Source organism: Anabrus simplex, chromosome 9 (genome assembly GCF_040414725.1).
Source record: "Anabrus simplex isolate iqAnaSimp1 chromosome 9, ASM4041472v1, whole genome shotgun sequence".
Classification (NCBI taxonomy): domain Eukaryota; kingdom Metazoa; phylum Arthropoda; class Insecta; order Orthoptera; family Tettigoniidae; genus Anabrus; species Anabrus simplex.
Window position 1 is genome coordinate 151,337,802 of NC_090273.1, and position 144,179 is coordinate 151,481,980.

Sequence of the window (144,179 nt, forward strand, 5' to 3'; positions counted from 1 at the left end):
TAATTGTTCCTCGCACACCTAACAATATAGCAGTAACTTCCTACTTATGATTGATTTGATAGCAGCATCCTAGGTAATGAAAGTAAGGTTTATAATGCTTCTTCTAGTTAGTGCAATGCAGAACCTATGAAAATGAAAATCCACATTCAGTCCAGTCATTCGACCAGGTCAGGAAAGGAATGAAAGAAGCTCCCATCTAGCGGCAAAAATAGGAATTGTGCGGGCTGCCGAAGCCCGTCACACTCCTCTGGAGCAAGATGTAAACTCGTATTCTCGTGCTGAGGTGAGGCAGCTCTTTTCGGGCACACCCCCAATGGAGGTGAGCTGCATGCACCTCTCCGCTTCTGTGGTGAAGTTGTTAGTGTGATTAGCTGCCACCCCCGGAAGCGCGGGTTCAGTTCCCGGCTCTGCCATGAAATATGAAAACTGGTACGAGGGCTGGAACGGGATCCACTCAGCCTCCGGAGGTCGACTGAAAAAAGTGGGAGGGGTTCGATTCCCAACTCAGCCATTGTGGAAATGGTTTTCCGTGTTTTCCCACTTCTCCTCCAGGCAAATGCCAGGATGGTACCTAACTAAAGACACGGCCGCTTCCTTCCCTGTTCCCTCTCTAAACCTTCCAATCTTCCCGTCCCCCTACAAGGCCCTCTTCAGCATAGCAGGTGAAGCCGCCTGGACTCGGTACTGGCCCTCCTTTCCAGCTGTACCTCCCGAACCAAAGTCTCATGCACATGAGGCGGTAGGGGTGGGATCCCTCGCTGAGTCCGAAGGAAAAACCAACCCTGGAGAGTAAACAGATTAACAAGGAGAAGGAGGAGAAGAGGAAAGAGAATGTTATTGGCTTAACGTCCCACTAATTACTTTTAAGGTTTTCGGAGACGCTGAGGTGCTGGGATTTAGTCCCGCAGGAGTTCTTTTACGTGCCAGTAAATCTACCGACACGAGGTTGGCGAATTTGAGCACCTTCGAATACCACCGAACTGAGCCAGGTTCGAGCCTGTCAAGTTGGGGTCAGAAGGCCAGCGCCTTAACCTCTGAGCCACTCAGCCCAGAAAGAGAAGAAGAAGAAGACCAGTCCTCTTGCCATTCTTCAATTTCTGGCAGTACCGGGAGTCGAATCCGGGCCCCCGAGGACGGCAGCTGTTAGTGCTAACCGCTACGTAACAGAGATCGACTCCTCTGGGACAATTATTAATGACTGACAGATGCAATAAAATTATATCGGAGAATGTTGCTGGAATAAAGTAGGACAGGGAAATCTGGAGTACATCAGAGAACGTCTTCCGCCTCCGCTTTGTGAAGTACAAATCTCATATAGGATGAGCGGGGTTTGAACCACGGAACCGAGCAGTGAGCGTCCGGCACGATGCCGCCTGAGCCACGAAGGCTCCTGTTAACCTACAAGAAACATTACTTGTGAGCCATTACAGAGACTCCTCGGTTAAGCTTTCTCAATTTAGCAAATAGTTACATTTATTGTGCCTCACATCACACGACAACTGCGGCTTCCACTGCGAAGTGGAGGAGTCAAGATGGGACACACATTGTGTGGAATATGTCTCCCCTGCATTCCTTCTCCCCAACCCCACCCCCTCCAGGGACGCAGGCAATCTCGATATCAAATGAAGTCGATCGAGAAGCCGAGTTTATGCAATCATAACTTCTGCTTGGGTGGCGGGTCTAACCCTTTCAATCCGATTCCTCAAGACTCTTTCCATTGGTCCGTGAAGTCGAGCGTGGGGAGGAGAATTCTACATCTCTGGGATGAGAAAATGTAACATTCCTGAAATAAGCACTGTGCACAATTCACGATCTCTGAGCTGCAAACACACTCCACTGCATTGCCTTCAGCCAGATTGACTTCGAGCTTTAAAATGAACTTCCGTGTCTCGACAATGGCTGGCACATTAACTCACAACTACTTGATCGTTTAATAATACGCACCTACACACTTCTTCATTCATTTATTCGTGTACTTATCGTATGGTGTTTAGTGTCGGGAGTGTCAGAGGATATGTTCATCTCGCGCAGTGCAAGTCTTTCAATTTCGTGGGGGGCTCAGTCGGAGAACACACCCACGTTATTTCCTACCTGTCGTAAGAAGCCACTAAAAGGGGAGACCGTGGGATGTAGTTTTTGGAACCATGAGATTAGTACCATCACGTGAGGAACATCATGGGTTTATTTTACCTGTGCTTAGTACAACTACATGAGGAACACCAGAAATCTGGGCATTGTCTGTGATTAGTACCACTATGTGAGGAACACCACGGGTTTGGGCATTGTCTGTGATTAGTACCACTATGTGAGGAACACCACGGGTCTGGGCATTGACTGTGATTAGTACCACTATGTGAGGAACACCACGGGTCTGGGCATTGACTGTGATTAGTACCACTATGTGAGGAACACCACGGGTCTGGGCATTGTCTGTGATTAGTACCACTATGTGAGGAACACCACGGGTCTGGGCATTGACTGTGATTAGTACCACTATGTGAGGAACACCACGGGTCTGGGCATTGACTGTGATTAGTACCACTATGTGAGGAACACCACGGGTCTGGGCATTGACTGTGATTAGTACCACTATGTGAGGAACACCACGGGTCTGGAAGAAGCCTGTGATTAGTACCACTATGTGAGGAACACCACGGGTCTGGGCATTGACTGTGATTAGTACCACTATGTGAGGAACACCACGGGTCTGGGCATTGTCAGTGATTAGTACCACTATGTGAGGAACACCACTGGTCTGGGAGGAGCCTGTGATTAGTACCACTATGTGAGGAACACCACGGGTCTGGGCATTGACTGTGATTAGTACCACTATGTGAGGAACACCACGGGTTTGGGCATTGTCTGTGATTAGTACCACTATGTGAGGAACACCACGGGTTTGGGCATTGTCTGTGATTAGTACCACTATGTGAGGAACACCACTGGTCTGGGAGGAGCCTGTGATTAGTACCACTATGTGAGGAACACCACTGGTCTGGGAGGAGCCTGTGATTAGTACCACTATGTGAGGAACACCACGGGTCTGGGCATTGACTGTGATTAGTACCACTATGTGAGGAACACCACGGGTTTGGGCATTGTCTGTGATTAGTACCACTATGTGAGGAACACCACGGGTCTGGAAGAAGCCTGTGATTAGTACCACTATGTGAGGAACACCACGGGTCTGGGCATTGACTGTGATTAGTACCACTATGTGAGGAACATCATCGGTCTGCGTTACCTATGAGCAGTACCACTGTGTGAGGAACACCATGGGTCTGCGTTACCTATGAGCAGTACCACTGTGTGAGGAACACCATGGGTCTGCGTTACCTATGAGCAGTACCACTGCGTGAGGAACACCACGGGTCTGCGTTACCTATGAGCAGTACCACTGTGTGAGGAACACCACGGGTCTGGGAGAAGCCTGTGATTAGTACCACTATGTGAGGAACACCACGGGTCTGGGCATTGACTGTGATTAGTACCACTATGTGAGGAACATCATCGGTCTGCGTTACCTATGAGCAGTACCACTGTACGAGGAACACCATGGGTCTGCGTTACCTATGAGCAGTACCACTGTGTGAGGAACACCATGGGTCTGCGTTACCTATGAGCAGTACCACTGTGTGAGGAACACCATGGGTCTGCGTTACCTATGAGCAGTACCACTGTGTGAGGAACACCACGGGTCTGGGAGGAGCCTGTGATTAGACCACTATGTGAGGAACATCATCGGTCTGCGTTACCTATGAGCAGTACCACTGTGTGAGGAACACCATGGGTCTGCGTTACCTATGAGCAGTACCACTGTGTGAGGAACACCACGGGTCTGGGAGGAGCCTGTGATTAGACCACTATGTGAGGAACATCATCGGTCTGCGTTACCTATGAGCAGTACCACTGTACGAGGAACACCATGGGTCTGCGTTACCTATGAGCAGTACCACTGTGTGAGGAACACCATGGGTCTGCGTTACCTATGAGCAGTACCACTGTGTGAGGAACACCATGGGTCTGCGTTACCTATGAGCAGTACCACTGTACGAGGAACACCATGGGTCTGCGTTACCTATGAGCAGTACCACTGTGTGAGGAACACCATGGGTCTGCGTTACCTATGAGCAGTACCACTATGTGAGGAACACCACGGGTCTGGGAGAAGCCTGTGATTAGTACCACTATGTGAGGAACACCACGGGTCTGGGCATTGACTGTGATTAGTACCACTATGTGAGGAACATCATCGGTCTGCGTTACCTATGAGCAGTACCACTGTACGAGGAACACCATGGGTCTGCGTTACCTATGAGCAGTACCACTGTGTGAGGAACACCATGGGTCTGCGTTACCTATGAGCAGTACCACTGTGTGAGGAACACCATGGGTCTGCGTTACCTATGAGCAGTACCACTGTGTGAGGAACACCACGGGTCTGGGAGGAGCCTGTGATTAGACCACTATGTGAGGAACATCATCGGTCTGCGTTACCTATGAGCAGTACCACTGTGTGAGGAACACCATGGGTCTGCGTTACCTATGAGCAGTACCACTGTGTGAGGAACACCACGGGTCTGGGAGGAGCCTGTGATTAGACCACTATGTGAGGAACATCATCGGTCTGCGTTACCTATGAGCAGTACCACTGTACGAGGAACACCATGGGTCTGCGTTACCTATGAGCAGTACCACTGTGTGAGGAACACCATGGGTCTGCGTTACCTATGAGCAGTACCACTGTGTGAGGAACACCATGGGTCTGCGTTACCTATGAGCAGTACCACTGTACGAGGAACACCATGGGTCTGCGTTACCTATGAGCAGTACCACTGTGTGAGGAACATCATCGGTCTGCGTTACCTATGAGCAGTACCACTGTACGAGGAACACCATGGGTCTGCGTTACCTATGAGCAGTACCACTGTGTGAGGAACATCATCGGTCTGCGTTACCTATGAGCAGTACCACTGTACGAGGAACACCATGGGTCTGCGTTACCTATGAGCAGTACCACTGTGTGAGGAACACCACGGGTCTGGGAGGAGCCTGTGATTAGTACCACTATGTGAGGAACATCATCGGTCTGCGTTACCTATGAGCAGTACCACTGTGTGAGGAAAACCATCGGTCTGCGTTACCTATGAGCAGTACCACTGTGTGAGGAACACCACGGGTCTGGGAGGAGCCTGTGATTAGTACCACTATGTGAGGAACACCACGGGTCTGGGCATTGACTGTGATTAGTACCACTATGTGAGGAACATCATCGGTCTGCGTTACCTATGAGCAGTACCACTGTGTGAGGAACACCACGGGTCTGGGAGGAGCCTGTGATTTGTACCACTATGTGAGGAACATCATCGGTCTGCGTTACCTATGAGCAGTACCACTGTGTGAGGAACACCATCGGTCTGCGTTACCTATGAGCAGTACCACTGTGTGAGGAACACCATCGGTCTGCGTTACCTATGAGCAGTACCACTGTGTGAGGAACACCATCGGTCTGCGTTACCTATGAGCAGTACCACTGTGTGAGGAACACCATCGGTCTGCGTTACCTATGAGCAGTACCACTGTGTGAGGAACACCATCGGTCTGCGTTACCTATGAGCAGTACCACTGTGTGAGGAACACCACGGGTTCACTTTACCAGTGATAAGTAACATTATGAAGGGCCGGAGAACTGGTTTTGGACCCCTTCATACAATAAGCATCATCGCTATATATTTTAGCTTTGGAAGCAGTCCCTTGTTCCTTTTATACCATTGTTTTAAGTTATTTTATAGAAAGGTGGGGCATTACGGTTCGGATCCATTGATTGTTTTAAATTCATAATCATTCATCGTCGTATTTTTTGTAATTCTAGTCAGTGGACGGTTTTAGAATTTGATAATCATATCACTGCCTTCGTCACGTACCATTAGGGGCCGATGTTCTAGATGTTAGGACCTCTTAAACAACAAACATCATTATTACTATCGTCATACTTGTATTTGATACCCATGGGCGAACTGAAAGTCTGGCTATGTGATGATGTGATAACGAAGTAGGGCTAGGGTGATACTCGGTGTTGGCACGTAGCCTACTCGCGTAGAATAACACCATCAGTGGCGTCGTATACACTCATTCCATATGAACACCGAGGAGGTATTTTGAATTCAATACAGGCTTATTTATTTATTTATTTATCTATGCCTTTCTGTACATGGCGGGGCTCAGGCTATGAAGCCTGCTATTATGCCAAACCATATAATTGTACACCTGTGTAAACAGAACATTATAACTACTTAAAATTAAAAATAAGTTTAATATAATTTAAAATTAACGTGAAATGTAATTTAACTGAAAATTTAAAGTATCATAATTTGTTTATAACATTTTAAAATGAATTTATAGTATTTACTATTATTAAAACTATACCTCGAAAATTGTCAATGTTACTAATCTTATATTTACATTTTATTCATTTGACTTAATCTAACATTTGAGGGTACTTCTTGGAGTAAATTATTCTGATTGTAGATAAAAGTTCCAACACATTCTTTTGAATACCTTTAGGTTGCTTATGTCTCTAATTTCAGCCGGGAGGGAATTCCAGGAACGTATGGTCCCCGGTACAAATGAGTTGTTATACATCCTACTGTGGTGAATGGGGATGGACAACAGGGATCGTGTTGATGACCTTGCGGCTGTTCTACCTGAGGGAGAGAGGTAACTGAAGTCTATTCTCAGGTAGTCTGGTTTACCTGTTCGCAGTATTTTGTGCAGAAGAGAAACAGCATGGTGCTTGCGTCTATCGCATAATCTTAACCAGGACAGCTGATGGAGGAATGGGCTGATGTGGGAATGGAGCGGAACATTTAGTATGAATCGAATGCAGGCATTATGCGCCCGTTGAAGTTTGGAACCAAGTGAATAAGTTATGTTATTATAGACTATGTCACCGTAATCAAATATTGGTAGTATTAGTCCTTGAACGAGCAGTTTCCTGGTTTTGACAGGAAGAAAGTCCCTCAGTTTGTGTAGTGAGTGTAATGAGCCGAATACACGTTGACAAATTTTTGTTACGTGCTCTGACCAACTTAAATAGTTATCAAAAATTATTCCAAGGTTCTTAACGGAGTCTTTCAGTGTTTTTCATTGATCTTGATAACCGGTATATTGATACTTTCTAACTTGGCATGCGCTTTTTTAGATCCTATTATGATGGCTTGCGATTTTAATGGGTTTACCTTCAGGCAGTGGCTACTAGTCCATTCGTTAATGTTAAATAGGTCTTCGTTTAGTTTCATGGTTGCTTCTTGTATGTCGTTCGGCTTGGTATGAATATAAAATTGGATATCGTCAGCATATAAGTGATATTTACAGTTCGTCAGTTGTTCTGATAGGCCATTCATGTATAAGGAGAACAGAAGCGGTGATCACACCCCATCTCAGTATTTAGCTATCTAGACATATTGTCTCCCAGTGACACACATTGTTTACGTCCACTGAGATAGGCTTACCACCCGCAATTTCTTTCTTTCTTAGTCTGCTTACCCTCTAGGGTTGTTTTTACCTTCGGACTCAGCGAGGGATCCCACCTCTACCGCCTCAAGAGCAGTGTCCTGGAGCGTGAGCCTTTGGGTCTGGGGATACAAATTGGGAGGAGGACTAGTAGCTCGCACAGGCGGCTTCATCTGCTATGCTGTACAGGGTCCTTGTGTGGGGAATGAAAAGATTGGAAGGGATAGATACGGAAGAGTGAGGTAAGCAGCATGGCATTTGCCTGGAGGAGAAGTGGGAAGCGACGAAAGACCATTTTAAGAATGGCTGAGACGGAAATCGAACTCCCCCTCCTACTCAATTAACCTTCCGAGGCTGAATATACCCCGTTCAAGCCAACGTATCACTTTTCAAATTTCATGGCAGAGCCGGGAATCGAAATCGGGCTACCGGGGTGTCAGCTAATCACACTAACCACCACCTCCCGTACCCTGCTGGTCACTATTCTTATGGTGAACATTCGTTTTGTTCCAAGACCGAGACTCGAACGGGCTAACCACGATGTCAGACCTCAGAGATTTGACTCCTTAATGATTCCAATTTTGTGTAAATTTCTGTGTGATGGTTTGTGTTTACAACGTCAAATAATTGTATCGCTCTATTACTGTGATTCATAGTTTTTAAACTATTGGAAATATTTTAGTTATTTATGGATTTATATGTGAGTGCAGCGGTCAAGATTGAGGAAAACCTGTCAGATGAAATAGATATGAACCGCGCCGTTCTTATCACCTCTACTCTGCAATATTTTCTCAGAGGCTTTCCTCGCAGAAGATCTGGAATAAACATCTACCATGGGCCTCACTATCAATGGGGAGTGTCTGAACAACCTCGACTGCACGGAGGACCCAGTGTTGTTAGCAGCCACCTTCTGGTGTTATCAGGTAAATTAAACGGGCTTGCAGCGCAACGAATTGAAGATAAACAGTAAGAAAACCCTCTTCATGGTTATCAGTGATCTGTAGAACGGCAACGCGCAGCTCACTATGCGCAATAACACCATCGTTAAGGTTCACCAATATCAGTACCAGCCAAGAAATTCGGGTTCGCATCGAATGTGCGAGAAGATGAGGAAATTGCTGATCAACCACTACGTAAAGCAGAATACAGGTCTTTGTTTGGTCCGTGCCTACGTTACTGTAGGGAATGGAAGGATGGGCAAGAGACTGGAGGCATCCGGAGTACGGGAGTAAAGGGCAGATGATTCGCATTTTGTGGACGGACAAAATCCGGAATTCCGAGGTTTTGGATCGACTGAGAAAGAAGACTGAGGTCGTGTTGACCATCAAAAAGCGGGAGATGGAATACTTCGACCGTATATAATGCGGAATGATAAACACAGAGTCCTCTAGCTTGCCATACAAGGAAGAATAGAAGGACGTATGAGACTCGGTAGACGATGAATTGTGTGGCTGAGGAATCTCGGGGACTGCCACGGGTTGAGCACGATATTCCTGCTCCGCGTCGCTGCATCCGAATGAAAGATCGCCAACCTTCGCTAGAAGATGGTACATTAAGAGGAAGAAGTGTTTTCTACTCTATGTTATACTGTATAGAGCAGTAAATGAGTTGTAGGATTGTGAGCGACTGGACCGCAGTGAGATGGACAACAAACAGACATTAGTTTCACAAAGAGGAAATATGCTCTCAGTTTTAATTAATGGATTGATGGGATGATTGTAACTCATGGGGCACATTGTAATTGCCTAGGAATGATCTTCAATGGGGCGATCACTTTAACGAGGTTGTTAAGAGAAGTTACAGATCTCTTCATATGGTTATGAGAGTAGTCAGGGGTTGTCGTAAGGATGAAGAGGAGAGGGTGTATAAGGTTCTGGTAATACAAACTCAGAGTATGGCTCCAGTTTATGGGCCTTTCACCAAGAATACTGGAAAAGATTTCAAACCAAAGCAGCACGAATTGTTCTGGGTTATTTCCGACAAAGGAGTAGTGTTACTAAAGTGCTGCAAACTTTGCGCTGGGAAGACTTAGGAGTAAGGAGACGAGATGATCGACTATACGGTATGTTTCGAGCTGTCAGTGGAAAGACTTCATGGAATTATTATTATTATTTATTGGTGGTAGATGGAGAAAGGGCTAGACGAATAACCTTGAGCGGAGATTTTAAAAGTAGGAAGGATCTCATTATGAATATAAAGGCGGAATTCAAGAGGATAAATTGGTGTAAATATTCACTTATAGGACAAGGAGTAAGCGATTGGAATATATTATCAAGGCAAATGTCTGATAAATTCCCAAGTTCGTTGAAAATGTTTAAGAAAAATTGAGGTAAACAACTGTTAAGGAATCTTCCAGCTGAGCGACAGCGCAGATCATTGATTATTGATTAATTACAGTGTGAAACTACGTGAAATTAATGTTTTAAGTTACATTTTCATGTCGAGTGTTACGCCTGTCAGCGTTGAGTATTCAGTGTTCCGTCAATAAACTGAGCCTCAAACCAATGCTCTATGACGTCATAACAGAGTGCCCTAAAACTAACTGAGCCCACAGCACTACAGTCATGAAGAGCTTTGGCGTACCATGCGACCGCTGCTCAGCCCGAATGCCTGCAGATTACGAGTTGTCGTGTGGTCAGAACGTCGAATCCTCTCGATCGTTATTCTTGGCTTTCTCACCGTCAGATGGCTCCTCAATTCTAATCACGTAGGCTGAGTGGACCTCGACACTAGCCCTTAGATCCAGGTAGAAATCCCTGACCTGGCCGGGAATCTAACTCGGGGCCTCCGGGTAAGAAGCAGGCACGTTATCCCTACTCCACAGAGTGCCCTGCCACCCGATATTCCGGAGGCTGGCGATAACGTCCGAGGTGTGGGCCCGTTGCATTTGTGATAATTGTTGTTTATACTTGAGCAAATTAAGCTTACACTAATGTTAAGATTCCTTCTTCTTCTTCTTTTTCTTGACGATATGGCCTGCTAGGGACCACGCGTCATCCTTCCTTGTTGTTCCCTCTTCTCTTCTTTCCACAATTCCTTCATCACTGCACTATGCTTTATTCCTCTCTCCTCAGACCATTCTGGACCGGGTTCATTCTTCCTTCCATTCTTGAAACTTTCCTTTTAAAATCTCTTTTTTCTCTAGCTTTCCCTCTTTTCTTATTTTATTTCTTTCCAAATTTTTCTTCACCTGTTTTGTCCAGATCGTTGTTAACTTTTTCTCTCGAAGGTACTTGAATATTTGTTTTGTTAATCTGTTATCAGTCATCTATAGATATATCCAATTAAATAGCAATCTTCTATTCCTTACTATTTCGGTTTTATTTTCTATGTTCTGGCATATTTATTTTCTCTTATTTTCCAATAATCTGTTGCTTTCATTGGTCCTAAGTGCGGCTCCATGGCTAAATGTTTAGCGTGCTGGCCTTTGGTCGCAGGGGTCCTGGGTCCGATTCCCGGCAGGGTCGGGAATTTTAACCTTAATTGGTTAAATTCGCTGGCACGGGACTGGGTGTATCTGTCGTCTTCATCATCACTTCATCCTCATCACGACGCGCAGGTCGCCTACGGGACTCAAATCAAAAAGACCTGCATACGGCGAGCCGAACTTGTCTTCCGAGACTCCCGGCACTAAAAGCCATACGCCATTTCATTTCATTTCATTGGTCCTAAGATTTTTCTCATGATTCTTCTTTCTAGTACTTCAAGTTTATCTAAACTGTAGCTCAAAACTAGACATTCAATTGCGTAAAGACACTGTATTTAGTAACCTATTTTCAGAATTTTAGATAGGCCTCAACATTTCTTGTTTTAAAAGTTCTTAATGATGCCATGCACTCTTTCCATCTTGTGTAGGCCAACCCTTCTTCTACAGTACCGGTCAAAAGTTTAGGACCACATTGAAAAATCATGAAGTTCCATGTAGAACCTACAATTTTGCTACTAGACCGCTGTATTTTTTTCCTGAGCTCTTGCATCTAATATGATATACATAGCCTGATTTCAGTGATTTACACCAAGTTTTGTATAAGTTATACAATTTTAAATGTTATAAGGTCGCATCAGAAAGTCAACATTTGTGGAAATATTATGTACTGTATCCTCTAATTGGTTTCAAGTATCACCACCAAGATTCTTGTAGAGACTTAGCAATAGTTGGGGGTAATTTTAGTATAAATATGAACATTCCGAAAAAATGCGGCACCCATTTTTGTGCGTTTACTTTTTTTCAAACCAGTGCCAAAATAGTCAATTTTTCCTTGTTCTTGTCATAGGTCTCAGTGTGAGCTATCGGCATCAGAGATGTGTTCTTGGATGCCATCCGCAGAGTGCAAATGAAACTATCAGGGCAGATAAGTTTGACGTCGATAGCTCACACGGAGACCTTGGGCCATGCATGAAAAAGGCAAAGAAAAATCAACAATTTTGGCCCTGGTTCAAAAAATTAAAACACGCAAAAAACCGGTGGTGCATATTTTTGGAATTTTTATATTTATACTAAAACGGCCCCCACCTCTTTTTAAGTCTACAGAAAAATCTTGTTGGTGATACTTGCAACCAATTAGAGTATTCAGTACACTATATTACCAAAGTTTTTGAACTTTTTGTGCGACCTTCCAAGAGTTAAAAATTGATAACTTCTACAGTGTTTGGACCAACTCAATGAAATCAGGCGACATATATCCTATTAGATGTGAGAGCTTAGAAAGAAAATTACAGAGGTCTAGTGGCACAATTTTAGGTTCTAGATGACATTTCGTGATTTCTTTATCTGGTCCTAAACATTTGACCGGTACTGTACAGCAGAGTTTTCTAATTTTTCTAATAAATATTAACATTTAATATACCATGCCTTAATTGGTTCTTGTTTTGTTCCTCTTGGTTCCTATTAAGGAAAAGCACGTGAATTAATGTTGTATACATAAAATTCAGCAGTTATTTTAAATTCCTCTCTCGACAACAAAATTAACGTGGTTTTCCTCAATAAAGAACTAGAAAATCAAAATTAGGACCATTAAATTAATTCAAGTTGGAAAGTTTTAAGATGAACGCACGTTGTATTTATTAGAGGCACACACAGTTAATTTAGTGTTAACGAAATGCTTTCAACATCAACTAAATTAATTTCTTTACACATATTATTATACCAACTCGCAGATTCCCGCGGGCTCCGCCTACAATATCTCCACGTTCAAAGTCTCGAGGTTATGTTGTGGTAACAGAATGCAATATTATATCACGTAGAGAAATGGAAAAGTATGGTACATACGACTGAAGCTGTTACATTCTGTGACAGATACGAAGTCCGTATAGGCTGGAATAAATAAAGTTAAGAAAATACGTCTGAAGTCAGTCTATGAATACTCATTTCAGGCGATAAATTTCTATGTTGTATGCCAGAGCACATTCCACCACCTTTAGAAATCATTTCATACTCATCATAGATGTCCCATACTATTCGTGTGCCCAGTCTATCCGTTAAGAGTTCTGGCATCAAAAATTACGTCAAAGCATGAAACCTTGTAACCGTATATCACATATTATGACCAATTTTAATTTATTACATGTTTGACAATATAACTACCTCTATGACACGTCAGAATGCCTCATGAGATTTGGTACAAATTTTGGTAGTGATTAGTGAAGGCATGTAGACTTGTATAACGAACAAACAAACACACTTTTGAAGTGATAGATATACATTTTATTTAAAATAGATTCAATAATTTTGTAAATAATAAAGAAATATTCTCGTCGTTAACAATTCAACATCCTTTGATTTTTTTAAACTTTATAATTATCCATTTTTTCTTACAATAATTCCGCCTATCAATCCCTCTTATATCCGCAGCAATAGAAATGAATACTAAAAGGACTCTTAGTATGACAAACAAAGTATTGCTTAAGAATATGCCTACACATTTAGAAATCACATAAACCTACCCCATTATATATAATAAATTATTCAAAATGGCGGTGTATCATGACCACCATTTTGCCATTTTCCTGATAGTTTCCAAACAAATGAAAATTTTTCTATTATTCCTTTTTGTATTATGATCATAAATGGCATAGCTACAAATACTAGAATCAGTGAATTCCATCAAGTATAAATATTTTTTCATGAAGGTATTTTCAAGATGTAACTTTTTATTTAAAATTTCTATTTGAAAATATATTTTTAAACTTAACCAATGAAGATAGCTTAGTAATTCTAGTACATCTTCTTATTCTCCATGAAATATACATGCGTGACAAATTCAATCTTGATATATATATTGAAAACTTTCAGAGTTATCAGGGAAACGGTTCTGAAAAACAAAAGTTCCGGGAAGCGAGCAGCAAACGTACCGATAAAGGACTTCCTTGGGTGACAGAGATTTACGTTTTTGGTCATAACTCCGAAAAGTTATGGAGATATTAATAAAAATTTTGTGCTGTTATAAAGGAAAAAGCTCCATTTTAAATGAAAAAAAGTCGCATTTTTGGTCGTTCAAAGGTGTCGGTCTCCCCTTAACATTATGGGGAAGTGAAAACTGAATATAATGAAGTAATATATTCTAGACTTCCATCGCATCTTTAATACTGTAACGGGTATCAGGTAAATAAATACATGACTGGTAGCGTTTAACCCTAAGATATACATGCACGCCAGGACCACAACGAAAGCTAACAAAGTACAAACAATCACTTCATTCTTAAGGTACTTTATTCCCTCCACAATCACCTGTCGGTGAATCATCAAGCATTGGCAGGTGTCTAAGTTAAGGTAACTTTGAGTAATCCTAAAATCAAATCACTAATTATTCAGTCGAATGGTTGCAGGCGAAGGCTTACACTAGCCCGGAACACATTCTGGACTCAGCGGGTTGCGCACGGTTAAGGAGCAATATCTTTACACAAAGAAATCGGTGAGGCTAAACAATAAAACATGAGGGAGACTGTAGGCTGACCTAATTTCAACCAAACTTGCTGACCTATGACTTAATACTATCTGGAGAGAAACGTCGTAGGAGTAAGATACACCTAACACACCTACAGGTGGAGTGGGAAGGGAATGGAATGTGAAGATAATCGACAACTACCAATATTACTGTTGAATCCATGGTGTTTGGGGTCCCTGAGATGATTAGTGACACTCTGGATGCCATTTATGTCCACGTTCAGCCACAATCGACATGGGAATGGGAGGTAGGTAGGTAAGGGTTATTCTGTCCGAAGGCAGGTCCGAACCTCCGCAGAGGTGTTCCTGAGCCGGAGTTTACGTGCGGTAGGGTGGCCAATTCCGTTCCGCTCCTCCATTCCCTTACCCCCAACCAACAGCGCGTGACAACCCATCTAACTCCTGACCACGCCCAATGTTGTTTAACTTCGGAAATCTCACGGGATCCGGTGTTTCAACACGGCTACGGCCGTTGGCTGGGAATGAGAAGGGGTGAAAAATGAGGGAAATTATGGAATATAGTCGTGTGACGAGAAGTCGCATGCATGCTGGGTAAGGAGTGCGGAGGGTAAGCACGGCTATTGCACATGCGCCAATCTCAAATCTCAAGCCCTGACAAAGATCGGTTCCGTCCGCTGTGCCTCTTGTGTTGCTATGAAGTTTCAAATTGGCACTGCAATAGTGCTTTAGTTACACATTTACTGTAAGTATTGCGTAATGAACAGTTTAATAATGAACACCCATCTCTTTCAAAGAGCTCGCACTGTTCATCACAGCTTAGTGTAGTATGGATTACTCGTGCCGTACCTACAAGCTGCCGCGATTTCTCATGAGACGCAGATAGTAGCTACGTGTGTATGTTCCAACAGAGTTCTCAAGCATACTTGGTACACATACGACTTACTATCTCGAGAAAAATACTGTGGGGGTGAGACACGCCTATCACGCGCATGGTTGGAGGTCGGGAGGGACTGAAATGAAAAAATAAACGACCAATATTAGTGTCGAAGCTATACCATTCTGGGTCACTGAAATGAATTTTGACACTCTGTATGGCGTTTAAGTCCACGTTCAGCCTCCATCGGCGTAGGGGTCACAAGGGGTGAAAAATAAAATGTCCAAAATGACCGAGATTAGTGTTGAATGCCCAGTTTTTTTGTCCGCTAGGAGTACAAGATGAAAATAAATAAGTCCAAAACAAAAGTAACGGAGTGCAGTCGAACGAAGGCAGGTGATGTAGGAAATATTAGATTAGGAAACGAAGTCTTACAGGAAGTAGATGAATATTGTTACTTGGGTAGTAAAATAACTAACGATGGCAGAAGTAAGGAGGACATAAAATGCAGACTAGCACAAGCAAGGAAGAGCTTTCTTAAGAAAAGAAATTTGCTCACTTCAGACATTGATATAGGAATTAGAAAGATGTTTTTGAAGACTTTCGTGTGGAGCGTGGCATTGTATGGAAGTGAAACATGGACGGTAACTAGCTCAGAAAGAAAGAGAATAGAAGCTTTTGAAATGTAGTGTTACAGAAGAATGCTGAAGGTGAGATGGATAGATCGAATCACGAATGAAGAGATACTGAATCGAATTGGTGAGAGGAGATCGATTTGGCTAAATTTGACGAGAAGAAGAGATAGAATGATAGGACAGATCTTAAGACACCCAGGACTTGTTCAGTTGGTTTTTGAAGGAAGTGTAGGTGGTAAGAACGGTAGGGGTAGACCAAGGTATGAATATGACAAACAGATTAGAGCAGATGTAGGATGCAATAGTTACGTAGAAATGAAAAGGTTAGCACAGGATAGGGTGGCGTGGAGGGCTGCATCAAACCAGTCTATATACTGATGACTCAACACACACAGGCTAAAAATGCGGTGGAGCTTCACTTATTCTCCAGTTGTAGTTCTGGAAATATTAATTCCAATGCTATATTCGCTGCATTTCCAAGCTAAGTGGTATCACGGAATCTCGTCCCGGTCTGCACACCTGACCTACTATAATACTGGTCACTTAAGGCAATACGCAAAAAGGGAAATATCACCGCCCAGTTCTCTTTTATTAATGGCTCATCACTGCTGCCATCTTGACTAGTTCCATATTAAAATCACCGGACATAACCATCTATAAACTAACCTTAATATAAGAATCAGTTTTGAAGGTTCCCTTACCCAAGTAAATGACGAGTAAATGATCAATCAATATATTCATAATTAAGTCGCTTTTCAAACTTAATGAGGAATTAAGGAAATTCACACACACTCTCTCTCTCTCACCCGCATTCAAATTATGTTATATATTTCTGCCTTTATTTTGATATACACATCTCTATAAACGTATTCTTCCGTGTTTGTCCGGTGTAAATAATTCAGCTTCTTTCTTCAAATTTGCTGTTAGTTGTAGGGCTTAAGTGAAACCACGCTGTAATAATACACACAAGCAAATATATTACATGAGATGTTCTTGCAGACTTTTGTTGCTTCTTAGACATCAAAATCGAATTCTATACGCAAGTATTGTATGAATTAAGACAGTAATTAAGAAATTCCTGCCTTCGTCCTTTCCTACCAGTTCTGTTATTAAATGCATTATTCGAACAATTCTACTTACCAGGTGTTGCCCACACGGATTTACAAACCCAGAGATTATACTCGCGTATGTAACACTATTTCTTGATGGATGCAGTACTTTTGCCTTCATCTCTTGGCACGGGCCAGAGTACAGTGCAGCTTCCACTGAAGTTCCAGTCTCATCCATGGCTGTGACAATATGGATGATGCTGGAGTACGACCAGTTCGTCTGAGTGTTATGAAGGGTGTCAGCACTGTCTGGCCCAGTGAGCAAAACAATGGCAAACTACCTCATTCCTCGTCTTGCCTAGTATGCATCATTTTGGTGCTGCAATTGGTTTTTGTGGTTTTCCTATATCCACACAACCTTTGAGGATCCAAACTGCCTTTGGATTGGGAACCTTACAGACAGATGTTACACTAGTGATTTTAAGAATACCGCAGTGGCAATACGTAATCCTCGCAAGTCACGAAATGAACCATGAACGTGATGGATTAACAGCAACTGTAAGACGTCGTTTGGGTAAGTACAGTCTCTATCCTGTGTGGTTAGCGACACTGAATCGAACCCAACAGTCAGAAAATAACTAAAAATCTCTACGTTTTGTATTATCAGGGGAAAAGAGTGAGGTTGTACCCTTATCTGCCAGGGAGTATTAAAGCAAATAGTAATGTTATTGGAGAACGACGAAGGCATGAGATATTGCTGGCTGTTCCTAATGGTCCATGGCGAGTATTAATTGCTTCATGTTGAATGGCCTCGTCTTGCACACAGACCAATATTAATTTCTAGGTAATAATGTTGTTCCCTTCCGGGCGACCTGCCTAATCCTTGCCTGTGTGCGGCTGTTTCGTTATCTCCTGTCCTGGCTGAGGCTCAGACACAAAACCCTATTTTCACGCCATCACTTTCATTAGCTAACACGAGGTGACTCGGCTCTTTGAGGGTCTCACCTCACCCGAACCATCCCTCACCTCCCTACAAGCCTGCAGCGGACCACACGGCAGTCTCAGAGAAATCGCTCCACCAGCCTCTATTGTATGTGTGCGCGAGAGTACGTGCACCAATTTCTGAAGACTAATCAACAAGAAAACATGTAATTTTACATTAATATAATATTGTTTTGCTTGACTGTATTAAAATGGTTATATTACAGAAACAATATGTGGAGGGTCAGAGGAAATAAACAGGTAAGTTAAAATCCTTCCGAACTTAAAAGAAATTGATTGCAAAACATAACTATAAAAATAAATAGAAGTTAAAATATCGTATGTTTCGAATAACTAAAGATCCAGAAGTAGTAAACAGAATTCAGCTTGGTCCGACTCGGTAATCACAGCCAACTCAATTACGACAAATAATGAACTTACCTGTTTTTTTCCACTCACCCTTCATGTAAAATCAATATCAAAAAAACAAGATCAATACGTACTCTGAAGTTATTAAAAAGTAGTCGACTATCAGAATTTTACAAAGGAACCGATGATTCCCAAATATAATTAATAAAGCCCGGATTTTTATGCAGTAGCAAGTTAGATTGCAAATTAATTTGGTTAGAAGGAAGTGTCGGCCAAGCGCTCTTCCACAATGTGGCAAGAGTAACATAAGTTATAAGGGTTCCGATGGACCGTACCCCTAATGTTTATGTAAACCCCATAGCATAGTCGTCGTGAAGGTAGACTATACTTGCTACTTGCTTCAGTAAGTTTGCATTCTAACCTATTAACGCATAAAAATCCGGGCTCTAGTAATTATACTACTGCGAATTTTTAAAACAATGTTTAATCGAAATGCCCAGTTGCTTCTTTAAGAGTACAGTATCATATTCGGCCAGTTTTATTTATTTATTTATTTATTTATTTATTTATTTATTTATTTATTTATTTATTTATTTATTTATTTATTTATTTATTTATTTATTTATTTATTTATTTATTTATTTATTTATTTATTTGGGGAATCAAAAAGCTTCAAAGTAATTTACAGGTTCGGCAATGAAGAATATATTTACAGTGGAGTAGCACAATGGAAACCTAAAAAGAAATAAGTGAAAGAACATTGAGGAAAAGAACAATGATACAAGTAGTGGAAGAAAATTAAAAACTAACAAAATAACTGTAGAGACAAAGCAAAGCAAAGTCACCTCCGTACAGGCCATGAAGGCCCTTGGAGCGGTGGAAGGTAAAGGCTTCCACTATCAGTAACCTCGGCACTCGATGGGGTACAGTATTTAGCTCTACGCTCGGCCGCCTTTGCCCCCAGGAATTAACCTGGTACTCATTTTTGGTGTAGGCCGAGTGAACCTCAGGGCCATGTGCACCTCCGGAAGTGGAAATCTCGTTTCTTAAATTTTACGATTTCCTGGCGGGGACTCGAAACCACGTACTTCCGGGCGAACTGAGCACGCCTTTACCGCCTCGGCCAGGCAGCCCCTGCCCGCAGGCAGGTCCAAAGCTCCACAGAGGTGTGTCTGAGCCGGAGTTTACGTGCAGTAGGGTGGCCACTTACTTTCCGCTCCTCCATTCCCTTACCCCCCACCAACAGCGCGTGGCAAACCCATCCAAATTTTGACCACGCCCAATGTTGTTTAACTTCGGAGATCTCACGGGATCCGGTGTTTCAACACGGCTACGGCCGTTGGCAGCCCCTGTAGAGACACAACAATTAACAATAAAACATAAAGGCAAATAGAAGAACAAGGAAAATTGAAGATTGAAACGAAGAGAAGAACTTATAGCTAACCACAATAAGTTAAATACAGACATGACACTTAATTAACGGTATAGTACACTAAAAGATAAGTAAATATAACATTATGTACAATAGAAGGGACAGCAATGAGAAGAGATAAAACAATATGAAGAAAATGATCTGGGTTTAGTTGCTGTATTTGCCAAAAAATAAATTGTCCCTAGTCTTTTATGGCATTCTTGTTAAGAACGGCCAGCGTTTCAAAATGTTGACACGGCAACCATAGCTATGCAGAAGGTGACACGAATAAGGTTTTCCGGTTCAATGTCAGAAGAACGATTTTATATGGTGGAGTAGACGAGAGTTTTGCATTAATATACGACTCACGTAAAATTGTCCTCTCGGTTTGAATCTCGCTTTAAATTCACTTTTTCATTCTTCTTTACGCCTCTGCTGGTGTCACATGACTCTGATACAGACGATGTGGTGACGAACAGTTGTGGGTCTTGCAGCGCATTAATTCACTCACGTGTAAGCGCCGGTGATGGAATTAAAATAGGGCTACAGTCATCCCGCGAACCCGCACACTGGTCCACAGTTTTGTATCTTCTATACCGAACCTTGCCCGTCACACTCGATGTTACGTGCAAATATCGTGATAAGAACGTGAGACTGAAAGGTCTCTTGGCTGCAAGTTTTGACTGTCACAGATATTGTAGAATAAAGTATGAGGTAGATATTTTATTATTGGTATTTTATTTATTTGTTTCTTTCTTTCTTTCTTCCATTATCCGTTTACCCTCCAGGGTTGGATTTGCTTCGGACTAAGTGAGGGATCCAACCTCTACGGCTTCAAGGCCAGTGTATTTGGTCAGATGGATAAAACTGAGGAGGAGGACCAGTACTTCGTCCAGGCGGCCTCACCTGCTATGCTGAACAGGGGCGTTGTGGGGAATGGGAAGATTAGAAGGGATAGACAAGGAAGAGGGAAAATCGACCATGGCCTTAAGTTAGGTACCCGCCCTGGAGGAGAAGTGAGAAATCACAGAAAAGCACTTCCAGGATGCCTGAGGTGGGAATCGAATCCTCTCTACTCAGTTGACCTCCCGAAGCTCAGTGCACCCTGTTACAGCTTTTGTGGACACCGTTTTATTTGTTTATTGTAAACAAATTTGCATGTCTTCAAGGCAACATCAAAGTATAGTCACGTAATATCGGTTATTCCCATAAGACCAATGTATAGCGGCGGTTTCTTTCATATTAGGCTCTGTGCCAGCTCCCTCGCCCAGTATCGGTTATTCGCATAAGAACAACGTATGGCACATGCTGATTTATGTTCCTTATTATTATTATTCTTATTCATCTGCCGCTTTTCCCACACATGTGGGGTCGCATGTGCGAACTCTGTCGCAATGTTTTACGGCCGCATGCACTTCCTGACGCAAACTCTACACGGAGGGATGTAATCACTATTGCGTGTTTGTGCTGTGTTCGGTAGTGTGGTGTGTTGTCTGAATGTGAAGACGAAAGTGTTGGGACAAACACAAACACCCAGTCCCCCAGCCAGAAGATTGAACCAAATGTGATTAAAACCCTGACTCGTCCGGGAATCGAACCCGGTACCCTCTGAACCGAAGGCCTCAACGCTGACCATTCAGCCAAAAAGTGGGACAGCGTGTGTTCCTCCAATGTAGTATTTTATCAGGGAGTTTTAATAATTATCAAACTACAGAATGTAACAATAAGAAAGGCCGAACTTTCAGTATACCTTCCTCACATGTATAAGAAGAAAACAAGTTACATGGGCAGGGGGACGATAATGTTTTATTTCCACGTTAGAACTCATTGTCTACAACTCTACATTAACGATGGAAAGCACACAGGAGCAGAACGTACCCCCATGAAACTCTTACATGGAATGTTCCGATTGCGCCGGGCTGATTGGCTCAGACGGTAGAGCGCTGGCCTTCTGACCCCAATTTGGCAGGTTCGATCCTGGCTCAGTCCGGTGGTATTTGAAGGTACTCAATTACGTCAGCGTTGTGTCTGTAGATTTACTGGCACGTAAAATAACTCATCCAGGACAAAATTCCGGTACCTCGGCGTCTCCGAAAACGGTCGAAGGACGTAAATTTAATTATTGTTCCAAATGACCTCCGTTAGCACTCATACATGCACTAAAAACAGCCGTCACAAGGATTTGGCATTCAGTTCCAAATCTCTCCGCACTGTTCGTATATACCAGGGCTGGCCACAACGAGGCTCGCGAGCCGAATGCGGCTCTTGAGTCAGTCTTGTGCGGCTCTTGACACCAACCTTAGAGTAAAATTCAATGATATAATTAATGGAATCTAACGACATCTCGCGGCTGGCGGCAGTCAGTAGCAGTGATGTGCGGCTTAACGTTATTAGCGCTGTAGGTCAGTGGTAAGACATGGGAGGTGAAGATAGTTCCGGCGCCTTCCATTTGATAGTGCTTTGAGCGGGAGAGTGTGTCAGTGAGGTGAAGCCAGTCGCGTTCACGTATAGGCAGTAGCGAGTGTCGATACTGTACTGACGTGAACGCGACTGGCTTTACCTCACGACACTGACTCTCTGACACACTCTCCCGCTCAAAGCAATATCTTCCTTGTAAATATATTTCTGAATTGGCCCAGACTGCATTTAGCTTTCATAGCAAATTGAAGCTTTTTGGGAAAGACCTTCAGACTAGAACATTTTCTCACTTCAAATGTTTGAAGAAAATTACTGAAAGCCTTCCTGGCGTTCAGGTGGAAACTGAAGATTACATGAGTAAAATGTCTGGTTTGCTGAAGAAATCAACGCAGATTTAATGATTTGAGATCACTTAAACCTTCATTTTCATTCCTGGAAAATCCTTTTTCTGTTGATGTTGTGGGTTATGGCAGTCCTGTTTCATCACCAATAACAAAGGATACAGCAACTGTAGAGTTGGAGCTACAAGAACTGCAAGAGGACGAAGGACTAAAAGAACTCAAACGAAGTGGCATTTATACCATAGAATTTTGGAAGAATGTTCCAGAAGAAAAATACCCACTAACCAAAGTGTGTGCTAAAACACTTATCTCAATCTTTGGGGCTACTTATGTATGTGAATCACTGTACTCAACGATTAAATTTATTAAATCTACATATCGATCTGAACGAACTGATGAACATTTAAGTGAACTTGTGCGAACTGCGCTTACCAATTATCAGCCAAATTTCAAAAACTAACAGCAAAAATGAACACTCAAAAAAGCACTTCTCAAAAATAAAATCTCATTCATTGATGTGCACCTGAAAAATAATGTTCTGTATAGTGTAGCAAATAAATGTCCCTTCATTTGTCATAAAATGAAAAAAACATGTCTGCATTTTATAAACCATTTTCTGAACATGCTCCCAATTTTTTGTCTCCTAAATTTGCGGCTCCCAGAAGTAAGGTTAGTGGCCACCCCTGGTATAGAGTGAGGGCATGCGATTCTGTTGATGCCGATTCGTCTGTCGGATGAGGACCTTAAGCCTAAGTGATAATCCGCAGGAGTAGGTTACGTGCCGACATCGGGCTTCAGCCTGTACCTGCCGTCATTAACACCCAAACACACCCTGTGAGTGGGGGCGGTGGAATACATCCACGGTATCCCCTGCCTGAGTGAGAGGTGAGGAAAAGGGAACCTAGCGACTCTCACCTTAGGAAAGTTGGTGGTAAACGTGAGGCCCTTGCCGAGCCTGCCGCTGTTACCACTTACTTGTGCCGGGCTCCTCACTTTCATTTATACCATCCAACCTGCCACGGTCAACTCTTGTTTCTTTTCCCCAGCCCAACGGTATTAGGTGTCAAAGCCTAGGGAGTCCTTAATTTCGATGTCCTTCACGTCCCTTGTATTTCTTTGGCCAATATCTTCATTCTTCGAAACCCCTGGATTTTCCTTCTGATTACTTTTAATAGAGGATGCCTGACAGGTTGTACTTCCTCTTAAAACAATAAGTTAAGTATGAGGATATGCAGCAGGCGAGCCTAATACTGAAGGTCATTGGCTAAATAAATAAATAAATAAATAAATAAATAAATAAATAAATAAATAAATAAATAAATAGCTGATCGGAGTAACTATCATACAACTCTTAAAACTGAATCCTTTGTAACATCCCTCACAGAAGTTACCCACAGACCAAAAGACAAGACCAGGAAATGGTCTGAGGAACGTCAGATTGAATTTAGCCGGAACATGAAGGACTACTGGGTCATCAGGAAAGCTCGAGGTACCAACAAGAAAACAGCTGCCAAACCAACAGCTAAGAACACCAATTGTGGCAAACAACGACGATGACATCAAGAAACAGCTAGAACACAAGGACCGTGGTCCATAGATGGCCCCAACGAAATAAATAAATAAATAAATAAATAAATAAATAAATAAATAAATAAATAAATAAATAAATAAATAACGAAAGAAAGGGGGGCGGAAATGCAAGACTGCCTAGGTCTCGACCACTAGTACCGTTGGGGTCGGAAAAGAACAAGAGCTCAGCGAGTGATCGGCTGCGCAGTTTTCATTCGGGAGGCAACGAGTTCGAACCCCACTGTCAGCAGTCCTGAAGATCGTTTTCCATAGTTTCCCATTCCCTTAATTAATTCTACAGTCGCTTCCTTCCCACTCCTAGCCCTTTCCTGTCCCATCGTCGCCATAAAACCTATCTGTGTCACTGCGATATGAAGCAAATTGTAAAAATAAAGTTAACCAAATGAGCCTGGTATAATTAAATGTAAAAAATGCCAGGCTCAGCTAGGGGAGTTGTGGTCATCAACCCACACTCCCAATTTGACAGCCCTGCCATCTTTGACGACAGCGAGTGGATACCATAGATGTCATCATAGCCCTCCCACCCAGAGGGGAGATACATATCTCTGTATTAAAGACTGTTATGTCTTGATTGTTCAGTCTGCAAGGCTCTGTGAATGATGTAACCGGTATCGCAACCTGGAATTGAGGTCTCGTATAATACCTCACCAAAATTGTCAGAACCGAGTTTAAGAGTTGTAGCTTTAGATTCCTTCTGCTTCTCCTGCTCTCCGTGGCTGATCCCAAAATTCTCGTAAGTGATCTATTCTGCTCATTTCGCGGACACGGCCACCCAAGGCACAGCCTTATCCATTAGTTTCATTCCTACCTTATTCTTAATCTCCTCACACCCAGTAACCTCCTCTAATTGTTCCCACCTGCTTATACCACCAATCAAGCTGCTAATTTCATGTCTGCTATCTCTAGTTTATGAATAAAATATATTGACTCTACCCAGCTTTCACTCCTCTACAGTAAAACAGAATACCCCTTATCGTAAAAAATTGTGAGCTGCCTGCATTAGCGCTGCCACAGCTTGACTTGATTTCACTTGATGTAGAAAAATACTCACCGCAGCTTCAAGGTTTGTGCTTCTTACCTACCATTCAGACCTTTTAAGTTTCTTAGCTGACAAAGTAGGGGTCGCCATACTATGAAAAACGTAAAAATTAAGCAATTTTTTCAATTGTGACGAAAGTTAAAGGGCTAAAGTGCCCGGAAATATTTCAAATTGTGAGGCTTGGATAGCTCTTCTTCTACTTCTTCTTCTTCTTCTTAATGTGCCGTCTTCTAGCGAAGGTTGGCGGGCAACATGGCGATCTTGAATTTGGATGCAGTGACATTGTGTCCAACCCATACCAGTCTGCGAGGTTCTTCATCCACAGAGTTCGTCGTCTACCAGGACTCCTACGTCCTTCTATTCTTCCTTGTATAACAAGGTGAAGATCCGACTCGTTGACCGAACGGTCAGGGTACTGGCCTTCGGTTCAGAGGGTCCCGGGTTCGATTCCCGGCCGGGTCGGGGATTTTAACCTTAATTGGTTAATTCCAATGGCACGGGGGCTGGGTGTATGTGTTGTCTTCATCATCATTTCATCCTCATCACGACGCGCAGGTCGCCTACAGGAGTCAAATAAAAAGACCTGCACCTGGCAAGCCGAACCCGTCCTAGGATATCCCGGCACTAAAAGCCATACTCATTCAAGGTGAAGGATTCTGTACTTATCATTCCGTATTATATGGCCGAAGTATTCCAGCTTCCGCCTTTTAATGGTCAGCATGACTTCAGTCTTCTTTCCAAGTCGATCCTACACCTCAGAATTTCGGATTCTGTCGGTCCACGAAATGTGAGTCATCCATCTGTACACCCATATTTCGAATGCTTCCATTCTTTTACAGAGGGCTTGAGTAAGTGTCCAGCCTTTTATTCCATAAAGTAACTTGGGAAAGATGTAGGCACGGACCAGACGGAGCCTTAGGTTTAGTTGTAGGTTGTGGTTGTTGAGCAGTTTCTTCATCTGCATGAAGATGCTTCTCGTATGTTCAATGCGGACCCGTATTTCTTTGCTGCAGTCCCGTTTCTGGTTGAGGTAACATCCTAGATACTTGTATTGGTGAACCCTTGCGATGGGTTTATGGTTGAGAGTGAGCTGCACGTGGACGTCTTGCCGTTTATTGATGACCACGAACTGGGTTTCTTTAATGTTTATCTTCAGTCTGTTGTTGCAAGCAACATTCACTTTGTCTAATAATAGTTGAATGTCTTCTGCGTTGTCAGCTAGCAATACCGTGTCGTCAGCATAACGGAGGTTGTTTAGACGTTCCCCGTTGATAATGATGCCTATGGTAGACGGTTCTTCCAGAGCTTCTGCAAGGATAGCCCCTGAGTAAATGTTGAAGAGTAGAGGCGATAATAAGCAGCCTTGTCGAACGCCACGGCAGATGTCTACTTCTTTTGACAGGTTTTTTCTCAATCTTGACTGCTGCTTTCTGACCCCAGTACAAGTTAGCAATAATCCGAATATCTCCGTCGTCAAGTCCGATGTTCTGCAGAATTTCCATCAACTTCTCGTGCTGGACTTTGTCAAGTGACTTTTCGTAGTCTATGAAACATGCACAGACATCCTTGTTCATCTCCAAGCAACGATGGACAAGTACTTGAATACAGAGAAGTGCATCTCTAGTCCCAAGACCATTCCTGAATCCGAACTGTGTTTCAGTTATCACTTCTTCACACTTAACACGGATTCTGCAATGAATGATCTTTAAGAATATCTTTAGGATATGGTTCACCAGACTTATGGTTCTGTGCTCTTCGCTTCGTCTGGCATTTGCCTTTTTGGGAAGAGTGGTAAAAGTGGACCTAAGCCAGTCTTGTGGAATTATTCCAGCTGAGTAGATTTTGTTGAATAGCACTGTCAGAATACTGATACCATTGTCGTACAGGAGTGTGAAGAGTACTGCATGTACTTCATCAGATCCAGGGGCCTTTCCATTAGTCGTTTGGCAGATGACATGCCTCACTTCGTCCTTCAAAATGACAGGACCTGTGTTCGCCTCGTTTACACCATGTTCGTTAAGTCTATCATCGTTGAACAGTTCTTCTATTTATAACTTCCAGACCCTGACTTTCTCTGTGATATCAGTCACAATGCGGTTGTTCTCATCCACCAGAACATGATGCCCTCTATTACGATATAACCCAAGGCACTCCTTTATTTTTAGTGTAAATTAAAAGTGTCGTTCTTTTGCTGCATGATTTATATCTCTTGACATCTTTCTGTCATCCACTTTTCTTTTGCAGCCACAGTCTTCCTCTTAATTTCTTTGTGCACTTGGTTGTATTTATTTATCTCTCGGTTTTTCCATTTTCCACGCTCATCCACGAGTTCCAGTATCTGATCGGTCATCCGCAGTTGTTTTGTGATCTTTTTATCACTTGTTAAATGTCCTTTCCCTGTGCCTGTTAGAATCTGTTTCTTTTCTGTCCACAAGACTTCTATACCTGTATCAAAGTTCATTTTATCGAAACCTTTAGATAGGTCATGCTGAATCCTCTTACGAATCTCTTCATTCTTGATCTTGCTGATGTCTATCCTCGCAGGTCTCATGGTCTTACGAACTGTCTTGAAGCGCATTTGGATCCATGCCACCACAGGGTTATGGTCTGATCCGATGTCTTTTCCAGGGTAGGTTTTAACCGATTTGAAACTGTTGCGGAAGCGTTGGTTCACCAGAATGAAATCAATCTGGTTTCAGACGATGTGTTCTGCGGTATCTTGAGGTGACTTCCAGGTGTAGAGACGCCTGGCTGGTAGTTTGAACCAAGTATTAAGCAGGAAAAGATGTTCTTCTTGGCTGAACTGCACTAGCCGACTGCCTTTCTCGTTTCTAAAGCCCAGACCACTGGTCCGACCGTGTTATTCACTCTGCCTTTTCCGATCTTCGCATTGAAGTCTCCGAGAATGATGTTCATCTCATGGGTTTTTTTTGTGATGTCCAACACACTTTTGACCTGACTGTAGAATTCCTCCATCTCAACATCGTCTTTGTCAGCTGTGGGTGCGTACACTTGTATGATGTTGACATTGACTGGACTGGCCTGCAGCCGCAGTAGGGCTATTCTGTCTGAGTACGGTACAAAATTTCGCACAGCACGGTTTACAGCTTGCGACACGATAACAGCCACCCCTTGACGGTGATTGGTGTTGTCATTTCCAGCATAGTATACAGTGTGAGTACACTGTCCTGAACCTGGCCAACGCGTCTCGCTGATTCCCAGGATGTCTAAGTGCATCCTCTTCATTTCGTGGATGGTATTACCAATCTTTCCTATTTCAAACATACTTCTTGCATTCCATGTCGCAATCTTGATAGCTGACCCGGAGATTCTCAGCGCCCTCTGACCATCTAAGGTCTGCCGGGGACTGAGGGTCGTGTTTCTGGTATTTTCAGCCATGTTGATTGTACTAGGAATAATTCATAATGGGGTGGTTTTACGTTGCCTTCCGCATCCGTACCGCTGCTCCAGCTCCGCATGTGACTATCTGATCTTCAGCCCTTTTGGCGCGTGTGAAGTCCTCTTCGGCCTCAAGTCAGTTCTGTTGAAGCTGCAGCCCTCCAACAAGATGGGTTCCAGTGGCATTTCCTCCACTGAGGGGCCATCACCCTCCCTAGGGGCAGTTCCTCCGCCCGAAGCCGTTGACGCCCCCAGGTTAATTGACCGCCACCTGACATTCGCTGCTGCATGGTCTACTCCGTCACCATGGCAGGAAAACAAAAAAAAAACATTTCGAAAAACACTTCCGTCCAAAGTGCACTTCTGGAAAAGCTGTCTAAAGTCACATGTTTCCTTACCCTTTTCCTTTTGATTCCGAACCTAGCCAAATTAACTTATCAAATAATTATTTCTGTAATGTGTTCCTTGGTTCAATACCCCCAGGTGATTTTCGATTTTTTGAAAAATGTCTACACCGAGCGTAGTTATAAGGGCTTAGGTGAAACAATCCATTGACTCACATTAGCGCTCGTAGTGGTAGAAAAAGGCAAACTGTTAATCTAACTGACCGTTTAACGATGACTCAAAAAAGAAGGATTGTAATACTTAGGAATGAATAAAGTATATATTCTCATACTAAATTTCATTTTTTACACCTAAAATTCATAGCTCATATCTCTAGGATGTTTTCAATATTGAGTTGCTTGCCCAAAGGGATAGAACTGTGGATTTGTGTGTGTGTGATATCTGAAGCCATTTCTTACCAGTTTCTACTGAGTTTTTTCCATTCTGGGCTAGAATGGTAAGAAGTGAGGATTTCATTAAGATCTTTCTTAAATCGTTTACCTTCTAAGGTTGGGTTTCTTCTCAGACTCAGCGACGGATTCCACCTCTGCCATCTCTGGAGCGTGAAACATCTACTCAGAAATACAGCTGGGCAGGAGGACCAGTACCTCACCCAGGTGCCCACATCTGCTATGCTGAACAGGGGACTTAATTGTGGGGATGGGAAGACTAGTGCTTTAAGTTGGTTGGATGTAAGAGACGGCTACTTCGCCTTAATTTTGCCGGAAAAAATAAATCATCAATCAATCAACCAATCAATCAGATACAACTTCTAGATTGATTTTCTTTCAGTCCAGCTCATTCTTTTCATTTTGTTCATGTCCAATATTTTAATGCTTCGAGATCCAACCAAACGTTTACAAGGACACCTGCTTATTTCATGAACAAGATTCCTGTCCTTACACTTTCAGTTTCAGGCATACGATTCTTTACAGGGAACTAGAACATATTTAGAGGGACATTTGCTGTATTTTTTTTTTTAATATCGCTCTTTGTTTCGAAGTTATTGCAGTTCTTGTTTAAATAAATGGAAGGAAAGTAACTATATTTTAATACTTGAGGAGATCTGGACAGTGCAATATGGGGACTAAAGTAATAAATTTTGTTGTGGAGAAACACAGATAATTGTAATAGAGAAACAGAATATATTTTTATCTTAAAATATCCCCTGTTTTATAGCTCGCAACAGAACCACAGAAAATGGTATAAGAACAAACATTCTTTGACCATAGATGGACCGGAGACCTCTCACCTACCGAGATCATTTATATGTTACGTTGTAGAGGGATATCTACAGTACAGCCTAACACAATAACGATACATGTAGCTTCACGGGCCTGCTGTCCAGCCAAGGTTAAGGAATGTTTGTTCCTTTACCACATTCTGTGGTTCTGTTGCGAGCTATTAAACGGGAGACATTTTAAATTGAAACATATTCAGTTGTCCTATTACAATTATAAATATTGTTCAGGTATTTTCGTTTCTCCATACGAAAGATTATTGATGTAATCCCCATATTGCACTGTCCAGATCTCCTCAAGTATTAAAAATAGTTATATTCTTTCCAATTATCTTAAACAAGAACCGCAATAAAATAGAAACAAAGAGTTATATTTTAATGAAAAAGTCAGCAAATGTTCCTCTAAATATGTTCTAGTTCTCTGTAAACAATCGCATGCATGAGACTAAAGTTTAAGGACAGGAATCATACTGCTGAAATATTCAGGTGTCCTTAAACTTTTGGTAGGACCTGTACGTGCTATGTACAAGCGATTTTGCAACAAACAAAAAAAGCCTTTTCTCTGTTAATATATTCACTGCTCAGAATTATTTTCGTCGCCAAATACGTAAAATATAAACCGCATATAATACTGAAAGATATATTTAAACTCTCACAAAATTACGAACTGGTTTATACTTTTCTAATAATTTCAGCTCTTATTCATTTCCTTGTGTTTGTCGGGACGTTCTGTTTGTAGCAAACCTTCCCTCTGCATTGCTGAGACCCTCCTCTTTAGCGCGGCAATTTATTATGACCCGCATAAGCAGCTTAAGGTGTTTGGCGACATGTCTACACTAAGTGGTGCATATATCTCCGTATATTTATACATAGGTTATGTAATCTTGTACACGCGAACCCACAATCTTACTTCTTACAAGCGCCTTCGGTATTTGTATTACAAGACGGTTAACCTCAGTGTTGACTCGCAAACAAAGGAGGAACCCCGAGGAAAATGCAACATTTCTCCTTCTGGCCTAATAATTCCTCCTGTATCTCAAATATTGGAATTCAGACACTCTTTACTTTGTTGACAATGCTGATAAACTAACGAAGACCATGAAGTATTACGCTTATATACAGGTATGTTCCAGATTGGAGGTAAATTCTAAGAAGATCAAGTTCATGGCGATAAGTCTCACAGAAAGGGCAATTGCGCTGATGGAAGGAATTGTGAAAATTCAGCAGAGAGTTTGTTTAATAATCCACATGTATATAAAAAACGCTAAGGTGTATGTTTAACACAACTCAAGCTCTAAACCGTAGGGAGTTAAAAGGCGCGGATTTTACCAAAATCTCCCAAATCATCTCGATAGCACAGGACAAATCTTGCATTCCTTGGAAAGTTTTCTTTGTGTGTTATGAATGAAAAACCGGCGGAAAACGTGTGCTGGGATATGACAATCCAACTTGCCGTCAACCAGGATTAAATGCATAGATTCATTGTCGCTAGGCGACGTAATAAGATAGCACTGCCTTCGTGATGTACAGGCCGTACTGTAGCTCCGATGACGTCACACAAAGAGGCGAACTGTTTCCTCCGTCCGAACCGTGTAATGCAAGGACATGATGCGTCTATACATGGTAATTATGAAATATTCACGAAAGTTGTATTAATATTGCAGGTGAGATCACTAAAACCTGTAATCGCATCATAACTCGTAAGTCAGGTCTATGTAATTTTAGGAGAAGTAGGTTTGAAGTGCGATCTACGCGGTCAAAGCTTTCAGTGTTTTACTCGTCAATGTACCCAACAAATGATTAGCCTATTGTGCATTAACACAAATATGGAGACAACAAACGTGCAATAATAAACTTTACTTTCATACCTCTAGATGGCCATAAATAGTTACTTCCCACATTCACGGAAACTGCCGAGGAATGGTTTTTACTCGCATTCATTTTGGGGAGAAAAGGCAGCGTGTACTCAACATTACGAACCCAAGAAATGACCATATGTAGGATCCATTGGTTACTGTCCACTTTTATACCTTTTCTGTCTCAACAAAAGAATGTTCTGCTGTAAATCTGTGTAACAAGAAAGTCAAAAGCAGAACTCATCATCAGTTCTGGAAAATGACTGAAACATACACCTTTATTCTTCGTAACAGATATTTTTGGTTGGTATTTTCGTTTTTCATAAACGTAACCTGCTCCCATACGAAGAAAATGAAAATATTAATGCAAATTTACTTGTATAGTTGTATTTCGGCGTGGTACGCACAAGTTCTTAGCATTGTGACAAATGTGAACTTTCACGCACTGTATTTAAATTTGCAGCACATTATATTTTCGCAAAAACGTGTTATACGATAACAATTAAATGAATAAACTACACGAGAATTATTACGTCCCTTGAATTTACATTACTTACCACGTCTAGATACAATGCCTAACCTAAACGATGAGGTCTCATTATTTTAATAACAGCTGTTTACATAAATCCTGATGTGATAAATGCACTATAATTAAATATAAATGTTTGTCTGTCAATGGTCATAAATATCCTAAGAATGCCCCCAATCCTTATGGATTACATTCACGTGTACAATTTGTAACATTCTCTTAGCTCGCTTCAATTGATCAGCTGATTGGCTCGGCACGCTTTCTACAGTACGGCCTCTACATTACGAAGGCAGTGAAGATAGGTAATACAAATCTAGGAGACATTTTAAGTCCATGGTGTAGGAAGCCATGTTTGGTCCCGGACATGAGGAACCATATTCAGTAGGCAATATACGGAACTGCTTGTCTATGTGTATGTGAGCGATGCCCAGCCAAATCTGTGGTAAGTAGAGATCTGAATTGTTAACAGAGGCATGCTCTTATATGGATGTTTATAAGGGCAAAATACGCCTTCATTAAATATGTCATTATTTTTTATAGTTTCATTGACTTATTTTATGGGTAAAGCTCAATATTTACCAGATATTCATTTCATTCACTTAAAATGTTCACGCATGGCTGTGAACGTCATCAACAATTAGCCGGTGTTCTGCAAATGTAAACATCTACCGAGAAGACACGTAAAACCACTACATGACAGTGCTTTTGAACAACTTGGAGTCACCTGGGGTAGCAACTAATATCTTGGAGCTGAAGATTGTGGCACCGATTACCCTCCTTCTCAGTAATGTGATCTTCCTTCCCTCTGCAACGGAACACTTCTCTCAGTCAAGAATGTGATGACGAATAATACTGATGCCATCATCATGACCGGACATGCCGCGGGATTCCTGGGATACAAATCATCACTTCGGATATACCGTTTTAATTTAGACGTCTGCAGTTCCCGTCATCTTTGAGTTTCGCTACTTGCATCAACAAGACACAAGGGCAATCGCTTATAATTGTACGACTCAATCTTCGGAAACGTTGCTTCTTCCATAGCCAACTGTACGAGGGTTGTTCAAGAGTTGGAAAGGCAAACACACTGTACATCTCCAAATGGAAGGACACTTAATATAGTTTACCCGGAAGCTCTATAAGGAAAAATTAGTTTGTTTTTTATACAATATGGTCTACTTTTATGGCTTTCGAAGACGCCAAGGTGTCGAAATTTAGTCCCGCACGAGTTCTTTTAAGTGCCAGTAAATCTACCGATACGAGGTTGGCGTATATGAGCTCCTTCCAATACCGCCGGATTGAGCCAGGATCGATCCTGCCAAGTTGGGGTCAGGAACCCAGCGCCTCAATAGTCTGAGCCACTCAGCCCGGCGAGAGGGTTTGTTTACCGGAGAAGCAGTCGCAATGCAGTTCACGTTACGCTGTCTTATAATGTTTTGTACTGATTTTATCCATCTCATCTTGGTTATTTCGAAAACCCTCTCTAGTGCAACATTGGATTTTTTTCTGGAAATCCGAGAAACTCATGCACATTAATATAACATGCAAATCCTATTCCTTAGGTTACCTGGTACTCCAGTAAGAGTCTCCCCGTTCTATATTAAACGCGCATCCGTCCTTTAATTTTCAATGATGCTAGTTCCACAAGCTTCCATAAATTAATAAAAATAACACTACATTACAAGTCCATAAAAACCTAATTTAATCCTAACACCCTCCTAACCGTACACAATTGATTTAAAACTAATAACACAGGGAGAACATGTATTAGTCCTAAACATATGTAAATGATTGCTATTAATGTAGACTATAATTAATGTCTATTTACAAAGAGAAATATGCGAAGCTGAACCGCCCTCCCTCATGCTAAAAGAAAAATATGTTCAAACTTATCTGTTATATTGCTACTTCACGGCTCCTCCATGCTGGACTGTGTGCGGATTTAGCCCAACATTTCGCTAGCGTCGTCTTTTTCCATGTTATGGTCCATAGAGCCGCCGTCTGCTTGAGCGCTGGTTTGTAGGAAGGTCTCGTGTTTAATCAGCTCTTGTCGTAGATTCCCGTACTGCCAATAACTGCAATTTTACGCACACAATTAAGATGTGTATTTGCGCACTCCCATCACTCCTAGTTCAGCATATCGTGGGTTAGGACTGAAGAAATTATAGAACACATCTCCGATCCGGGATTATAGTTCGTTCCGTAGAGCTCCTAATCATAAGTAGAAAGTATTTAGCATAAATTGTAGCATGCATTTGCGCGCTGATTTTTGGATGAAAAATTTACTAAAATATTACTTCCTATCTCCGTGTAATTGTATTTCTCCAGGCTATGAATGATAAAAACTGAACAACACTATATATTCTAGCACTTACTTTGTGTGATTGCTGCAAACTCATGACGCATTCTACCGTATCATCTGTCTTCTAATGAATGAATCCCATCTCCTCGCAATGCCATTTTATCTGCTCATGACGCCTCACACGGTGAAACCCTATGATACAAACACTTCTCTTTTGTGCAAACTAAAGCATGGTTACCACGCTCATCCCGCTTAAGTCATACTAAGAAAGGCAATACTTAGCACATCTGATCAGGTCGAAGCACACAGTAAATTACTACAAAATCTTCTGTTACTTTAACTTTGCCGAAATTTGTTCACAGGAGTAATTTTCGTCATATTTTAATACCTTGCCAGGCCTGTTTCATGCCGCGTTTCTTCTTATAAGTGTGGTATTTGTGAATCCCCAGACAGTATTCGAGTCGTTGTATCCTTTTCCCTGGCTTTTTCGCTCTCTCACACATCTTGCCACGCCCAGTCAATCAATCAATCAATCAATCAATCAATCAATCAGTACTGATCTGCATTTAGGGCAGTCGCCCAGGTGGCAGATTCCCTATTTGTTGTTTTCCTAGCCTTTTCCTAAATGATTTCAAAGAAATTGGAAATTTATTGAACATCCCTCTTGGTAAGTTATTCCAATCCCTAACTCCCCTTCCTATAAATGAATATTTCCCCCAGTTTGTCCTCTTGAATTCCAACTTTATGTTCATATTGTGATCTTTCCTACTTTTATAAACGCCATTCAAACTTATTCGTCTACTAATGTCATTCCACGCCATCTCTCCGCTGACAGCCCGGAACATACCACTTAGTCGAGCAGTTCTTCTTCTTTCTCTCAATTCTTCCCAACCCAAACATTGCAACATTTTTGTAACGCTACTCTTATGTCGAAAATCGCCCAGAACAAATCGAGCTGCTTTTCTTAGGATTTTTTCCAGTTCTTGAATCAGGTAATCCTGGTGAGGGTCCCATACACTGGAACCATACTCGAGTTGGGGTCTTACCAGAGACTTATATGCCCTCTCCTTTACATCCTTACTACAACCCCTAAACACCCTCATAACCATGTGTAGAGATCTGTACCCTTTATTTACAATCCCATTTATGTGATTACCCCAATGAAGATCCAGTCTAGCTTGCCTTGTCCCCCTTCGAGCTCCTAGCTACTTTTCGCGCCTACCAGTTTTGACTCCCGGTAGAGCGTTCCTGATGCGTTAAATAACATCACTATCATCATGAAATAATATGGTTCAATATTAATAGAGAATTTTTTGAGAAATCTCCCTTCGCATGAGCAATCCGGCCGTTTATTTCTCTCGCACATTTTGTGTCACATGTGATCAGACTTCCCAGATATCTTATTTCGTTTCTCTGGAATTAATTAAAGTCGGAATAGTTATTCATGCAACTGCAACGGAAAGTGATCTTTTACGTTACAACTGAGATGTTTACAGAACTTCGAAACGAGGTATGTAAACTAATCACTTTGGTGACTGTTCTGTACAACATTTTATTTCATACTGTGGTTAATTTACTTATTTTAAACTAAACCAATTTAATTATAAATAATTTTGAATCGTCGCCATGCAAATCCTACGTGTTTGATCCACACATTGATGTTTTCTTGTTTTATTGTTCGTGTCTTGCTATGAAAGATATAAGAGGTGTGTACATGGGGTTCTGCTGTAATATAACATAGAGAATAATGTTATTTGAAGCAATCAACAGTCCACTGTCCGGCCCAATGGCTAAACGGTTAGCGTGCTGCCATTTGGTTATAGGGGGCCCGCGTTCGATTCCAGACAGGGTCAGGAATTTTAACCATAATCGGTTGATTCCGCTGGCACACGTGCTGGGTGTATGATCCGTCTTCATCATCATTTCATCCCTATCACGACGCGCAGGTCGCCTACGGGAGTCAAATCAAAGTACCTGCATCTGGCGAGCCGAACCTTTTTCTCGGACACTCCCGGCACTAAAAGCCATACACCATTTCATTTCATTTCAAGAGTCCACTAAACTACCAGAATCATAAACTTGGTCCTCTGCTCCTGGATTAATTAAGGTAATACGAACTTTATGATATACCGGTACTGTGATATTCATCTGTTGTAAATGGATTAACCTCGACATGGTGATGGCGGCGGGTTACTTGAGCTGGGAATGCAGAGATGCCATTTTTTTGTGTAGATGGGCCGTTGCCTACGTTATAATACCTTGAAATAGAGCCCGTAAGCCGCTATCACTGCCTTCACAATATGCAGGCCGTACTGTGGAAAGCGCGCCAAGCCAATCAGCTGATCGATTGAGGCGAGCTAAGTGAATGTTACAAGTTGTACTTGTAAATGTAATCCATAAGAACTGGGGGCAATCTTAGGATAATTGTGACCGTTGAGAGACTAAAATTTATATTTAAGTATATTGAATGTTTTTCTTTAAATCCCATCAGGATTTACGTAAACAGATGTTATTAAGATCATGACTCCTCATAGTTTAAGTTAGGCATGGTATCTTCACGTGGTAGATAATGTAAATTCAAGGGACGTATTACTTCTCGTGTAATTTATTAATTTAATTGTTATGGTATAACACGTTTTTGTGGAAATATAATGTGCTACAAATTTAAATAGTGTGTGAAAGTTCGCATTTGCCACAACGCTGAGAACTTGTGCGTACCACGGCGAAAATACAACCATATAAGGAAATAGACATTCACAATTTCATTTTCTTGGTATGGGGGCAGGTAACCTTTACGAAAAACGAAAATCCCAACCGAAAAAATACCCATTACGAAGAATAAAGGAGTATGTTTCACTCATTTTCCAGAGCTAATGATGAGTTCTGCTTTTGACTTTCTTGTTTCACAGACTTACAGCAGAGCTTTTTATTGTTGATACAGAACAAGTATAAAATTGGACAGTAACCAATGGGACCTACATATGGCTATTTCTTGGGTTCGTAATGTTGAGTACGCACTGCCTTTTCTCCCCAAAATTAATGCGAGTAAGAACCATTCCTCGGCAGTTTCCGTGAATGTGGGAAGTAACTAATAGATCTGGATGATCAGTGCATTAATATTTGGGAAAACAAGGGCTATTCCTAAACAAAATGAGATACAAATATTTGTATAGAAGAAAGAGTCTCAAGGATGTATTTGAAGGATACTGCCAGGCGTGTCAGCAACAATAAAAAAAAGCAAGAAAGTTACTGTATTTGTAGCCATCTAGAGGTATAGAAGTAATATTTATTATTGCACGTTTATTGTCTCCATATTTGTATTAATGCATAATAATTATTTGTTGGGTACATTGACGAGTAAAACACTGCAGCTTTGAGCGCGTAGATCTCACTTCAAACCTACTTCTCTTAAAATTACATAGACTTGACTTACGACTTATGATGCGATTATATGTTTTAGTGATCTCAGCTGTAATATTAATACATCTGTAAATATTTCATAATTACAAAAGGTACAGACGCATCACGTCCTGGTATTACACGGGTCGGACGGAGGAAACAGTTCGCCTCTTTGTGTGACGTCATCGGAGGTACAGTACGGCCTGTACATCACGAAGGCAGTGACGCTATCGAAGTGGTCACACTGAAGTTCAATGTCGGGCCGCTAGGATCGCTTTCTTGCCCCCTGTCAATCAAGGAGTATATAGACCTTGCTGTCCACCAGGTTCGCGCCTTTAAACGCATTTATCCAGTGATTTGGTTGTGAATGTGGGTATTCTTCTGATGTTAAAACATTCGCAGTTCCAATCATAGCTTATTCACGAGAAATCAATGGTAGTGGAATTTCATTTCACAAGTTACCAGTGAATGTTCAATGTTCGAAACATTATGCGGAGGAAGCATTACGCATGAGTTACGACTTCCAGCTGATGAAACTGTTCATAAGTTTTCATCCCAGTTACGTCATAAAAATCGAGCGATCTCAAAATTTTTCACTGGACTTTTTTGTAAACATGCTACCACGATCATTTGAGAGGCCTCTTCAAATTCAGAAATCTTCAACTATGAAGCCGGTAAAAAAACTAACCAGAATAGTAATTTTCCCAACAAACTTGGAGACAATGAATGTAGCAAGAGCTAAAATATTGTATTTTCCCCTGAAACGATCTCTGGTTTGAAAAGTATGGAGGTGGTTTGTCAGGACAACATTAAAGACGGGACAGCTTAACATAAACCATGTGTCTTGTAGAGCATTTTATGAAATTGTTCCATGCGCATGACGTCTGCAACACCTCACATTGGACATATTCCAGGAATGAGAACAAACGACCATTTATATCACTGAAGATGAACGCCTCAGTTGGTTAATTAATGATTTCCTATCATATATATTGAGAAAATTCAAATGCATTAATGGAAATTGAAAAGATTCACGTGGGAAACGTATCAGGCCTTGATATTGACTACCGAATCCTCCTTGGCCTGGGGAAAGTACCTCATAGCTATATATTTGCATTACGTGTTGACGAGGAACCTAACAAGCGATGACATCGAGCTTTTCTTCAGCTACATAAGACGCAAAGCGGGATACAATGACACTATGGACGCAAGGCCATGCCTTAACGCAATCGAACCAACGCTTCATACTGGGATTATTGCGGCATCAAAGCATGGCAATGTTGAGCTGAGGACGAAGAGAAGACCTGCACTGTACGAACCAGTTTACTACAAAGAAGAGAGTCCCATATGGATGAAAAAGATAGAACGCATGAAAGTCGCGAATTGTGCGAACTCTGCAGCTTCCTGAGCACATGTCTATCATTAAAAAAAAATTGCATGGTAAATTACATCAGATCTGTTCGAACAATACTTTATTGTAAAGTGTTGGCTAGTATATAAACATGATTGATTTGTTTCAAGTTCAGCAGCTAAAATGCCTGGTACTTCTGTAGCTATGGTAGCACTATACTATGCGTGTGGTAGAAGAAAAAAAGAACTGTGAAAGCTGTTTAGAACATATCTCTTCTCCAGCTACTCAATGTAGAACATTATGTCTTATTCCTTTTCAAGATCGAGGAGCCCCCAGACACCCGAAATAATTGTCTGTGGCCCTTCTGACTGAATTTGTCACCTCTGCTGTTCAGTACTTGGCCCGAAGACAGTTACTAAAACGTGTACGTTTTTTTTTTTTTTGAAAGACATGTTTATCAGTGAAATTAATTGCAGAAAGTGTAAAGACGATAAACCACATCTTTTTCTACTCCAAACATTTCTGAGACCTCTATTAGACAACAATGCGTCGAGCCACTCAAGTAGAAGAGAGAAAGTTTTGTAACTTGATAAGAAGCCCCTCAATAGGAAAGTTTTGAAACTTCAGTGACGTATCCAAGCCAATGAAGCACCGCTCTATAAATAAAGTATTGTCAATACTCGTAAAAATATTGAGCTCTGTTTATTAAGGACATAATTTACTTATTGACGTATACGGCCATGCGAATACAAGGGGGCAAGAACGCGATCCTAGCGGCTGAATGGTGAACTAGGATGCCACCCGCACGGCCGACTTGATGCGTCGCTCTAGCTATGAGCGCAGCGAGGGATCCAGTCGGCCTTGCCACCCGTTCCCATTAGTACATTTCAAGGGCTTGTATTATAGCGTATGCAGAGAACGAGATGGGTACGGAACAACGGTGCTATTATCTGGTGGAAAAACAGTTCAACAAGGTTAAGTCTGATGTTCCTTGATTCATGATCTCTCTGACTGTCCGTGTTTACATGACTGTGTAGCGGAGTTCATCCAATCAGAGACGATTTGTAATAAAACAGTGCGGTAAGTAATTCCACTATGGTAAAGTGCCAGGTGGTATTGGTGGTGTTTATTGTTTTAAGAGGAAGTACAACTGAGAAACCATCCTCTGTATAACATTAATCAGAGGGGGCAATTGGAAGGGATCCAACTCAACGAAAAATGAAGGTATCGGCCAAAGGAAGATAAGGGCCACGAAGGGCGTAAAAATGAAAGATTCCCTAGGATTCGCAAACCTAATACCGTCGGGGTCAAAAATAACAAGCGTTGACCAAGGGAGGTCGGAGAGCACAGATGAAAGAGAGGAGCCTGACACTAGTAAGTGGAAGCAATGCCAGGATTCAGCTAGGGACCCCGTGGTCGCCAACCCACGCTCCCAAGTTTAGAGCCCCTGCAGCCCCTTATAGTCGCCTCTTACGACAGGCAGGGGATACCATGACTGTTATTCTACCGCTCCCATCCACAGGGGGGCGGTAAAGTGTCACTTCACATTCTAGTTTGAGCGCGCGAAGAAGGAAATTACGTCAGAGTGTGAAGTAAAACAAATTATCAGTAAAAGTATCCATTTGTGTATTTCTGTCGTTTCATTGTGGTGCAATTCAAGATCTTGAATGTCTATTTTATGTCCAGACTGACATATGGAAACTCAGCTTAGACTTCATTACAATTAGTTGCCTGGTTAACGACCACGATCTTTAAGATATCTCTTTATTTTGTTTAAAATCATGGAGTGAGGACTGCGAAGTGCAATGACAGGGAAAATAGCTATTTTAGTACAAAAAACCTATAAATAATTACTCAACTGTTAGATTATCACAGCATAGCATGACATCCTGATGTAAGTTCAATTCGGGATCTCTAGTTGCATGGTGTAGTTGTCGTGGTGAATGGACCATAATTATCTTAAAATTTATGTTGAAAGTCGAGCGTAGCCCTTCATGTATAATGATGAATGATAGACGCGGAGCACGCTAACTGTGATGTGTGTTGGACACGACACAAGGAGTGTGGGTCTTGTATACTCTCGTGTCAAATGCTATTACACATGATTTGTTTAGTAATAACTACACGTGTCTCCTCTCCTCACCAAAAAAATATATGTGTATCAGGCTTGTCACTCTGCTGCACGATCCAATACTCTCGAAAATGTCGCGTGTTTTGTTATCGATCACAGTTTCAGGAGCCCTTCCTGCTACTATTTTACATAAGTATAGCTTCAAACAGGGGCTGCCTGGCCGAGGCGGTTAAGGCGTGCTCGATTTGCCCGGAAGGATGAGGGTTCGAATCACCGTCAGGAAGACGCAAAATTTAAGAAATGAGATTTCCACTTCCGGAGGTGCATATGGCCTCCTTAATTCAATTATTTTTAGAACATTCTATATTTCCACATTCGTGACATTATTGTATACCTGCTTTACTTACAGCAAAAGTGAGTACCAGGTTACTTCCTGGGGGCAAAGGCGGCCAGGCGTAGAGCTAACCACTCTACTCCATCAAGTGCTGAGGTTACCTTCCACCACTCCCAGGGCCTTCATGGCCTGTACGGAGATGACTTTGCTTTGCTTTGCTTTTTCATAGCTTAAAACAGGAGAATATAGGTAACCTTATATTTGTCATATATCGTTGAAGCTTTTCAGTTTGTTTTTTTAGTTCAGTAGGCCATGAAGATCATGTGCAGAGGAGATGAATGCCTTTTTTAAACACCTTTTTCGGAATATCTTTGTGTTCGTAATTTCCAAATAATATCTGTGTTTTTATTTTATATGGTGATGGAGTTCAAGTATTGTTTCTGTAATATATGATCTATTTTTGTTGTTTTTAGGCTGTATATTGGATTAACTTTATTGCCGTAAGTTCCTCCATATTGGAGTCTATATAATGGATCCGTAGATCAATCTGATAGGAGTGTTTTATCTAGTTTTTGAAATCTTGGCCTAACTGTCACGATATTGCATTTTATCGACTGATACCATAGAAACCACTATGTAGTTTTGCACTCCACTAGTTCTTTGCGGTGGCCTACCTAATGGAGCTATTGGTCGAACGGGCGAACTCTTGCCTTGTCGGGGTTGTCGTTGCTCTGCGTAGTGCAAAGTTAGCAACTACTTTGGCTGCTGGATCTACAGATATTCTTTATGGTTATCCCAGCAATCAGAGCATACTGTAGTATGAGAGATATGAGCAGAATTATAGACGGCTCTTTTCAGAACTCCACTGATCCTGATATCCTTCAACTCAACATTGACCGGGCGAGTTGGCCGTGTGCGTAGAGGCGCGCGGCTGTGAGCTTGCATCCGGGAGATAGTAGGTTCGAATCCCACTATCGGCAGCCCTGAAGATGGTTTTCCGTGGTTTCCCATTTTAACACCAGGCAAATGCTGGGGCTGTACCTTAATTAAGGCCACGGCCACTTCCTTCCAACTCCTAGGCCTTTCCTATCCCATCGTCGCCATAAGACCTATCTGTGTCGGTGCGACGTAAAGCCCCTAGCAAAAAAAAAAAAAACTCAACATTGAAAACCTACTAAAAATTTGTATTGTCGTAGCACTGTATCCTCTTGCCATACGAAAGAAATACCTGCAAAAATAATACACACTATTAACACTTTCAACGCTATGCCCGTACGGCTTACGTATGAACTGCATTTCTGATTGTGGACGGCCCCGTATACCATACGGGCGTGATTTTCGCGCGTATTCATAGGCAGCTGCACGTATCCCAAAGGGTTCCCGTCTCTTGTTTTGGAGTTGTAGTTCATCTAGTGTCCACCAGAATGCAGCAGTTATCGGGAAGTTCAAACATAAACGATAAAAAGGGTAGTTTCCCCTTGCTTCTACCGAAGCTCTCGATGTGCCAGGTACTGATCGCGCCAAACCAGTCACGCTGTCAGCTGTTACTGATATCTTGGATATTTTATCGGAAAAAGCGGGTTCAGAAATAGATGACAGTGATGAAGACTCTATTTACGAACCAGATCACATGTCAAGTGATAGTTCGGACAATATTTTTATTTTAGACATGATACTGTATAGGCTTTTGGGCTTATGCCGTGTCAAGAAAATAAGGTTAAATTCTTTAGGTTTCGCAGAGAACTCTGTGGCTTGGTTCTAAAAGGGCCAATGTCGAAAAACCTGTTTTAGAGCTATGAGCATTTGAAGTTCTGCTTATAGTTTTCCAATTATTTTTTTCAACAAATAACTTTAAATAACTTACTACTTTCTTTGTGGAATTCACCTTATTAAACGCTATTTTTTTCTATCGCATTCTTTATAAATTTCCAGGTCTCTAATCTTTATTGGTAATCTAACATTATTGGCAAGGGCTTATTGAATTAAACGTTAACTGTTCGTTTAGTACTTAACATAGACATTGGCCCTTTTAACATATTGCAAGCCAGGATAAAACGCGTTTGTATCAGTTAATATCTCAATTTCGATTTTTAAAAAATGGCATTGGCCCTTTTAGAACCAAGCCACAGAACTGTGCTCTGCGTCCTCAAAATAAATCTCGACTGTCCACGAGAAAGGCTTCTTAAACAATGGCGACGTCCTGGAAGCCATCTGGTGGCGAATGAACGTACCATTTCCACTTCTATTATAACGTCTAAATTCAAAGGTGCATTCTGTGCTTCAAATGTAATTGTGCTTATTTGTGGCGTAAGCAGCCACAGTAAATGAGTTTATTCATTTTTATTCTTTAAGCAGGCTTATTGATAGAACTTGAACGTTTTCTTCCGTACATCGTTTTATGTTTTTCATAAGACTAGTCTAATTAAAGCTCTGTGGTGTAGTGGTTACTGTGAACAGCTGCCACCCCCGGAGGCCCGTGTTCGATTCACGGTTCTGCCACGAAATTTGAAAAGTGGTACGAGGGCTGGAACAAGCTCCACTCAACCTCGGGAGGTCAACTGAGTAGCCATCCTGGAAGTGGTTTTACGTGTTTTCCCACTTCTCCTCCAGGCAAATGCCGGGATGGTACCTAACTTAAGGCTACGGCCGCTTCCTTCCCTCTTCCTGGTCTATCCCTTTCCATCTTCCCATTCCCCACCAAGGCCCCTTTGCAGCATAGAAGCTGAGGCCGCCTGGCGAGGTACTGATCATTCTCCCCAGTTGTATCCCCCAACCCAATGTCTCACGCCCCAGGACACTGCCTTTGAGGCGGTAGAGGTGGGATCCCTCGCTGAGTACGAGGGAAAAACCAACCCTGGAGGTTAAACAGATTAAGAAAGAAAGAATATATATATACTTTCTGATTGACAACTTCACTTTGGATGGCTGATCCTTTCATATGATACAAAAGTCAAGTATGTAATATGTTTCCTTGTTGTGGAATATTGTATTAAAATTCAGGAAAAGACCCAGTTCATTGCCAGGGCAGTAATAAAAGTGTTAAACAAAGAATGACATGTTTCGTTCTATGAGAACATCCTCTTACTCCATCAAATCACGGGCATGAATGTTTACGTTGTTTACATTCCGTAACAAGTCAAAAATTGTGAATTGATGATGTTATGAACAAGTGAGACAAAGTATGATTACAATAGTTCTCCACTGTCGCTTAAGTAACTTTGAGGAAGTTTTTGTACTTAAGTGAGGGTTTTCTATGTTGACCTCCGACCACGATCGAATATACGAAAATGAAAAAGTAAACTAGTGTCCTCATCCCCAGGTAATGTAGCTCTTTTCGGGAACACACTTCAACCACATAACAGACCTCTTCTCATTGTTAAGTTTCTGTCAGAACCGGGGGTCAAACCCGGCCCCGCGAGGACGGCAGCTAATAGTACTAACCGTTACGTTACGGAGGTGGACAATAAACAGGTGAAATCTACACAAATTACTAGGTTCTGCCGGATTCTGCTGCCATCGTTTTGTGGACATTCATGGTTTTTGAAAGGGACTTGGACCAAGCTACTGATATCCTGTCTAGAGGAAGTGACAGCCGTGTCACAGGATTCTATCCAATTCCGGTCAATTTATATGGGAATTTTGAAATGAAAAATTCACTTTCACATGGTTCCGATTCTATTTAAAACCAAAGGTGCGGTAGCTGCAATCCCGATATAAGCAGTGACCCAAACCGTCTTACCAATATACATACTGAAAAGAAACCGAAATCAAACCAAACCCTATGACGCAACAGCCCACAAAGACAATGGCCTACAAAGCGGCAGCTGTTCAGCCCGAATACCTGTAAGTTTTGTATCATCAGAGATCTTTTACATGCCGACATCGTACGACATGGAGTGTCAAATGGACTTTTTTCCGCCCTTCAACAATCCGACTACCTCTGCCGGGTTTGAACCCGCTATCTTGGGAACCGGAGGTCGACACTGTACCACGGATCCATAGAGGTGTCGTGCGGTTGGCGCGACGAATCCCCTCGGCCCTTATTCTTGGCTTTCTAGACCAGGACTGATTAAATATACTGTGACGGATTCCACCATTTCATTGTACAGCCAGGCGTGTGTGATGATACTGAAGTAGGACCCCGCCCGCTCGCCATTCCAGCTCCAGTCAGGATCGAGCTAAATGCACCTTCATCTCATTTCAGGTCTGACTCGCAGCGTGAGAAAGCATCAGATAGGTGAATCCAGAGCTTTCAGATTCTAGAGAACTCCAGGTATATATCTCCTCGTCAGAATAACATGAAAGGGTCATCCTCCCTATATAAGGCTGGCAGGAGGAGTTTCGGTGGTTAGGTTTGGGTTGAGTTTCTCTAGCGACTGAGCTGTGGAGTAATGTGTTAGTCAGTGACGGTGTCGATTAAATGCTGTCAGTGCTGTGTGGTAAAGTAACCGCCAATGCGGAACAGTGCAGCTGAGTGACGAGGGGCAGTGAACGAAGACCGCTGTGGGTGAACGGACTGTGTACCACGTTCAGAACTGTGAGCGGCCGCGGTAGAAGTGCAATGAGTTTAATCGTGAACTGCGACAGGATCCAAGTTGCAGAAGAGTGCATAATATATTTGTTTTATCTTGTAACTGTCAGAGCGAATAACTAGCGTAACTGAGCAGTCAGAACAAAGAGAGAGCGCGCACTAGCATGATTATGTGCCTGTATACTTGTATGAGCAATTAGTGTTAGTTAATACATCTTAGAGTAAACATTACCAGTTGTGCGTTCATCCACCTAACTCAGCCCACCATGCTGAAGCACATTACAGTATTCCAATGCACCGAGCTAGTAGCAGTTAGCTTGCATTCAGGAGATAGTGTTCTCCAAACCCACTTCTGGCAGCCCTGAAGATGGTTTTCTGTGTTTTCTCACACTCAAACCAGGCAAATTCTGAGGCTGTATTTTAATAAAAGCCACCGCAATTCCATACTTGCATCGCCATACGACCTAACTCTAGCGGTGTGAGGTAAAGCAAGTTGTCAAAAATTTAATCCCAATAGATCATTACCAATTTAAGGGATGCCCTTCTGCAATGCATGATTATATGCTTGGAACTTTTGATTTCTGTAAATAATGCTATTGTTTTTACGCCCTATTGACCATGTTATTAGTATTTAGAGAAACGCATGTGCCAGGAGCATTGCCCGACCTCAAAAGGGATCGAATCCTTTTCCTCATGAAAGAAAAAACAAAATTAACAGCAGTAGATAGGAAGTAAGTCCGACTCTTTAGTTTAGTGGTTAGTGTGATTAGCTGCCACCCCCGTAGGCTTAGATTCGATTCCAAGCTCTGCCACGAAACTTGAAAAATGGAGCGATGGCTGGAACGGGATCCACTCAGCCTCTGGAGGTCCCACCTCAGCCATCCTGGAAGTGGTTTTCCGTGGATTCCCTCTTCCCTTCCAGGTAAATGCCGGGATGATACCTACCTTAAGGCCAAGGCCACTTCCTTCCCTCTTTTTGGTCTGTCCTTTCCAATATTCCCGTCCCTCCACAAGGCCCCTGTTTAGCATAGCAGGTGAAGCCGCCTGGGCGAGGTACTGGCTATCCTCCCCAGTTGTATACCCCGACCCAGAGTCTGAAGCTCCAGGACACTGCCCTTGAGGCGGTAGAGGTGGGATCCCTCGCTGAGTCCGAGGGAGAAACTAACCATGGAGGGTAAACAGATAAAGAGGAGGAAGAAGAAGAGAGAGAGAGTAAACGCAAGGAATTGTTCGTCTTCTTGAAACTCTTATTATATACATTAATATATGATCTTATCAATAGGATAATAAAATAGGTTATATTTTATCAAACATCACAGAGTACAGAAACGAGATAATTTACAAAAGGAGAAAGGAGATTGTTTCAGATACCTGATTTTCACGCTTGATATCCATCACTAGATGTCGCTGGTGTATCCTTCCCAGAATGTAATCTTTATGTTATGAGACACTATCGTCTTATGAAAGTGCTCACTGAATTACTTTTCCATTTGGGAGCATTTGGAAACTATAAAAACAAAAGTTCCCCAATGTCCTGTCAGATGATTCTCCCTAAATCTCAACGAGGGGGAAACGTATTGATTCGCCCAACAAATGCGAAATGTTCCGGAAGAGGAATCCTCGTCTGTTTTTAAGACACGTTCCTAAGGCTAGTTTAATATTATCAAATAAATTATATAAATATATTGATGAACATTATAAGTTTTATGAAAGACTAGCTGCCGACATACCTTGTCAAACTGGATTGCTCCCACCCTCTAGATGATATGTCACAGGTTTATATGTTTGCTCTTCGTGGGCCTCCCACTCACTTAAGTTTCTAGTATTGTGGCCCTACTTCCTTCCCATTCTTATTAGACACCTCACACCCGCGGTAAGTATGCAGTGCTCATAGCCTCGATGTCGAAGACCTATTAGTTAATTCCATTACCACCACAATCAGTACTACCTCCGTTTGGTATCTGCCTCTGTGGATCAGTGGTAGTGTGTAGGCCTCCGGATCCCAAGAGAGCGGGTTTAAACTCCGCAGAGGTAGTTACATTTTTGGAGGGCGGAAAAAGTCTATTTGTCACTCCATGTCGTACAATTTGGTGTTTAGCCGACAAAATTAATTACATCTCAGGCATAGACGCCCAAGAGAGCTTCGGTTTATTCGATCTGCCATCTAGTGGGCCTAGAGTAAAACGGAACGTCGAAATTGACGAGCAGACAGCCAGATGGCGTCAGATTGAAATGTCTGCACACGGTAGCTGAGTCCATACTATTATTATTATTATTATTATTATTATTATTATTATTATTGGATCTAAAAAATTTAGGATTTTCTTGTGTACAGACTACGAAATTCATTTCATGCATCGATACACTGGAAAGGTATCGTTAACATGCAAGTCACCCCTGAGATGTCGATTTTGGAGATCTGCCCCACGCTAGTCAGACGATGCGAGTTTAGTTTTATCCTTATTGAAGGTCCTTGGGTGTTTCTCATTTTCTGTTGCCTCTCAAAAGATTCTGGTGTAAAGTAGGAATGGTGTAACTCAGAATATGATCAAAACAGGTTGAGACAACGAAGTACTTTAACACAGAACAAAGCTCCATTCATGTTTATTACGAATAGAACGCGGAAGCACGCTCTATTTGACATTACATGAAGAGGGCCATGGCATAGGCAATTCAGGAACTCTCGTTATATTACTGAAAATTATATTTCACACAATCAAATTATAGTTGAAAACTAGGTCATCCGGAAAAGCGTATGCTATGTTAAAAAGTAATTTGAAATTCGTCTAAAAATATGCCCTCTGATTTATGATGCACAATATCATACCCCGTAAAGTCATTATTACGTCACGTTCTGTCTCATGACGCACTGTGAAAGACAGCATTATGACCATCCATAGTGCAATACTGTTTACCTGATACTTCGTCCGACTCGTTGGCTGAATGGTCAGCGTACTGGCCTTCGGGTCAGAGGGTCCCGGGTTCGATTCTCGGCCGGGTCGGGGATTTCAACCTTAATTGGTTAATTCCTACGACACGGGTGCTGGGTGTGTGTGTTGTCTTCATCATCATTTCATCCTTATCACGACACGCAGGTCGCCTACTGGCGTCAAATACAAAGACCTGCACCTGGCGAGCTGAACCCGTCCTGGGATATCCCGGCACTAAAAGCCATACGACATTTCAATTACACCTGATACTTCAAATAACATTTTGAAGTATTCGAAACGGGAATGCGCTGCATTTTCACGATAACTATGTCTTCTAGCCGCAGGTAGGCTCAAACCAAATAAGTTGACGCTTCTCTGACGAATGGGAGGAAGATAATTCTATCATGGCCATTGTCATTTTGAATCGCCTCGCCCGAATCCAGGAAATGAGCAAAAAGCGCATTCACTAAAACCGTACATAGACTAAAAGTAGTGTTTAACTTAATTTCGAGCTGTCTCTGACTTTAAATATTCCTTTGTCAAAAAAAAAAAAAAAAAAAAAATTACGACCCCAACATGGCAGGTTCGATCCTGGCTCAGTCCGGTGGTATTTGAAGGTGCTCAAATACGACAGTCTCGTGTCCGTAGATTTACTGGCACGTAAAAGAAGTCCCACGGGACTAAATTCCGGCACCTCAGCGTCTCCGAAAACCGTAAAAGTAGTTAGTGGGACATTACATTATTTAAAAAAGACGACGGGTGTCATTTAATAGACCGCTACGTTAAAAATTATCTTGCTAATAAATAGAAACGTTTCCCTTTGCGAAAAGCTAACGATAATGAATATGTCTTTCAATAATGCGACTCAATTCTATTTCAACGAGAACTGCAACTCTACGTTAAAGGAACTTGACTTGCAGCCGCAGCATCTTTGACGACCGAGGCCTACGGTAACGACTAATGTGGCGTCACTGACTGTACACTTTCCGTCGGATTGACGTTAAGAGAGGATGGTTGTCCTGTCGTACATCCCATTAAAACATTAATTACCATCATCATTACATACATACATACATACATACATCTTCATTATAGACCGTAATGTTCATATAACAGACAATCTGCAATCCTTTCTTTCTTAATCTGTTTACCCTTCACGGTTGGTTTTCCCCTCGGATTCAGGGAGGGATCCCACCTCTACCGCCTCAAAGCCAGTGTCCTGGAGCTTGAGACTTTGGGCCAGGGGATATAACTGGGAAAGAGGACCAGTACATCGTCCAGGCAGCCTCACCCGCTTTCCGGGAAAGGGGCCTTGTGGTGGGATGACGAGGTTGGAAGGGACAGAAAAGGAAGAGGAAAGGAAGCGGCCATGACCTTAAGATAGGTACCTACCGGGCGAGTTGGCCGTGCGCGTAGAGGCGCGTGCCTGTGAGCTTGCATCCGGGAGATAGTAGGTTCGAATCCCACTATCGGCAGCCCTGAGTATGGTTTTCCGTGGTTTCCCATTTTCACACCAGGCAAATGCTGGGCCTGAACCTTAATTAAGGCCACGGCCGCTTCCTTCCAACTCCTAGGCCCTTCCTATCCCATCGTCGCCATAAGACCTATCTGTGTCGGCGCGACGTAAAGCCCCTAGCAAAAAAAAAAAAAGATATTTACCGTCTCGGCATTTGACTGGAGGAGATGTAGGAAACCACGGAAAACCACTTCGAGGATGGCCAAGGTGGGAATCGAACCCTCCTCTACTCAGTTGACCTCTCGAGGAGGAGTGGAGCCAGTTCCTGCCCTCGTACCACTTTTCAAATATCGGGGCAGAGCCGGGAGTCGAACCAGGTCCTCAGGGGTGGCAACTAATCCCGCTAGCTGCTACACCAGAGAGGCGGGCTCATTCTGCAAGCCACTGTATTTAAACTGAACGTGACCATAATCCTTTGTTTGCAGCTAACTCTGAGCACTCATTTATTGCCACTTGTCATTTCAGTACCAAGTTTCATTCACCTTTTTCATGCCCATCCCGGGCAAATATTTACAATGTTACACAACAATCATGGAAGGAAAATATTAACAATTGTTTTCTCTTGCCTCTTCCGTCGGAACTGAACAACTGTGTTAGCAGTTTCCACCGACTCATTTACTGCAAACTCGTTCTCACTATCGTCATAGACGCCATGCTTAGACTATGAACATTTCCGACAATATCTAAAATACCATCCACCGAGCGAGTTGGCCGTGCGGTTAGGGCACGGGTGGCCCAGATTGGTTGCGCAGTAGATTTTAGTTTTCCGTCGTCCTGCTCGTGACGTCATCACAGGAGCACCGTGACTGTGTAGCATATAACCGCACGTGTATCTCATTTCGTTGTTTATACTGTATATGTCTGTCTTATAAAGAAAGGATTTCCACGTAATAACTATACCTAATTCCTTTCCGTATATTGCTGTTGGCTTATATAGTGGCCTACTGTATTTTGCGTAGTGTGTGTGTCGTAGTTCGTTTCTGTGAGATCTCTGTTAAGTTGCTGTGTTTCGTGCAGTGAGGTGCACTTATTTTCTTTTCGTTAGTTGCGTGAACAGTGTAATAGTAGCTGGAGTGAAATTTCTGTGTTCATTGTAAAGTATCACTGCGATAGAAAACTGTGCCGTTAATGATTCACCGACCGAGCTCGATAGCTGCAGCCGCTTAAGTGCGGCCAGTATGCAGTATTCGGGAGATAGTGGGTTCGAACCCCACTGTCGGCAGCTCTGAAGATGGTTTTCCGTGATTTCCCATTTTCACACCAGGCAAATGCTGGGGCTGTACCTTAATTAAGGCCACGGACGCTTCCTTCCCATTCCTAGGCCTTTCCTGTCCCATCGTCGCCATAAGACCTATCTGTGTAGGTGCGACGTAAAGCAAATAGCAAAAGAAAAAGAAATATTCACCGCAATCTACAGCGACACCTGATTGTTCAGCAGAGGGATTTCGGTACCTCGCCGGCTACATCGCCGACCGTAAAAGAAAATATGACAGGTCAATCCGAAGTCCCACTGAAGAAATGCTTTCCATTTCTTCTGGTACAGCCCCTGTGGGATGGATAGAAATGTTACCTCAGGGAGGTCTACTCGTTCCATCGTTAGAATGGTAAACCAAATAAAGGAATTTGAGTTAAATTCAGGGACACTCGCGGACGTGCTGAACTGTGAAGCAAAGTGTGTCAAATAATTAGCAGTAAATTCCCGCTGTACCACCAGAAATATTTAAAATGAATGTTAGAACGAGAATATTTATACGTATACGACAAATGAACATTCGGACAAGAACTGAAAAATCCATAGCAGCTCATCGGCGAAAGGCACGACAGTGGATTTCATCTTCAAAATCAACCACTTCATGACATCTAATCTCACAGGTAGGACTGTGTTCTAATGAAGTGTTTTTCCTGTTCTTTCTTATTGTTTAATTTTTAAACAGTAGACTATCTATGCGGAGCCTCCGTGGCTCAGACGGCAGCGCGTCGCCTTCTCACCACTGGATACCGTGGTTCAAATCCCGATCACTCCATGTGAGATTTGTGCTGGTCAAAGCGGAGGCGGGACAGGTTTTTCTCCGGGTACTCCGGTTTTCCCTGTCATCTTTTATTCCAGCAACACTCTCCATTATCATTTCATAGCATTTATCAGTCATTAATAAATCACTTTGGGAGTGGCAACCCCGTTGTAATAATAGCCTATATATGGTTCATTCATTACATCCCTGACCCGATCAAAGACTGGAAAACAGGTTGTAGGTTTTCCAGGACTATCTATGCATTGTTTCGAATATGAACTTACTTCTGCTGCTGTTATAATATGTGTTAAGCTTTAAATCGATACCTGCGGAAGTGAGTCAGTATATCGTATGTTAACATACGGTAGTTCCATCACGGAATTTCTGCTGTAAAGATTTAATATGACAAGGATTTCATATCTCTAAATATTTATGTTTACAGATTTGAAAGCGCGTAACATTCCTCAAACTAAATAGAGGAACTTGGAAATGTTAATAAATTTCAAGCGTTGGCCAGTGTGCCGTCACGTTACACTTACGCCTTATTCGTAATGGAAATAATGAAAAGTTACTATGCGGTACTCTTTTTCAATCTTATAACAGCAGTAATCTTTATGTCTGGTCTGCAATTAGTTCTGAGAAACTGTAATGTTTGCTGATATGAGATTCCTACTGATTTGCGCGCTCTGGGCTCGGCTGCTTTGCTCCTACTGTGACGTCATTTCGTTAACCAATAGCAGCTCGGCTCGCGTTGGGCCCAACCTTTAGTAGTGTTTAAGAACCTTGGGTTAGGGTCGCGCAGCTGTGAGTTTACATTCGGGAGATAGTTGGTTCGAACTGCACTGTCGGCAGCACTCAAGATAATTATCCGTGGTTTCCTATTTTCGCAGCAGGCTAATGCTGCGGCCACTGCCGCTTCCTTCCCACTCCTAGTTGTTTCCCATCCTATCGTCACCTTAAAACCTATCCGTGTCGGTGCGACGTAAAGTAAATCCCTAAAATATCATCCCCGATCATTAAATTAGGCCTAGCTAGAGACGTGTAGGAAGAGAGAAGACAGCTGTCAACGTTGGATAGATGCCATAGAGTTATAGTAAGAAGTAAGTCATGAATGGAATAGACTGTCGTCTTCACAACGCGCTGTCCGGCATCTTGGCTGAATGGCTAGGATGCTTGCCTTTGCAAAAGGTTGCCGGGTTCGAATCATGGCCGTGTCGGGGGTTTGAATCTTCATTACATAATTGGCTCTAGGGCTGGGTGTTTTTGTCACTTTCAATATTATATTTCGTCGTAGGCTGGGCCCTATCCTCACAAATGCGCAGATCTACTCGAAAGACCTGAACCAGGACTCTCCGGAGGTCATACGCCATTTCTTTCTTTCTTTCTTGATATGTTTATACACCAGGGCTGGTTTTCCCTCGGACTCAGCGAGGGATCCCACTCTACCACCTCAAGGGCAGTGTCTCGGAGCATGAGATTTTGGGTCGGGGTGTACAACTGGGAAATAGGACCAATACCTCGTCCAGGTGGCCTCACCTGCTATGCTGAATAGGGGCCCTGTTGGGAGATGGGATGATCAGAAGGGATAGACAAGGAAGAGGGAACGAAGCGGCCGTGGCGTTAAGTTAGGTACCATTCCAGTATTTGCCTGGATGAGAAGTCGAAAACCACTTCTAGGATGACTGAGGTGGGAATCGAACCCACCTCTACTCAGTTGACCTCTCGAGTCTGAGTGGACCCCGTTCCAGCCCCGTACCATTTTTCAAATTATGGGGCAGAGCCGGGAATCGAACCCGGGCCTCCTGGAGGGGCAGCTAATCACACTAACCACTACACCACATTATTGCTACTAATGCCATTATGCACATGGCTCTGTCAGATGACACCACCTCATGTCGAACAACAGACACGCAGCATCAGACTAAACTCAGGACTAGGACAGTGTGTGACATTTGTAGTCCGAGTTAACTTGGGTGCGTTGTGAAAAAGGTTAAATCAAAACTGTGTCTAAATATCTTCACCTGCTGGCACTGATTTCACTACCCATCCGGTTGAAGTTACTTAAACCTAAACTAGGATGCACTCAAACTTGTCAGAACGTCTGAGGAGCTGGCTGGTGTGAGAATTAGTAAATCAGGTAGCAAAACTCAGTAATATAGCTGATGATAATAATATGAAGCTGATTACGTCGTATTCTGTTGTCTGCTGAACCTCTTACTGGTTAGCAGTCGTTTACCAGGCAAAATCCTTAATGGGCATTATATACACAAGTTCACTCTTTCCCTTTCTTCATCACATTTAATTATTATTGTTGATTAAATATATGTTTATTGATCAGCGACTGGAACTGTTTTTATGCTTGTTCTCTTGACGTTTAAATACTGACTATTCAGGTAGTTGGAATGTAATGCATTACTTAGTTAAGAACACTCCAACAACTTTCTAGTTAAGCATAAATACAAGCAGATGGTCTTGTTTGGTTTCCACAGCTTCCCTGTACCAACTAACTTGTACATTCTCTTCAACCGCATTTCCTGGTGAGCTTTAATGAACTCTACAAGTTTCACAGATAAATTTCAACGCTACCTCCTTATTCATAAAAATAAATTTCTGAGAAGTGTTTGTACACAGAGCTGTGTATCAGTTTTCTCAACTTCAGAAACACGCTCTTGTTTGTTGAGGATGAACTTACTTCACGTGAACGGTACCTCAGAACATAATCTCAGGTTTATCTGTGTTCTGTTATGAAATACCGTAACTTACAATTGCCTATTGTAATAAGTATAGCAATTTAAAAATCTTTTAGCCTCGCTCACAATCACTGTCATCCATGTTCTTCTGTTGCGAAATTGATTTTCATTTCCTCCGATATTTGAAAGCCCCGTTGCGCTGGTCTGTCAAACGATGTTTCGACATTCCCACGGGTCTTTTTCCACCGATCCACCCTGCATCTTTTTGACATAAATATGTCACCAGGGAGTCATCTGAAAATTTGCGTTACGGAAGTGTAACGTAGCAGCCATGCAGACTGTGATGTAAGATTTGGATGGATAGTCAGACAATGTTAACTAGCAACCGTGTAGGCAGCGATATAAAGTATGGATGGATGGTCAGACAACGTTACCTAACAACCGTGTAGGGTGTGATGTAAGGGATGAATGGATCGTCAGGCAATGTTACCTAACAACCGTGCAGGCTGTGATGTAAGGTATGGATGGATGGTCAGACAATGTTACCTGCCAACCGTGCAGGCTGTGATGTAAGGTATGGATCGATGGTCAGACAATGTTACCTAGCAACCGTGTAGAGTGTGATGTAAGGTGTAGATGGATGGTCAGACACTATTACCCAGCAACCGTGCAGGCTGTGATGTAAGGTGTGGATGGATGGTCAGACAGTATTACCTAGCAACCGTGTAGGCTGTGATGTAAGATATGGATGGATGGTCAGACAATATTACCTAGCAACCGTGTAGGTTGTGATGTAAGGTGTGGATGGATGGTCAGACAGTATTACCTAGCAACCGTGCAGGCTGTGATGTAAGGTGTGGATGAATGGTCGGACAGTGTTACCTAGTAACCGTGTAGGCTGTGATGTAAGGTGTGGATGGATGGTCGGACAATGTTACCTAGCAACCGTGCAGGCTGTGATGTAAGATGTGGATGGATGGTCGGAAAATGTTACCTAGCAACCGTTCAGGCTATGTGTTATGGGTAGTGGACATCTGAAATTAGCTGATCTTGATGGATGGCAATAATAATAATAATAATAATAATAATAATAATAATAATAATAATAGCTCCTTCTATGGATCAGTATTACAATGACGGATTCCGGGTCCCACGATTGCGGGTTCAAACCCGGCAGAGATAGTAGGATGTTTGAAGGGCGGCGGAAGTCCATTCGACACTCCATGTCGTACGATATCGCCATGTAAAAGATCTCTGGTGACACATTTGGTGTTTACCCGACAAAATTCATTAAATCTCAGCCATAGACGTCCAAGGGAAATTCGGTTTACATTGGCATCTAGGAGGCCTAGAGCAAAACGGAACGTCGAAATTGACGATCAAGCAGAGAGCGTCAGACTGAAATGCAGCGCGCGGTAGTGAGGCCATACGAGTATTATGATTATTATTATTATTATTATTATTATTATTATTATTATTATTATTATTATTATTATTAGCTTATGTAATATAGAAGCATATTCTTCATTTTGATGAAGTTCTTTCTTCTATGATTTCTAACTTCTAACTCTTCACTTCAGGTAACCCCCGATCAAGTGAACTTATTTACGCTCTCAACAGGTACACCGAATGGCACTTAATGTTTACAGATGCTCATGTAATTTGTGTTGTTTACATTATTATCAATGTCGTATTGAGGGCTGGAATGGTACACCCTGTCTAAAGTAATTTATAGATCTTCAAATTTTCCCTTGAGTATAAATTTCACATAATTTGTCAGCTGTATATTACACATAATAGTTTGTCTTCCCTTTCAGGTAAGTGGTACCTGCAATCCTGGAAGCGTATCCCACACCTTAGTTCATTAATATTTCTGTCAACAGCAGTTCAAGATGGAAAATTCTGTTGTAAGGTATGTCAAGAACTTCATTCTTCCTTTGAAACAATGAATATAAATGATTCGTTTCTTGAGTATTGTCACTTTAATTGAGCCTTTTTGAGCCGGCAAGGTATTAATGATATCCTGAGAAATGTTATTACAAATTAGGCTCACCGAGTTATACTTTAAAGGATAACCTATTGCGGTATTGTCTGTGTAATCGTTGCTAACAAAACATTCTCATTTCTCTTTAAACATTCTCAAACCGAAACCACTTCTGATTACTAATAGCTTGATAGTCCAAACCAATGTAAATTGAATCTTATAGAGAATACGGCTACATTACGACGGCACCTTACTTAAGAATATGTTTAACACCCCCTGTGGTTGGGGAACGCAGATGAAGAATACACCTTGCCGTTAGAGGCGAATAAAAGGGGCGACTTAGGGATGATGGATCCTGAACCATGTGATTACCTGTGATTAGTACCATCATGCGAGGAACACCATGGGTCGACTTTACTTGCGGTTAGTACTACTTTTTGAGGAACACCATTGGTCTGTGATTAGTGTCACTGTGGTTGAGTCAGTATGGGTTTACAGTACGCGTGTTTAGTACCACTATATGCGGAACAACACGGTTCTGGGCAGCTCCTTTGATTAGTGACGCTATATGACGAACACCATGGGTCTGCGTTACCTGTGAGTACCGGGCGAATTGTTCGTGTTGTTAGGGGCGCGCAGCTGTGAGTTTGCATCCAGGAGGCAGTGGGTTCGAACCCCACTGTCGGCAGCCCTGAAGATGGTTTTCTGTGTTTTCCCATTTTCACACCAGAAAAATGTACTTTAATTAAGGACACGGCAGCTTCCTTCCTAATCCTAGGCCTTTCCTATTCCGTCGTCGCCATAAGACCCATCTGTGTCGGTGCGACGTAAAGCTAATTGTAAAAAAACGTTACCTGTTATTAGTACCACTATGAGGGGAACAGCATGGGTCTGACCTATGAGTGGTGCCATTATGTGTGGCATACTGTGCGTCTACATTGTCTGTCTGTTAGGTCATCAGCCCAGACGCTGGTTGGATCCTCAAACGCACCACCAAAGGCTATGCAGTTGTTGGGAAACCACAAAAACCAATGGCAATACCAAAATGAGGCGTGCTAGACAAGACGAGGAGAGAGGTAGTTTTTCATTGCTTTCCTCACTGGGTCAGTGCTATTGTAGCACAACTAACCCTATGAGCAACACCTTTCCTGACACTCAGACACACTGGTTGTGCTCTGAATGTCAATACTCAGCACCACCCATACCCCAGCAGCTTCCATATTGTCACAGCCATGGATGAGACTGGGACTTCAGTGGAACCTACACTTTGCTCTGGCCTGTGTCAAAAGATGGATGCAAAGGTACTGTATCCATCAAGAAATGACAGTAGGCGTCTATATTACCTGTGATTAATACCATCTTGCGAGGAACACCATGAGTCTGCATCTATGATAAGTACCACTATAGGAGGAACACGATGGTTCTACTTTATCAATGATTTCTATCATTATCAGCGGCCCGTGACCTGGATTTGGACCGCTTTGGAATAGAAGCATCATCCCAGAAAATAAAGCATTGCGAATTGGATCCACTGATTGTTTTGGATTCATGGTCATCATTCATCACCATTATTTTTTGATTCTAGTCGATGGATACATTTTAAGTTTTAATTATCGTTTCATTTTGTTGCACCTCTTATCATTAAGGGCCAATGACCTACATCATCATCATCATCATCACCATCATCATCATCTTCAATAAAATAACACATGCAATGTCATACAAGTAGTAAGTGAATTTTAACAAAAGTGTCAGTTACAATGGTGTTCACCCCGAACCCTTCAAATGATTCTTTTGACCGTCTTAATTGTATAAGATTGGAAATTCGCATCAAAACCTTATTAATGACCACTGAACAGTACTTTTGTATGGAGACTTGATCCTGTGAATTTACAGAGACGCAAGCGGTAAGAGCAGTGGAAATTAAAGGAAATGACTGGCCCGTGACCGTCCAAGTTCTGGCCTTTAAGCGCGGTATATGACCCTTGACCAAGGTCCGTCCAGCAATCAAGAAACCAATACGACTTGAATGGGCTTCTCAGCTAACCCCAGTAACGATCCGCTAATGAAAGGAACCACAAGCTGCTACGTAAGTCGGGGACTCATTGTTCCCTTCCTGGAGACTTTGGAGCCTCATGGTTTTTTTCTCAAAGCACTGAACATTTACAACGAACAGAAATTAACCAAATTATGCGTATTAAGCCGCAAAAAGTATCTTTCCAACTTAGTATCAATCATAGATGATGACATCATGTTTCTATCCTGGAAGCCAATTGCTGAAGATGGGCGATAATAATTGGTTAGAAGCTAGTTAACGAGTCAACATGCTAGCCACCAAGAAAATGAAATATATCTATTTTTCTGTGAATTTTAAATTTCTCTCCTGTATTAGGTACAGCAAAGTCGAAACAGGTTTAGTTAAATCATTTATTTCATACTGTGACTCGACAGAGTACGGAAAATGACACTTTACCTTATTGTGGTTACTTCCTACACTCTGATTAGTTGAACTCTGCTTTACAGTCATGTAAACACGGATAGTCACAGATATCATGACTAGACCTCAGATTTTAGGAAAAAACTAAAATTAAACTTAAAATTAAGTTGTATTTACACATTTTGTGTATTTGTAAGGTTAGAAATTGTGGTTCTATAGTGTATAAAATGCCTAAGTTGACGTTAGAACCTATATTTGCCTATACTGCTATAATTCTATTCTTATCCCCAAACTGATCTAAAGATTCTTCCAATTTATTTCAAAAAACTACAGTATTTTATGACGCTTTTTTGCGAATCTTGAATATTATATTCCTGAATCACTTTACAAGAAAATCCCCCGAAGTCCTTAAGAAGCTCCCGCAGTAAACACGCCAGTAGTCTGTATGTCTCTCCATTGACCTTCTGGAAAAATTTCATTCCATTCAAAGAATTCGGTGTTTCCGTTTGGGAGCTCTATGAATTATGCCGAAAGTGTCATCTTCCTAAACAGTGGTTACTTGAGTTTACCCATTTCAAATCGGATGGTAAAATTATATTCGGTTACGTTTGCAGCAAAGAGGTGAGTGAAAAATTGTTTTATATTTCCCCCTGACGAGTTATTATCAATCTAGCAAAATAAACATGGTATTTTAATTGATGCCTATTGTAATACATAAAATTGAAGCTGCTTAATATATACTTTTAGGAACTATATTTTTTCACATTCAGGGGTTGCGTGGCGGAGTTCGCCGGATGGAGGCGGGTTCGATTAACCGTGAGGAAATCGAAAAAAATTAAGAAAGGAGATTTCCACTTCCCGAGGTGCACATGGCATTGTGGTTAACTCAGCCTACACCAAGAATGAGTACCGGGTTAATTTCTGGGGGTAAAGACGGCCGGACGTAGATCTAACCACTACACCCCACCAAGTGCCGAGGTTGCGGATAGTGGAAGTCATTACCTTCCACCTGTAAAAAGTACATCGTGAATTGTGCCGAGATAACTTTGCTTTCCTTCCTACCTTTTTTTTTTTTTTTTTTTTCATATTTGAGAGCCTATGCAGGCTGAAATTATATTTTTGGCACCTAAAAATATGAGGTCTAGTCGTCAACCGAGGAACAAGAACTCACCGCCGTCTTGTTTCCTCTGTATATAAAATGATCGAGACGGCGGTGAGTAAACTTGTTGAATTGCTTCCCCGCCTGATGGCGGCACTGTGGTTCCGTACTCATGTGCACAAAAATGGCGGCTCTGTATTTCCAGTTCAAGGAATCTGTCACCATCTCTAAGTATAGATAAAACCCTAAGAACCTTAGGTAAACTGTCATATTTATCTGTTGGAAGTGAAGTTCGCATTACGTTCATTAATCCAGGACCAGATTATCTCATAAACTGAACTTACTGACAGTCACCTAACATCTGTTATAACAGGAAATTTCTGTAAACAATTTAATGTTGCTGACGTTATATTGGTTTATACATTCAATAAAATTGTTAATGTGCACCCCCCCCCCCCCCGTCCAGGAAAAGATACTGCGGGCGCCCATGTGAGGACCATGATCAAAACTATGGTCGCTTAGTGGACTGTTCACTGCTTCAAACCACAATAATTGTGATGCTTCACTACAACATAACGTCATGTACACGCCTATTATATCTCTCATAGCAAAATACGAGCAACAAAACAAGAAAATATTAATTCATGGATCAATAATCGACCCGGTTATGTCGGAGATTAACCACTTTGAGCTCGGGGACTGGCTGCCTGTACCGTGCCCAACATCCCTGTAACCCATACATCACACACCACCACAACATATAGTTCCCATGCACGGCTGATGGCACCCACACTCACTGGAGGGTTGCCTTATACGGGCTGCATCAGGCTAGGAATAGGCGCACGAAATGATTAGTAAGAATTTTCATCTATTGTAAAAACACACTTTACAGTTTATTCCTATCCCATCCGTAGAACAAATTTAAATAAATGAATAAGTAAATAAATAAAAAATAAATAAATAAATTACATAAATAAAGAAAGAAAGAAAATAAATAAATAAATAAATAAATAAATAAATTATTTAATGCCATGACCTCAGGTTCATCAACCTTTTTCAAGACAACGGCCGCTTCCATCCCATTCCTAGCAGGTACAATTACACCTACACAACGATACTTGTAGCTCACTCGCAAAAGCAGCTACAGAACATGCCGTCAAATACTCGCTCCAATGAAAACCATGTGCTAAAAGAAAAACTCAGCTCCCATGTGGGTGATTCATATCGAGCCGAACTTAAACCATGTGCAGGTATAGCCACAGCTCCTCGCACAGCTTATTTGAATTCGCCCGCGAAGCGATGTGATTAACTTCAGCAGCTGATAAAATGGCAATGTCGTGAGATATCCACTTATACTTTTTTCAAATTTTTTATCAGTATAATCTCCACGGTTGCTAGGTAACATTGTCTGACCATTCGTACATACCTTACATCACAGTCTCCAAGGTTGCTAGTTAACATTCTCTGATCATTCATCCATACATCACATCACAGTCTGCATGGTTGCTAGATAACATTGTCTGACCATTCATCCATACCTTACATCACAGTCTCCACGGTTGCTAGGCAAGATTGTCTGACCATCCATACATGCATTACATCACAGTCTGCACGGTTGCTAGATAACATTGTCTGACCATTCATCCATACCTTACATCGCAGCCTGCACGGTTTTTGGGTAACATTGTCTGATCATCCATCCATACCTTACATCACAGTCTCCATGGTTGCTAGATAACATTGTCTGACCATTCATACATACCTTACATCACAGATTGCATGGTTGCTAGATAACATTGTCTGACCATTCATACATGCATTACATCACAGTCTGCACGGTTGCTAGGTAACATTGTCTGACCATCCATCCATACATCACATCACAGTCTGCACGGTTGCTAGGTAACATTATCTGACCATTCATGCATACATCACATCACAGCCTGTACAGTTGCTAGGTAACGTTGTCGGACCATTTATGCATACATCACATCACAGTCTGCACGGTTGCTAGGTAACATTATCTGACTATTCATGCATACATCACATCACAGCCTGTACAGTTGCTAGGTAACATTATCTGACCATTCATGCATACATCACATCACAGTCTGCACGGTTGCTAGGTAACGTTGTCGGACCATTCATGCATACATCACATCACAGTCTGCACGGTTGTTAGGTAACATTATCTGACCATTCATGCATACATCACATCACAGCCTTTACAGTTGCTAGGTAACGTTGTCGGAGCATTCATACATACATCACATCTCAGTCTGCACGGTCGTCCCCCTGTCTGTCGGGGCGGTAGAATAACTCCCGCAGTATCCCCTGCCTGTCGTAAGAGGCTACTGAAATATACCCTAGGGACTCTGAACTTGCGAGTGTGAATTGGCGACCTTGGGGCGCTTAGCTGAGGACTGGCATTGCTTCCACTTACTTGTTCTAGGCTCCTCACTTTCATGTAACCTATCCGAAGTCCCTTGGTCAACTCTATTTCTTTTCCGACCCCGACGGTATTACGTCTCTCATTTTTACGCCGTTCGTGGCCCTCGTCTTCCTTTGGCTGATATCTTCATTTTTCGAAGTGTCGGATCCCTTCCATTTTTCTCTATGAGTAGGGTTACTAGAGGGTAGTTGCCTAGTTGTACTTCCTCTTAAAATATCATCACAACCACCACTACTAAAACATAGGGTGCATTGTTGCTAGTAAACACCGTCTGGCCATTCATTCATAATTTAGATCACAACCTGCACTTTTGCCAGGGTTACACTTCTTTCACACATTTTGTGACGCTAACTTCTGTAACGCAAATTTTCAGATGATTCCTAGCCATAAAACATATTTATATCAAAACTGGGAACCTATTGCTGATTATTTGTGTTGATTTATCACTGATGTGTCGGTACAAATTTTTTTTTTTTTTGACAACGTACAACTTGGCAGGCCCAGTAAAAATTCCACTCAGATCAAATATCAGCTCTCTTAAGATCCGGAGGCCAACCGTTAATCAACAGAGCTAGTGATCTGTCCTTTAATCGCAACAGCTTCAAGGAAATGTTTTAAAACACTATCGGTGAAGTTTACGTAGCAAATCAGGTACGATTTCTGATCCCTCTGTGCTTATATACATGAATACAAATCCACGATATATATATAAATGCGAGAAGGAACGAAACGAACTATTACATTTGGAGTAAGATACGCTCATAAAAGTTATACTGCTCTGTTGAGAATCAGGTCACCGTATAACAAAGGAACAATGGAAACATACAAACAAGTCGTGTTATTAATCCCAGGGCGGACTCAATCTTCTGCCAGGATCGTTCATCTCCGAGAGCAAACACGAGTGACCCAGTGCAGGAGGTGCTGTGACCTCAATAGGAGTTCAGCAGTAAACAGACTGACACACCTGCTACAATTACTGTTCCTATGTTACAAGTCTCGCACGAGAAAAACTAAACTGTTATAAACCAAGGAGTTGAGGAGCGTCTATCAAACCCAGAATTTCAGGAGAAGAGTAAAACGTTGATCAGCAACTGGGTAGCAGCTCTTCAATGTGCAACTTTCCAAATATATTTTAATGTTGAAAACATAAAAGGATGCAATTTCCTCAATTGTGCCGAACGTTTAAGGGCTGAAGGTCCTGGAAAGGTTTCAAAGTGTGAGTTTTGGGTAGCTCAATGAAACTATTTAAAAAATATAGAAAAACACTTGTTTATTTACTCGGTTTCCTTTTTTATTCAAATCCTAGCCACATTAACTTATTTACATAATTATTTTCGCAAAGTATTCCTTGGGCCAGTACCTTCAGGCGTTTCTTGATTTTTCAAAAATATCCACACCGAATGTAGTTATAAGGGCTTAAGTGAAACTATGCATTGACTCACATTAGTGCTCATAGTAGTGCTTAAGTGAACTAATGCATTGATTCACATTAGCGCTCTTTGTGGTGGTAAAATGAAACAATGCATTGACTCACATTAGCACTCGGAGTGGTGCTGAAGTGAAACTGTGCATTGTCACTGCCTTCGTGATGTACGTAGGCAGTGACATTGACTCATATTAGCGCTCGTAGTGGTGCTTAAGTGAAACTGTGCATTGACTCATATTAGCGCTCGTAGCGGTAGAAAAATGCTGACTGCTAATCTAATCACGGCCGACTCGATGCGTCGCTCTAGCTAGCTCCTTACCGGCCTTGACAATCGGGTCCACGCACTGCAATCGGAGTAGTTACACAGCTCGACACGTGGCGCTGGCGGCCGACCTATTCGCGGTAGAAATGTATGCTTCTTTATGGAAAATATATTGACTTTGATTGCCGATTTATCGTAATTTAGAGTTATGGAGAATGTTACATAGGTTAATACTATTAAAATGATTAATATTAAAGGCTACTTTCGTTAATATTTGCCAAAATGATGTGAAATGAAACTGCGGGGAGATGACTTAGTCCAGCTGACGTTCTGATATTGACTCTGATTGCCGATGTATCTTAATTTAGAAATAAAATAGTGTATTACATTGACTAATATTGTTAAAATGATTAATCCTAAATGTTACTTTCATTGATATGTGCCAAAACAACGTCGTAAAATGAAACTGCTGAGGATGAAGTAGTCCAACTGACGTTCCTTAATTGTGAGGAATAATAGTAATTGTTTTTATTATCATGGCATTTAGATACATAGCAGAACTTACCACAATACTTTTGTCTTCTGATGTTAATATTGAGATTAAGAATCATTGTTCAATTAGAGTTTTAAAATTCTTCAGGCGCTACTCTCAGGAAGGGGGCTGGACAAAACATAAAAGTCTTACTTTTTCCATATTCGTTGTATGCATAACAAAAATATTTTGACTCAAACATGTTTAAATTTTAATTTCAATATATACAGTTACAGATTACATTTCATTCATACCTTTCACTAGAATATTAAATACCGGGCAAGTTGGCCGTGCTAAATTCAGACAATAATTTTTACTTGAAATACAGTAGGGTGGAACAAGTTGGTCGCGCGGCGTGCAGCTGTGAGCTGTGAGCTTGCATCCGGGAGATAGTGGGTTCGAAGCCCACTGTCGGCAGCCCTGGAGATGGTTTTCCGTGGTTTCCCATTTTCACATCAGGCTGTACCTTAATTAAGGCCACGGCCGGTTCCTTCCCACTGCTAGCCCTTTCTTATTCCACCGGCGTCATAAGACCTTTCTGCGTCGGTGCGACGTAAAACAATTAGCGAAAAAAGAAGAAGAATTTTAAATAAAATTCCGTGAGAGAAAAGTATTTTGAGTAAATAAATTGTAAACTTTTCTCTGCTCGATGATGATGATGCTTGTTGTCTAAAGGGGCCTAACATCTAGGTCATCGGCCACATTGCTCAGGTAACAGCACTTCATACGTTGGCCTTACCGTCGTAGCAGTAGTGATTCTTACTTGTCAATGTTTATATGTTAAAGTTCAGATTATCTTGAATAAAAATGTGTTGTGTTGTTGTCATATGGCAAATACGACACCGCCTAAAGGATTATTCTGTGAAAGAAAATTCATGGGTAAAAATACCTGATTAGCGTGATTACCTGCCACACCAGGAGGCGCAGGTACGATTCCTGGCCCTGCCGCGAAATTTCAAAAGTGGCACGAAGGCTGGAACGGGGTCCACTCAGCCTTGGGAGATCAACTGTGTAGAGGGGGTTATCGATTCCCGCCTCAGACATCCTCGAAGTGGTTTTCCGTAGTTTCCCACTTCTCCAAGCAAATGCCGGGATGGTAACTAACTTAAGGCCACGGCTGATTCCTTCCCTCTTCCTTATCTATGCCTTCCAATCTTGCCATCCTCAACACAAGGCCCCTGTTCAGCATAGAAGTTGCGGCCGCTTGGACGAGGTACTGTTCATCCTTCCCAGTTGTATCCCCCGACCCACAGTCTCACGCTCCAGGGCACTACCCTTGAGGTGGTACAGGTGGGATCCCTCAATGAGTCCGAGAGAAAAGCCAACCTTAGTGGGGTAAACAGAGAAAGAAAGAAAGAAAGAAAGAAAGAAAGAAAGAAAGAAAGAAGGAAGGAAGGAAATAAAGAACGAAGGTAAATACCCGAAATAGAAACGGAAAACTAAGATGAGAGTGCTACCTCCTTTTAGGCACTCCGTAGTTTTGCCCTGGTCTACAGAGAATTCGTGAAATGATAGTGCCCCTTTGCTCTTTTTTCCTGTTCCGAATACAAAAAGGCACACAGCAATATATATTCGAATATTTCCTAATACAGTTAAAGAAAAGCAAATCACCACATCATTAAAAAACGAATTAGCACATAAATTAAAATCCTTATTCAGGACAAAGTTACAGCGAGAAATCACTTTGTTCTTGTTTCCATAAAATTTCCGCTCGAAGTACGAAAAGGTGCACAAGAATGTCACAAATTCCAAGATGTTTAAACACAATTTTAAAAATATAATCACCACACTACACAATAAAAAATAAAATTAGCGCATAACTATCAGATCTCAATATCAAGCCAACAAGCACCGCATTGCAAACACATTGCCAACATTTACGACAGCAAAACCATATAAATAAAACTGGAAATGCGGCAATTTGCGGTATACAGCTTCCTGTCAGTGGGTAGTAGGCCAGCGCTGCAGCGGCATTACGGTGAAACTTTCCAATTACAGCTTTATGCTGGGCTTCACAAGCGGTTGTCAAGGCCAGTATAAGGAGCGCAGCGAGGGATCCAGTCGGCCGTGATCTAATCGACTGGATAGCGATTAAGAAAAGGATTGTAATTCTTAGGAATAGGCCTATATAAAGGATGTGTTCTTATAATTTATCATATTTTATTTACCTAAATTTCTTAGCTCATGTCCCTAGGATATTTTCAACATTGAGTTGCTTGCCTGGATTTTTATTCGTACAAAAAAATCTCTCTGTTTAACTAGCACAGATAACATATCAATAGTGCCTACTAATGTATAATTGCACATCCCCAAACACCCCCGCTCCCAACATAAAAGAAGAATTAGTGCATGGCATTGTATGTTTCTCGCTTTTAACATACATTACCTAACGAAAGTTTAAGCTCACCAGCGAAAATCAGTTAATACACCCCTGGTCATACGTTTATAGTACGAATTGCTCTGTGAAATACTGTCTCCGTTTTAATATACTGTATACGTTATGGGAAACAACAATTTAAATAACGAATGAAGTTTAACAGTTATAACTTTTCAAACCCTTTTCAGATCCTATTAAAAAGAACAATTTTGGATGTAAAGACCATCCTGTTCAGTAAACTACAGAAGGTACGGGGCTATTTTATTTTTTCAAATTAAAGTATTGTGTTTAGTGTTGTTCAATATTAATTCCGTAGTAACTGCTGTTCACCTCTCGCGCCGAAGTATGATTGACAACAACAAACGGGCGAATTGGCCGTGCAGTTTGGATAACACAGCTGTCAGTTTGCATTCGGGAGACAGTGGCAGCCCTGAAGATGGTTTCCCATTTTCACACCAGGTACACAGTGCGGCTGTACCTTAATTAAAGTCACGGCCGTTTCCTTCCCACACCTTTCCTATGGTATCTTCGCCATAAAACTTACAAAGTCCGTATACCCCCATTCATTATTTATTTCTACTGTCAGATTCGATTGTTAATAGCAGTTAGCACCAGGATATTGAAAGAATGGCTGATACAAGTGATTATACGATTGAGGAACATTTGGTGGCCGCTGTGTGGATTTATGAGCTTAAAATTAGTGGCAAAATGTGAGGGACGATTTCGTTGCGAAAGCAGCATCGACAAAGGAGACGTTACTGTGAGAAAAGCCTTTTTAACTGGAAGTGTTCGCGCGGAGAAATGGAACGTGGAAAAATCTATCCGATCAAATCCATACGGAAACGTGCATCGGAGTTGGGGATACCCGAATCAACGGTGGAGAAACACATGAAGCATATCTGGAAATGAGGTGTTGGCTTCCATTAAGTGTCAAAGACCTATCAAATGATGATTTGGAGAAACGTGTTGATGCTTGTAGTTGTATGTTGCAACAATTCCAAACAATGGCTCAAAAGACATAAGTCATGTTCACTGTCTAACGTGCGATTTACCGCAGCTCCCTTAGTCGCAATGTTTACTTTTGGGGAAAAGAACATCCACATTTTTTTTTTTTTTCAAGAAATCGAGCGTAGCCCATCTCATATCAAGATCTGGGCTGGAATGACAATCGTTCTGTTAATCAGAACAGTTACCTCCAGATGATTAATGACTGGCTAATCCGTCAGCTGCAAAATTCGGGAATCTTAGACGTTGTTTGTTTTCAACACGATGCGGCGTTGGTTCACTTCGCAGTCGCTGTTCGACAACGTCTGAACGCAGTCTTGGGGAATCGCTGGATCAGTCGAGGATCCGACAACGATCCAGCTCCTCTTCCATGGCCCCCCAAAGTACCCTGATCTATTATTATTCAGCGCATGGAATTTACAGAATGGACAACTATATACAATATTATACAAAAGAAAAACCTGCAAAGAATACATGGTAAGTAGGGAACAATTACACATGGATATCTAAATTGTTTATCCCCTGCACTAGTGATTCTGAAACATTAGCAAAGTCTTTCCGGTCTCCACCATAAGCACGCAGAGTGCATTCGTCCATTATATGATGCATGGTCTGGACTAAAGCACCACAATCACACGCTGGAGAGTCCCTGTAGCCCCACTGGTGAAGGGAGAATGCAGATCTTCCACCATTAGTGCGAAACCTGTTTAGTGTTGCCCACGTTCTTCTTGGCAAACTGAAACCAGCTGGGGCGTGGTTTGGATTAAAGAAGGTTGGCCACTCCGGAGCTGTACGAATCCATTGCTCTTTCCATTCCTCTTTTAAATTGAAACCAGCATCCATTAGATTCTTAGCTGTTTTCATCGGTGGCTTACGGGATTTCAGTCTTTGTCTCCAGAGATCTGCAACATCTCTGTGGATAGGTAGAGTTGGATTGGACATTATCTCATCATATTCTTGAACAAGGGCTCTTGAACGTCGCAGGCTTGGTGGAGCGATGTGGGAGAGGACTGGCAGCCAGTGCGTTGCAGTAGGCTTCAGAGTACCAGAGATGATACGCATGGTGGTGGTTAAGTTGTACATCGACTTTCTTGACGTGGCAACTGTTAAGCCATACTGAAGAGCAGTATTCAGCTGCAGAATACACGAGGCCAAGCCCAGTGCGTCGTAATGAGTCCGCTGAAGCACCCCATGAAGTTCCACACAATTTAAACAGAATATTATTACGTGATCTCAACTTAGATCCGATGTTTTCAAGATGCTTTCTATAAAATAGGGTTTGGTCAAGCGTTACCCCGAGGTAGTTTGGATTAGGATTGTGCTTTAGCTCCGAGCCATTGAAGCATACTTGGAATTTTGTATTAGCCAACTTGTTGTGGAGATGGAAGCAAGCAAATTCTGTCTTATTCATGCTGGGTTGTAGTCTCCAGTTTCGGAAGTAACAGCTGAGTGTATTCAGGTCAGACGTCAGGATGACCTCGGCATGGCTGAAATCTGGATGTTGAATGGCAATGGCTAGGTCGTCTGCATAAGAAAATTTTAATGATTTGTCTCAGGGATATCCGATATGTAGAGATTGAATAGAAGAGGTGCCAATACTGATCCCTGGGGAAGGCCATTTTTTAGTATCCTAAGACGACTAATGTCATCATACATGACGACACGGAAGAGCCTTTCGGTTAGCATATTGTTGATCAGTGTGGTTACAGTTTTGCCACGGATAACTCGTTGCAGCTTCAACATCAACCCTTGCCTCCACACAGTATCATATGCAGCCTTTAGATCTACAAAGACTACAGACGTTTTAGTACCCCTTTGTACACCTGGTCAACACAGCTTCGGTTCTGCCTGAATCCAGCTTTGCTCTACTGGGATCACTTCATTAATGGCCGAACTAATTCTATTGTACACAAGTCTCTCAAGGAGTTTATAGCAAACACTCAGCAATGCTATTGGTCGGTAGCTATCGACTTGGTCTTCCGGTTTACCGGATTTCAGAATTGCAATGATCATGCTTACCCGGAATTCATATGGCAGATGTCCAGACGATAATATATTACAGTAGAATTTAGCCAACCAGAGCCTTGTGTTTGGACCACTATATATCAGAAACTCAGGAAATATCCCATCAAAGCCAGCAGCTTTACCTGGTTTGAGGCTTTTAATAGCAGTATCTACTTCCAGGTGTGAAAACGGTTCTCCGAGTATATAGAGTTCTCCTGCAAGTTGCTTTTCTGTTGTTTGAGCAACTTCTTTACTTGGACGGCATGTTTCTTATCAGAGGGTGCTCGTGACATTTTAACAATATGTTCAGCTACTAGGTTGGGGGTGATGCAACCATTTCTCTTGTGGCAGGTTCTGTTTCCGGTAAGTTTCCTGAGAAGACTTCAGGCTTTTCTGCTGGACTGTTTGAAGTCCATAGTCTCAACCGTATTGTTCCACATCTGCTGTCGAGATTCATCTAAACTCTGCAACAGAGCACTTGCTATTTCAGGATCTCCACCCTGTAAATACTCCTCATAGAGTGGCTCACAAGTTTCGTTCCTCTTTCTGCAGCCCTCTTGGAATATATTTCTTGGCAATTGAGATAATAAGTCCAACAAAGCGTTCGTAGTTAGACTGAATAGGCGGTATGAATCGGACACATTTGTCAAGATCTTCTGAAAAGCAATCCCACTTGGCTTTATTGAAATTCCAGCGTGGTCGAGGTGTGCTTTTAACCAAAGGTATTTGTATTCCTGTAGTTATCATGACACGTCTGTGTTGACTGTGGGGAAAGTTTTCCGTTACTTTCCTTGTAGTAGACAGGACAATACCGTTTACATCTTCAGTGACAAAGCAAAGATCAGGATTGTATTCTCTCTTCCAACGGGCTGACTTAAAGGTTCCTCTATCTTTCACATCGAAAACCAAGTGTAGATTATTAGCCTCAGCCCAGGTGACTAGTTGAGAGCCACATTCATCTGTATCATCATCTGATCTAACAACACCCGATAACGTACTCTGGGGTTACGTCAAGGAACAGATGAGGAAGCAGCAGTTTGTTGGAATTGTTGCGGTGCACGAAGCTTTCCAGACAGTGTTGCTTAATACGAGCACCAGAACATGGCGGCGTATTCACCTGTGCAGAGGCCATGTAGGGACACATACGGATCTTTTAGATTTGTAAGATGTAAATAGAAATAAATAAATAATGAGTATATTCATTTTTATACCATGTCAGTTTGAGTTTAATCGAGTTGAATTTAATTTAATATAGGGGTATACTAACTTTGTGCGCACCCTGTACCTGTGTCGGTGCGACGTAAAGCAAATTGTAAACAAACGGAAGACAATAACAATTATAGGTAGTTTTGTAAAATCAAACATTCGGACCCTCCACTAAAGTCAACCGTGCTTTCGATGAACACAAGAACAGCTGATAGTCACTGTAGCCTACACTGGCGCCGTGCAGTGGTCGAGCGCTTGAATTCAAAGAGTGGTGGTACTAGTTCTACTCATCGAGTTAATGGACTGGTCATTTCAGCTGTACAGCTGTAAGCTTGAATGCAGGAGATGGTGGATTCGAATTCTTGTTGTTCCTTATTTTCGAACCAGACAAATGCTAAAGCTGGATTCCTAACCACTATTCCTGAAATTCTCAACATGGTACACCAATTAGAGCAGGCCACTAGCCCTGCGACTCTATATTCGGAAGGCGAAGGGGCTGGTCCCTCTCGTTCTCTGTGCTGAGAATTTTTTTTCCGTGGTTTTTCCATTCTCCTGCACTAAGGCGAATGCCGGGAAAGTTCCTAGTATAGTCCACGGCCGCACTCACCTCATCTTCTCCGCAAATCATATTACCAATTCAATTACACTCCATACCCTGCCCGGCTACGGAATGATAGGTTATAACCCAACCCAATCAACACGGGAGTGTAGAGTGGCCACTACGCGACGACCTGAGTCCGACATTAATTCTATTTGTAATAGACACTTTGCTAAGTCTTTCATTTCTACGCCTTTATGGTCCCTGTCTTTACAGTTGCGATACCTTCATTATTTGACGGCTCAGAATCCACTGCTTTATCTAATTAGTGTTAAGATATGATGAATATTTCGTAGTACTTCACCTTAATTCAATAATCACCACAACCAATGCTGTCTTCCCTAACCTTTCCTTTTTTCGCGTTCCTGAAAACCTACTTGTGTTTCTGCGATGTTAAACATTTGAAAAAAACATCCTTCCTTTAAATCCTAGAATTCCGTCCTGATCACCCTCCTGTGGGTGTCGTCAAAGGCGACTAAAGGGGGCCCCATGGGCTCTGAACTATGAAACGTGGGTTGCGACCATGGGGTCCTTAGCTGAGTCCTGACATTGCTTCCACTTGTGCCGAGCTCCTCACTTTCATGTATCCTATCCGACCTCCCTTGGTCAACTCTCGTTGTTTTCCGACCCCGACGGTAAATGAGGACTCGAGGCCTAGGGAGCCTTTAATTTTCAGGTCCTTCGTGGCCCTTGCCTTTCTTTGGCCGATACCTTCATTTTTTCGAAGTGTAGAATCCCTCCCAGTTTTTTTTTTCTCTGGTTAGTGTTATACAGAGGATGGTGTTCAGATGACACATTGTTGTTGGCAGAAAGCCTACAAGATTTACAGTGACAGACCAGCCGAGTGGTGGAGGCAAGTGGCCACTTAATGTAAGACACGTGTTATGGTTGTATCCCGAATACAACACCAGGAGAGATTGATGATCAATGGAGCAAGTGACAAAACAGGAGTATTTAGGAACAAATATGAACTACAATATTGACCGTACTGAGGAAATGAAGTATAGGATCGGCCAAGCCAGAAATGCATTCAATAAAATGAGGAAAGTGTTCTGTAGCAGAGATCTCAGTTCACATCTAAAAGTAAGACTTCTGAGATGTTACGTCCTCTCCACCTTGTTCTATGCAGTTCAGACCTGGATCATAAAGAAAACAGAAATGGACAGCTTACACGCATTTGGGTCATGGACATACACAAGGATACTGCGGTTGAGTTGGACAGATAAGATTACAAACGATGTGGTAATCAGAAAGGAAATTATAAATGCTGTCAAAATGAGAAAGCTCCAGTATCTCGGTCATATGATGCGAGGAGTCTACTGCAGCTGGTCATTCGAGGGAAGATACAAGGCAAAAGAAGACCAGGAAGAAGACGCATTTGTCGGATCGATAATCTGAAAAGTTGTTTGTTTCACACTGCGTTATCTAAAGGAAGGATATGATGTTAGCCGACCTTCTGAGAGGAGATGGCATTTCAAGAAGCAGAAGGAAAAGAAGATGTTTGCCTAGTTGTACTTCCTCTTAAAACATCAATGTATAGACATCATTTTAAGCATGAAAACCGATGTTCATCGTCTATATATACTAGGTCAGTAGCGTCATCTATACGTTAATATTAGAACACAAGCTTCGTGAGAACGAATACCGTTTACTAATTTTCGCACTTGGTGGTGATTTGAACATCGATCTGAAGTCAGCACCTGCTCAAGAGTATCTCATGCGTGAACCGTTCGCCCTCGAATTAACTCTAAGACTCCTAAGAGGTGTTGGGGGTGTGGTGGGATTTGTTGAAACCACAACTTTATTTATGACTGATGTTTACAGATCCTCCTCCTTTCGAGTGATTGTCCCTTGACTAGTTTGTAAGACCATAGTATTATAATTTTAGTTGTCATATTGTGCACCTGATGAACTAAATGAAAGATGTTAGTATGGGTTTAATTTACCCCTCTTGGGAGTCTATGTGATATATTTTATAGCATTATTTGTTATGTTTCTTGCATTTACCAACAATGAAGGGAAATTTCTATCATCTGATAAACGTGATTCGCTCAACAATAGCGTTTTCAACAATAACATTCTTACAAAGCATAACAGAAGAAAGTCACTCCTCTTGCAAGCTGGACTGAAAATAATGACACTTCAACTGGAAGACAGAGGTGGAAATCCAAAATGGCTTTCCAAGCAGATTATTCAGTCAACGAAATCTATCCTAGTAAGAAGAATCAAGCTGAAAAGTCCGCATCGAGATGAGCCTCCTACAGCCAACGGCCGGTGTTACGTTTGCGTGAGAGATGCTGAAACCAGAAAGGAAAAGTACAACAATTTGAGCAAGCCACAGCAATATTGTGCACAATGTAATAGACATGCATGTAACGCACACACAGAAAAACTTGCAAAATGTGTAAGTTGCCTTGAAACAGCTGATTTAGAGTAATGCCAATGTACTACGTTGAAAATTATATATTTTTCAATATTCCAAAGTAACTGAACTTATTGCATACTAAGAACATTGTTTAGTGATAATAAAATTTGTTTTAAATGAATAAGGTATTCATTAAATGTTAATTTTCTTTCCTTAACCCTTCGTCGGGCTCAACAGTACAGAAAGATACAAGCCCGCTCTTCGGCACCATCGTCTGCCTCGCTAGAATCCATTCCCCTCCTCCTTAGTAGCTGCCTAATTTCTACCCCTCTACCGCTCATTTGAGAGTAAACAGCCGTGCAGTACGTGTCTCGGGGGCCTTGTGTAACAAACTGATATATTGCACCCGACGCACTTGTATACATTTTCGCGTTAGTGTTTAGCGTTCGTTATTTTTTGTTAATTTGTTCTTTGCTTAGCTGACTGATTTTGTTGTGAAATAGCTGTTCAACTAGACGTGACTGAGACCACTGCCTTCGTAATATACAGGACGTACTGTAGCAAGCGCACTGAGCACATCAGCTGATCAACTAGGGAGAGCTAAGCGGATGTTATAAATATTGTACTTGTGAGTTCATTAGATAATTGCGACTGATGAACGACAGAACTTTATATTTTAGCATATTTGTTCTTTAATTTATCAAATAAGGATTCACTTTAACAGCTTTTATTAAGGTAATAAGACCTCATAGTTTAGGTAATATAAATTCAAGTACATAATACTTCTCGTAGAATTTATTCATTTAATTGTTATCGTATAACACGATTTTGTGGGAATATAATGTGTTGCGAATTTATTTACAGTGTGTGGAAGATCGCAGTAGCCACAGTGCTAAGAACTTGTGCGTACCTTGCCGAAAAAACAACTATACAAGTAAATATGCATTCATATTTTATTTTTTTCCTTTATAGGGCAGGTTACTTTCAAGAAAAACTAAAATCCCAACCGAAAACATAGGCTACCTGTTACGAAGAATAAAAGAGTGGGTTTCACTCATTTTCCCGAGCTGATGATGAGTTCTGCTTTTGAGTTTCTTGTTACACAGATTCACAGCAGGGCGTTTTATTGTTGATACTGCACAAGCATAAAGGTGGACAGTAACCAATCGAACCTACATATGGTTGTTCGTGGTTATTTCTTGGGTTAGTAATATTGAGTACGCGGTGACTTTTCTCCCTAAAATTAATGCGAGTAAAAACAAAACCCTGTCTAAAAATGTAGAACTAAAAGCAATTTATGAAACCTAACCTATGTTAAGACTATGGACTGGCCCTCCATATTCCCTGATCTTAATCCAGGTGAGGATTTATGGGATGCTGCCGACGCTGGTGTACGCTCCATGAAGCCCGCACCAACTACGTGGGTAGCAGTGCAAGATGCGTGGGTCCAGGTCCTTCCAGAACGATTCCAATACCTTGTAGAGTTGATGCCTCGCCGTATTGCTGTCGTTTTGAGGCGCAACTCGTTATTGTCTTCACACTCAGTGTACAGCGATGTTGTGTTCAGTCGGCACGTAAGACACTTAGTAACCCAATAGCACGTTTCGTCTTTTACTGATTACAACTAATGTAACAGAACCTATGTCTGTTCATTAATGTGTAAATGTCCGACTCGTTGGCTGAACGGTCAGTGTAATGGCCTTCGGCTCAGAGGGTCCCGGGTTCGATTCCCGGCCGGGTCGGGGATTTTAACCTTAATTGGTTAATTCCAATGGCACGGGGGCTGGGTGTATGTGTTGTCTTCATCATCATTTCATCCTCATCATGACGCGAAATTCGCCTACGGGAGTCAAATAGAAAGACATGCACCTGGCGAGCCGAACCCGTCCTGGGATATCCCGGCACTAAAAGCCATACGACATTTCATTTCAATATGGAAATATATTTCTGTTTCATTCCATCAGTATTGTATGTTTTCTTCGCGAAATTCTGCCCTCCTGTACTCTGTTACACCGAGCTCGATAGCTGCAGTCGCTTAAGTGCTGCCAGTATTCAGTATTCGGGAGATAGTAGGTTCGAACCCCACTGTCGGCAGCCCTGAAAATGATTTTCCGTGGTTTCCCATTTTCACACCAGGCAAATGCTGGGGCTGTACCTTAATTAAGGCCACGGCCGCTTCCTTCCCACTCCTAGCCCTTCCCTGTCCAATCGTCGCCATAAGACCTATCTGTGTCAGTAGTATAATTGGATGGTTCGGCGGCCTCCTCCTCCTCCGGCTCTCGGAAGAGGCCTCCTCCTCAGCCAGTGGCCTCCTCCTCCTCCTCAGCCAGTGGCCTCCCAGTGGCCACCTCCTCCTCCTCCTCAGCCAGTGGCCTCCCAGTGGCCTCCTCCACCTCAGCCAGAGGCCTCTTCCAGTGCTGCCAACTTAACCTAACTAGCGCGAGATAAACAAAGCCACGTGCTTTTTGACAGACAACAACGCACCGCTAACCTCAGTACTGCCATCTTGACGGGCCTAAACCTCAGTAGTGCCAACTTAACCTCACAAGCGCGAGGTAAACAAAGCCACGTGCTTTTTGACAGCCACGTGCTTTTTGACAGATTTGTAAACAAAGCCACGTGCTTTTTGACAGCTGTCATCGACAACAACGCATCGCAAACCTCAGCACTACCATCTTGACGGGCCTAAACCCCAGTAGTGCTAACTTAACCTAACTAGCATGAGGTAAACAAAGCCACGTGTTTTTTGACAGCCACGTGCTTTTTGACCGATTTGTAAACAAAGCCACGTGCTTTTTGACAGACAACAACGCATCGCAAACCTCAGTACTGCCATCTTGACGGGAATAAACCTTAGTGGTACCAACTTAACCTAACTAGCGAGAGGTAAACAAAGCCACGTGCTTTTTGACAGCTGTCATCCGCCATCTTTAAACCACAAAGCACTGTGCTGCCCTCTTTATCGCAGTAGCTGCAAAATTCGTCACCTGTCATCCGCAGTGCTGCCATCTTGACGGGTCTAAACCTTAGTGCTACCAACTTAACCTAACTAGCGTGAGGTAAACAAAGCCACGTGTATTTTGACAGCTGTCATCCGCCATCTTTAATCTATAGAGCACAGTGCTGCCCTCTTTAGCTACTTACCTTTGAAATGTGGTGGCGGATAATTTGAAAAATGCTTTTTGACAGCAGCCATATTTGTACACCGTGCTGCCCTCTTTAGCTAGATACCTGTGGTGGCAGACAATTTCACGTGACAGCAGCCATCTTTAATCAAGAGAGCACCGTGCTGCCCTCTATGTGGTGGCGGCAATTTGAAAAATTCTACATTCTCTTGTTTGGAAACAAACCCATGCGCTTTTTTTGACAGCTGTCATCCGCCATCTTTAATCCAGAGAGCACCGTGCTGCCCTCTTTAGCTACTTACCTTTGAAATGTGGTGGCGGCAAATTCTACGTGCTCTTGTTTGGAAACAAAGCCATGTGCTTTCTTGACAGCTGACATCCGCCATCTTTAATCTATAGAGCACAGTGCTGCCCTCTTTATCGTAGTAGATGTAAATTCGTCACAGCTGTCATCCGCAGTGCTGCCATCTTAACGGGCCTAAACCTTAGTGCTACCAACTTAACCTCACTAGCGTGAGATAAACAAATCTACGTGCTTTTTTTGACAGCTGTCATCCACCATCTTTAATCTATAGAGCACAGTGCTGCCCTCTTTAGCTACTTACCTTTGAAATGTGGTGACGGATAATTTGGAAAATGCTTTTTGATAGCAGCCATCTTTGAGCACCGTGCTGCCCTCTTTAGCTAGATACCTGTGGTGGCAGGCAATTCCACGTGACAGCAGCCATCTTTAATCATGAGAGCACCGTGCTGCCCTCTACGTAGTGGCGGCAATTTGAAAAATTCTACATGCTCTTGTTTGGAAACAAACTCACGTGCTTTTTTCTGACAGCTGTCATCCGCCATCTTGCATCACAAACCTCTGTGCTGCGCTCTTTAGCTAGATACCTTTGAAATGTGGTGGCGGCAATTTGAAAAAATCTATGTGCTCTTGTTTAGTAAACAAAGCCACGTGCTTTTTTTTGACAGCTGTCATCCACCATCTTTAATCAATAGAGCACTGTGCTGCTATCATGCGGGTAATTTCATCACCTGTCATCCACCATCTTTAATCTACAGAGCACCGTGCTGCTCTCTGTAGTAGCGGGCAATTTGAAAAGTTCTGTTAGCTGTCATCCGCCATCTTTGAGCACCGTGCTGCCATCTATGTGGTGGCGGTAAATTCCACGTGCTCTTGTTTAGTAAACAAACTCACGCGCTTTTTTGTCAGCTGTCATCCGCCATCTTACATCGCAAACCTCAGTGCTACACTCTTTAGTTGAAATATGGTGGCGGATAATTTAAAAAGAAAAATTCTACAGCAGCCATTTCTCGGCGCTAATTGCACAAGATGGTGGCTATACATGACTCCTTAAAGGTGCTTATGCAAGATGGCCGCTATACATAGACTCCCTTGGGATGCTTGCGCAAGATGGCGGTTATACATGGCTCCTTTTGAAATATGGTGGCGGATAATTTAAAAAGAAAAATTCTACATCAGCTATCTCTCGACGCTAATTGCACAAGATGGTGGCTATACATGACTCCTTAAAGGTGCTTATGCAAGATAACCGCTATACATAGACTCCCTTGGGATGCTTGCGCAAGATGGCGGTTATACATGGCTCCTTATGAGACGCCCTAGAGATGCTTGCGCAAGATGGCGGTTGCTCTTATGAGGTGGCTTAAGGGTCCTTGCACAAGATGACTAGAGACGCCCTAAGGATGCTTGCGCAAGATGGCGGACGCAAGATGGCGGCTATACACAACTCCTTATGAGACACTTTAAGGGTGCTTGCGCAAGATGGCTGCTGCTCTTAGCTTAGAGGCTAACGTGTCGTGCTAGTTCGATTCATTAAATTTGGAGGCTTAAATGCAAAATGTTAAAATTCTCGAAAACGATGCATCGTAGAGCAAAACGGACAAAATTTTTCTGACCAATGATTTAACAGCTGCTGTTATGCATGCGGTGGAGGGCAATTTGAAATTCTATGTGCTTAATCAACAGAGCGCCCTGCTGCCCTCTTTAGCTGAAATGTGGTGGTGGATAATTTGAAAAATTCTTTTGACAGCTATCATCCTTAAACAATGGCGACTATACATAGGCTGTTAAGGCCTTATCATGCTCCTCCTCCTCCTCCTCCCCCTCCTCCTCCTCCTTCTCTACCTCCTCCTCCGCCTCTTATGTCAAGGCATAGCTTTATATCGAACAAGTTTAAACCTGCATCGCGAAGGCAAGCGCGTGCAGCGATAACATTATTGTGCATGTTTAGACTTTCGAAACATAAGAAGAGTAGAATCAAACGCTGTACTCGATACGACATGTGATCAGAACATTGATTGATGCGTTCAGAAAACAAAATAAGTGATCAAGACTAGAATCGAACACTGTACTCAATACATCATGTGTTTAGAATATGTCAGGGGATACGCTTGTTCTAAGAAGATCAGATTGAAACATAACAAGACTAGAACAGAACACTGTAATCGATGTTGTTAACTTCAACATGTGATCAGAACATTGATTGATGTGTTCAGAACACAAAATAAGTGATCATGACTAGAATCGAACACTGTACTCGATACAACATGTGATCAGAACATTGATCGATGTGTTCAGAACACGAAATAAGTGATCAAGACTAGAATCGAACACTGTACTCAATACAACATGTATTTAGAACATGTTAGGGGGTACCCTTGTTCTAAGAAGATCAGAATGAAACATAACAAGACTAGAATCGAACACTGTAATCGATGTTGTTAACCTCAAGATATGATCAGAACATTGTTTGATGTGTTCAGAGCAAAAGTACAATTTTGATGATTTGCGCAGCTAACTCGCTCGGTAAACGATGTGGCCAAAGTATAACTTCAAATTATTTACCTTCCATCATTCGTCTTGTGTGTAAAAATCAGTCGAACAAGTTATCGCATAAACATAGCTGAAAAAAAATCGTGATAGGGTATGGAACCCAGGGGTTACATCTTGTCAGAAGAGCAAAAAGGATGAAAGGACTCTTCCTCCTCCTTACCGCACATTCCTTGGCTAAAGGGCTAATAGGCTAAAGGGCTAATGGGCTAAAGGGCTAATGGGCTAAAGGGCTAAAGGTGCAACAACCTCGTCGATCGCTATCAGCAAGAACGCTTGTACTTTGTAGAAAATTAATCTTTATTTGTAAATGGTTTTATGTTCAGAACAAGGAATGGAACCTAGGGGTTACGTCTTACGTAATAAAATCCCCGAGGTGCGATGAGTTACGTTTTTCGAACTAGTGTTTGGAACACTGAACTTTTCAAGATGATAGCAGAGAGTTTAGCAATGTTCTGTTGTTGGATTTTAAATTCCGCGCTACAACATGCATAAGGTGGCAGCCTTGAGGTTTACCGCCGTAAAGATGGCAAGAGTGAGGTTAACAATGTTCTGTTGTTGAATTTTAAATTCCGCGCTATAACATGCATAAGGTGGCAGCCTTGAGGTTTACCGCCGTAAAGATGGCAGCAGTGAGGTTAGCGACGCTCTATTGTCCTTCAAAGTGAGGTTAGGGTTCGTCAAGAAGACAGCTGTCAAAAAAGCACGTGGCTATGTTTACCAAACAAGAGCACGTGGTCGTGACGTCACGGTCACGTAATCAATCCTTAGCTCGACGTCGTTAAGAGCAGTATTAGGGTTAGCTATGCTTAAAAGTCTTGGGAACAGAGCAGCAGTATGAATTGCTATGTTTCAAAGCGTGTACACATGACCTATCGATTTTACATGCATCGACCATCGAACTAAACTTCACCCGCTAGATCGTGCTGCTATCTTAGCATAACCTATACCCATAAAATTAAAGTACAATGAATAGCCATGTTTCAAAGCGTGTACACATCACCTATCGATTTTGCACACATCGACTCTTGTAGTAAACTTCTTCCGCTAGATTGTGCTGCTATCTTAGCATAACCTATACGCGTGACCTTAAGGTACAAAGAATAGCCATGTTTCAAAGCGTGTACACATTACCTATCGACTTTGCATGCAACAAATATCGTACTAAACTTCTTCCGCTAGGTTGTGCTGCTATCTTAGCGTAACTTATACACATGAACTTAAAGTACAAAGAATAGCCATGTTTCAAAGCGGGTACACATTACTTATTGATTTTGCATGCATCAAATATCGTACTAAATTTCTTCCGCTAGATTGTGCTGCTATCTTAGCATAACCTATACCCATGAACTTAAAGTACAATGAATAGTCATGTTTCAAAGCGTGTACACATTAACTATCGAATTTGCATGTATCGACTCTCGTACTAAACTTCTGCAGGTAGATTGTGCTGCTATCTCAGCATAACTAAGACGCATGAACTTAAAGAACAAAGAATAGCTATGTCTCAAAACGCGTACACATTACCTATCGATTTTGCAAGCATCGACTCTCGTACTAAACTTCTTCCGCTAGATTGTGCTGCTATCTTAGCGTAACCTATACGCATGACCTTAAGGTACAAAGAATAGCCATGTTTCAAAGCGTGTACACATTACCTATCGACTTTGCATGCAACAAATATCGTACTAAACTTCTTCCGCTAGGTTGTGCCGCTATCTTAGCATAACTTATACACATGAACTTAAAGTATAAAGAATAGCCATGTTTCAAAGCGTGTACACATTACTTATTGATTTTGCATTCATCGAATCTTGTACTAAATTTCTTCCGCTAGATTGTGCTGCTATCTTAGCATAACCTATACCCATGAACTTAAAGTACAATGAATAGTCATGTTTCAAAGCGTGTAATCATCAACTATCGATTTTGCATGTATCGACTCTCGTGCAAAACTTCTTCAGATAGATTGTGCTGCCATCTTAGCATAACTAAGACGCATGAACTTAAAGTACAAAGAATAGCCTTGTTTCAAAGCGTGTACACAATCCCTAATGATTTTGCAAGCATCGACTCTCGTACTAAACTTCTTCCACGAGATTGTGCTAAAATCGTGTAAGTGTGCTGCTATCTTAGCATAACCTATCGATTTTACATGCATCGACTATCGCGAGCATAACTAAGACGCATGAACTTAAAGTACAAAGAATAGCCTTGTTTCAAAGCGTGTACACATTACCTATCGATAATGTATGTATCGAATATCATACTAAACTTCTTCCGCTAGATTGTGCTGCTATCTTAGCATAACCTATACGCATGACTTTAAGGTACAAAGAATAGCCATGTTTCAAAGCGTGTACACATTACCTATCGACTTTACATGTATCGACTCTCGTACAAAACTTCTTCCGCTAGGTTGTGCTGCTATCTTAGCATAACTCATACACATGAACTTAAAGTACAAAGAATAGCTATGTTTCAAAGTGTGTACACATCACCTATCGATTTTGCATGCATCGAATCTCGTACTAAACTTCTTCCGCTAGATTGTGCTGGTATCTTAGCATAACTTATACCCATGAACTTAAAGTACGAAGAATAGCCATGCTTCAAAGCGTGTACACGTCACCTATCGATTTTGCATGTCTCGTACTAAACTTCTTGCGCTAGATTGTGCTGCTATCATAGCATAACCTGTACGCATGAACTTAAAGTACAAAGAATAGCCTTGTTTCAAAGCGTTTACACATTACCTAATGATTTTGCACGAAACGACTATCATACTAAACTTTTTCCACTAGATTGTGCTAAAATCATGTAAGTGTGCTGCTATCTTAGCATAACCTATCGATTTTACATGCATCGACTATCGTACTAGACTTCTTCCGCTAGAGCATGTAGCAATCGCTTTTGTGTATCCCAAACCCATGTGCACGAACTTAAAGCATAAAGATGAGCTATGTTCTAAAGCGTGTACACATCACCTATCGATACTGTATGCATCGACTGTCGTACTAAACTTCTCCTGCCAGAGCGTACGACTATCGCTTGTGTGTGCACGAACTTAAAGCATAAAGAATAGCAATGTATAAAAATCTTGTAAACAAAGCAGCAGCATTACGTATAGTCAAGTTTAAATGCGTGCACACATCATGTATCCATGATGCACATAGTACTAAACTTATTCCATTAGAATGTACAAAGTTCGCATGTGTTTGTGCTGCTATCTTAGCATAGCCTATGTGAATGAACTTAAAGCATAAAGAATAGTTATGTGTAAAAAATCTTGTGAACATAGCAGAATGTTTACTACGTAGTTGTAGACATTAAACTTTGCATGCTGAGGTGGCATACTACGTGACCGTGACGTCACAGCCACGTGCTCTTGTTTGGTAAACATAGCCACGTGCTTTTTTGACAGCTGTCTTCTTGACAAACCCTAACCTCACTTTGAAGGACAATAGAGCGTCGCTAACCTCACTGCTGCCATCTTTACGGCGGTAAACCTCAAGGCTGCCACCTTATGCATGTTATAGCGCGGAATTTAAAATTCAACAACAGAACATTGTTAACCTCACTCTTGCCATCTTTACGGCGGTAAACCTCAAGGCTGCCACCTTATGCATGTTGTAGCGCGGAATTTAAAATCCAACAACAGAACATTGCTAAACTCTCTGCTATCATCTTGAAAAGTTCAGTGTTCCAAACACTAGTTCGAAAAACGTAACTCATCGCACCTCGGGGATTTTATTACGTAAGACGTAACCCCTAGGTTCCATTCCTTGTTCTGAACATAAAACCATTTACAAATAAAGATTAATTTTCTACAAAGTACAAGCGTTCTTGCTGATAGCGATCGACGAGGTTGTTGCACCTTTAGCCCTTTAGCCCATTAGCCCTTTAGCCCATTAGCCCTTTAGCCTATTAGCCCTTTAGCCAAGGAATGTGCGGTAAGGAGGAGGAAGAGTCCTTTCATCCTTTTTGCTCTTCTGACAAGATGTAACCCCTGGGTTCCATACCCTATCACGATTTTTTTTCAGCTATGTTTATGCGATAACTTGTTCGACTGATTTTTACACACAAGACGAATGATGGAAGGTAAATAATTTGAAGTTATACTTTGGCCACATCGTTTACCGAGCGAGTTAGCTGCGCAAATCATCAAAATTGTACTTTTGCTCTGAACACATCAAACAATGTTCTGATCATATCTTGAGGTTAACAACATCGATTACAGTGTTCGATTCTAGTCTTGTTATGTTTCATTCTGATCTTCTTAGAACAAGGGTACCCCCTAACATGTTCTAAATACATGTTGTATTGAGTACAGTGTTCGATTCTAGTCTTGATCACTTATTTCGTGTTCTGAACACATCGATCAATGTTCTGATCACATGTTGTATCGAGTACAGTGTTCGATTCTAGTCATGATCACTTATTTTGTGTTCTGAACACATCAATCAATGTTCTGATCACATGTTGAAGTTAACAACATCGATTACAGTGTTCTGTTCTAGTCTTGTTATGTTTCAATCTGATCTTCTTAGAACAAGCGTATCCCCTGACATATTCTAAACACATGATGTATTGAGTACAGTGTTCGATTCTAGTCTTGATCACTTATTTTGTTTTCTGAACGCATCAATCAATGTTCTGATCACATGTCGTATCGAGTACAGCGTTTGATTCTACTCTTCTTATGTTTCGAAAGTCTAAACATGCACAATAATGTTATCGCTGCACGCGCTTGCCTTCGCGATGCAGGTTTAAACTTGTTCGATATAAAGCTATGCCTTGACATAAGAGGCGGAGGAGGAGGTAGAGAAGGAGGAGGAGGAGGGGGAGGAGGAGGAGGAGGAGCATGATAAGGCCTTAACAGCCTATGTATAGTCGCCATTGTTTATGGATGATAGCTGTCAAAAGAATTTTTCAAATTATCCACCACCACATTTCAGCTAAAGAGGGCAGCAGGGCGCTCTGTTGATTAAGCACATAGAATTTCAAATTGCCCTCCACCGCATGCATAACAGCAGCTGTTAAATCATTGGTCAGAAAAATTTTGTCCGTTTTGCTCTACGATGCATCGTTTTCGAGAATTTTAACATTTTGCATTTAAGCCTCCAAATTTAATGAATCGAACTAGCACGACACGTTAGCCTCTAAGCTAAGAGCAGCAGCCATCTTGCGCAAGCACCCTTAAAGTGTCTCATAAGGAGTTGTGTATAGCCGCCATCTTGCGTCCGCCATCTTGCGCAAGCATCCTTAGGGCGTCTCTAGTCATCTTGTGCAAGGACCCTTAAGCCACCTCCTAAGAGCAACCGCCATCTTGCGCAAGCATCCCAAGGAAGTCTATGTATAGCGGTTATCTTGCATAAGCACCTTTAAGGAGTCATGTATAGCCACCATCTTGTGCAATTAGCGTCGAGAGATAGCTGATGTAGAATTTTTCTTTTTAAATTATCCGCCACCATATTTCAAAAGGAGCCATGTATAACCGCCATCTTGCGCAAGCATCCCAAGGGAGTCTATGTATAGCGGCCATCTTGCATAAGCACCTTTAAGGAGTCATGTATAGCCACCATCTTGTGCAATTAGCGCCGAGAAATGGCTGCTGTAGAATTTTTCTTTTTAAATTATCCGCCACCATATTTCAACTAAAGAGTGTAGCACTGAGGTTTGCGATGTAAGATGGCGGATGACAGCTGACAAAAAAGCGCGTGAGTTTGTTTACTAAACAAGAGCACGTGGAATTTACCGCCACCACATAGATGGCAGCACGGTGCTCAAAGATGGCGGATGACAGCTAACAGAACTTTTCAAATTGCCCGCTACTACAGAGAGCAGCACGGTGCTCTGTAGATTAAAGATGGTGGATGACAGGTGATGAAATTACCCGCATGATAGCAGCACAGTGCTCTATTGATTAAAGATGGTGGATGACAGCTGTCAAAAAAAAAGCACGTGGCTTTGTTTACTAAACAAGAGCACATAGATTTTTTCAAATTGCCGCCACCACATTTCAAAGGTATCTAGCTAAAGAGCGCAGCACAGAGGTTTGTGATGCAAGATGGCGGATGACAACTGTCAGAAAAAAGCACGTGAGTTTGTTTCCAAACAAGAGCATGTAGAATTTTTCAAATTGCCGCCACTACGTAGAGGGCAGCACGGTGCTCTCATGATTAAAGATGGCTGCTGTCACGTGGAATTGCCTGCCACCACAGGTATCTAGCTAAAGAGGGCAGCACGGTGCTCAAAGATGGCTGCTATCAAAAAGCATTTTCCAAATTATCCGTCACCACATTTCAAAGGTAAGTAGCTAAAGAGGGCAGCACTGTGCTCTATAGATTAAAGATGGTGGATGACAGCTGTCAAAAAAAGCACGTAGATTTGTTTATCTCACGCTAGTGAGGTTAAGTTGGTAGCACTAAGGTTTAGGCCCGTTAAGATGGCAGCACTGCGGATGACAGCTGTGACGAATTTACATCTACTACGATAAAGAGGGCAGCACTGTGCTCTATAGATTAAAGATGGCGGATGTCAGCTGTCAAGAAAGCACATGGCTTTGTTTCCAAACAAGAGCACGTAGAATTTGCCGCCACCACATTTCAAAGGTAAGTAGCTAAAGAGGGCAGCACGGTGCTCTCTGGATTAAAGATGGCGGATGACAGCTGTCAAAAAAAGCGCATGGGTTTGTTTCCAAACAAGAGAATGTAGAATTTTTCAAATTGCCGCCACCACATAGAGGGCAGCACGGTGCTCTCTTGATTAAAGATGGCTGCTGTCACGTGAAATTGTCTGCCACCACAGGTATCTAGCTAAAGAGGGCAGCACGGTGTACAAATATGGCTGCTGTCAAAAAGCATTTTTCAAATTATCCGCCACCACATTTCAAAGGTAAGTAGCTAAAGAGGGCAGCACTGTGCTCTATAGATTAAAGATGGCGGATGACAGCTGTCAAAATACACGTGGCTTTGTTTACCTCACGCTAGTTAGGTTAAGTTGGTAGCACTAAGGTTTAGACCCGTCAAGATGGCAGCACTGCGGATGACAGGTGACGAATTTTGCAGCTACTGCGATAAAGAGGGCAGCACAGTGCTTTGTGGTTTAAAGATGGCGGATGACAGCTGTCAAAAAGCACGTGGCTTTGTTTACCTCTCGCTAGTTAGGTTAAGTTGGTACCACTAAGGTTTATTCCCGTCAAGATGGCAGTACTGAGGTTTGCGATGCGTTGTTGTCTGTCAAAAAGCACGTGGCTTTGTTTACAAATCGGTCAAAAAGCACGTGGCTGTCAAAAAAACACGTGGCTTTGTTTACCTCATGCTAGTTAGGTTAAGTTAGCACTACTGGGGTTTAGGCCCGTCAAGATGGTAGTGCTGAGGTTTGCGATGCGTTGTTGTCGATGACAGCTGTCAAAAAGCACGTGGCTTTGTTTACAAATCTGTCAAAAAGCACGTGGCTGTCAAAAAGCACGTGGCTTTGTTTACCTCGCGCTTGTGAGGTTAAGTTGGCACTACTGAGGTTTAGGCCCGTCAAGATGGCAGTACTGAGGTTAGCGGTGCGTTGTTGTCTGTCAAAAAGCACGTGGCTTTGTTTATCTCGCGCTAGTTAGGTTAAGTTGGCAGCACTGGAAGAGGCCTCTGGCTGAGGTGGAGGAGGCCACTGGGAGGCCACTGGCTGAGGAGGAGGAGGAGGTGGCCACTGGGAGGCCACTGGCTGAGGAGGAGGAGGAGGCCACTGGCTGAGGAGGAGGCCTCTTCCGAGAGCCGGAGGAGGAGGAGGCCGCCGAACCATCCAATTATACTACTTGTGTCGGTGCAACGTAAAGCAACTAGCAAAAAAAAAGAGTACTCTGTTACAGACTCTCGTACATTTTATTCACTACACTGAAGAGCATTGCAATTATCCTATGCAATTTCTTTGTAATTAATCTCATTACTCTACAATTCACTTCAGTTTGAACAAATTGTCCATTAACGTTACATGAGACGTGACTGGAAGGAATTAATGATTTATAAACAAAATACGTGCATGCGTAATACGATTTGTACTTCCTGCAGACTTTGAACAGAGCCTTACTGAGAGAGATATGTCAATATCACGCCGGACGCCAGTTACTTAATGAAGTCAGTGACAGGCCGGCTTGTGAGTGAAGTTAATGTTTGATTTGTGGACTGTGTGCTCGGCGGTTTCCCGCAGGCTCCTCGTGTTCTACACAACAGCCGGACGTTTTACACTTGCAGCAGACCATTCGATATGAACCTCACAGCACCTAACAGTCTCTGCTAGCAAAAAAATAATTTAATGATGTCTAAATTAACTCCTTGAAAGTGAACAATATGAACAGCGAGTTCCGTACCCTATCTGAAGTACTTATTTGATTATTGTTTGCATGAAGGAACTAAACCAAATTAATGGAGAGTTCCTATTGTAGCCCCCGTGTTTAGAGGAAAGGGTGATAGAGATAACTCTGAAATTCACAGTAAGTTTGACATGTGTTGCTTTGGGAAAGCAGTCCTTCTGATTATATTAAGGTCGATTCACACATCTCCGGGACGTGACGGCGCTCTCTGTGTCCGTATCCGTCCTTTCCGACATGAATATTTCACGTCTGTTCTCACACTTCAGTTCCGTGCAGTTATAAGTCGACAATCAAGTGTTCCATGATGAGTTCTTTTAGTGATGACGACATGTTAATGTTAGCTATAATCTTCGATGAAGAGGAGAAAGAGAGGAAGAAACAGTGGGTGCATCCTATATGGAAACGTAGGGGTAAGGAAGGAGAGTTTTCTACTCTATATAAGTGCTTGAAGGACGACGAAGTAAAATTTCACGGATACACTACATTTGCTTTCAATTACTTGAAAAATTAAATAAATGAAATTGTTGAATAATTTTTAATACCCCTGACTTTTTAGGTTGAGGGCAGGAAGTGCCCTGCTGCGCCAAAGTCGGTGCCTGATTTTCTTAATCTTAAAAGCAAAAAATGTTAGTTACCTACCTTTAGCTTCCATATTCTCGCCAATTTCGTCCCATACACGCTTCTTCAAACCACTATCCATATATTTCGAATCAGCTAAATTATATAGAAAAGAGTGTGCCTTGACTAATTCAGTCAGCAGTTCGTCCTTCATTTTGGGAGGTAAAGAACAGTTCAAACGTTCACAGATAACCTCAGAACTCGAAGAAACCAGAGAAGCAGGAAGGCGGGAAGAGAGAAATCACGTCCGTGAAAACAAGAAAACATCGTTGGCGAGCGAATACGTATTGCCGGCACGGATCACGGAGAAGCACTGAAGGTCACGGCGAATGACGTCAACGGAAGTGTTGGAACTCATCCCTTCGTTTACATGGCGGCGATATTTTATTTTCACGGAAGATACCGTCACGTCACGGAAAGCGCCGTCACGTCCCGGAGATGTGTTAATCGACCTATGTTTGCGAAATTAATAACTGGTTCGATAGAAGGCAGATCGACTTTAAGAAAGGATATTCCTCTGAAGCTCAACTTGTAGGATTCCAGCAAGATATAGCAGATATCTTGGATTCAGGAGGTGAATTGGACTGTATCGCGATTGACCTGTCTAAAGCATTTCATGGGGTGGATCATGGAAGACTACCGGCAAAAATGAGTGCAATAGGACTTGACAAAAGAGTGACTGAATGGGTGGCTACATTTCTAGAAAACAGAACTCAGAGTATTAGAGTAGACGAATCTTTATCTGACCCTGAAATAATTAAGAGGGGAATTCCTCAAGGAAGTATTATTGGGCCTTTATGTTTTCTTATATATATATATCAATGATATGAGTAAAGAAGTGGAATCAGAGATAAGGCCTTTTGAGGATGATGTTATTCTGTACAGAGTAATATATAAGTTAAAAGTTAGTGAGCATCTGCACATTGATCTTGATAATGTTGTGAGATGGACAGCAGGCAATGGTATGTTGATAAACGGGGTCAAAAGTCAGGTTGTTCCACGTCCTCTCAGTTTTAATCACTGCATTGATGGGGTGAAACTTCCTACCTAGGTGTTAATATAAGGAAAGATCTTCATTGGGGTAATCAAATAAATATGGTAGTAAATTAAGGGCACAGATCTCTGCATATGGTTATGAGGGTATTTAGGGTTGTTAGTAAGGTTGTAAAGGAGAGGGCATATAAGTCTCTGTTAAGACCCCAACTAGAGTATGGTTCCAGTGTATAGGACCCTCAACAGGATTACCTGATTACAAGTGATCAGCTTTAACAGCTTCATTTCAAGTAATACTAATCCTGTATTGACTATAATCAATCAATGAATATTCAAGATAAACTTAAATATTATAATTGAGCGGTCCGCCTATTCAATACAATATATCATTTATTAATATCTAGTGGCATGTTTCGTCCCCTAAGGGACATCATCAGCTAATAACAAATTAACATTAATATATCAGTAATAAATATTAAAATTGGAAAGACACATTAAAATTTTTGACAATTTAAAATAAGATCTTCAAATTTTGTTAAAATTGTAAGTCATAAGACAGGTAAAACAGTCAAATTGTCCATATTTCTCTTGTTGATGTTCTTGGAAAATACCAGTTTTGCTTATAAAATCTTAAAATATCATTTGTTGTAAAAAGCACACTTGATTGTATTCCTTGGTGAAAGATTTGTTAAAAATTTAATAAGCATTCCTTAGATGGTATACTAAAATTTAAGTGCTTCAGAATTTAAAATCAGATCGGGGCCGTGATGGTAAAGTTGTGTGTGGTAATGGATATATAACTTTATCTGAAATAAAATGAAAAAATAATATAAATGTAAGTAACGTGAAATGGAAGATGAAATAAAAACAATGTAATGTAATAAAATCGTATTACTTACTCCTTATTATAAATGATATATTAATAAATGATATATTGTATTGAATAGGCGGACCGCTCAATTATAATATTTAAGTTTATCTTGAATATTCATTGATTGAAGGAATACCTGATTCAAGAACTGAAGAAAAAAACAAAGTAAAGCAGCTCGATTTGTTCTGGGGGATTTCCGACAAAAGAGTAGCGTTACAAAAATATAGCAAAATTTGTGCTGGGGAGACCTGGGAGAAAGGAGACGAGTTGCTCTACTAAGTGGCATGTTCCGAGCTGTCAGTGGAGAGATGACGTGGAATAGTAGACGAATAAGTTTGAGTGGTGTCTCTAAAAGTAGGAAAGATAAGATAAAGCTGGAATTGAAGAGGACAAAGTGGGGCAAATATTCGTTTGTAGCAAGGAGAGTTAGGAACTGGAACAACTTACCAAGGGATATGTTCAATAAATTTAATTTCTTTGCAAACATTTAAGAATAGGCTAGGAAAACAACAGATAGGTAATCTGCCACCTGGGCGACTGCCCTAAATGCAGATCAGTAGTAATTGATTGATTAAGATCTAATATATTTACTTTCCTTATTATGTGAGGATAGTAAATAATGTTTGCTTAAGAGGAACATGAAATCGTATGTTAGTGATGACATACGTGAATTATTTATGATATACGGTATTTATTTTACGTTTTATCTATTTAGCTTCGTGTATCTTTCATTAATGTTGGCTGACTATAAGTATTGTTAATTATTTGATCGTACTGCAGGAGTCACTTTTCAGTATTGGCTGAGTCGTTCTGGGAGTAGAGCTGAGTTCAAGCGACTGTATATATTAGACTGTGATGTAACTAAGAGCTTGTGGAAGTGTGGTATCAAGTGAACCACGTTCCACTCCAAAATCCAGAATTAAATCAGTTGAACTGGCCGGAACACAATGCCTCGGAAAATGAGACAGGCAAACTAACTCTACAACACGGGTAGATAATAATAATAATAATAATAATAATAATAATAATAATAATAATAATAATAATAATAATAATAATAATAATAATAATAATAATAATAATATATTTACAAGTTCAATAATGTTTTCATTTTCTCAGGTCATGGGTATTACGATTCATGTGTCGATACACTCATTTACAGGAACTCTTATCACCCTTGCGGGTAAAGTTAAATGATTCATTATCCGTGCCCCTTGCATGGACAACAACCAAAGAGTCTTTACTCGCTCTCACTCCTCCTCTAAGCCCATGGACATATCCAAGATTCTCTGCTTTTCCGTGTGGCGGAGAAAATGTGCCAGTGCGAAGTTTTCGACATCAATATGTCTTATGGGTGTGGGACATTCGAAAATTTGTGTTACGTCAAGCGACAAAATGTATGACAGAACTGTAACCGTAGCAACCGTGCTGGCTGTGGTGTAAGATACGAATGGATTTCCAAACAACGTTACCCAGCAACCGTGTTGGCTGTGATGTAAGATATGAATGGATGGCCAAACAATGTTACCTAGCAATCGTGCTTGGTGTGGTGTAAGGTATGAATGGATTTCCAAACAACGTTACCCAGCAACCGTGCTGGCTGTGATGTAAGGTATGAATGGATGGTCAGACAATGTTACCTATCAATCGTGCTGGCTGTGGTGTAAGATACGAATGGATTGCCAAACAATGTTACCTAGCAATCGTGCTTGGTGTGGTGTAAGGTATGAATGGATTTCCAAACAACGTTACCCAGCAACCGTGCTGGCTGTGATGTAAGGTATGAATGGATGGTCAGACAATGTTACCTATCAATCGTGCTGGCTGTGGTGTAAGATATGAATGGATGGCCAAACAATGTTACCTAGCAACCGTCCAGGAAATGTCTTATGGTTGGTTTCCATCTGAAATTAACAGCCGTTGATGGATGACAATGACCCTGAGGCATATTTATGATCATTTGATTTTCGTAAAGGTAAAAATGACATGATTCCACATAATAATAATGATAATAATAAGTTCAAGTGCCTAGGAGAAGTAATTCAGCCATCAGGCTTGAATCGTGAAGCACATAAGGAGAGGATCTCAAAATTACAGAAGACCTATAGACACACACAAATGTAACAAAATGTCAATATTCAGGAACACAAAATTAAAACATTACAACTCAGTTACCAAACCTGAAGCAATACACGCCTCGGAAACATTGATCATTGGAGGCACATCACTTGTTAAAGACATAGGAAAAGAGGAGAGGAAAATATTGACGAAAAACTTTGTTCCAGTCTACCCAGAAGGAATCTGGATGGAACGGAAGTCTCGGGAGGTTTATCAACATTTTAAAAACATCACCGAAACCATCACAAAAATTCAATTAAAGTTCTATGGCCACATTCTCAGAATGAACAATGGCAATCTCATTAAAGGATTCTCAACCTTGCTCTCTCAATGAAAGTCAAGAACAACTGGCTTACTGAAATCGGCATTCCACAGGAAATTGTTCAAGATCGACTCCACTAGAAAAAATTAGTCAACAATCATCATTTTGCTGAGAATGCCAGGACGAATAAGTCATCGACTGAAAACGAAGGAAAATGTTCAGTGCCTACGTGAAGAGATTTTGCGAGAAGAAGAAAAACAACATAAGCTAAATAAGTTATATCGCGTTCCACAGATGGACATAACGCTCTGAAATAATAATAATAATAATAATAATAATAATAATAATAATAATAATAATAATAATAATAACAATAATTATGGCGTGTGGTCTCTGGAGGGGCCTAATGCAGGTCCTTCGAGTTGACACCAGTGGCAACTCTGGCGTTGAAGATGTCATAAATACTGAGTATTCGAGCCGGATGAAATAGCCAAATAAGGCTGAATCTCCGCCCCGGACCGAAATCAAACGCTGGACGAATGGCCAGCATATTAACCAGTTAGCGACGAGACAAGCACGATTCTAGAAGTACTTACAATATGTATCTAACAAACTTGCTTTCTACTGATCAAGAAGGTTGAATACGAAACTTGCCTCTTGGTAACCATCGTCTCCTTCAATAAACGAAAGAATTTCGTACATGTTTAATCAGTGCGCCCCACCAAGTAATAATATTAGACGCTATGAAAATTACAGGCACTGTATTGGCGGTTAACCGGCATAAACCAGAAGTGACGGAGTTAAATGAGGTTTGGTTTCCCGAGCTCTAACAACGGATATTATGGCTGCTTTGTTTGCTTTATGGAAACAGAATATGTTAATTTCTAGTAGAATTTGATGAAGCATTTACATTTCAGATTACAGATTCACTAGAGTGGATTAAATAACTTTCCCTCTCAAATCATTGGTAATATTTACTTCCCAAGATTGGTTTTCCCTTCCATCGGAAGTAATTAAAATGCCAGCGAATTCTTTAAAGGATTAATGAAGTGTACGGCTTAATTTTATGTCTGAAGTAAAATGATAAGGAAGTGACCAATAACTGTGAAATGCGGGAGAATCGATTGCTTTAAACCTATCAAATTGTCGGATGTGGGAGCATTTGTTATGACAAGTTCATGGAGTTATAGGCACTGGAAATGTATAAAGCAGGTAAGCAAAAAGGTATTAAAAATTTAAGGAACAGACACTATAAAAGGCAGAGAAATTTAAGAAAATGAATGCATGTTTACCACTCAGTCCCGTTATCTGTCTCGGAGTCAAGGATGAGGTGAGATGTGGAGTGTTTTACGGCCAGTTGCCCTTCACTACCCCAACCTCAGCTGAGGAGCTAATAGAGATGAAATGAATTCATTGAACGGAACAGGATTTGGAAGCGGAGGGGATAGTCTGTGGCCTATGAATAGGAACTGTTTCGCTATTTGCCCGGTGTGAAAATGGAAAACCCCGGAAAACAATCTTCAGGGCTGCCGACAGTAGGGCTAGAACCCAATCAATCAATCAATCAATCAATCAATCAATCAATCAATCAATCAATCAATCAATCAATCAATCAATCAATCAATCAATCAATCAATCAATCAATCAATCAATCAATCAATCAATCAATCAATCAATCACTACTGATCTGCATTTAGGGCAGTTGCCCCGCTGGCAGATTCCCTATCTGTGTTTTTCCCAGCCTTTTCTTACATGATTTCAAAGAAATGGGAAATTTACTGAACATCTCCCTTGGTAAGTTATTCCAATCCCTAACTCCCCTTCCTATAAACGAATATTTGCCCCAATTTGTCCTCTTGAATTCCAACTTTATCTTCATATTGTGATCTTTCCTACTTTTAAAGACACCACTCAAACTTATTCGTCTACTAATGTCATTCCACGCCATCTCTCCGCTAACAGCTCGGAACATACCACTTAGTCGAGCAGCTCGTCTCCTTTCTACCAAGCCTTCCCAGCCCTAACGTTGCAAATCTGATATGGATTTAAAGCAATTGTTGAGGAATTTGTAAACAGGTTTGTATCTTTAACGGTGGTAAGGAAAGGTGAAGACCCACTTTATTATAACAGAAATATGAAAAGTCTAAGAAATAGGTGCAGAATGGAAAGAAATAGAGTAGGAAATGAGGACAAATTGAAGGAACTCGCTGGGAAATTGAATCTATCAAAGAAGTCAGGTAAGGATTACATGATGGCAAGCATAATTGGCAGTCGTACAAATTTAAGTGAAAAATGGAAGTGTACGTATAGATCTACCGCTTTTTCTTAAATGATTTCACAGAAATTGGAAATTCATTGAACATCGCTCTTGGTAAGTTATTCGAATCCCAAACTTACGCTTTGCAAGCTCACCCGTTAGGTACTAATAGTTCAGTTTGAAAAACAAAACAAATACTTTGTGAACAAACACCAAGTCGGCTTTAAAATATAACTACAGTCACCAGTGGCCACGTGTTCCTTAACCAAAATACTCAGCCGACATCCCTGAACAACCTCTGAAAGTCTTCCTCTCTGTCTACACTAAGCACTTCTGAATGACCACTGCTCAAAGTTCTTGGCAATGTACGTTTTGAGAAATAGATTTGCTATTTCAACACTGCAATACAGTTATAACGCATGTCCACACAGTGGGTCAGATTAAATATAGAAGATATTATTAATGCATTGCTGTTCATTTGAAATGTCACAACTAAAAATCAAAAGCAGAGTAAAGTTCAATAATTGGATGGGATTATGGTAAAGTCAATAACTTACAAGCTTTTAGATATTGGCTTCGTCTAATACCGGTAAAACGTTAATGTTTTAATATCAGTAACGCTACAGTCATATTCATGAAAGTCATCACATCATTTATTTACCATATGAAAAGAGACACATTTATTTTGCCTTGAAATCCGTGACGAACTTCACTTACACTGACCAAATTTGCACAGAAAATAAAATCATTACTTCGCATACTCCTAACAACAGTGTGGAGACAGTACAGTAGTAGTTACCAGACTTGTCCGGTTCATGGCGTCCTTAGAAAATCAGGTTATTCCCAGGGGTAGATCAAGACATCTTCTATCTATCTATATAAATAAAATTGTTTCTGTTTGTCTGTCTGTTTGTCTGTTCCACCATCACGTCGAAACGGCTGGATAGATCTCAACCAAACTTCATATTTAGGGTATACTCATCCCGGGGAAGGTTTTGATATGCATATCATTTTAAAATCCTTGAATAGACGGGGGGTTTATAGGAAAACCAGAATGGTTTTTCCACCATCACGTCGAAACGGCTGGATAGATCTCAACCAAACTTCATATTTAGAGAATACTCATCCCGGGGAAGTTTTCCATATGCATATCATTTTCAAATATTTGAATAGACGGGGGGTTTATAGGAAAATCAGAATGGTTTTTCCACCATCACGTCGAAACGGCTGGATAGATCTCAACCAAACTTCGTATTTAGAGTATACTCATCCCGGGGAAGGTTTCGATATGCATATCATTTTAAAATCTTTGAATAGATGGGGGGTTTATAGAAAACCAGAATTTTCTTCCACCATCACGTCGAAACGGCTTGATAGATCTCAACCAAACTTCATATTTAGAGTAAACTCATCCCGAGGAAGGTTTCGATATGCATATCATTTTAAAATCCTTGAATAGACGGGGGGTTTATAGGAAAACCAGAATGGTTTTTCCACCATCACGTCGAAACGGATGGATAGATCTCAGCCAAACTTCATATTTAGAGTATACTCATCCCGGGGAAACCGAAACCGAAACAGTGATTTTGCACTTCCAAAAAATATACACAACCAAACTTTATGGAAGTCTACCTACCTTGGTAGAAATTAATTTCTAAACCTTTTTTCTCATGTGCATCATTTCGATACGAGGATTAATAAGGGAGATATCATTAACGGACCGTTTTTCTGTACAAGTCCCATCGGACTTGACTCACGAGCGGGTGCGTGTAAAGCGTATGCCTTACAACTTGAAAACTACTGACGACATTCGAACCAAAATTTATATTTAGCATCCACCTGTCCAAAGGTAGGTTTTAAACGTAAATAACATTTCATGTTCCGGAATGGACTGGCGGTTTATAGGGAACACAAATGGTGATTTTACTCTTCCACAATATATACAGAACAAGACCAACCTGACTGGAAATCGACCAAACCTGATGGAATTCCACCTCTAAACCTTTTTTTTTTTCATGTGCATTTTTTCGTCAGGAGGATTAATAAGGGAGATATCATGAATGGTCACTTTTGCAGGTTAAGTCCAGCGGACATAGCCCAAAAGGTGTTTTACATGGAGCAGATTCCTTATCTATATAAATCAAATCGTAACGACTGTGTGCCTCTACACTGACTATTTTGGCGAAATTTTCGTACAGCTTTCCGTTTAAGGGGTAATAATAACCATCTCCATAATTTTTGGTTTCGTTTCCTGAAAGTCCTAATTTTTACCCGCCTCGCCCAAAATCCACATTGTGGCATAATCTGCCAGAAGAATAAGAATATAATTGAAATTTGACAAAATTATACGTTTTAGCCTGTAACGAATGGAAAAATCCTATATCATTAAATTTTTCATTTTTTATCCCCGATGAATATCGAAATGTGCAGGCAATTTTAATGATGGTGCAGACCTTCGGAAATTCCTATCACATAACGGATTGCACAATCTCCGTTCAATTTGGAATGATCTACAACCTTGGTCTTATGACTTTTTGCCGTATCTGTATCCCTTTTACGTTTGATTTTTCTCTATTAATCGATGTTAAGTCAATTTGGAATTTTCACATGCATAATTCATACTTTCAATTACTTATATGAAATACAGAATCATCAAACTCTTCACGAAAATTGGCCCACCCAGTAGCCATATGTGAGCCAAATGCTACGTATGTAGCTGTCACATTATTATCCGAAAAGTAATGTAATGTGAGATAATCTTACAAAACCTTTACCCTGTTCCAGGTTTCCAACTCAATCTGACCCAAGAATAGATGACATATCATAGGACCAGCCATTTAGGCCACTAAATCCGGCGTGTCTTATGGTATAATCCTTTGTCGATATGACGTACGTTTAGTAGCAGTTAATCTGTAAATGAAGGTCTTCAATATTGTAAACACGCATATACTTTCGTATGTCGATCTATATATATTCACTGATGTCGATTTTTAGCGATCGAGAAAGGGTGGGTCTGCTATTGTAATCAGTACTCCCCACACCGACTTTGACTGGCAGTATGAAAGGGTTTCTTCTCCAACTCCTGTGTAACTGTCATTAGTAAGGAAGGCCCACAATTGTAATGAATAGTTCCCTTCTCGATTTGACTTGCAGAAGGTAAGTGAGCATGCAGATTTGTTTAAAACTCCCCTACCCGATTGTGTTTGGCAGTAGGCAAGGGTGCCCGCCATTATAAAGAAATGTCCTCATCTAAAATGTGACTGGCATTAGGCATAGTGGCCTGCTATTTTGATGGAAACTCACCAACTTGGTGTGACTGGCAGTACGCTGGCTGGCAGTAGGAAAAGGGGCCTGTCATTATAATGATAACTGCACAACTCAATTTCGAGTGATAGTAGTTTAATTGCCTACCATTATAATAGAAACTCCTCAACTGTAATCTGTCTGGAAGTAGGAAAGGGGGCTGCCATTTTAACGAAAACTCCCCAAATCGATTCTGTCCGCGTTGTAGGCAATGGGGCCTGCAATTATAATGTAAACTTCCCAACTTGATTGTGAATGCCAGTAGGCAAGTGAGCCTGCCGTTATATCACAAATCCGTAACAAACACTTTACATTGGAAACAACGTACGGGGACCTCCCCATGCTCTTTCTCGGATAACGCTAAGAGGCATGCAATTTTAAAACAATCTATTTACTTCGATATTCGAATACAATTTTTCTCCTTCACCTTCTGTTCCTGGATCAAAATCTAGCGTGCTGCTGCTCTTGTTCCTCTGAGGTTTGGCTGTCAGCTTCCCAAGTGAATCGGACAGTCGAGACGTATTGATTCCACACCTTTCTAACACCACTTGACGCGTATTTTGGCCTTGTTCTAGACATCGTGTAACAAAAGTGGCCTCCTTAAACCACTCTCCTCACTGTTAAAAAGTAAGGTCCGAATATAGGTTAGTACGTGGCCCATATTTATACCATGACATCAATGATGTTTGAACAGTTGTGGTGATCTAGAGACATTGAAAAAACCTATGTATTTCCCCTACTGAAAGCTGTTATATTTAAGAGCACGTTTCACATACCTCGGTATCCCTTATTATGATAAACGACAAGCGAAGGAATGTTTCACACTTACCTGTGTAACTTTTAGCAACGCCTAGGATGACTATGCAATGTAACACGAGATGTACGAATCACTTCCTCTCCCAGACTGACGCTTCTTGTACTCCTGCCTTGTGGTGCCTTGTGGCTTTAAGCCTCATAAGCTCTAACACTCCGTTCCAAGTTAAAGCATCGTGCAGCCCTAATATTAACATTAGCCCATATTTGGATCGTCTCCTCCTAATAGCTCCTGCGATATTGGCATATCCTATCTGTCAAATTACCATTGGCCTTTCCCTTTCCCCTTAAGTAACCGAAGCACGTCTTTAACCCATTAGTGCTCAGTGGCAACTTAAGTTACCAAATAATTTAGAAGGCTGTATAAACTGTACCTTTTAAATTCTAACTGTAAAACAACAATGGATATAATTATCAGTTAGCAGTCGATTATTTGAAACTTTCTTCTTCAGTTTTTGCTTATTGTTTTGACTGCACGGATGTATTATTTTTAGCCTCCAATTCAAGGAATGAAGATACACCCAGAAAAATGTAAGTAAACTAGAAGTTATTTGCAGTAATTAAATTTCGGTATGAATAAGCTCTTGAAAGATTACCAAATGCGTAGGAATTTGCTTTCGTATATAAGGGACCGTGCGCGCACGAGATTTTTAGTAGCTAGCGCCCCTAACGGAAACAGCTGCAGTCGTTTGATGGGGCACTCACGAGACCATTGACAGTGCAGTTCATTACAATCAGGGCAATAAGCTTTGACTTGCGATTGTAAAATAAAGAGATAAAGCCAGACAATAATGGCTTCGACTGTAGCAGCGACCGCTATAAATTATGTAGGATTTCAGACAGTGCAACACTCAGATTATTTCCGGGAATCCACGCTAAAGAAAGGTGAAGATATTTTTTTTGCTAGGGGCTTTACGTCGCTCCGACACAGATAGGTCTTATGGCGACGATGAGATAGGAAAGGCCTAGGAGTTGGAAGGAAGCGGCCGTGGCCTTAATTAAGGTACAGCCCCAGCTACAATGATTTAAATCTGAATGCCAATGAGCACTAGCATAAGCAATATGTTTTCTCCTTTACAGGGCTGATGATAATTTACTGTCAGTGGATGATATTATAAATTATTTTGAGTACCCAGGAGCAATAAAGTCAGTAGATATAATTCCTCCATATGGAAATGTAAATGCCGACAGCGATGAAGATTACAATTTATCTGACAATGACGTTGCAGGAGATGAATCACACCTGCCTGGCAGAACTCTACGAGCCAAGGCTGATGATCCCGAAAATTATGATCTTGAGGGTGTGGAGTTGGAGGTAGAGGAAAGACCGCCGACATCCAAACGTTCCAGGAAACCTGTGAAAAATGTTAAGCCATCATCAAATTCTTGGCGGGTAACAAGAAAAATGGACTAAAATTTGCGTAAATATGAGAATCCCAATGAAACTTCAACAATGGATTTTCTGAAAAATAGCCTGGCGTCACCATTACAAACATTCCAGTAATTCTTCACAAAGGAACTGATAGATCTCATAGTAACACAGACTAACCTATATGCAGGATAGAAAGGACACCATAGAATAAATGTTACTTTTGACGAACTGACCACTGTGATTGGTATCATGCTGCTGTGTGGATACCATTAATTCCCTAACAAGAGGATGTATTGGCAAGACGATCCAGACTCCAATGTGAAGATAGTTAGTGATGCTATACGAAGATGCAGGTTTGAATAAATTCTCAAGTACCTCCATCTGAATGACAACACTCATACAAACAAAGACAGATTTTGTAAAGTGCGACTTGTATTTGGCCATATCAATGACAATTTTGAAGTTATGCTATCTGGGAATGAACTTTGTGTGGATGAAAGTATAGTTCCGTATTATGGACGACATGGAGCTAAACAATTAATCAGGGGTAAACCTATATGTTTCGGTTTAAAATTGTGAGTTTTGGCCAATCCGAAAGGATACATCATCCATGCTAGAACCTTACTGTGGGGCTCACACCAGGTTACCAAATACTGGACTGGGTCAGGGTGGGGATGTGGTTATAGGGCTGATTGAGCTTTCGAATGTTCCTCAGGGAACAAAACTGTATTTTCACAATTTGTTTACTTCTGTCCGGCTACTGGAGGAGCTGTGTAATAGAAACCTAAGTGGAACAGGGACCCTAAGAGAAGACAGAGTAATTAGAGAAACGGACTTGCCATCAAGAGCTGAATTCCAGAAATGTGAAAGAGGAAAATGTGTGCGGCAGTAAGTAATGGACAACTGACAGCAAAGCCGTTGTCACAGCACTGTCAAACTGTGACGGTAGTGAACCAAGGAAGAGTACCCAGAGGTTCAGTAGGAAGGAAAGAAAGAAAATAACCCTAGATATGCTTAATATGATTGCACGATATAATCCCTACATGGGAGGAACAGATTTGAATGATCAATCCACTGCTCAGTACAGAACAAAAATCATATTTAAGAAATGGTGGTGCCTCATTGCCTGGCTTGTTGACGCTTGCTGTGTACAGGGATGGTTGCTGTATCGACAACTGGGGCACAAGATGCCGAGTCTTCAGTTCAGAAGACAAGTGGTATTGCAGCTTCTGGCTGACCATGGTACCTCAACATTGAGACCTGGACCTTAATCTCCACCATTTCAGACTGGACTGAATGCTGTAAGGAAAGATCGAAAAGATCATATTGTAGTGGAGGAGGAATCTAAGTTTCGTAGGTGTAAACTATGCCAAAATCGCACAGTGTACTAATGCGCCGAATGTCAAGTGCCACTTCATCCAGACTACTTTCTCAATTTTCATAAATTCTGACTGTCAAGGATAATTGAAATACGTATTTTAGTTTAATTTTTAATGATTCCTGTACGGCATTCAATAATTTGATTTTGTTCACAGAAAATTTAACTACTGGTATATGATTTACATGAAGCTCATTGCTTTACATTGATTTAGGCCTTAAATATGCGTTTTATTATAGTAACATTTTTCATAAGTGAAGCATATAGGCCTATACAAAATTATGGAAAATCATTTTCCATCAATTTATTCAAGTGAGTGCTCAGTGGCAATGTTAATTGCCATTAAGTTTCTCGGTGCACCATTGTCGAATTAAAAAAATGTTTTCTTGATAATGCATGTAATCATTACATCAATTATCAATTACAATCAACTACAAAATAAAAATAAAGTAATTATGAGAACTAATGGGTTAACACAACAGGAAGTGTAATGGTAAAGCACTGACAGCGCATTAAGTTCATCAAAGCTGATTTTTATGAAGTTATGAAATCGAAAAAAGTTGCGAATGAGAAGCGTATAACACGTCATGTGACCGATCATTCAGAGTTCTGCAGTGCATACATTTCAGATCTTCCTACACGTCGCTTTCAGCTGTTGAGAAATGAGTTCCTTAGTGAGAACGGTAACTATTAACGATAAGGCATGCATCGTGTTCTCTACCAAGTAGAGAAACTTCCAGTGATGACATTGCTCGGAGAAGTACTTCAAGAAGCAGCAGCATTGTGGACCTGTTAAGCTATCCGGTGCAAGTGGATAGGCAGAATTTCATACACTAGAGGAAAGCGTGTTTACTTGGATTCAACACAGAACATAATTGTTGTTGACATGATATGGGCTTTTCGGCTTATGCCGTGTCAAGAAAATAAGGTGAAACTCTTCACATTCCGCAGAGAACTTCAGAAGAAAATCTCGACTGTTCACGAGGAAGACTTCTACATAATGAGGGTTTGAATTTAAGAATGTTTTACCGTTGGAGCTGTAGTGGTACGCCCATTCGACACCAGGTGGCTCGCTGTATGCTGGCACAGCGCTCCAACCGGGAGCTGACAACAGCATTAAGCTGCAATCACGGCCGACTTGATTCGTCGCTCTGGCTAGCTAAGGAGCGCAGCGAGGTATCCAGTCGGCGTGCTGCAATTAAGATGTTCTATCACACCGTGCGTGCGTGAGAAGTATCAGAGAGGACATCAGGCGAATCGGGAACGAATTTGGAAGCAGAAATAAATATAAACTAATAAAATGGAATGCAACGAAAGACACCAGGATATAACAGAACAGAGCTGAAGAATGGAAAGAAAGTGGGTGGAGAAAAGCAGAGGATGATTATGATGTGTGACGGTATGGGCAGTGGTGGGCATAACGGGTACGAGAGTTAGCTTGGATTGAACCATCTGGTGATAACGAACGTACGAATGTGTAGAACACCGAAACGAAATAATAATATAGAAAGGACGGAGATGAGAACTATCAACGTAAATCCTTAATGGCTGGCAACCTCGTAGATAGTGTTCCTGTTGAAATTGTTGGGATTTTTACGTTCTCCACAGCTTCCCGTACAATCGTAGACCTGTAGTTTTTGGTGTGGGTAAAGCTCAGCTGTTGCTGAGTTGTCTGGCTGGTTGAGACGGATATTTCTTTGGTGTTCCTTGATGACCCCAGGGTATAATAGTGGCGACAATTTGTCCTTGGTTTTACCCAAACTGGTAGCAATGTCATTGACGGTGCCAAACACACTTTTAACGGGTCGGAAAACATTAATGTTAACAACGTGATTTTTACTTTATTTTGGTATTGGTTCTGGTTTAATTAGAATACATTTCTCTATTAAGACACAATAAAATTAACACCTGTTCCTTATACTCAAAAAGAAAATCAATACGTTATTTTTATACTGTATATGCATGGAATAGGTCGAAATCAAATTCATACACCGTCAGTGGATTGCTTTCTTCTTTCTTTGTTTCATTCATTCTTAATCCGTTTACCCTCCAGGGTTGCGTTTTCCTCGGACTCAGCGAGGGATCCCACCTCTACCGCCTAAAGGGCAGTGCCCTGGAGCGTGATACTTTGGGTCGGGAGATACAATTGGGAAGTAGGACCAGTACCTCGCCCAGGTGGCCTCACCTGCTATGCTGAACAGGGGCCTCGTGTGGGGATGGGAAGATTGGAAAATATAGACAAGAAAGAGGGAAGGAAGCGGCCCTGGCCTTAAGTTAGGAGAAGTGGGAAAGCACGGAAATCACTTTCAGGATGGTTGGGGTGGGAATCGAACCCACCTGTATTCAGTTGTCCTCCCGAGGATGAGTGGACTCCGTTCCAGCCCTCGTACCACTTTTCAAATTTCGTCGCAGAGCCGGGAATCGAATTCGGGCTCCGGGGTGGTAGCTAATCACACTAACCACTACACCACATAGGTGGGCGTACTTGCTTTCACCTGCAAAAACAACTGTCTTGCAGATCTAGAAATCTTTTTCTATATGCTGTTTAACGAAGTTCAACCATTTCTTGCTGTTAATCTTGCTAAAACTTGTTGAATCCTTCCTCTTCTTGCATGTCTGTTATTTCTTCTTAAGATAAGTCAAATACTTACGGATGTGCTCTCTTGTTTCTCAGCTATCATAACAAGTTTGGGAGTACTACTTGCTGGATGTTTCTTCACTTGTCTTACTATACACGGTTGTTTTTTACAACCGTTTTTAAGTTGTTTTATGTCGCACCGTTACTAGTTTATACACTCTTCGGAAAACTAATGGAGCCCAATCCTTCCACAAGCTTCTGAAGGAGAATTCTAATGCATCTGCTCCATCAATCCACATAGACACTGATATGTTATTAAAATTTACGGCTGAACCATATTTGAAATGTCAAGGTGACAGCAGAAATAAATTCAGAAGAATGTAGAAAATAAAATACATATATGAACGTCGAAAGTACGATAGAAAATGTATCAGCCCATTAAAATTTCTAAAGGATTTAAGTCAAGTAAACTTGCGCGTAAACTGATACAACAGCAGGAATTTCATTTTCTGGCTGTTCCAGCTTCCACTCCTTTGGCCTGGTGGTCCCTGTGTTCTTCTTCCTGGAGAGAAACACTGGGAAGACACGCCGCATAGTGATCGGTCATGTATGGTGTTTAATGGACTTTCTAATTCCTCTAAGTCTGATTTCACCGCGGTAATCCATTTGTTCTTGGAGGCTTTCCTTCTACATCCTGTGATCAACATCTTGTTGGTGAGTCTGCAACGGTCTTCCTGATCATCATGGAGCTCATTGTTATAGATGTCATCTGGGTCCTAATATCCTCCTTAAGATTTTCCGTCCTTTGAGCTCTATTATCCTGTGTAGGCTATTATTATTATTATTATTATTATTATTATTATTATTATTATTATTATTATTATTATTATTATTATTATTATTATTATTATTATTATTATATAATTCGCTGGGGCCATCAAGGACCACGTTAAGTCTTGTTGCATTTGACACTGAACTTGGCCTTCTTTAGAGCCCAAATTTCCCTCATTCTTTGTGAGTGGGCCTGCTTACGCTCCTCTGTCCAAGGGGCACCGTGTCTTCTCTTCGGTTGCTCGTCTCGGTTTAGCCCGTTCGTCAATATTTTCTTGCGGAAGAGATCTCTGTTAAGGGCGTCTTCAGCTGAGATATGTAGCATTTACAGGTCTTCTTTGGTATTTCTAAACCAGGGAATTGTGGTTTTGGGGTTTGAATCAAAAAAGTGAAAGATTTCTTTAGTTAACTTTCTTCCGTCCATTCTTTTCAGGTGACCATAAAATCGCGCCCGTCTTTTTCTGATTGTGTCGGTAATATTCTCTCTTTTGCTGTAGACTTCCTTGTTGGATCTCTTTTGATGGATTCCATTTCTGTACTTTGATCCCAAGATTCCTCTCACAATTTTGCGTTCTCTTTTCTCCAGTTCTTCAAAGAGTCCTTTGTTGGCATTTAGAGACAGGGTTTCGGCTGCATATAGAACTACTGGCTTCAGAACTGTTTCATAGTGACGTATCTTGGTGTTTTGGGAAAGGCATTTTTTGTTGTAGATTGTGCGGGATGTTTGGTAGGCTATTTCCAGTTTGCGTACACGCTCCTGAAGTGCTTCTTTGTCCATTCCATTTTTCATGATGATCTCACCCAGGTATTTGAATTTGTCTACTCGGGTTATGTCCCCGTATTTTGTATGGAGTTTTGGTGGAGCCTCTTTGATGTTAGTCATTACTTCTGTTTTCTCAAGTGAGATCTGCAAACCAGTTTATTCGGCAATTTCCTTTAAAACTTCAACTTCAGCTCTAGCGGTTTCTATGTCGTTTGAGAGAACAGCAATATCATCGGCAAATGCTAAGCAGTCTGTTGCGATCCCCTTGGATTTGGTTCCTATTCTCAATGGACTGTAGTTGGTTTCCTGTAATCTCACCCGCCAGGTTCTGATGATCTTTTCAAGAACACAGTTGAAGAGTATCGGGGATAGCCCATCACCTTGTCGGACTCCAGTTTTGATATCAAAGGAATGCGAGAGACATCCGTGGAACTTCACCTTGGATTTTGTATCGGTCAGGGTGGCTCTAATTAATGCCAGCAGTTTCAAATCAACTCCAAATTCATTTAAGATGTTTAGCAAGACTTCCCGGTCAATGGAGTCGTACGCTTTCTTAAAGTCCACAATGACAGACACATACTGCTTGGACCTTAGTGTACAATATCTGATGATCGTTTTGAGATTTTGGATTTGTTCAGCTGTTGAGCGACCTTTTCTGAACCCTGCTTGGTATTCACCTATTTGATGTTCGACTTGTGCTTCCAAACGCTCCAGGATGGCAAGTGATAGAATTTTGTAAGTTACGGGTAGCAAAGATTTTCCTCTGTAGTTGTTGATGTTCTTCATGCTGCCTTTTTTGTGTAATGGATGGATCAAAGCTATTTTCCAATCTTCGGGCAGGGTCTCCTTGTTCCAAATTTCTTCTATTTCCTTTTGCAAGATATCAAGTGATTCCTCTGGGGCATATTTCCATAGTTCTGCTACTACTGAGTCTTTTCCCGGCTCTTTGTTATTTTTGAGACGGGCAATGTGGCGCTTGATTTCATCACTGTCGGGTGGTCTGGAATCTGGGTACCTGAGTAAGGGTTCCTTGGTCTCAATGGCGCTTTGCGGTTTAGAGCAATTAAGTACATTCTTGAAGTAATCTGCCAGAATGCTGCAATTTTCTTCATTTGACGTCGCCAGTGTGCCGTCCTTTCGCTCAAAGCAAAGAGATGGTGGTTTATAGCCAGTGAGTTTGCGTTTGAAGGCTCTGTAGTACGCTTTGCTTTCATTCTTCCTAAAGTTTTGTTCTATCTTTTCAATGAGGGATTTTTCGTATTTACGTTTCTTAGTTCTGAACACCCTAGCTGCTTGGGCACGTTGGGTTTTGTAGGTTTTCCCAATCATTTTCTGATTTCGTAGAGTAGTATTGTTTCCACGCATGGAGTCTTGTATTATTATTATTATTTTTATTATTATTATTATTATTATTATTATTATTATTATTATTATTATTATTATTATTATTATTATTATTATTATTATTATTATTATTATTATTGTTTGTCCAGCCCTTGTCCCGTTTCTGCACGGGTCGATATGAAGTGAGATGAATCTGTCGTGGCGAGTTTTTTTTGCACCAGACGCCCTTTCTCATATCATATCATATCATATCATATCATATCATATCATATCATATCATATCATATCATAACATATCATATCATATCATATCATATCATATCATATCATATCATATCATATCATATCATATCATATCATATCATATCATATCATATCATATCATATCATATCATATCATATCATATCATATCATATCATATCATATCATATCATATCATATCATATATCATATATCATATCATATCACATATAAGTTAAATGAATGACGTGATATATGATAGTAGAAAGGGAGGGACCGGGCGAGTTAGCCGTGCGGTTAGGGGTGCGCAGCTGTGAGCTTGCATCCGGGAGATAGTGAGTTCGAACCCCACTGTCGGCAGACCTGTATCTTAATTTAGGCCACTGCCGCTTACCTCCCATTCCTAGGCCTTTTCTATCCCATCGTCACCGTAAGACCTATCTGTGTCGGCGCGACGTAAAATAAATAGCAAAAATAGGGAAGGGTTGAAACCCGGTGCTGGCATCTAGCCTACTCCTTTTGAATAGCACTAAGACTTTACGTCCCCATCCGACGTACTAATCACCATCAACAGCGTCGCCATATGTCCTTACTCCATTTGAGCCCTGCGGAAAGCTTTGAAATTGAATCCAGGCTTTTGGATCTTATAAACCACCACCTCTGCTACACTGCTGGCTAGCATTTGATGGTAGATACTTTTTCGACCGACGGGACTCGAACCGGATCCATCAGAACATAGAGACTTGACGCCTTAACGATTTTATTATTATTATTATTATTATTATTATTATTATTATTATTATTATTATTATTATTATTATTATTATTATTATTATTATTATTAAAACGTGAATGAGTAAAGTATGGAGCAATATAAGACTGATCTCCGTATTACGTGATAATGCGACGCAATCATGCAGCTACCTTGAGGTACCAAAATCACGACGCCGCGCGGCAAACAAGTAGGAGTTAACTCGAGCTTGGTAGGGTGCCGTGCGAGCTGCCGCTTGATTCGTTTTAGCAAGATCTATAAATATTCGGGGAAATGAGGTCATTTGAGAACATTTTGATGCAAAGAAATGTCTTTTCCTTGCAGATTGTTGCAACATTTGGACAAAAAATGGCTTCAAAATTATTGAAAACGCATTCGTCAGAATAGAACAGTTTTTTCGGAATTCGAAACCGTCAACATCACCTTCCAAAATATTATTGGGAGCGTCACATGTTTAAGGCAGCCGAGCACGTCTACTGACCCAGTGGTGGAAATGATTTAGAACTAATGCTACTGAGGATGTGTTTTATAAGGTGTCAATAACAAACTTCCAAACCCATACTAGTTACAGGGTGGGTGAGAAGTGCCACAACATGCTTATAACTTTATTAATAATTGGTGAAACAAGTTTTATTGTGTAGTTTAACATTGTAGAAGTTCTATGCTGAGAAACGTGAAACTTAAATCTTAAAACTCTTCATATTCACCGCCATTTTGCACCAGTGTTTGTAACCTGTGGAGTATATTTCTGACTAACTTCAGCGGGTATTCCTGTGGCATGTTGGTGGGGGCATGGAGAATGCTATATTCCAATTCACCGAAAGTTTTTGGTTTTGTGCAAAACCACCTCTTCCTTCGCTCAACCTCAAAGAAAGAAGGGTCCCCGTGATGGGTATTCATGCGGACCACGGTGACCCAATCAACATCAAGGCAGTCATGAACAGTGCGTGCATAATGTGATGGGGCACCGTCATTGCTGTTGTGACACCGGGCCAAACTTCATTTTCCAGCACGGTTTTGAATCCGTTCTACGTTCATGGTGTCTCGAAGAATGGACGGACCCAAACAGTGTTTTGCCAGACCACACTGTGACGTTAGGACGGCTTTCAGACTTTTCCAGCGCAATCCCCGGATCTTGCTGTGCCCATTAATAACACTTGTGGCGGTTATTAAACCCTCCGACGTGAAAAAAATGAGTGTAATTGGACTAGACAAAAGTGTGACTGAATGGGTGGCTATATTTCCAGACAAAAGAAACCGCTTTCTTATTTGCGAAAATAAAAGAATCACAAATATATCTCCCGGTCATGGCCATCCATAAACGGCTGCTGATTTCAGGTGGCAACCAGCTATAAAACATAGCCTGAACGGTTGCTAGGTAACATTATCTGACCATCTATCCATACCTTACATCAGTGCCTGTAATGTCGCTATGGTTACCCACTACGTCCTACGTATTCTGCGTCAAAATTCAAGTTCCTGATAATGGTCATTTTTGTAATTATTGCTCTTTTGTAGGAGTTTTATTCTCTCGGCACTGTGTATGTGTTGGTGTGGGGGAGTACTCCTCTTTCTCTTCGCATCATAGTTTTTCTCTCTTTCTGTACCGCAGCCTCTCTTTCTTTGCAGCGATTTCTCCGCCTCTCCCAGACAAAGAACTTGTTACAGGGGCGAGAGCGGGAGAGGCGTGATGTACGTCTCTTTCCATGGGACATTTACCTTCCTAATTGTGGGCATTACGTCTATCGCACAGTAGATGTGTGTGCGTGCGTGCGTGGTAGCGGGGTAAGAAATGCCAGTGTGTGAGAGAAACTGGCCGATCTGTTATTCTGCAACCCTTAGAATGTTGTTTACGTACTATACCTCCATACTGCTCGAGGAAAGAGATGTTGAATTTATAAATCAGCTGCCCTTACGCTGTTGGTTCGAATTAATTGATGGTGGTGATTATTGTTTTACGAGGAATTACAACTGGGAAACCATCCTCTATTAAGTATAATCGGAGAGAAAAATTAGAAGAGGTCCGACGCTTCGATAAAGGGAGGTATCGGAAAAAGACAAGGGCCACGAAGGACGTGAAATTAAATAATCCCTAGGTCTCGAATGTTATAATACCGTTGAGGTTGGAAAAAAATAAGAGTTGACCAAGGGAGGTCGATAGGATAGATGAAAGTGAGGAGCCTAAAGAGTCCTTGCGTATGGGCCCTTTTAGTTGCCTCTTACGACAGGCAGAGGATACCGCGTGTGTATTCTACCACTCTAACTAAAGAACGAATATAAACCCTTGTTACGTAACTGTCTCTCTGTTTGTGCAAGCATACCACGAGAACCAACGAAAGGATTTTTATAAGGTTTTCATATTCGTGTAAAAAATATATGGGGCTGGTTTAACTATGTTAGTAGAGATTTATGTTAAGGACGTCACAGGAAGAATGGCTAATCAAGCGTTTCCTCTGTTACTTTCCGTAAATCGCCAATAATAGATTTCAACTGTATATTAAGAATAATGATCATGCAAAGAAGGAATGTCCTTTGTTAAATCTCGATTTCCGTCACTGTTTCATCTTTCATTATGAGTTCTCTAGGACTATTGAATTTTCCCCACTCCTACGTTCATATGACTGTTTAATTTTGTTCTATTTTACATTCGAATCCAGTTTTAGATTTTCTTCTACTTACATTTCCAATCCCCGATAAATAATTTTATATTTATCTTCATTTTCTAAATGTCTTCAAATTTCGATCGCATTACTTTAATATTCTCCGCCCATTTTTTGGCTAAATGGTACCGAGTAATCTTGCGGTAAGGAGATTACAGGATTGATCTTTGCTGTTGGTGCCCTGAATTTGGTTTCTCATGATCCCCAAATGCTATTTAAGGTAAATGCGTCATTAAATGCAGGGCAAGAAAATGTTTCTCCTCTTCTGAATTCCATTAATTTCTTTCCATCATCTTTTATCTGCCTTAATGTGTTCTACAATTATGAATTCCCTCTCATTTACTTTTCTTGAATTCTATTCTCTATTTTCCAATTCTGTTGGATCTTTATTATTAAAATATTTTCATTTTTAAATCAGATCACTTGGCCATGCACCAATTTAGATTTTTTAAATAGACTTTTACTCCATCTAGTAACTAAAGTACTAAACTATATATAATTTATTATATTGTTCGATCCGGCTCCATGGCTAAATGGTTAGCCTGCTGGCCTTTGGTCACAGGGGTCCCGGTTCGATTCCCGACAGGGTCGGGAATTTTAACCATAATTGGTTAATTTCCCTGGCACGGGGCTGGGTGTATGTGTTGTCTTCATTATCATTTCATCCTCATCACGACGCGTAGGTCGCCTACGGGAGTCAAATCAAAAGACCTGCATCTGGCGAGCGGAACTTATCCTCGGACACTCCCGCCACTGAAAGCCATATGCCATTTCATTTATATTGTTCGGACCTTGTTCCCAGTATGGTTTCGCGGATAATGAACTTTGACCAAACGTCAACAGATCAATATTTAAAGTAAGTTCCTCTTTAAGGGACTAAACGCCATTTCTGAGTCTGAATTACACTTGAAAATTGTAGGCAATTTTTGGAAGTGGTCACCTGTTGACAAATATGATTAATGTAACACATAGTATAGTACTTGTCAGAATATTATCCTGTACTTAACAATGAAATAAAATTTGTTAAAATGTGCCATATTATACACTGCACTGAACTGTAAAAACTAAAACGAAATCACTAAATTGGTTAGTAAGTGAACCTAAATAAAAAATAAAAAAGCTGAAGTAACCTCAATACGGCATGAAATGGCCAAACGCTATTATCTCACCTTATGACAATATCTTTAAAAAATCACTCGTTTTGATACATTAAGAAGAAAATTTATTTTGGTGCATAATATTCCACAGGAAAGCGGAAATAATAAAAAGGTTTTTGCGTTTATGGAAATATGTGTCGGCATCTACTTTTGGTGCTTGTTCAAGTGAGAGAACACTAATACATTCGTAGACGTAGTGGCGTAAAGTTTTTCTTCTTCTTCTCCTTCTTAATCTGTTTATCCTCCAGGATCGGTTTTTCCCTCGGACTAAGCGAGGGATCCCACCCCTACCGCCTCAAGGGCAGTGTCCTGGAGTTTCAGACTTTGGGTCGGGGATACAACTGGGGAGAATGACCAGTACCTCGCCCAGGCGGCCTCACCTGCTATGCTGAACAGGGGCCTTGTGGAGGGATGGGGCGATTGGATGGGATAGGCAAGGAAGAGGGAAGGAAGCGGCATGGCCTTAAGGTAGGTACCATCCCGGCATTTGCCTGGAGGAGAAGTGGGAAACCACGGAAAACTACTTCCAGGATGGCTGAGGTGGGAATCGAACCCACCTCTACTCAGTTGACCTCCCGAGGCTGAGTGGACCCCGTTCCAGCCCTCGTACCACTTTTCAAATTTCGTGGCAGAGCCGGGAATCGAACCCGGACCTCCGGGGCTGGCAGCTAATCACACTAACCACTACACCACAGAGGCGGACTGTAAAGTTTTTCAACCTCAAAAATATTAAAAACTTCATTCATCTCAACGAACTGGTATCACACGAAAGAATCTCGCAACAATCTCTCTCTACTCAATCCTAATCACAGAACACAAAAATCTCTGTGATCTACTCCGAATAGAAGTTCCGTTTTCCGTAGTAGCGCAGCGCCACCGTATCGTTCTTCAAAGATGATATTTATTAAACACAATCCAATGTATCCTAAGTAATAAAACATCTTCATTTATAAATTCCTCTTAGGGCCGGTATTATAATGAAGGTTTAAACTGAAGATTGAGTTAAACTGTAACTTGAGTTTAAACTGATATTGAGTCAATATGGCCGGCCTAAGTTAAACTGAGGTGAAGAAGGAAATATACGATCTTGGTAGCAGTGACTAGCGAGAAAAGATGACTGCCGATAATGTTTTCCAGTGACTTGCAAAGAAAAGTTGACTATCAACAAATACAGTAGAGACAATACGCGACACTTACGGATTTCGCCTTGCTGAAATGGGAGACAATTCGTCGGTGGCGCTCCTAGTGACTTGACCTGAACAAATCGCGCTAAATTCAAATATCAATGGAAATGTATATACAGAAATGGATAAATAAATTACGTCTAGAAAGAAACTGTTATTGAGATATTAACTTCGAAGTTGCTAAAGCAATTCTGGATAAATTAATGAAGAATTATTTAAAAGGTTATTATACAAAGACTGAAATTAGACATATAAACAAGATGTGAAATGGCTTGATCTTTCATTTATGCATTACTTTTTTAGCTTTAGCATTCCTGCCTGAACTCTTACGGTCGGATTTGTCTATTTTCTCATTTAAAAACCTTGTATCATCACATTAAGACACTTGTCAATAAAAATATCGGCACATTCCTTACACATATGATGCAATGAATTAACATTTAATAATAATAATGTTTTTTGTGCACCTTCAAATACCACCGGACTGAGCCAGGATCGAACCTGCCAAGTTGTGGTCAGAAGGCCTGCGCCTTAACCGTCTGAGCCACTCATCCCGGCGAATTAACATTTAATAGCTGGATAATTTTCCCCTAACATGAAGCCTACTAACGGAAAGATAATCTGTAAAATCCCGGCTTTAATCTGAGAAGAGGGATAAAGAAAGAAAAGTATGAAAATGTTGTCGATAGTGATACTTTAAGGAATATTTACGTACAATTAGAGCAAAAATGTAACATACCCTTGGCTGTATTGTCGAGGATTTCTAAAGTCGCTGGCCTGGAAATGATCTGAACAGATCTTATAATTCTTATATAAGCGTAACGTCCCTTCTTTCTTGTACACCTTATCCAAATCACTTCTGTGACATTTCAAAACCCACAGATCACACCTACAACAACACATCGGTATTGAAGGTTAACTGCTGCACTATAGAATAAAATATGCGTATTACATTTTATGCCAGTTAAAATATGGGTCGATCAGGTCAGAATATTATGAAGTACTATAAAAATGTCACTGGAAGAATATATATGCAAACACAATATTACTTACATGTTCTTGTCACGAGGGAACCTGAAGAACGACCGCGCATTTTTCTCTACTTCGTAATTACTGCAGCCAAACACAGCACATACCTTTTCCCTCATCTTGAGAGGAGATATCAAGGAATGGCATACACTACTATTTATTTATGTCAATTCACAGAAAATGCATAAATAACACCAAAAACTTCACACAAAAATACACGTGCTCTTATGAGAGAATCAGTACTGTTCAGGTCTATCCGCTAGAGTGAGCTCCAGTAGCTGTCCCTCGATATCTCGCTCAGTGTCGCGTATTATGCGGAAACTACTTGTTCAAAGTCTTATATTCCCCATAATTGACTATGGATCAGTCGTATACAACGACTTATCCGAAACTTTGAACATACAACTACAGAGGGTGCAAAACGCATGTGTTCGTTACGTGACAAATGCCAGGCGTGATGAACACATAACACCCTATTACATTCAGCTGCAATGGTTGAAACTCCATGAACGACGGGAAATCTCAGTAGCCGTTGCTACGCACAAAATTCTCAAACTGAAGACCCCACCCTACCTATATAATGCATTTAAATCTATGGAGTCAGTACATAACAGAGATAATAGGTTTACAAAAACTACCCTTCAAATTCCCCTTCATCGTACCACTAAATTTAACAAATCTTTTGTTTGCACTGCATCCCGTATCTTCAATGTCTTTAACCTTCACCGTTTCGCAAATGACAGGAACTGCACCCAACTAAAGCAGTCCTTAACATCTATCTTCCTGGAGGAGTACGCAAGGGGCTGAGATCAGGTATTCTTGTGTCCAATAATAAGAAATATGTATATTTCTAAGAAAATTGTTTCTGTTTTTTATATTCCTGAGATTCTTGTAGCCTAAAATATTAAAAATCGAATGATATGCTTTTCTACTTCTTATATGATTTATGTTTTAACTTTATTGGAATTGGTATCTGTATTTTAATTTTAAGTTTAATTTTAAGTTTAATGTTTAATTTGATATTTTAATATTCTAAAATGTAGTTAGTATATTCATAAACTTGTATTGTGTTATAAGTAGACGCTACATAAAGGGGCTTTTCAGCCTCAGTGGCATGTATATCATCATTATCAATAAATTCAATTCAATTCAATTCAATTATCTGTACTGTATTTGCTGTCAATAATGTTTTGTTTACTTCTTGTAGGTAAAATGGCGGATAAAAACAATACACGTTGTGCGTGAAACAGTTACCTTATGCATTCCTCCGAAACCTCCCATTGTAATAAACGTACTACCGGAGGCATAAAATCGCAATGCTATTAGTAGCTGACTGAGGGGCTCTACAGCATGATTTCTGAAATAAAAGGAACTTATTTTGTTTTCTAAAATTTACACTTTTGACATTCAAACAGTTCAAAAAGTCATTTTTACATTCTTATCCTTTTGTTTCATGTTTTATTCTAGCAACAATTTGCTGAAATAGGGTTATGATAGTCTGTTTTGTAAGCCTAAACCTATTTAAAATCTGTTTTGTTCCAAATATGACAGTGACGTGCCCTTGCTCGAAAAACTCGTGGTACCCGTGGTCGTTCAATGATTTGAACCACTTCTTCATCATCGCTTAGTATTTCATCAAACACCTGAAAAATATCTTCGAGATCCATTTGTTCTGCCATGTTGTAAGGTTATGTATTCTCAGACTTCAGTTTAAAGGGTAGATGAGTGGCAGTAAAATTAACCTCTAGTTAAACTTAATCTTAAGTTTTATAATACACGACAAACAGATAAACCGAAATTTAAAGTGAACCAACAGTTTAAACCTCTATTATAATACCGGCCCTTAATCGTTTAATTTTATCTTCGTTTATAAATTGCTCTTTAATGGTCTTCACTTGTTAAATCACTTGTAGGCTACGGGTAAGTTATCTTTAGTTATAACTTACGAACTAAACTTTTCAGCTGCAGGTTGGCCAATGGCAAAGATTACCTGGAGAACAGCAATAGATATAGATGAATGGATTAGCCCTACACAAGATAGCAGGAAGTTACACACGTCAAGCATTTGTTTGAGGTTCGCAATCATGGTTATTCAAGATCGTGATTTAATTTTCGAGTGTAGTAATGGCGATTCATAAGTAATAAATATTGTCCTAATTTTTCTGCATTTTAATCTCCGAGATTTCAGTGGTGATATAAACAACTATTTCTGAAGTTTCTGGGTGAATTGCTGGGCATCCTTCTACTTGTAGAAGCTGCACGGAGAAGGGGGATGTAAGATATCGCTCTGTCGTGCCAGTGCGGACACTCCCGTACCCGGGGGAGACGTAAGCTCGCCCCGCCATTCAATCTTTGGCCGCATGCAACAGGAGGCCGCCACGGTGGTTTATATTTCATGCCAGCTGATTGAAGAATTTATGACGTCCCAACTCGGCTTGATCAAGTCGACGGATTGGGCCATTGTTTCCCCTTCCTCCGTCACCCCTCCATCCTCGATTTTCTTCCCTTTGCACTGTTCAGTGACTCAGATCGATGTATTTGTACGGAACGCAGTATTCATTTCTGAATGATATTGCCCAATATCATGGAAGAGGTAATAATGGGTAACCTGCCGTTAATCCTTTATATACAACCATTAATCAATTACTCCCAACATTCCTTCATAAAACACATCGTCGCGTAATAAATTCATTTTCCTTTACTAATGTAATTTGCGTACCATATCATACATACGGATTAGGCGGAGAAGCAAATTAAAGAAGGATTTGGAAAGAGAATCACAATCTAAGGAGAGAAATTCAAAACTCCGAGATTTGTCGGCGATATGGTTATTTAAACTGAGTGTCCAGAAAATATGGATAAATTATTGAATGCTATGGATACAGATTTAAAGAATGCGTACAAGATAAATCCTAAAACAAAATTAATGGAGTGTAGTCGAACGAAGTCAAGTGATGCAGGAAATATTAAATTAGGAAATAAATTAATAATTTTACCTGGGTAGTAGAATACCTAACGATGGCAGGAGAAAGCAGGACATAAAATGGAGGCTAGCACAACAAAGAGGGTCCTTCTTAAGAAAAGAAATTTGCTCACAACGAATGGGAATTAGAAACATAATTTTGAAGACTTTCGTCAGGAGCATGTCATCGTATAAAAGTGAAACGTGGGCGATAAGAAGCTCAGAAAGAAAGAGAATACGAGCTTTTGAAATGTGGTGTTACAGAAGAATGCTGAAAATGAGATGAGAAGGGTGAATGGAATCGCGAATGAAGAGGCACTCAATCGAATTGGTGAGAGGAGAATAACAGGACCAGTTTTAAGACTCCCAGGACTTGTTCCGTTAGTTTTTGAGGGAAGTGTAGATGGTAAGAATGGTAGAGGTACACAGAGGCATGATTACAAAGGGCACTGGGAAAGTTTTGCAATACGCAAAAACGGTTGGCTGGACAGCCCTGTTATGGTGAGCGATGAAGAGAGGGGTGAAAACCGGACTAGAAGACAGCAAGGCGCGACCTTCACAAAAGTTGTTACCAAGCAGTGGGATTGAAAGGAACTTAAGATGTCAGTGTGGTCTAAAAGTGAATATCGCGCAATTATCCGCTACAATTTTGCTCGTGGATTAGCTGTTGACCAGTGCCTGGAGGAAATTACTCCTATGCTGCTGAAAGACTGTCCACATCGGACAACAAGTTTCGGCTGGTACAAAGAGTTCCAGAGGGGAAAGTTTGGAGTTGAAGACGATCCTCGTTATGGGCGACCATCTGAATCAGTGACTGAGGAAAACATTGAAGCTGTGAGGAAAATGTTGCAACAAGAGAGGCGGTTGACATACCGGCAGGTAGAAGAGACCTTTCACATCACTGCACCAGCTACTCATTTAATTCTACACGACCATCTTCATGTTAGAAAGGTTTATTCCCTTTGGGTGACCCACTCACTATCAGAGGAATAAAGGGCACATCGAGTGAAATCCTGCCGAAAAATGCTAAAACAGTTTGAAAATGGGACTTCGCGTAACGTCAATAGCATCGTTACAGGTGACGAAACTTGGCTTTATTATTACGATGTCCCAACAAAATCTCAGAACAAGGTGTGGTTGTTTGAAGGTGAGGGTACTCCTGTGACTGTGTGAAAGTCAAGGTCAGTGAAGAAATGGATGATTGCAGTATTCTGCACTAAACGGAGCATCCTGACTCGGGATGTGCTAGAAACACAAAGGACGGTTCCTAGTAGTGGTACAGTGAGACTTGTCTGCCTCAGGTCATCCAGGCTCTCAAGCAGCTCCGTCCAAGGTCACGGTTCAAAACTTGGCTCTTGCATCACAACAATGCTCCAGCACATCGTGCTAATGTAACAATGGTTTTTCTTGCCAGATCAGGGTTGACTGTGCTTGATCACCATCCATACAGTCCTGATCTTGCCCCATGTGACTTCGCATTCTTCCCAGAAGTGAAGATGAAGTTGAAAGGGCGGCCATTTTCATCTGACGAGGAGCTTCTAGCAGCATGGGATCAAGAGTGTGAAAATGTAACCGAAGAAAAGTGGCAGAGTTGGTTCAGTGACTGGTTTCGACGTATGTAGAAGTGTATTGAGTGTGGTGGAAATTATTTTGAAAAAGTCTAAAGTGTCCACTCACGTTGCAAAACTTTTCTAGTGCCCTTTGTATGACAAACACATAAACAGTAGGATGCAGTAGATACAATGTTATTTTAGTTTCTGTTCTAGCTTAATATTGTAGATTTCTGTTGATACTGACAGTAATTTGATTCGTTACATTTAACATTTTAATATGGAATGTTTCTGTGCTGGGGCTCTATCTCGAATTGCCTTCATGAAATTGTCGACATAATTGTAATCATGGCAACCAGTGTTCGCCGTCTACTAGGTCAGTGGCGCCATCTAGACGATGATATAAGAATACAAGCTTCGTGAGAACGACTATCATTTACTACCTATTGTACTTGGTGTTGATTTGAACATAGATCTGAGGTCAACACCTGGTGAAGAATTTATTTCCTTCTTGCGTGATACGTTCGCCCAAGCCACCTCCATTACGAGGAGTAGTACGTCCACCGATGCTAAGTTCAGACGTGACGTAAACCACCACTTAACAACCAACAGTACGTTTCGTACTTTTCTTATCACCATCCATTAATGAGTCAGCCCAAAATCATGTCAATGATTCTATTATTTTCCGTGTAGTGGCCAAAGGGTCTGAAAAGTGTTAAAACTGAGAGTCTTGGATATCTCTACCAAACTAACAAAGCAAATTTCGAAAATTGTTTCCGGCCTAAATGCAGTTCCAGGAAAAGAGCCTAAAATCGCTGGTTTCCTTACTCGTAATTTTATTCAAATCTTAGCCAAATTAACATTTTTACATAATTCTTTCTGTAATGTGTTCCTTCATTTAATACCCTCAACGTTTTCTTTTGATTTTTGGAAAAAATATCCACACCGAATGTCGTTATGAGGGCTTAAGTGTAACTCTGCATTAACTCACATTAGCTCTCGTAGTGGTGCTTAATTGAAACAATGCATTGACTCACATTAGCGCTCGTAGTGGTTGAAAAAGTCAAAATGCTAATCTAATCACGCCCGTCTTGATGTGTCGCTCTGGCTAGCTCCTTACGCGATCTCACCGACCGGATAACGATGTTTAAGGAAAGGATTGTATTTTTTTATAAATAAAGAATATATTATTTTACCTTTGTTATAACTTATTTTATCGTAGCTCATGTCCCTAGGATGTTTTCAACACTGAGTTGCTTGCATGAACTGTGGATTTTATATGCAATTTACTGTCAAAATTATAGGATATTTCGCAGCCATGAAACCTAAATGATGTATCTTTTGGAGAAAATAGCAGAAGTAGGCCAAACTTCAAGCCAATGGTGCGTTCCTTAACCCGGACACACGCCCACAGTGTCGGGGAGGCGAGAAGTGTAAAGTCCATTTTAAATGACGAGAAATCTTCTACTGTGGACAGGTGAGTAAGTTTTTCTTTGTCCGCTATGTCAAAGCAACACGAATGAATAAAATACTCTCTTCTGATTCACTAGCACTTGTTGCCATTGTTACCGGATTTGTACCATATTTCTTGTTCCTCGCTTCGTCATCGATGTCACTGATGACCTCCAGGTTGTGGAGCTGTGCTGCAGGTCCTCCAGGGTTACCCGAACGCAGTTGCACTTTCTTGCCGGCTACTGCTTGCCTTCCAACATCAGTGGAGCCTCATCTGTTGGGTCGTCTACGAGAAAAAATGCCCGCTCCGTGCCTCTCAGGAGGCCATACGCCATTGTTATTTTCTGTTGGCTCCAGCTGTTCTTAGGTCTTCTTCATACCCCGGGCAACTGAAAGGTATATACCGTGAGTTTTTCTCATCGGCTGGCCAGCAGACGCGCCCAGCTTATCTACCGCCCCTTGACTCATCACTCCCCACTCCACGGCATAGCAACAAAGACCGCACTTCGCTCACTTTATCCACGCATGACATGAGACAACAATTAAGAAAATAGTCTCGTACCTTATGACATTTTAACATTTTCATAGTCCGTCATACTGAACTCTTCGAAAACCCTGCTTCTTGTCCAAGTCATCTTAGGGATTTTGTAGGCGTATGTTCTAATATTCTTGCGATTTCATTTACTTTTCTCCTTGTTAACACTTCGCTTCTTATCGAGTTCCTCTCAATTTGTTTACGAGTTTCCACATGGTCTCTCTATATGGAGGTTGTACACCTGGAAATTGTGTTAGAAATTCGCTTAACGACTTCCCTGCAAGACTCTGTTTTCACATAATTATCGTAAATAAATACCCTTTCCTCCACCGTGTACACATATGGAGGTATTATGAGAATTATACCGGGAAGTAACACTTCACAACTCGAGAAGAGCTGGAGCGACAGATCAATACTCAATATATGTTCTAAGCACGGACCTGAACTGCGAAGTGCGGGCATTTGCGTGCTATCACTGTGCTGTGTAAATGGGAAGCGATGAGTCAACGGGAGGCAGTAGCATCGTTCAGATCAGTTCATCTTCTCGATGAACGTTCTCTACAACAGTCTCTTTCACGTGTTACGTCCTTCTGATGCGCTGATTTCGTATGCGGTCTTTCTTCCAAGCTACTCCTGATATTCCCAGCATCTTCATCTCCCTGGTATTTAGACGATGCTTGTGGTGTTGACAGAATGTCGAGCATTTCGAACCGTAAGTCAGTACAGGCCTCACCACTGTCATGTAGCTACTGTGAAACTCTCTTATCGTATAACACTGAGGAATTTTATTTCCATTTCAGCCAGCCTACACTTTGAAGAGAAACGATCTGTGGAGAGACGGGCAAATTTCTGGATTTGAGACCTGCGCCATGGGTATGGACTGACTTCCACTGAAATCTTTCGCGCCGCTGTTTCACGAGTTAACATAATCAATTGGATGCCAACCTTCTTAGGGAGGAGAAGGATAAGAAAAAGAAGAAGATTAAGCCTATACTGATCCGATAATTTATACCCTCGTCACAGTTTTCAAACCACGGGGCCAAGGTACTTAGAACTGCTGCATTTAGGGAGTGGTAGGGAATCAAGCAAATTATCTGGCATTAAAGACGTACGATCTCTGAAAGTTGAATCAAGTTATTCGTACAATGTAGAAATTTACTGATTGATCCGTAATAATAACTAAGACAATTCCAGTAGGCGAAATTTTTATCTGACCCTCTAATAATTAAGATGGGAATTCCTCAAGAGAGTATTTTTGGACTTTTATGTTTTCTTATATATATATATGTATATATAGGCCTCTATATATATAAATGATATGAGTAAAGGAGTGGAATCACAGATTAGTAGTATGTAATAATAATAATAATAATAATAATAATAATAATTGTTACCGTGTTTTAGCGGTAGGTAGAGGTGTAAGAAGGTGCGGGCGTGAATGGGTTTTCAAACTACGGAATCAAAGTTAATGTAAAATTTAACGAGGTTATATTTTCTTTTCAATATTAAGTAATAACAAAGAACAGGTACTTAGTAGCCAAAACGCAATTTGAAATGTACAATTACAGGGGTTACAGAGTTTGGGCTTCGAGCCCAGAGTTCACAATTCTTGAGCAACTAGCCCAACTTTCCGATATACAAATTTTAACAAAGGGGCAGAAGACCCCAATCAAACCCTGGAGCACTTGCTCCAAATTACACAGTTAAGCCTCCTCGAGGCACACAACACTCCGTTTCCAAAAGAGCCACACGCTCTTTAATTTAAGCCTCTCCCAGGCCACACCAAACTCCACCTTCAAGTTGTCCACAACGGACACAAACCCAGGGGTAAAATACCCAATCTACTGAGGTCTATTAAATGAAAAGCAGGTTAATTAAATGACCTCTAAAACAATTGGAGAGGAGGCGAACTTGCACTCCTAATACACTTTGATTTTAAAACCTACCTTGGCACTAGGCCGTTATTACAAGGGCTAATCCCATACTACAGAGGTGACTTAATAGCAATTTACATTACATTACGGAAGAATAGGTTGAGAAACAATAAGTTCACCTCAAAACATTATGAGTGGGAGCTCGAGAGGGTTAGCACTCTCTATCCCAGTATGTAGCTTTTCAAGAGAATAGAAGAAAAGACTAGTTACATTTTAGGAAAAGGTTACATGGTGGAACGCTTCGCACCCGCCCCGAGAGTTAAACTGCTGAGCAAGAAAAGAAAGAATTTATTTAATCGGCCATTACCTTATTGTTGACCGCTGCCGAAGAAAGAGGCGCCTCCCGCCTCCTGCTAGGTACTTAACACACTGAAAGATGGAACAGAAGTGGCCCAGAGACCCAAAAATCAGCAGTTTAAATACTCTCGCGGAAGTTTCTAGGCGTTAGGGGAAAGAAAACACCCGCCCACAATGTTTTTATTGGATAGGACCCCGCAACAGATACAAGTTGGGGGAAAATACACCAGATTGGTCAGAAATTACTAAAAGAAATTCGGGATTGGATAAATCTAAAACAAGGGGAAAAAGAGGGGTATACAGCCAACTTAAACCATAACAGAAAGAAATTTAACAAGAAACAAACTTTTGAAATAAAAATTTCTCCAACAAAATAGTTCTTTGACTCCGCACTAGGGTGCACTATTGTTGATCTTCAGTAGTGTCCTCTAGAAGAGAAAGTTCACACTTCTTACTTCAAGCTAAACAAAAACACATCAAAGGTGACACAGTTCAAAAACTCAAAATTTTCCACGTGGTGACATCTTCTGAGAAAGTAGAGAATTAATAGAGTAGATAAAGTTCAACCTTCCTCCAGAAGAGGAGTTTCAACTGGCGCAACTTTTAAATAAACGGTGTAGAGGTGTACCGCCCGGTACAGACCTCCCCCCCCAAAAGTTCCTCCAAGGGGTAACACAGAAGAACATAAACTTTTGTTTGAAATAAGTTCCAAGTTTTGATGTTGAGATTAAGATAACTTGCAGAAGTATTTGAGAAATTTCTTAAGTCGGTTCCAAAATTTTGTTGTTGCAGGTGAAGTAAAGTCTTTATGTTTGTAGAATTTGAATTTCTGAAGATAAGCTTTTAATACTTAAAAGTGAAGGAAAAATTTGCAATGTCCACCAAATATTGCTGTTGAATTCCCAAGTGTAGTTATCTCTTATAGTAACTGTCCATGTAGTTGATGTTGATGAAGTTGGATGGCCGGACCGGCCGTTGCAGCTTGCGTCCAAAAGGAGGCCGCTCGGACCCCTTAAGTACCCTGAGATACCGCTCGCCCGCACTATGAGGGGAGCCAAGGTGTTGAAGCACGCCGCGCCCGCGGTGAACATATACAGGCTGCGGGCAAGTAGCAGGTCGTGCGCCGCACATCAGCCTTGGCCGGGAGGAGAGCTCCGGCTCGCCGTGCACATGTCGTCCTCGCTGGAGAGGAGGGGGCCCATCCCCCTCCCCAGTTACTGCACGGCGCCGCGCGGCTGCGGGGGCACTGAAACATTAAAGCTAGGCGGCAGAATTGTGTTGGACCATCATGTTTCTTTTAAGGGCACAGGCATGTAAAGAGATTGAGGGGCCAGCGGCGTGCAGATATCCATGGCATTTCATCTAAGCCAGCCACTGAGTGTATTGACGCAGGAGACGGGAGCGTGGTAATGGCCGAGGTAAGGACAGGAAGGCAGTTTAACAATCGGGGAGGTTTACAAGAAATGCTTACCTATAAAATAAAATAGAAGGAGCAGAATGCCTTAAGAGTGGAACTCAAAAAAAAATATAACCTTCATATTCCTATCAAATTATATGAAGCAAGTTGACACAAAATTTACACTGGTTTCACCTGGGACAGGTGAACCCTAAATATCCTCTCGGTGGCTGGATTGCTTAACAATAAGGTAACCGGCGTAAGAAAATCGAGAATGATACAAGGCCCCTGAAATCTGGGGGCAAGCTTGCCCGCGGGAACAAAATTTTTGACCATTACTTGGTCACCTACCTTTAAAGGGGTGGGTCTCCGTCCACGATCATACCTTTCCCTAACCTTTTCATGAGATACCTTAAGATTGGCTTTAGCCTTCTTCCAAAGATCTTTAATATTATCCGGATCTATTGTCTCGGGCAGAATGTCACTCAGAGACCAGAGGTTAGAGAGCGGCGTGTTGGGAACAAACTTAAACATCAAGGAAGCTGGAGTAAACTTGTGTGATTCATGAACCGCCGAATTCAAAGCAAAAGCTAACCAATGCAGGGACGTGTCCCACCTAGAATGATCTTCATGATGATAGGCAATAAGTGCGGACCTGAGATTACGGTTAACCCGTTCAGCCAGAGATGGTTGAGGGTAATAAGCAGAAGTGGTTACATGAGAGATGGACAAGTCAAAACAGAATTTACGAAAAAGATTTGATGTGAACGCCTTAGCATTATCAGATACAATATATTGGCACGGACCAAAAGAAGCAAAAATAGAATTTAGACAGGTAATGGTGGACTGAGCGGTAGCCAGCTTAGTCGGAAATAACCAAGAAAATCTGGTAAAACCATCTACACATACAAAGATGAATTTGTTGGCATTTCCCTTCGACTGGGGGAAGGGTCCTACATAATCAATATACAGGCGTTCCATGGGGCGCGACGCTTGATGAGAAGACAAAAGGCCTACTTTAGTGGACATAGTGGGTTTACTGATCAAACAAGATTTACAAGCTTTTACAAGTTCCCGAATTTCACCGTCCATACCTTTCCATATGAACATTTCACGAATCTTTTCACGAGTTTTAAAGATACCCAGATGCCCTCCTAATGGGGTCTCATGATAATACTTGAAGATCATTGGTACAAGAACTGCTGGAACAACAACTTTCATCATCTTATCATGCCTCGAAGGGCAACATAAAACACCATTCCTCAGAACATAAGGGACAACATGTTCCCCAGAAGAAAGGGTTTCCATTATCGGAGCCAGCGTCGGATCTTCACGTTGGTATTTCTCGATATCCCTAAAAAGCATGGGAGCATCTGTTAGGATGGCATTAATCTCAGATAGCATGGACTCGGAAGGTGATGAACTGTCGACCGGTTCGTGGGTCTCGACGTCGTTATGAAACATACGGCTGAGTCCATCAGCAACAACATTTTCGGTACCTCTGATATGTCTAACATCAAACTGGAAGGCGGAAATACGAATAGCCCAGCGGGCTATACGACCAGTACGACGCGGCCTACCTAAGACCCAGCTTAAGGCTTGATTATCTGTCTCCAGGTCGAATTTGACATGTTCCAGATAGAGACGGAACTTTTCTAAGGCAAATAAGACTGCCAAACCTTCGAGCTCATAGATGGAATACTTGGCTTCTTGAGCCGACAATGTCCTAGACGCATAGGCGATGGGTCGCCTCCCTAGTTCAGTCTCTTGAAGAAGGACTGCCGCTACTGCTGACGACGATGCGTCGGTTTGGACAATGAATTTCTTCGAGAAATCAGGCATAGCAAGGACAGGGGCATTACAGAGAGCTAATTTCAGATCTTCAAAAGCGGCTTGTTGAGAAGGTCCCCACTCGAATTTGATGCCTTTCCTACGAAGAAGGTTTAAGGGCGCCGCTCTATTAGCAAAGTTAGGAATGAACTTTCTGAAGAAATTCACCATACCAATGAACCTGGCGATACCTTTAATGTCCTTGGGAGGTTTAAAATCACGGATGGCCTGTGTTCTAGAATGATCGACTGCTACACCATCGGGTGACACAATATGCCCTAGGAATGACATAGAGGGCTTAGCAAAGGCAACCTTGGACAACTTAACAGTTAACCCAGCCTTACGAAGGCGATCAAGAACTTCTCGCAGATGATCTAGATGTTCTTCAAAAGTCTCTGAAAATACTACGACATCATCTAAGTAGTGATATACGTACTCGAATTTGATGTCGGAGAAGACCCTATCTAGCAGCCTAGTGAGCACAGCTGCTCCCGTGGGGAGCCCGAAAGGCACGCGGTTGTATTCATATAAATTCCAGTCCGTGGCGAACGCTGTAAGGTGTTTAGACTCTTCGGCAAGGGGAATTTGATTATAGGCCTGATTTAAGTCCAAGATGGTGAAGAACTTGGCCTTACGAAACCATGAAAAACAAGAATGAAGGTCGGGAAGGGGCACAGATTGTAACACCACCTTCCGATTGAGAGCCCTGTAATCAATGACAGGCCTGAAGCCTCCTTGGGGTTTCGGTACTAGAAAAATAGGCGAAGAATACGCTGACTTAGAGGGCCTAATAATACCGTCCTTCAACATCTGATCGATGATTTCCTTCAGAGCCTTCATTTTAGGTGGAGATAGCCTATACGGTGGAAAACGGACAGGAATCGAATCCGTAACCTCAATTTTGTATTCAATAAGGTCAGTAACACCAAGAGTATCAGAGAACACCTCGGGAAACGACTGACACAGTTTGCGAATACTATCAGCCTGCTTCTCAGGTAGATGTCTAAGGTCTAACAACATCTCATCCTGGGTAGGCGAAATAGAAGAACATGACACAGAATTACACTTTAATAGTGGTATTTTACAACTAGAAGCAAATTTGAATGTGCACGACCTAGACTTGAGATCGAGCACAAGACCAGTGTGAGAGATAAAGTCAGCTCCCAATATAATGGGGCAAGACAATTGCTTGGCCACAAACAATTTAATTTTCCATGTAAACTTAAAAACACGAATTTTGACCAGTAAGGAACCTAGAATTTCTAATGGAGATGAATTAGCCGAAACGTATTGAACAGGAGAAGAGACATAGTCAGGAAGTTTACAAACCGATTTCAATTTAGAATACCATTCAGCCGCAATAACCGAACAAACACTACCAGAATCTAAGAGAGCTGTTATAGGCTCGTTATTTAACTCAATCTTAAGAAAAGGAACAGGTGCGGGGGTATCCGCCGCAATCCTAAGACATTCTTTAGGGCATTCAAAAGATGAATTTGAAGGCTGATCGTTCTCTGCATTTACAATCTGTTTACTAGGGGCTGAGTCTCGGGAAGATGGATTAGTCGACTCAACCGAAGCCACTAGCCACTTTTTATTATTGGCATAGGTGGAATTTGCACCAGAAGTTGAGCAGGAGGGGGTGCTATTTGAGTTCGGACAATTCTTGGCGATATGTGAGAAGGCCCCACATTTAAAACAGCCTTGTGCTGAACCAGCTCCATTATTTGCCCTACTACTTTTGACCAATGGACATTTATTGCGAAGATGGTCAGGCGACCCGCAAGCATAACATTTACGGGGTGTGACTGGTCGGCGAGGTGGAGGCCGAGTGTTACTAAAGGAAGGCGGGGGTTCTTTCGCTACACGCAAAGAATCGGCGTATCTAACTCCTTCCGCTGAGACGGCCAACGCTTCAAGTTCAGAAAAAGTTTGCGGGCACGCCGCAAAACACAAGTATGACCTATAAGATGGTGAAATGCCTTCCACAATAGCTTGTACAATTTGGTCCTCAGGGAAGTGAAGAGCAAACACCCTGGTATAAAACTTAATGTCTTGTATGAAATCAGCCAAGTTTTCATCCAACCTCTGTACTCGATAATAGTATTTCTGAATCAGAGATGACCTTGCGCGGGCAGGAATAAAGTTAGCAAGTAGATGTGCGTGAAAATCTTCGATGGATGACTGTTCAGCTATGGCTCTTACTATTTTGTCGGAGAGAATACCAATAGCATACGGATAGATAATTTGCAAGATTTGACACGGAGACAGAGAAAAAACAAGGGCATGATCCTGAAATTCCACTAGAAATCTTAAAAATGAAATTACGTCACTGGTGGTATTAACAGAAAACTTGGATATACCTCTGAGCAACATTGCCAATGGATGAGGCAAGCTACTAAATCCGGGTGACATAGTAGGTAAAGGTTTCAATGGCAAGGAAGTCAATTCAGAACGGATGTTACTCAATGATGCACGACGTTCAGATTCGTTGTCCAATGGGGCAGGGATAGTTTGAGCATCAACGGTTATCCTATTAACTTCTCCCTTGGGAGGCGCTTCCTCACTACCTGCATTCACTATGGTGGGTTGATCAGATTTGGGAGGAACTTCCCCAGTTAACAATTGAGTGACCTTACTAGATAATTCGGAAATATTTTCCAGGAGCGTACTAGCTTCCTTCCTCTGAACGTCATTCAATTTTAGAGACAACAGATCGTTAACCCTATTCGAAAAATGATATAGCCTGCCTTGCACACGCTTAATTTGATTAGGAGACGGATCATTTTCATCAAAAAAACTAACTACAGAAGCTAGCCCAGTAATATTCTCCGTGATCGTGGAAAGAGAGTCGTCAATTTCTTTCTCTCCCAAATTGGGGATGGAAATGGGCAAATCAAGAGACTCTCTAAGCTTGTTAGTGTCTATTGCAACCGTGCCTCCAGATTGCACATTTCTGATAGTTAATTCATAGATCAACTCCTCCTTGCGCAAATAGTTAAGAAGGAGAACATCGCGAGGGCCGGGCATGGTGACAGAACAATTTTGAAAAACTCAAAAAATTCCAGCAACTGGGAAAATAGTTAGAGTTCGGAACAAACAATGTTTAGCCGTCAAAAGGGGCTAAATTGAGACCCATTCAACCACGCTCTGCTACCACTTGTTACCGTGTTTTAGCGGTAGGTAGAGGTGTAAGAAGGTGCGGGCGTGAATGGGTTTTCAAACTACGGAATCAAAGTTAATGTAAAATTTAACGAGGTTATATTTTCTTTTCAATATTAAGTAATAACAAAGAACAGGTACTTAGTAGCCAAAACGCAATTTGAAATGTACAATTACAGGGGTTACAGAGTTTGGGCTTCGAGCCCAGAGTTCACAATTCTTGAGCAACTAGCCCAACTTTCCGATATACAAATTTTAACAAAGGGGCAGAAGACCCCAATCAAACCCTGGAGCACTTGCTCCAAATTACACAGTTAAGCCTCCTCGAGGCACACAACACTCCGTTTCCAAAAGAGCCACACGCTCTTTAATTTAAGCCTCTCCCAGGCCACACCAAACTCCACCTTCAAGTTGTCCACAACGGACACAAACCCAGGGGTAAAATACCCAATCTACTGAGGTCTATTAAATGAAAAGCAGGTTAATTAAATGACCTCTAAAACAATTGGAGAGGAGGCGAACTTGCACTCCTAATACACTTTGATTTTAAAACCTACCTTGGCACTAGGCCGTTATTACAAGGGCTAATCCCATACTACAGAGGTGACTTAATAGCAATTTACATTACATTACGGAAGAATAGGTTGAGAAACAATAAGTTCACCTCAAAACATTATGAGTGGGAGCTCGAGAGGGTTAGCACTCTCTATCCCAGTATGTAGCTTTTCAAGAGAATAGAAGAAAAGACTAGTTACATTTTAGGAAAAGGTTACATGGTGGAACGCTTCGCACCCGCCCCGAGAGTTAAACTGCTGAGCAAGAAAAGAAAGAATTTATTTAATCGGCCATTACCTTATTGTTGACCGCTGCCGAAGAAAGAGGCGCCTCCCGCCTCCTGCTAGGTACTTAACACACTGAAAGATGGAACAGAAGTGGCCCAGAGACCCAAAAATCAGCAGTTTAAATACTCTCGCGGAAGTTTCTAGGCGTTAGGGGAAAGAAAACACCCGCCCACAATGTTTTTATTGGATAGGACCCCGCAACAGATACAAGTTGGGGGAAAATACACCAGATTGGTCAGAAATTACTAAAAGAAATTCGGGATTGGATAAATCTAAAACAAGGGGAAAAAGAGGGGTATACAGCCAACTTAAACCATAACAGAAAGAAATTTAACAAGAAACAAACTTTTGAAATAAAAATTTCTCCAACAAAATAGTTCTTTGACTCCGCACTAGGGTGCACTATTGTTGATCTTCAGTAGTGTCCTCTAGAAGAGAAAGTTCACACTTCTTACTTCAAGCTAAACAAAAACACATCAAAGGTGACACAGTTCAAAAACTCAAAATTTTCCACGTGGTGACATCTTCTGAGAAAGTAGAGAATTAATAGAGTAGATAAAGTTCAACCTTCCTCCAGAAGAGGAGTTTCAACTGGCGCAACTTTTAAATAAACGGTGTAGAGGTGTACCGCCCGGTACAATAATAATAATAATAATAATAATAATAATAATAATGTTACTTGCTTTACGTCCCACTAACTACTTTACGGTTTTCGGAGACGCCGAGGTGCCTGAATTTAGTCCAGAAGGAGTTCTTTTACGTGCCAGTAAATCTACCGACACGAAGCTGACGTATTTGAACACCTTCAATTACCACCGCACTGAGCCAGGATCGAACCTGCCAAGTTGAGGTCAGAAGGCCAGCGCCTCAACCGTCTAAGCCACTCAGCCCGGCGTAGTAAGTAGTTGTAGTAGTAGAATAGGGTAATAAATAAGTTACAAGATTGCGAGCAACTGCAAAATGACCTCGATTTGGGAGATGGACAGTAGATTGATTGATTGATTGATTGATTGATTGATTGATTGATTGATTGATTGATTGATTGATTGATTGATTGATTGATTGATTGATTGATTGATTGATTGATTGATTGTTTGATTGATTGATATAAAACGGGTGTTTTTGAAAATAGCATATCTTTGCTCGTACTTCACCGATTGTGATAGTTTTTGGTATGATATTAAACGGGGTTAAAATCAGGTTGTGAGTTTCACAAATAGGAAAATCCCCTCGGTTTTAATTACTGCGTTGATGGGGTGAAAGTTCCTTTTGGGGATCATTGTAAGTACCTAGGTGTCAATATGAATAAAGATCTTCATTGTGGTAAACTCATAAATGGGACTGTAAATAAACGGTACAGATCTCTGTACATGGTTATAAGAGTATTTAGGGATTTTGATAAGGATGTAAAGGAGAGGGCATATAAGTCTCTGGTATGACCCTAACTATGGTATGGTTCCTGTGTATGGGACCCTCACCAGGATCACTTGATTCACGAACTGAAAAATAAACTAAAGAAAAGCAGCTCGATGTGTTCTGGATTATTTCTGACAGAAGAGTAGCGTTACAAAAATGTTGCAAAGTCTGTGGTGAGAAGACTTGGGAGAAAGGAGACGAGCTGCTCGAGTAAGTTGTATGTGCCGAGCTGTCAGTGGAGAGATGGCTTGGAATGACGTTAGTAGATGAATAATATTGAGCGGGGTCCTTAAAAGTAGAAAAGATCACAATATGAAGATAAAGTTTGAATTCAACAGGACAAATTTGGGGCAAATTTTCTTTTATAGGAAGGGGAGTTAGGGATTGGAATAACTTACCAAGGGAGATGTTCAATAAATTTTCCAATTTCTTCGCAAGCATTTAAAAAAAGGCTAGGGAAACAGTAGATATGGAATCTGCCACCTGGGCGACTGTCCTAAATGCGGATCAGTATTGATTGATTGATTGATTGATTGATTGATTGATTGATTGATTGATTGATATAAAACGGGTGTTTTTGAAAATAGCATATCTTTGCTCGTACTTCACCGATTGTGATAGTTTTTGCTACGTTGGGACTACAGGAGTTTAGTTCCATTAAGTAACCGATTGATGTCACCATAGTTCATACGTTACACGTTTTTCCCTCCATTTCGACAAGGAACTCCATCACTGTTATACGAAGGGGCATTCGGAAGTGAATATGATGCACGCATTTCTTCGGAGATTGACACAATCCTGGCCTTAGTTAGGAAGTTGGAAACAGCAGGTTGTTTAGGAAATAAGCCACATACTCTCTCGGCCAATCTGGAGCAGTCTCCTTATAAATCACACTGGCGGACAAAATTACTTTGTAATTGTTAAACACCAATAAATAAGAGAGAATTGTTCCATTATGTTATAATCATATTGTCATATTAAGGTAGTGATGGGAATGTTGAATGTTTTAAACTATCGGTAGACTGTCGAATGAAAGCATTCGATAGTTTTCACGAGCGTCTAGTGGTAATCCAGTCCTTGCACCCAACAGAGAGACCGCATTCCCTAACTTTCACCTCTTCTTTTACCCGTAGATTTCGAGAAGTATGTATCGGAACGAACCATCTACAGGTGTTTCTACAGCTGTGCGCCTCATGAAGGAAGAATTCGTTTGTTTTTCCACGGATTCTTTCCAGGACCTAAGTCTGTGAAGGAATTAAAGTGGTTCTCTTCGGAGGCTAGGTGAATATCGTGGATCTCTTTGAGATGCTGAACTATGCCTTCATCTGTAGATGCTGTAAAATCTCAAATATAATAATTCAAGTTCTTAATCATCAGCGAGGAAAGTAGTACCTGTTGGATCCTTCGTTGATGCTTTCGAAGACCTGACAAGTCAGCAAATAGTTTGTCACACACATCGCACCGCCATTCTCCGTCTTCCTTATATTTTATCTTATTCTGGACTAATTTACTCACGATTTAATATGTCTGTGTAAACTTCGGGTGTGCTCATAGTGCCGATCACATTTAAACATTCTGTAATCACGATTGGCACTTCTCGCTAAAAGCAATCAATGGCTCTCACTCGTTATATCAGCTAATGACTGAGCTAGAACGTGTCCAAACAGTTGCTGTTGTAGCGACACTAAATGCACGCGCCCTAACGAGTAAACTTACTACAGCATTATTACACTTATATTAATTTATAAAAGTAGAAGACGTATCGATCTTACAAGAAAGTTGATTAATTAACAAATAGCTATTTTGCAAAAACGCAATGCTAAATAACAATGTAGGTTTACATAAAACTATTTCCTCCAATTTCTAGCTCGTAACCATGGGAGGGAGGGAGGAAATGTTTCACTGAAGGAACAAGAGGGGAATGTTCACGCATGCGCTCTTTCAGTTTGCTGCAAAGACTGAACTATCACTGGACGCTCGTGTAGTGTATTGCTGCATTATACTAAGGGTACCGATTTGTATAGCATATTTGTTTTGTTGGTAGTGATATAAGAGGAAACGTTACACAATATTCGTGTGAAGTGCTTGGAAACTACAATACGTAAATTAAGATAAAAATTCCCGGTTAAAGTAGTTGTAGTCATCATGTTTCATTTTCAATAAAATTCATTTTTGTGTCCCTAACCACAAGTTAATGTATGTCTCTTCATAAAATAACAAATGTTAGTTAATTTCAGACGAAGGTTAGGTTTACACCTAATTTTAATGACACCCCATATTAAGGTAATGTGAATACAGTAAATGAATATTAAATTTTCATGACCGCATTGTAATCGAAACTGGCTTTCAACCTATTAGGTCGTGTTACCTGGGATCCGAACCCACAACCTCCCGATTTCGCGTCGGTTGCTCTACCAATTGAGCTATGGTGACCGGTTGGCCATTTTTGTTCTGTACTTAACATCTCTTCAACACGTACTAAATGTAGGCCCTACGCAAGACGACCTAATAGGTTGAAAGTCGGTTTTGAATACAATAAACTAAACGAAAAGACAAGAAAGGACCAATTAATACTGCATGTACTCATTTAAACATCATTCCATTCAGTTAAGGTTAATGCTCAATCATTAGAAGTTTGCTTTTTTTTTGCTGTACGTAGCACCGACACAGACAGGTCTTATGGCGACGATGGGACAGGAAAGGCCTAGGAATGGGAAGGATGCGGCCGTGCCCTTAATTAACATACAGTCCCAGCATTTGCCTGGTGTGAAAACGGGAAACCACGGAAAACCATCTTCAGAACTGCCGACAGTGGGGTTCGAACCCGCTATCTCCCGGATGCGAGCTCACAGTTGCGCGCTCCTAACCTCACGGCCAACTCACCCGGTTCCTTAGAGGTTGATGGTTAGTATATGGGAAGTTTTTATACAAACTATAACATGACTATACTCGTATGTTGATAAAGTGCACAGTAATAAAATTTCATTGATCATTATGCAAATTTGAGCCAGAGGAGGAAATAAATCCCGACATTTTTTTCCGCTTTATTAGTTTATGTTTACATTATAATTCGCGCCAGTTAAGAGGTTCATGCCAAAGGGTAAAGAGCACTATCGACTCCGACTTTCGTGCATGGCGAAAGAGGAGGCCAACTTCAGTGCCGACAAGTAGAAACAATTGGAATTTGCGATCCCAATGAAAAACCGAATGCAATTGGAAACAATCGGTTTTAACGGTAGTTTACGACTATCGAATAATTCGGTATTTTTCATTCGCTAGTCCCATCACTATTTAAAAGCAGTTATGGTATTCTGCGGTTATGGTGAAGGATATGATGTTTAGAGTTCATAATTAAACTTAAGGAGCCGCTTGTCATCCCCCATTGCTAGGCACTCTATTTTATTGCATTGACTAGCAATAAAACCTTTTAAGTTTTACCATGCTGGGGCGGAAGCTATTGATGGATTTTGAGTGTGTGACACAATATCTATCACAAAGGACAGTTTCTATTTCACATTTGACAAGTAAGATGCCTCTTAGCCCAAAAAGATTTTCGTTGGGTGATGATGGACGCAGAAATCGTTATGCGGCTAATGCCATCGGTCCAGCGTGTTCTAAGACGATTTTGTGAACACGGTGCCTATCACAGACGACACTGATCAGGACGTCGGTTGTTTACATCCGCTATGGACGATAAGTTTCTGGCCACCCAAGTCTTGAAAGAAGGCCATACTACCGCCGTCCGAGCTAGAAATCGACTCGAGGCAATAAAGAAATGTCACAGTGACTGCGAGGGCTGTCAGACGAAGACCATGGGACGCCATTTTTACCTGAGAAAGACCTGCAACTGGTCCACATCTTACTCCCCAGCACAAAGCAGCTGGATTACAGTTTGCACGTCAAAATCATAATTGGACTGGGTAGCAGTGGTCGTCGGTACTGTTTACAGATGAGTCACGATTACGCTTCCGGTCACCTAATGGTAGAGAGAGAGAGAGTGTGGACAAGGCATGGGGAGCGATAATCTGGCAACATCTCCGACAGGTCACTATTTGGAGGTGGCTCCTTCATGGTATGGGCCAGTATCAGGTTTGAAGCCGAGATAGAAGGGCTCTGAATGCACGCCGTTATGTCGTAGGGGTGGTAACAGAATATGTAATCCCGAATGCTACCTTAGCTGGTGAACGTTTTTCCTGATTCATGATAATGCACGCCCCCATGCCGCTCCCCGTGTAACGGAGTATGAACGCAACGTCAGCATATGGACCCTCGACTGGCCAGCTCGCAGTCCATACCTCACTCCCATAGAACACCTGTGAGATATAGTTGGTCGAAATGTCCAATGTCGCAACTTTGACTCCCTCAACGAAATCCGAGCAATACTACTGGAAGAGTGGGCGTTCATCCCCCAGGAAACGATCCAGGACCTTCTAGCTAGCATACCGTGAAGGCTGGAGGCGGTAATCATAGCTAGGTGTGGTAACATCCAATATGAATAAGTGTAGAGTGTCATCAAGGAAAGTTCCAATGGTATGTTCATAAGTTTGCTCAGTGTAATGCAATGTTAATTTAAGGTAATGCCATTTTCATATATTACAGCATCTAAGAACTTTCTGGATAATCAATATGAAGTATGCAGAGCACTACTTAACTTCAGTTTATAATAATATGTTGTAGGAATGAAGCAACATATTTTTTACTCTTAAATTAAAGTGATCGACTTTTATTTGTCCGTGAGTTGTCAATTATCTCAGGATTCTTGCCCTATTCAAAAGTTTCCATGATGACCGGATAATTTCACAGATAAACGTCTTCCATACCACACTAAATGCTGCTAGTCGCAGTCCCAACATAACACGTGATTTAGATGAATGTGAGAACAATTTTGCGTCCATTGTTTAAGAACTGAGACGGCAAGAAAAAGATTTGGGATATCAGGACGTTGTCACACCGCTATTAATTCTGTTAATGCCAGTTTTGGATGACCCAATAATTAGTACATATTTATGTCCCCCCACCAGATCAGTCGACCTAACTTATTATGGTTATTATCTATGGGAAACCCTAAAGGGAAACATTTATCAAACAAATGCCTCTACTGGTGGAAGAACTGAAGACTCTAATAGCACGCGTAATTCAGTCTTCTACCGAAGCGTATTTGGCTGGTGTTGTGGATCACTTGGCCAAGCTGCGACACTTATTTTTTTATATTATTGCCCCATCTGGCATCTGAAGTTGTTAACTTTATACATTTCATTGTTCGGACTTTTGTTGTCAACATGGTTTCGCGGGAAATGAACTTTGAGTAGACGTCAACCCCTCAATCATTATAAAGGTTTGCATCAACTGACTACCCACCATTTCTCAGTCTGTTTCATTTTGTATTATGTAGAATATTGTTTTACAACATTTTATATGAGCAATTTATGTTTTTATTTTAACGTACAAGGTGAAATCAGACCCAACATTAAAAGTAAATCGAATTACATTTTCTGCTCTGTATAAATATCTGGAATTTTCTGAACATTTTGGTGTGCAATTTTCGTAATAAATCCGCGTGTGTGTATATTTGCAATTTAATTTTTAAGTTTACTTGACATAACAAGATATCTACATCATTGTCTGCATCCTTTCTGATTTACATTGGTACATTGGAAACTAGGCGATCTAGATGGTTGTGGTTTTGCTTACTCCTCTTTGTACTTGTTTATTACAGACTGGCTGCACGGATTGTGATTATTCTTTGCTAAAATAAGACTTACTAAACACATAACGTCATTCTGTGTACTAAGATTCCAAAAAATGTCTTTGTAGGCAGAAAAGCTGTTTATTTTTTTTTTTTTTTATTTTTTTTTTTTTTTTGGCTACTGGCTTTTCATCGCGCCGACACAGATAGGTCTTATGGCGACGATCATAAAAGCTTCAAGGTTAGGTGTGTGTGATGAGTGATCTCCTTCAATGTTGGGAATTCTGGAAGAATAAATGTCTTGGATTAGCTGGGAATAAATATAGGGCAGAATACAGCAAGTACATTCGAAACTCTTGACCGACTTAAGAGTGTGGAAGGTTGAAATTTCTGCTCAACGAATGAGCAAGGAGGCAAGAATAAGTTATGCCTTTAATATGAAGAGAAAGGACCATACTATAAAGCACTACAGTGAGTGCTTTGAGAGTGGTGTAATTGATGCTGTGTTCTATGAAAGACATTTTTTTTAAAAAGGGGGTTAAATTTAAAAAACTGTATCTCAGTTTCCAATTTTTATACCTTAACCATTCTAGACTAGTGAAGTAAATACATCTAAATATCTAATTGGTAAACACTTCGTAGTGATATCTTCAATACTTTCAGAGTTAATAGGTCAGAAATAGAGAGAAATTAGCATTGTCGGTATAGAGGGTCTGATCTCACCTTAACCCATTCGTTCTATTTAATCGTGAACTTGCGGGCCTTTGTGAAAGAATGGTCAATATAACACACGATTTGGTATTTGACAGAATGTAATCTGACACTTAATTAGGTAACAATTTTTAAGTACCATATTCTACACTGCACTGAATTTTTGAAAGTGAAATCTAATCACTAGTTGACAATTGTTTGGTTAGTCAAGGGATGCAAAACAATAAAACTAAAGAAATGCAATAAATCACCAAACGACCGAACGTCATTATCTCAGATTTGGACACTGTATTTAAAATATCACTTATTGTGATACACTAATAAGAAAATTCACGTTTTTATCTTCATTTTTCTATATAATATGTGACAATTCACTGCAAAAATGAATTAATACAACGGATTTTGCATTCTTGTGCATATCTCGAAATCTACTTTTGGTGGTTAGTCAATTCAATAAGAGGAAGGACCACTAATTTGTTTAAACTATGTGCACAATGTCTTACTGCGGAAGGAGGTCATTACCAACAGTATTTATCTATACAAATAAAATCGTAAAGGCCGTTTGTCTGTACATTGAATATTTTGGTCAAATTTTCGCGCAGTTATCCGTTTCTGGTGTAATAATAACCATCTGCGTACGTTTTAGCTTTGGTGTCTGTTTGTCGGTTTGTCTGTTTGTTTGTATTCTTATAACTAGAAAACTACTGGGTATATTTATACCAGACTTCATATTTAGAATCGACCTGTCTTTGGGAAGGAGGATCGAAACAGTGATTTTACACTTACACAAAATACATATGACCATTCTTCATATTTAAAAAAAATATATTTCTATCAAAAGCCTGTATATAACAAACGTTTAAGTATATGTTATTCCCGTTATTTTATGCCCAATACATATTTATCGTACGAATGTAAAGAACGGAGATGCTTTCGAAAAATAAGTTTTTTTTTTGCCAAATCATATGCACTGCATGTCACTTCAAGGTGGGTTAAAAGGAAAAACTATAGATCCATTTTATTTTTTCGATAAAACAGATAATAAGCGAGGTTATCACCAACGATGGGTTTATTCAGCCTTCAGCCACAGCGCTACTGCTGTGGTCAGAGAAAGTATAATATGTAACTCCGAACCTGGAACTGTACCGTACAATGAGCTCTCTAATCATCCCCATTCTGTTCTACTTCGTTCGCGTTACTGCCACGTGTTTTCGCAGAAAACATGCCTTATAAAACATTTGAATACAGGCATGTAACTTCGCATAAATTCATTAAGGAAACATTTAATACATTGTAAATTCCCCTTCGAAGAAGGGGTACAATTCATAACCTAAATAAAATGCTGAGTAATACACATGCACAGCACCGTAATATTTAAATTCCTTGGGTTATTTTCTTTTTTAGTTGCTAAATGTCCTGATATGCCGGTTATGGGAATGGAAAATGCTCCTGTGGCGGAAGTCTCAGCAGGTTTCCGATGTAATCTAACTTTTCCTCTTTTTATCAGCAGTCACCTGGCACCCCATGCTGTATTTGAGAGAGCCGAAGTTGGACAGCGGCAGAATGATCCGAAGTTTCCTCCTAAAATGAAAGCATTTTAGAAAGCCCAAAGTGAATTGGTAAGACGTGCACTTATAACATCCAGCGTTCTAACCCCTCAAGCAAGCAACTCATTGTTGAAAACATCCCAGGGATATGAGCTATGATAAAATAGATTATAATAAAGCATTAGAATATAGTTTATTCATACAGATTGCAATCATTTTCTTAATCATCATTGCCCGGTCGATTAGATTAGCAGTTTGACATTTTCTACCACAACGAGCGCTAATGTGAGTCAGTGCATTGTTTCACCCAAGCCTTTTTAACTACATTCGGTGTAGACATTTTTCAAAAATCGAAAAAGACGCCTAAGGGTATTGAAACAAGGAACACATTGCAGAGAGAATCATGAAAATAAGAAATATGGCTAGGATTTGAATTAATAAAAAGAGTAAAGAAACGAGGGATTTCAGGCTGATTTTTGGGAACTGCATTTAGGCCAAACGTGATGGCCGACAAGACTCACCATCTGAAATCTTTCTGTGGCGTTTATCCCTTCAACTTTCGGCGCAATTGAGGAAATTGCTTAATTCTGCATTTTCCTGGTTTGGGGACCCCTACTTTGTCTGCTAAGAAATGCTTTCAACATTAAAACAACATGAGAACTATTACGAAGACCGTAAACAGAGCCTAACACTGTTTGACGCTGATTCTTAGGAACAACAATCCACTCAGTTTCCTATCAAGAAGTTTGATGATTTAGGGAGAAGCCCCAGTACTATAATTTAGGTGCTAATCCATTATTTTCATATAATGTGTGAATCAACAGGGAGAAACATCACTCTGAGCATAGCCAAATTGTTCTTCTTCTTCTTCTTCTTCTTCTTCTTCTTCTTCTTCTTCTTCTTATTATTATTATTATTATTATTATTATTATTATTATTATTATTATTATTATTATTATTATTACAGGAGTGAAAGTTTGGTGGTCAATTTTCAAGTACGAAAGTAACAGATTTCCTCTTCTATCTCTCTTTCTTGAGTATTTCCCTCGTTTATCCTGTAGAGCTGAACTCACCTGTCCGGTTTCTTTCGCTCTTTATCTGACTCTCGATCTCTCTTGTAGTCGGTCCATTCATCTCTTTCAGCAGTCCTCTTCGTATCCGAGTTCCTTAAATCGTTGTCTCTCCTAACTTCCGCTGGTTTAGTACACCTGTGTTGACCAAAAGCCTTCCATTGATTGTTGTTTGAAAACTTTCTACTTCATACAGTTTTAAAAGCGGTAAACTCTTATTAGTGCACGAAAAAACTTACACAATTTTATATATAGAAACACGTTCTAAATAAAGAACTCTATAGAAACTGGGACGAGCTTAGTTAGTATCCTGATGGTGCCGTCCCTAAGAGAAGGCAGATGGCCTTCACGGAGTAAATTTTGACATGGCTGGAGGTCATCTGAAAATATGTGTGGAAGTTAACGCGACGAAAACGTTAACTAGTAACCGTACAGGCTGTGATGCAAGGTATGGATGGATGGCCAGACAATGTTACCAAGCAACCTCTGATGTAAGGTATGGATGGATGGCCAGAGATTGTCACCTAGCAATCATGCAGCCTCTGATGTAAGTTATGTATGGATGGTCAGACAATGTTACCAAGCAACCTTGCAGCCTCTGATGTAAGGTATGGATGGATAGCCAGACAATGTTACCTAGCAACCTCTGATGTAAGGTATGGATGGATAGCCAGACAATGTTACCTAGCAACCTCTGATGTAAGGTATGGATGGATGGCCAGAGATTGTCACCTAGCAATCATGCAGCCTCTGATGTAAGGTATGGATGGATGGTCAGACAATGTTACCTAGCAACCTCTGATGTAAGGTATGGATGGATAGCCAGACAATGTTACCTAGCAACCTCTGATGTAAGGTATGGATGGATGGCCAGAGATTGTCACCTAGCAATCATGCAGCCTCTGATGTAAGTTATGTATGGATGGTCAGACAATGTTACCAAGCAACCTTGCAGCCTCTGATGTAAGGTATGGATGGATAGCCAGACAATGTTACCTAGCAACCTCTGATGTAAGGTATGGATGGATGGCCAGAGATTGTCACCTAGCAATCATGCAGCCTCTGATGTAAGGTATGGATGGATGGTCAGACAATGTTACCTAGCAACCTCTGATGTAAGGTATGGATGGATAGCCAGACAATGTTACCTAGCAACCTCTGATGTAAGGTATGGATGGATGGCCAGAGATTGTCACCTAGCAATCATGCAGCCTCTGATGTAAGGTATGGATGGATGGTCAGACAATGTTACCTAGCAACCGTGCAGTGAGTGATGTAAATTATGTATGGATGGTCAGACAATGTTACCTAGCAATTGTGCTGGCTATGCCTTATGGCTGGTTGTCATCTGGAATTAGCAGCCGTTGACGGATTGTCATGATCGGGAGACGTATTTATGATCACTTGAATCTCGCAAAGGGAAAAGCTATGTGTTTTCCTCTTTTGTCTTTACCGTATTAGAGATGACGTGTCAAACGGTCGAACCACTTTTGGAA